The sequence below is a fragment of the Ovis canadensis genome, chromosome X (genome assembly GCF_042477335.2).
Source record: "Ovis canadensis isolate MfBH-ARS-UI-01 breed Bighorn chromosome X, ARS-UI_OviCan_v2, whole genome shotgun sequence".
Taxonomy (NCBI): Eukaryota; Metazoa; Chordata; class Mammalia; order Artiodactyla; family Bovidae; genus Ovis; species Ovis canadensis.
The window spans coordinates 136217751-136361929 of NC_091727.1; the positions used below are offsets into that span (position 1 = coordinate 136217751).

At 41.6% G+C, this 144179-nt stretch overlaps 4 protein-coding genes across 5 annotated transcripts; 2 read left to right on the plus strand and 2 right to left on the minus strand.

Moving 5' to 3' along the window:
- Positions 1–20604: 20604 nt before the first annotated feature.
- SRPX2 (sushi repeat containing protein X-linked 2) lies at positions 20605–52042 on the minus strand. The gene is made up of 11 exons (XM_070291057.1): positions 51628–52042; positions 49701–49931; positions 44931–45011; positions 32053–32244; positions 29435–29611; positions 29038–29164; positions 28755–28876; positions 27282–27461; positions 26820–26953; positions 22422–22543; positions 20605–21100 (listed from the first exon to the last, which is right to left on the minus strand). Exons 2-11 carry the CDS (start codon positions 49780–49782, stop codon positions 20920–20922), a joined length of 1398 nt encoding a protein of 465 aa, XP_070147158.1. The 5' UTR covers positions 49783–49931; positions 51628–52042; the 3' UTR covers positions 20605–20919.
- On the plus strand, positions 24104–24421 carry LOC138930588 (translation machinery-associated protein 7). The gene has a single exon (XM_070291060.1). The coding sequence runs from the start codon at positions 24141–24143 to the stop codon at positions 24333–24335; it is 195 nt and encodes a 64-aa protein (XP_070147161.1). The 5' UTR covers positions 24104–24140; the 3' UTR covers positions 24336–24421.
- TSPAN6 (tetraspanin 6) lies at positions 51863–63913 on the plus strand. 2 transcript variants are annotated; one of them, XM_070291059.1, is made up of 9 exons: positions 51863–51956; positions 58867–59357; positions 60263–60451; positions 60716–60790; positions 61313–61411; positions 61676–61810; positions 62089–62172; positions 62900–63005; positions 63690–63913. In XM_070291059.1, the coding sequence occupies exons 2-8, from the start codon at positions 59271–59273 to the stop codon at positions 62966–62968; spliced, it is 738 nt and encodes a 245-aa protein (XP_070147160.1). In that variant the 5' UTR covers positions 51863–51956; positions 58867–59270; the 3' UTR covers positions 62969–63005; positions 63690–63913. The 2 variants fall into 2 exon arrangements, with proteins under 2 accessions (XP_070147160.1, XP_070147159.1); XM_070291058.1 differs by lacking the exon at positions 51863–51956 and adding an exon at positions 55510–55560.
- Positions 63914–100630: 36717 nt separating this feature from the next.
- TNMD (tenomodulin) lies at positions 100631–119946 on the minus strand. The gene is made up of 7 exons (XM_070291061.1): positions 119659–119946; positions 119358–119489; positions 108871–109011; positions 108559–108660; positions 103263–103416; positions 101467–101636; positions 100631–101009 (listed from the first exon to the last, which is right to left on the minus strand). Exons 1-7 carry the CDS (start codon positions 119704–119706, stop codon positions 100800–100802), a joined length of 957 nt encoding a protein of 318 aa, XP_070147162.1. The 5' UTR covers positions 119707–119946; the 3' UTR covers positions 100631–100799.
- Between the last annotated feature and the right edge of the window lie 24233 nt (positions 119947–144179).

The following is a 144179-nucleotide window of genomic DNA, read 5'->3' on the forward strand; positions in this document are numbered from 1 at the left end:
CTACTATACCCAAAAACAAAAAGCAATAAGGAGTTTTGCTAAAGTACAGAAAATTATATTCAATAATTTATAAAAAGTATGGATAATAATCTGAAATATATATATATCCAAATTGCTTTACTGTATACCTGAAACTAATACAATATTGTACATTAGCAGTATTTCAATTTTAAAAAATCATACAAAAATTTCTCTTCTTCAGTGTTTGTAAGTGCATATTGGCCTTGAATAGAGATTAGGACTGAATGAGATAAAATGTAAAACAGGTTTTATATAGTAGTTGTGAACATGTTAATATCCTACAATTCAGGTCCTCTTTCCAAAGAGCAACAGCTTGTGCAGCTTCCTGGGTTCAGTTCAGCACCTCAGGAATCAGCTAATCATTGTGGCCCCCACACCCATTCCTCCTGACCCATGGAGTAGGATTTCATCCCCATTATCATCTTCACATCCAATAGAGAGCATGACACAACCTAGATCCGGCATCAGGTGAGTTTTCCACTATCAATCTTTAAGTCCTGGAAATCTCCCATCTAAAATGGAGCTGCTGCTTTGCCTGTACAGAGAGCAAAGGGTAGACATCTGACCCTGGAAATTTTACATTCTCTGTCAGTCTGAGGTTGACCATCTGTAAAATAGGACTATGGGCACCTACTTCTAGACTTGAAGAAGAAAAGGGGAAAACCCCAAAGAATGGCTGTCCTGCAAGAGGACTTTAGACGTATTACTCCAGGGCCACCTTGTGTCTTGTGCGTGAGTGTGTGCTAAGTCACTTCAGGCACGTCTGACTCTGTGCAACCCTATGGACTTCAGCCCACCAGGCTCCTAAGTCCATGGGATTCTCCAGGCAATAATTCTGGGGTGGGTTACCATTTCCTTCTCCAGGGGATCTTCCTGACCCAGGGATCAAACCCAAATTTGTTACATCTACCTGCATTGAAACATGGGTTCTTTACCATTAGTGCCACCTGGGAACCTGTCTCCTATGCCCTATTAAATAGAAGATTTGAACAAGTATCTGGAAAGGTAGAATCACGAAATAAACTTTGGTTCCATCTCATCACTTCCTACTTCCTCATGCTTTCTGATCCCATTTTTAAAATTCTAGTTTGACCAGAAGTAACTTCTTATTGAACCCCCAAAAGGAAGATTAGCAAGTCACTTCTTATTGAAGACTAGTGCAGGAAGGATAGTACAAGAAGGATAGTACAGGAGAGTAGAGAGTAGGGACAGGTCAGCTAGACAGAAGTCATCAAACAAATGTCCAATTTCAGAGTCATCAACTGACCACAGGGCCTGGGTTGAGTCCCTAACCTGTGTTGGCTTCAGTCCTAACACAGTACACTCACTATAGAAACAGACTATGGGTAGAGCCTTTTCAGTCTGAAGACTAGGATTTGATGCTGGGATTTAATTTACCTTGATAAATTAGTAGTTTATCTAATATGTGTGCTTGGTATCTTTTATCACTGCTGTGGGTTGTTGTTGTTGTTTTCAGTTTTATGAGTATTATTATTTTTCTTACTACTCAGCCAAAATGTGAATGTTAGGAGTGGTGATTAGCATGAAGTTAAGGGATGAACCCCGGAGAAGGCAATGGCACCCCACTCCAGTACTCTTGCCTGGAAAATCCCATGGATGGACGAGCCTGGTAGGCTGTAGTCCATAGGATCGCGAAAAGTCGGACACGACTGAGCAACTTCACTTTCACTTTTCACTTTCATGCATTGGAGAAGGAAATGGCGACCCACTCCAGTGTTCTTGCCTAGAGAATCCCAGGGACGGGGGGAGCCTGGTGGGCTGCCGTCTATGGGGTCGCACAGAGTCAGACACAACTGAAGCGACTTAGCAGCAGCAGCCGCAAGGGATGAACCCAACTGAAGGTGGAGAATATAAGCAGTGAATACAGAGAACGGAGGTGAAGGAAGCAGACAAGCATTGGACTCTCCCTGGGTGCCTGGCCCTGTGCCCATCCTCTCATGACTCAGGGAAGATTCTTACCCAAGAGCATTCCTGGTTCTCAGCTGCAGACAGTGGTAACCTGGGGGCTGCCAGGGAGGTGCCTAGCTGAAGCACTGCTCTGATCAGCTCCTGCTCCACTGAAGGCCATCAGACCTGCCCCTCCTTTGCCATCTCCCTGCTCTTTGCTTCTGGGTATCTGAAAATGTCCCCCTGTGGAACCTTCCAGACTTTACCCTTGAAGGGCTTCCACATACAAATGAAACTCTATTTTCCCCAGTCTTCAAAAGCTGTCCTGCCCACTAGGGAAGGGGGACTCTGAGGCAAAGAAGGAAATGTCTACCTCTCAGAGGTATGTCATCTCAACATTTTTACCTGGCATACTGTACTTTTATAAGTAATGACCTTATACATTTCCTATACACAGCCCAATGATACACACACACACACACACACACACACACACACACACACACACACATGGAGATATGTGGCATGGAATATGCTGGCAATTCATTTTGATTTTAATTCATCTCCACATGAAATTGAACACAGTGAATGATTTTCCTAGGTAATGAAATCATGAGCACATGTATCTGCACTATCATACTCATCAATAGGGGCTTTTGAGGGAGTACCCCTTGAGCCTGTTATATCAGGGAGAGCAAAGTGACCATTTCTCCAGCCCATTGTCTAAAATGAAGGCTGCTCCACTGTCCCCCAGAGAGAGCAAGGGATGGAACCTCACCCCAGGTTCCCACTTATCTGGACAGGCAATAGAAGCTATAAGAGGAGGAGCCCTGTCATCTGTGAAATGGGACTCATCTCTAACACAGAGCTGTCCTGAGGGGTGAATAAGGAAACCTGGGGCTATGGCAGGCATTGTGTGAAGTCATTTCTCCTGGTTCTCCAGGAGAAGAGAAGATAGATGTCATTAGAAAGGAAGCAAATGTCTTTCTGATATGGCTTGAGTCCAAACTTCTAAAGAGAGAAGGATCTCTAGGCTCTAGGGAGACTCAAAAGCCCCTAAGAGGAGCGCAACATAATGCCTCTGAGCAGACCCTAATCCAGTTCCCATCCTGGGAACACAGGCTTGTCTTTGACTCACCTGGTAAGCTCAGTGAGTGGCACTGAGCTCAGTGAGAGATGGCACCAGGGCAGCAAGCTGTGGTGTTGCTTAACTGCTGCTCCTGGACTGCTCCCTAGGTTAGTGCATTGATAGGACAATTCTAGACCGGTCTTCCATTCAACACTGCATGGGTCCTCAGATCATGCCATATCCAGGTATGCCACACCAGAATTTCTAACATCTGCTGTCTCTACGTGAGACAAAAAATTAAAAAAGTACTACCATATTGAAATACAATGGCTCATTCTTTCATTTACTAATAACTCAATATATATTGGGCTCACAATTTACACTATTCCATTTGAGATGTCTCTTAACTCTGCAGTGGAAATAAGAGGTTGAGAAGGAAAATGAGGGTATGGGAAAATTTAAAGGTAAAAAATTAAATGGGATGGCTCCTTTACATTAACTTTTAATCTTGCTCAAGTTTACAGACATTGAAGATTAAGCATCACTCCTTGGACCTCTCTTTCCTATTCAGCCACAAGCCTCTCTTTCTTTTCATATTGAAAGGTTGCTGCTGCAAACGTGTGTTATGCCAGGATTCATGGCCCCCAGAGAAGAGGATTTCGATCCAGGGTCAGAGATGAGACTAGACTACTTGGAGCTTTTTGTGTAGCAAAGTTTTATTAAAGTTTAACAGAGATAGTGAAAGCTTCTGACACAGACATCAGAGGGGACAGAAAGAGTGCCCCCTTGCTTGTTTTTAGCAAGGCATTTTATGTCTGTTAGCAAGCTGCTAGTCAGATGAGACACACCTCAAGGCTGAGGGAGTTTCACCAGGCCTCTCTCCCACAATATGTATTTTTGAGATTGGATGGCATGAGGTGTGTCATCCTCTGGCCATAAAACAATTGACATGAATACTGGTTTGTTGAGCCATTATCAGCCCAAGGTTTGAGAAAAGAAAAAAGTTAGTCTTAGGCAGAACTAGTTTTGGCAACAGAGAAGGAAAAAAAAATGTCTGCCACTTGCGGTTTATTTCCTCCTGCCACTTGGGGACCTCTGGCCTTCCTACCCTATCATTCCCCCCTTTTCTTTTAGGGGAATTATGTTGTCTAGGGAGAGGATCAAACCCAGGTCTCCCGCATTAGAGGCAGACGCTTTAACATCTGAGCCACCAGGGAAGCAGGGAAAAGGGGCAGCATTCTTATTCCATAACTGCTTCTGAACTGACAAGGGGTGTCATCCCTAAACTGGAGAGGCAACATATTCTCCCAACCCTCATATCGAGGTTCTCTGACCCAGAGGCCCCAAGTAGTAGTTGGAGAAAGCTGTGGCACTCATAGGAACTTGGACAACCAGTAGCCTTCATGTAGCTAGAAACAAATCCAGCTACACACATACAAGTGCAAGGGGCAAGCAGCAAAAACAGAACAATCAGAATTATTACAATTTAGATAGTTTTCCACCATGGGGAACTAGTTAACATCTCCCAAATTGAAGCAACTGAGGCTTCAGAAGTATCCATAGCCTGAGTCATTGCGTTCATGTGTTTAGAAAGTGAGTAGCATTAGTGTTCATATCTGGTATATATGTACTACGCTGAGTATGAATAATGGCACAAGTTCCTTCTTGTGTGGTTGTTAGAATATTTAAGCCCAATCTGTTTTTTAAAACCACCTTTATAATTTGTATTTGTTCAGCATTAAGGGCTTAAATAGCTTTTTGAGAATCTTGTAAGGCTTGTTGAGTAAAATTAGTCAGAGCATCAACTCATAGGATAACATCTGAGGTTCCCAGAGAGGGAATGAATATTGCAGCCAAATAATCATGCCAGTGAAATACAGACCATATCCAACAAGTTCTAGGGTATGGCAAGTTACCAGGCTTCTCTGGAAGCTCTGAAAATATGAAGCCACGAGTACAAGCTAGACTTAGGGTGCATCTCCCTATCCAGCCAGGGGGAAGCCACACCCATAGATAAGAACGGCATATCCAGTAGGTTCTGTTTGGAGCTAGCCAGCATGACTGAGGGGTCCAGTCCCAGTCAATGCCTGGCCAGGCAAAAGGAGGACCTGTACTGGGATTATAAAACATAGACATGATTACATTGCATATTTCTTGAGGCAAAACCCCCAATTGTTTCCAGTCATTGTAGTTAACTTGTTGGCTAACTTCTGGGGATGGCTCTATTTCTTCCCAGCATATGGGCGCACTAGACATTAGGTGTCCCTTTTCGGGAGTTAGCCATATGACCTCGCCCCATATTTAATAAAATCAAGTTCAAAACCACCAGACCTAGACCCAGTTGTCTCTTCGGTTCGGTTCAGTTCAGTTCAGCCGCTCAGTCGTGTCCGACTCTTTGTGACCCCATGAATCGCAGCACGCCAGGCCTCCCTGTCCATCACCAACTCCCGGAGTTCACTCAGACTCACGTCCATCGAGTCAGTGATGCCATCCAGCCATCTCATCCTCTGTTGTCCCCTTCTCCTCCTGCCTCTAATCCCTCCCAGCATCAGGGTCTTTTCCAATGAGTCAACTCTTCACATGAGGTGGCCAAAGTACTGGAGTTTCAGCCTCAGCATCAGTCTTTCCGATGAACACCCAGGACTGATCCTAAAGGGATGGACTGGTTGGATCTCCTTGCAGTCCAAGGGACTCTCAAGAGTCTTCTCCAACACCACAGTTCAAAAGCATCAATTCTTCTTATATGCAGCAAAAGAGTCATAAACCAAGACAAAGTATAATCAAAGTTAAAAGTCACATTATGTCTGTAGTTAAGGTACAAACTGTTACAACAGTCCATCTTAGCATTGTTAGACGTCATCAGATTAAGAAGTGCTATCACATATGATTGTTGTTGGAGAAGGTAGTCGCGAACTTGGAGAAAGTCCTTTCTCTGAAGTGGAGATGTCCACCACAGGAAGGCTTCCACTGATGAGGAGGGGAGTGCTCCACAGGCCCAGCAACTAGACCGATTGTGGAATGCAGCATGGGAATGAGCCCAGGACAGGAAGGCATTGACTTGAGACTCAAACAGCAGACTCAGGATTTTTGGAGTCAGCAAAAGCAGGCCCACATAGATTATCAGGCCCATCTGAAAAGTAAAAGTATAGAGAACTAAGACATAAAAATGATATTGTTTAGTCTGAGGGGTCAGGGTGCCACTTTTTAACTCAAGTGTGGTACACCCATGAATCAATTCCTGACACCATGACAGCTGTGGGAGAAGAAAGAATAACCTGGTAAGGACCTTCCCAGAGGGGCTCAAGAGATTTTACTTTGGCTCATTCCAGATCCCCTCCTCCAGATCCCAATGTCTTTATCAGGACCGTTCCTGCTCAAACAGTGACTTGTTTGACTCAGAGGCTGGGTCAGGAGTCACCTCCCAGAGTTCCCATAATGTCTTTTGAAAAGCTGAAATTTGAGTTATATAACAATGACTGATGTTTAAGAAACCAACTGTCTGTCATCCAATATTAACTTCAGAGCTTGAGATTCCACTCACATTATGAGAAGTCAGTACAGTAAGATTTCGCCCACTAGTGAACTTAAGAGCTTCAGGCACTGGTAAAGCAATAGCAGAAATTACTCTTAGATTCTTTGTTTAGATAAGCTGCAGGTTGTTGGTGAGGTTCTTGGGGTTGTGTCATAACTCGCAAGGCCATACCTTTCCTTTCAGTGACAAATAGATTCAATTCTGATCCCGTGGGCAAGCTCAAGTGGAAACTTGTAGGAGAGCACTTTGAAGAGCCTTAAAAGCCTTTTGAATATCTGGAGACCAAACCAGTGTGTCAGTTTGGGCTTGTTGAGTTTCAGTTACAAGTTTATATAAAGGCCAGGCAAGTTGCCCATAACCCGGAATCCAAATGCGACAGTAACCTGTGATTCCCCCAAATCCTCTCAATTGTCTCAAAGTCATAGGTAGGGGATGATTTAGTACAGATTTAATTCTCTCACGGCCTATGGCCCTCATCCCTTTAGATATGACTAGGCCCAGATATTTAACAGATTGTTGACAAAGCTGAGCCTTTTCTCTAGATGCCTTATAACCGCAGCCAGTCAAAAAGTTTAGGAAGTCTTCTGACGCTTGTGAGCAAGCTTCCTCTGTCTCATCACAGAGCAGATTATCATCTATATATTGTAATGACACTGCCTTGGGGCTATTAAAGTTTATATATCCTGTGACAAACTCTGTTCAAATAAATGAGGGCTGTCATGAAAACCCTAGTGCAAAACTGTCCAGGTTAAATGAGAATCTGGCGGGTGGAGTCTTCAAAGGCAAATACTAATTGACTTTCCTCCACCAATGGTATAGAATAGAAGGCATATTTTAAATCAATTACTGAAAAATATTTGGCTCATTCCAGAATTTTAGACAAAGTAAAAGGATTAGGCACCATGGGGAGTAAAGGAACCACAGCTTCATTTATTATTTGTGAATCTTGAACTAGTCACCTGACCTGTCTCTTGAGAAACCTGTATGCAGGTCAGGAAGCAACAGTTAGAACTGGACATGGAACAACAGACTGGTTCCAAATAGGAAAAGGAGTACGTCAAGGCTGTTATACTGTCACCCTGCTTATTTAACTTATATGCAGAGTACATCATGAGAAACGCTGGGCTGGAGGAAGCACAAGCTGGAATCAAGATTGCTGGGAGAAATATCAATAACCTCAGATATGCAGGTGACACCACCCTTATGGCAGAGAGTGAAGAGGAACTAAAAAGCCTCTTGATGAAAGTGAAAGAGGAGAACAAAAAAGTTGGCTTAAAGCTCAACATTCAGAAAATGAAGATCATGGCATCTGGTCCCATCACTTCATGGGAAATAGATGGGGAAACAGTGGAAACAGTAGCTGACTTTATTTTTTGAACTGACTTTATTTTTTGGGCTCCAAAATTACTGCAGATGGTGATTGCAGCCATGAAATTAAAAGACATTTACTCCTTGGAAGGAAAGTTATGACCAACCTAGACAGCATATTAAAAAGAAAGACATTACTTTGTCAATAAAAGGTCCGTCTAGTCAAGGCTGTGGTTTTTCCAGTAGTCGTGTATGGATGTGAGAGTTGGACTATAAAGGAAGCTGAGGGCTGAAGAATTGATGCTTTTGAACTGTGGTGTTAGAGAAGACTCTTGAGAGTCCCTTGGACTGCAAGGAGATCCAACCAGTCCATCCTAAAGGATATCAGTCCTGGGTGTTCATTGCAAGGACTGATGTTGAAGCTGAAACTCCAATACTTTGGCCACCTGATGCGAAGAACTGATTCATTTGGAAAGACCCTGATGCTTTGAAAGATTGAGGGCAGGAGGATAAGGGGATGACAGAGGATGAGATGGTTAGATGGCATCACCGAGTCAATGGACATGGGTTTGGGTAGACTCTGGCAGTTGGCGATGGACAGGGAGGCCTGGCGTGCAGCGGCTCATGGGGTTGCAAAGAGTAGGACACAACTGAGAGACTGAACTGAACTGAACTAGTCTCCATTTATCATTTGACTTTTTCACACCCAAAACAGAAGTGTTGCGTGGACTGTTATATGGAATTAGTAGCCCCTACTCTTTTCAATTTTCAATGATAGGTTTTAGCCCTTTCTTAATCTCGGGTTTTAGAGCATACTGCTTTTGATGTGGAAATATGTGTGGGTCTTTGAGCTTGATAACGACAGAAACAGCATTTTGTGATCAACCTACAGTTTTCCCATCAGCCCGCATTCTAGGATTTACATTTTGTTCAATTAATGGCAGAGAAAGAGAGGGCTCCATATTCATGAAAACAGAGGCATGGACCTTGCTCAGTATATCCCTCCCCAAAAAGTGGTGAGGGAGACTCTGACATGTTCAGAAACTTTTGTGAAAACAGCACAGAGCTCCAGTTGCAACTTAGAGGACAACTGAAATAATAACGTTTGGCTCATCCAGACATTTCCATTACAGTACTGGATTGGGGAGAAAGTGGGCCAGGGGCTTCAGCAAGCACAAAGTTGCCCCATTGTGAAAAAGGAAATCAACTGATTGGTTCCCCACAGTTATTAATACGCAGGTTTCCTCAGGTGTAATTAAGACAGGAGCTTGTGTGGGGACTCCTAGGCAGCTTCGGTCCTGATTGTCCTGAGAGTCTGACCTCTGGGGCCTATACCTCTGGGGGCAGTCTCTCCTCCAGTGTGGTCTTTGCAGGCTGGACATGGATTCAGGGGCAGCTTAGAAGCCTGAGGGCAATTCCACTTGAGGTGCCCCTCCTTTCCACAGTAATAGCCTTTCCACCTGGGTCCCTCTGGGCACTTTTCTCAGGCCGTCTCAGAATGGTTCTCACTGCCATTATTAGGCCTTCAGCCTGTTCCTTGCTCTTCTCTGCCTTTCCTTCTTCTCCTCCTACTTCTTGCCATACTAAACTATGAACCAGTTGCAACAGATTATCTAAAGACTGATTTGGTTCATACGCCTGTTTTAGTAGCTTACAGCAGATATCTGGAGCCGACTGAGTGAAAAATCTATCCTTTAAGATCACTCTTCCCTCTTCACTTTCAGGATCAGTCTTGGTGAATCTATGAAGGGCTTCTTGCAGTCTATCTAGGAATTTACCAGGCGCTTCCTTCTCTTCCTGTTCTACGTTTGCCAGTTCGGCATAGTTTAGTCTTAGCACATGCTCGCCTGTGTCCTTCAAGAACACATCTGACAAAATGACCCGGATTCCATCTTACTTCACCCATGTTATAGTCACAGTCTGGTTCTGTAGTTGGGACTACCTGATTCCCAGTAGGGAGGACGGCTATGTTGTCCTCCCTCTTTTCTGCTGATTCATTACCAAACCATTCATCTCCATAGGCAATATCTTTCTTCAAAGCTTGAGTTTTTGAGTCAGAAGTTAGTGTTTGCCCCAGGATATACATCACATCCTTCCAAGTAAGATCATAAAGCGGAGTAACACCCTTAAAGGCTCTAATATATTTTTCTGGGTCCTCCAAATAGTTTCGCAGATCTTCCTTGATTCTTTGTATTTCTTGATAAGAAAAGGGCTTATAGACTCTGATGGATTGGTTATTTTCCCCAGTGGGTGCTTCATGGAGAGGCAATGGCTTGTGTGGCTGTTTCTCAGCCTCTCAGGTTGCCCTTTGCATGCATATGGTCCCAGGGATAGATTGGAGAAACCTGTTTTCCTTATCCCTTTGTCTCCTATCCTCCCTCTCATAGGAGGACAGGAGAGAGCTGAGGTTTTCACACCCAAATCTATACCATTAGGACATAAGTCTGGCATGTCTCACAGAGATAAAAAAGGCAACACACCTGCTACTTCTACCCATTTCCCTTGTTTTCTACAGAACCGGTCTAATTGTAAGACAGTATTATAACTAAGAGACCCTCCAACCAGCCATTGTTTGCCATCTTCCAATGGATACCGTGGCCATGCACTATCACATGGGAAGATCAGGTGTGTTTTCTTTAAGCTGTAGGGATTGAATCTATCCCAGTTTTTTTAGGATACAGTTCAAAGGAGTGAGGCTGGAATTTTAGCTCCCATCTATAAGAGAAAAAAATCAACGACCAGTGCTTTTTTTCTACCAGAGGTGTCCCTCCCTGCTCTAGATGGGGGTGGAGACAAGTCTCCCACTTAAGCATCCTTCCCTGGCTGGAGTTAACCTGTTTCTTGGTGTCCCAAGATGTCCCTTCCAAGTGTCACCACACCAGTATGCTAAGTCGCTTCAGTCGTGTCCAACTGTGTGCAACCCCATAGACGGCAGCCTACCAGGCTCCCCCGTCCCTGGGATTCTCCAGGCAGGAACATTGGAGTGGGTTGCCATTTCCTTCTCCAATGCATGAGAGTGAAAAGGGAAAGTGAAGTCGCTCAGTCGTGTCCAACTCTTCGCGACCCCATGGACTGCAGCCTACCAGGCTCCTCTGTCCATGGGATTTTCCAGGCAAGAGTACCGGAGTGGGGTGCCATCGCCTTCTCCACCACACCAGTATATGTGATAGCAAAAGAGGTGGTAAAAGGCTGGCCAGTGAGGAAAAGTTAATTTTTGTCCTCGAGCTATTAGGTTCATTCCTTCCAAAGCCACTGGAGAACCTCCTCTGGTCTGCTAAGAGCTAGCACTCCCCAAGGAAGAAGCCCATTGCACTTCCAATCTGACCAGATCCTGGGATTCCCAATCTGTGTCCTCAAAAACCTCATGGTCACCAGCAGTACTCCTATCCACATCGATGGAAGGCACAGCCATGATAAAGATTCACTTTCAGGTTGCTAGCCCCTGAGGCAGGCGGCCAGGAGAGCAACTGCTTGCCTGAGAGACATTCTTGGAGCTAGTGCTCCACCTAGCTACTGAACGTGCTCTTGTCTCTAGTGTCTGATAAAACAACCAACAGCGTGGATCGCAAGTCCCTTGAAAGACGGTGATCTGACAGGGTTTGGTTAGTAGTTTTAATTCCTCAGGCAGTTACAAAATGGTCAAAGAGACTAGGAAAATGTGACTGAAAAAGTCCATATGCTTCACCCATTTCTCACTGTTCCCCTTGCATGGACGTTGAGTGTCTCTTGGCATTGGCAGGTTGGTATAAACCCTTGACAAGGCTCCCTTTTGGGGGGCTGCCTTCAGTCATTATGAGGCACCACGAAACTGTAGAGCAGGGCTCATCACTGGCTTGGAGCAGGGCACGTCTCTTTCATGCTGCTTTCACACACACAGGCACACCACAGAGTTAGTAAAGTACAGCAGAAAACTTTCTTACCAGGAGAGCAAATAATTAGAGCTCCAAGCACCTTTACCTTGTCTTGAAGATCCCAGACGAGCTCCCAAGATGAAAGGCTGCTGCTGCAAGCTGTGTTATGCCAGGATTCGTGACCTCCAGAGGAGAGGATATCGATCCAGGATCAGAGATGAGGCTTAACTACTTGGAGCTTTTTGTGTAGTAAAGGTTATTTCTGAGCTTTGTGATCTTTGGCAAGATGCCTGGCCCCTTTGTGCTTCAACATCTGAGCTGTGTGATCTTAGGCAGCTTGCCTAACTTCTCTGAGCTTCCATATCTGAGATGTATGATCTTACACAAGTTGCCTGACCTCTCTGTGCTTCCATATTTGAGCTTTGTGATCTTAGACAAGTTGCCAAACTTCTCTGTGCTTCTATTTCTGAATTGTGTGACCTTAGGTAAGTTGTGTAACCTCTCTGTGCTTCCACTTCTGAGCTGTGTGATCTTAAGCAAGTTGCCTAACTTCTCTCTGCTTCCATATCTGAGCTTTGTGATCTAAGGCAAATTTCCAGCTTTTCTGTGCTTCCAGTTTTGAGTTGTGTGATCTTAGCCAAATTGCCTGACCTCTCTGTGCTTCCACATTTGAGCTGTACAATCGTAGGCAACTTGCCTAACGATTCTATGCTTCCATTTTTGAACTTAGTGATCGGAGACATGTTGCCAAATCTTCCTGTGCTTCCACATCTGAGCTGTGTGATCTTGGGCTAATTTCAGAGCATCTTTGTGCTTCCACTTCTGAATTCTGTAAACTTGGGTAAGTTTCCTGTTCCCTGTGCTTTCACTTAGGAGCTATTTGTCTTGGGCAAGTTGCCTGACCTCTCTGTGCTTCCTATTCTGAGCTGTATGATCAAACAAGTTGCCTGATCTCTCTGTTCTTTGAGTTCTGAGCTGTGTGATCTTAGGCAAGTTTCCTAACCTCTCTGTGCTTCCACATCTGTTTGCATGAACTCACGTAAGGTGTGTTAATTCTCTGTGCATCCATATCTGAGCTGTGTGATCTTAAGCGAGTTAAATAGCCTCTCTGTGCATCCATATGCGAGCTTTGTGATCTTCGTAAACTTGCCTAACTTCTCTGTGCTTCCACTTAAGCTCTGTGGTATTAGGCAAGTTGTCTGAGCTCTCTGGCTTCCACTTCTAAGCTGTATGAAGTCAGGCAAGTTGCATGACCTATCTGTGCTTCCGCATGAGCTGTATGAACTTAGGCAAGTTTCCAAATTCTCTGCTTTCATATTTGAGCTGTGTATCTTGACAAATTTCCTAACCATTCTCTGCTTCCATTTCTGAGCTGTATTATTTTAGGCAAGTTTCCTGTTCTCTGTGCTTCCATGTATGTCCTCTGTGATCTTAAGCAAGTTGCCTGACCTCTCTGTGCTTTCACATCTGAGCTGTGTGATCTTAGGCAAGTTTTCTGACTTCTCTGTGCTTCCCCTTCTGGGTTGTATGATGCTATGCAAGTTGCCTGACTTTTCTGTCTTCCACTTCTGAGCTATGTGATCTTACATAAGTTTTCTTACCTGTCTGTGCTTCCACATCTGAGTTGTGTGATGTTAGGTAAGTTGTTGAACCTCTCTGTTGTTCCATATCTGAGCTGTGTAGTCTTAAGCACGTTGTGGAACCTCTCTGTGCTCCCATTTTTGAGCTGTATGATATTAGACAAGCTGCCTGACCTATCAGTGCTTCCACATATGAGCTGTGTGATCATAAGCGAGTTGTCTGACTATCTGTGCTTCCACTTCTGAGTGGTTTGATCTTAGGCAAGTAGCCTAACGTCTCTGCTTCCATATTTGAACTGTGTGACTTAGGGAAGTTCCTCCACCTCTCTGTGCTTCCACTTCTTTGGTGTGTGATCTTAGGCAAGTTGTTTAACATCTCTGAGCTTCCACTTTTGAGCTTCGTGATTTTAGGCAAGATGCCTGACCTCTCTGTGCTTCCACATCTGAGCTGTGTGATCTTAGGCAAGTTGCCTAACCTCTCTCTGAATCCATATGTAAACCTTGTGATCTTAGGCAAGTTGCCTAGCCTTTCTACATTTTCACTTCAGACATGTGTAATCATAGGGAAGTTGCCTGACATCTCTGTGTTTCAACTCCTGAACTGTGTGGTCTTAGCCAGGTGCCAGACCTCTCTGTTCTTCCACTTCTGAGCTGTCTGATCTTAGGCAGGTTGCCTGACATCTCTGTGCTTCCACTTTTGAGCTGTGAGATTATAGGCCAGTTGAGCAACTGCTTGGTGCTTGCATATCTGACCTGTGTGATCTTATGCAACTTGCCTGACCTCTCAGTGCTTCGGCTTCTGAGCGGTATGATCACAGGGAAGTTGCCAACATCTCTGTGCTTTGACTTCCAAGCTGTGTGATCTTAGGCAAGTTGTCTGACCTCTCTGTGCTTCCACTACTGTGCTGTGTGATCTTAGGCAAGCTGCCTGACCTTTCTGTGCTTGTACTTCTGAGCTGTGTGATCTTAGGCAAGTTACCTATCTTCTCTGTGGTTCCACTTGTGAACTGTGTGATCTTAAGCAAGCTGTCTGATCTCTTTGCTTGCACTTGTCAGGTGTGTGATCTTAGGCAAGTTGCCTGACCTCTCTGTGCTTCCACTTCCGAGCTGTGTCAACTTAGGAACGTTTCCTAATCTCTCTGTGTATTCATATTTGTGCTGTGTGATCTTGACAACTTGCCTAACCATTCTCTGCTTCCATTTCTGAGCTGTATTATTTTAGGCAAGTTGCCTGTTCTCTGTGCTTCCCTGTCTGTGCTGTGTGATCTTAGGCAAGTAGCCTGACCTCTCTGTGCTTGCACTTTTGAGCTGTGTGATCTTAGGCAAGTAGCCTGACCTCTCTGTGCTTGCACTTCTGAGCTGTGTGATCTTAGGCAAGTAGCCTGACCTCTCTTTGTTTCCATTTCTGACCTGTGTGATTACAGGCAAGTTGCCTGACATCTCTGTGGTTCCAATGAGCCACTGAAATTACGCAAGTTGCCTAACCTGTTTGTGCTTCCACATGAGCTGTGTGATCTTGGACAAGTTTCTGAATCTCTCTGTGCTTCTATATTTATGGTGTGTGATCTTAGACAAGTTGCCTAACCCTTCCCTGCTTCCATTTCTGAGCTGTATTATTTCAGGCAAGTTGCCTGATCTTTGTGCTTTCACTTCTGAGCTTTGTGATCTTATGCAAGATGCCTTTCCTCTCTGTGATTCCACATCTCAGCTGTGTGATCTTAGGCAAGTTACCTAACATCTCTGAGCTTCCATACCTGACATGTGTGATCTTAGGCAAGGTGCCTAATCTCTCTAATCTTACACTCACACTTCTGAGCTGTGTGATCTTACACAAGTTGCCTGAATGCTGTGTGCTTCCACTTGAGCTGTGTGAACTTGGGCAAGTTGCCTAAACTCTCTGTGATTCTACTTAAGCTGTGTGACATTAGGCAAGTTGCGTGATCTCTCTGTGCTTCCACTTTTGAGCTTTGTGACCTTAGACAAGTTGCCTGACCTATCTGTCTTCCACTTGAGTTATGTGATCTCAGGCAGGTTGACTACAGTCTCTCTCTGCTTCCATATCTGAGCTGTATGATATTAGGCAAGGTGCCTAACCATTCTGTACTTCCACTTCTGAGCTGTGTTGTCTTAGATAAGTTGCCTAACCTATCTGTTATTCCATTTCTGAGCTGTGTCAACTTAGGCAAGTTGCCTGTCCTCTCTGTGCTTCCACTTGTGAGCTGTGTGATCTTAGGCAAGTTGCATAACCTCTCTGTGCTCCCACTTAAAAGATGTGTCATCTTATGCATGTTGCCTATGTATCTGTGCTTCCATTTTTGATCTGTGTGATCTTAGGCAAGTTGCCTGATCTCTCTGTCCTTCCATATAAAGGCTGCGTGATCTTAGGAAAGTTGCCTAACCTCTCTGTGCTTCCTCTTCTGAGCTGTGTGATCTTAGAAAGTTCCCTGACCTCTATGTCCTGCCACTTCTGAGCTGTGTGATCTTGAACAGGTTGCCTAGACATTCTGTGCTTCCATATCTGAGCTGTGATATCTCTGTCAGGTTGCCCGACCTCTCTCTGCTTCCATTTAAGACCTGTTTGATCTTAGGCAAGATGCCTGAACTTTCTTTGCTTCGAGATATGAGCTGTGTGAAGAAGATGGCAGAGTTTTTTTTTTTTTCCACAAAAAAACTGTGGAAAAATCTTCAAGAGATGGGAATACCAGACCACATTACCTGCCTCCTGAGAAATCTGTGTGCAGATCAAGAAGCAACAGTTAGAACTGGACATGGAAGAACAGACTGGTTCCAAATCAGGAAAGGATTGCATCAAGGTTGTATATTGCCACCCTGCTTATTTAGCTTATATGCAGAGTACATCATGAGAAACGCTGGGCTGGAGGAAGCACAAGCTGGAATCAAGATTGCTGGGAGAAATATCAATAACCTCAGATATGCAGATGACACCACCCTTATGGCAGAAAGTGAAGAGGAACTAAAGAGTCTCTTGATGAAAGTGAAAGAGGAGAGTGAAAAAGCTGGCTTAAAACTCAACATTCAGAAAACTAAGATCATAGCATCCAGTCCCATAACTTCATGGCAAATAGATGGAGAAGCAATGGAAACAGTGAGAGACTTTATTTTGGGGGCTCCAAAATCACTACAGGTGGTGACTACAGCCATGAAATTAAAAGACCCTTGCTCCTTCAAAGGTAAGTTGTGACCAACCTAGACAGCATACTAAAAAGCAGAGACATCACTTTGCCAACAAAGGTCCATCTAGTCAAAGCTATGGTTTTTCTAGTAGTCATGTATGGATGTGAGAGTTGGACTATAAAGAAAGCTGAACACCAAAGAACTGATGCTTTTGAACTGTGGTGTTGGAGAAGACTCTTGAGAGTCCCTTGGACTGCAAGGAGATCCAACCAGTCAATCCTAAGGGAAATCCGTCCTGAATATTCATTGGAAGGACTGATGCTGAAACTCTAATACTTGGCGACTTGATACAAAGAACTGACTCCTTGTTAAAGACCCTGATGCTGAGAAAGATTGAAGGCAGGAGGAGAAGGCGATGACAGAGAATGAGATGGCTGGATGGCATCACTGACTCGATGGACATGAGTTTGAGTAAGCTCTGGGAATTGGTGATGGACAGGGGAGCTTGGTGTTCTGCAGTCCATGGGGTCGCAGAGCCGGACACAACTGAGTGACTGAACTGAACTGAACTGATGAGCTGTGTGAGGTAGGCAAGTTTTCTGATTTCTCTGTGCTTCCTATTATGAACTGTGTGATCATAGGCAAGTTGCCTGACCCCAATGTGCTTGCACTTCTGAGCTCTGTGAACTTAGGCAAGTTGCCTGACCCACCTGTCCTTCCACAAGAGCTGTGGGATATTAGGCAAATTTCTTAGCTTCTCTGTACTTCCAAATTTGAGCTGTGTGATTTTGGCAAATTCCCTAATCATGGTCTGCATCCACTTCTGAGTCGTTTCATCTTAGTCAAGCTGCATAATCTCTCTGTGCTTCTACTTCTGAGCTGTGTGATCATAGGGAAGTTTCCTGACCTCTCACTCTTCCACTTGAGCTCTACGATCTTAGGCCAGTTGCCTAAGATCTCTGTGTTTCCAGTTAAGCTCTGTGATATTAGGCAAGTTGACTGTCTTCTCTTTGCTTCCGTTTCTGAGCTGTGTAATCATAGGGAAGTTTCCTGACCTCTCTGCACTTCCATATCTGAGCTGTGTGATTGTAGGCAAGTTGCCTAACCTCTCTGTTTTCACTTCTGAGCTGTATTATCTTAGAAAATTTGCCTGACCTCTCTGTGCTTCCACTTCTGACCTGTGTGATGTTATGCAAGATGCCTGACTGATCTGTGCTTCCATTTCAGCTGTGTGAATCAGTCAAGTTTCCTAAGCTCCCTGTGTTTCCATATGTGAGATGCGTGAACTTAGGCATGTTGCCTAACCATTCTGTGCTTCCACTTCTGAGCTGTTTTCTTAGGCAAGTTGCTTGACCTCTCTGTGCTTCCACTTCTGAGCTTTGTAATCGTAGGCAAGATGCAAGACCTCTCTGTGCTTCCATATCTGATCTGTGTGATCTTAGGCAAGTTGCCTAAGCTCTCTAGGCTTCCGCTTCTGAATGTGTAATCATAGGGAAGTTGCCTGACATCTCTGTGCTTCAACTTCTGAGCCGTGTCATCTTAGACAAACTGCCTGACCTATCTGCGCTTCCACTTCAGATCTGTTTGATTGTAGGCCGGTTTCCTCATCATTCTCTGCTTCCACTCCTGTCATTGTGATCTTAGGCAGGTTTCCAGACCTTTCTGTGCTCGTACTTCTGAGGTCAGTGATTTTAGGCAAGTTTCCTGTATGTCTGTGCTTCCACTTAAGAGCTGTGTGATCTTAGGAAAGTTGTTCAGCCTCTCTGTGCATCTACGTCTGTGCTATGTGATATTAGGCAAGTTGCCTAAACTCTCTATTCTTCAATATCTGAGCTGTGTGATGTAAGGTAAGCTGCCTTGCCTCTCTGTGCTTCCACTTCTGAAATATTTGATCCTAGGCCAGTTTCCTGACTTTTCTGTGCTTCTGCTTGTGAGCTGGGTGATCTTAGGCAAATTGCCTACCTGTGCTTCCACTTCTCAGTTGTGTGATCTTAGGCAAGTTTTCTGACTTCACTGTGCTCCCAGTTCTGTGTTGTATGATATTAGCCAAGTTGCATAGCTTCTCTGTGCTTCTGTAGCTGACCCGTGTGATGTTAGGCAGGTTGCTTTACATCTCTGTGCTCCACATCTGGGCTGTGTGATTCTAGGTAAGTAGCTTGACCTCTTTGTGCTTGCACATATGAGCTGTGTCATCTTAGGCAAGTTGCCAAAACTCTGTGCTGCCATTTCTGAGTTGTGGCATCTTAGGCTTCCTCTCAGTGCTTCCATCCCTGACCTGTGTGATCTTAGGCAAGATGCCTGACCTCTCTGTGAATCCAATTGAGCTGTTAAACTTATGGAAATTGCTTAACCTCTCTATTCTTCAATATCTGAGCTGTGTGATCTTTGGAAAACTGCCTGACCTCTCTGTGCTTCCACCTCAAAGTTGTGTTATCATAGACAAGGTGCCTGACCTCTCTGTGCTTCCATTTCTGAGCTGTGTGATCTTAGACAAGATGCCTGACCACTATCTTCTTCCACATCTGTGCTGTTTCATCTTAGTCAAGTTGCCTAACATCTCTATGATTCCATTTTGAGCTCTGTAATCTTAGGTAAGTTGCCAAACCTCTGTGAATTGTGTGATCTTAGGTAAGTTGCCAAACCTCTGTGAATTGTGTGATCTTAGGCAAGTTGCCTGACCTCTCTATACTTCCACTTTTCAGATGTGTTATCATAGGCAAGTTGTGTCTCCTCTCTGTGCTTCCACTTCTGACCTGTGTGATCTAAGGCGAGTTGCCTGACCTCTCTATGCTTCCACTTGAACTGTTGAACTTAGGTAAGTTGCCTAACCTAAGCTGTGTGATCTTAGAAATGTTGCTTAACCTCTCTGAGCTTTCATATCTGAGATGTGCAATCTTAGACAAGTTGCCTCTCTTCTGTAGGCTTCCACTTATCAGCTATGTGATCTTACGCAAGTTGCCTGACCTCTCTGTTCTTCACTTTGAGCTCTGTGATCCTAGGCAAGTTGTCTGACCTCCCTTCAATTCCTCTTGAACTCTGTGAACTTAGGCAAGTTGCCTAACCTCTCTGCTTTTCATATCTTAGCTGTGTGATCTTTGGCAAGTTGCCTAACCTCTCTGCTTTTCATATCTTAGCTGTGTGATCTTAGGCAAGTTGCCTGATCTCTCAGTGCTTCCACTTCTGAACCTGTGATCTGAGGAAAGTTGTGTGACCTCTCAGGGCTTACACTTCTGAACTGTGTGATCATGACAAGTTGTGTGACCTCTCTGTGCTTCCATCCCTGCATGTGTAAATGGGCTTACAACAAGACCTAGCTTAGAGGGTTCTTATGAGGATTTCAGTCAATTGTGAGTGCCCAGGACAGCACCGGGCACATAGTCAGTGCTCGAGCCTTTTATTCCTGTTTCTCAGTCTAGCCCGCTTCCTCTTCACCTCTAATTTCCTAATAATTACCCCCTGGGTAAAGTGGAAGGTGAATGGCTTCTGAGTCTTAACCTGACACTGTTTCCACTTGTGTAGAAAAGAAGGTTCCCAGCAGCCTAGGGAAGACTGCCTTTCTTCAAACACTGTGCATGCTTGAGTGTGGCCGAAGCCAGAGCAGGGTTAGTGTGCCTGAGTGTTGCTCTGCTTCACAAGATCCCAGATGACTCACATTTCCCAACGGAAATGCACTCACGGCCCTTAGTGCTTGTGCGTGCGCTGTTGCAACCCTTGCCTGCTCTGCACTCATCTCTTCAACGTGTTAATAGGTTATACATGTGGCTGATGCTGTCTGTTTCCCTTCTCCATGCTGTAGTTTCCACTTGGTGGTTCTGAGGTTTCCTGGCTCACGAGCTGGGGGTTTCTTTGAGGAAGGGGCTCAGCAGGGAGAGACTGTGGCCCATGAGCTAGCTGGACGGGCAGGAGACAGCATTCTGCTCTAGTGTGACTTTTCTCCCCAAGCTCCCTCCCAACTGCAGCAGCCTGCTAGCTCTTAGGGGAGATGATGGTTAACAGAATGGTTAACAGACGGTTAACATTTGTAGCCCAACATCCTACAAGGGAGAAGGACAAATAAGAGTGAGCCTGCCTCACTTCCAACCCCACAGTGAACCTGTAAGGACGATCCAGCCACACTTGATGGTGCTCTGGTTGTCTGTTGTGATGGTGCTGCCTTCTGCTGTCCCCTCAGGGTAGAGGAACCATTTCAAACACAGCCGGTTAGTGAGTGAATTTAGAATTTACTTCTCCGAAAGATTTTAGAGAGCTGGGCAGAAGCAAGACTTTCTATCCACAAGCTGCTGCCCAGGGCCTGTCCTCAGTCCCTCCCTAGCTTCTTATGCTCCTCCAGTGCTACGTAAAGCAGAGACTTGCTTGAGGAAAGGTGTCTGGAAATGTCCCAGGATCAGGGAACCTCACCCACCTTAGAGTCCTTTCCTCAGAGCTGTGGGAAAGCATTTTCCCCTTTGATTAGGCCCCAGTCTTGGCTGACCAGGGGACATTTTCCCTTGACCTCAACCATGCTCCGACTCAAGTTCAGTCGCACATGTCTCTCTGTTCCCGGCGCTGGATCAGCTCCTCATTGCTCAGTAGATAGTCGTCAATGAACGTGAAGATTTCCTCGGGGGTGACAGGTTCCATGTAGCGTTCCCGGTCAATTCCCTGCTTGTCAATCAATACCATGTTGAAGTAGGAGCGAGTGAGGTGCTGAAATTGCCTAGAGAGATGAGCCCAGGGACATGTGAGACCTTGTCTGGACATCATCCCTCCAGACTCTAGTCCTCTCTGATCTTTCACAGCTCCACTGATGGACTAATTCTTTCCCCACCGAATCCCTTGCCCCATCCCTTCTAGTACCTATCTCAAGCCCCTTGATTTTTCTCTGCTCACACCTTAGTCTTGCTGCCCCAACATTTCTAGCTCTGTTAAACTTTCCCTTCCTCACCCCAGATGGAACAGCTTTGTTACTACCAAGCTGTGTTTGCCTCACAGGCCCCCTTACACAGGGCTATCACATATAGTGATGCGGGCTGCACATGATAACTCCAGGGAGCACCAGTCACGGGCACTGTGCCGTGACCATGAGCTAGACAAGCGTAGCCTGCACAACCAAACATGGCAGCCCTGAGGCTGATCAATATCACCTGGTCAAACTTCAGGTTGATCAATATCACCAAGTGTGCAGTCTCCTTCCTCTGAGTGTGTTCCAGTCTTTCCTCTTGTTCCTGTTGTTTAGTCACTAAGTTGTGTCTGACTCTTCTGTGACGCCATGAACTGTCACCCACCAGGCTCTCCAGGCGAGAAGACTGGAGTGGGTAGCCCTTCCCTTCTCCAGGGGATCTTCCCAACTCAGGGACTGAATCCACAGTCTCTTGCATCTCCTGCATAGGCAGGTGGATTCTTTACCACTGACTTTGCTACCGAGCCACCAGGGAAGGCCCAGTCTTTACCTGGGGCTGAATGTTTCTGTCCCTGAGATTAAGCCCTAGGGGCAGGTATTGTTTATGGAACAGAGGGGAGTGATGGCTTTATTGGTTCTGAGTATATGTGGGGGGAGGGGTTGGGAGGGTGAGAACAGACAGATAATGAGCAAAGTCAACTCCTACCACCTGTTCCCTATGGTCTTCTCCTCCCCAAGGGGCAGATGAGTATGATTCAGATTTCACTGCCTAAAGATGCTTTTTGCTCATTTGCAGACTGAAGGCAAAAGGATACAACCACCAGGTGACAGGATCAAAGGCTTATCTAAGTCATGTTTGAGTCTGTGTCTCAGCCCTGGCTGTGATTCAGGGTCACCTGAGGTGCCTCATAAAAGCACAGTCCTGAGCTGGTTTGAGGTAGTCATCTGTATTTTCAACAACACCCTGCCATTTGATTCTGATGCCCTGCCACTCTGATCTTACCTAAGGCATCCAAAGAGTTCAAACAAGCAATTCCCCAAGAGAATAGTGTTTGCTGATTTCCCCACAACTTTCTTGTGGCCAGTGTCCTGCCTAAGGTTTCTACCCACTGCTTTCCTGTTGCCCTCCAGTCTGGACCTGAGTTCCTCAATGATATTGGCTGACAGCTGTTGCTCCCGGATGCGCCCCACTTCCTGAGGTGGCTGCCCCACCAGCTCGATGATGGTCACGTGCCTCAGGTCCAGTCCACAAGTGGATTGCTGGGAGGGGAGAGAAGAAGGTTTTCCTGAATAGGCTGTCAAACCCAAACCTAAGGCTACTTAACTGATTCCTCTTGGGACCATGTCGAGACAGTGTGGGAAAGGAGGGGCTTCTTCACAAACCATCACATGAGGGGGTCTACCACCTCTTTCCTCTGTCACTCCTGAAGCACTTGCCCCAATGTGTGTGTGCGCATGCTAAGCCGATTCAAACTTGTCCGACTCTTTGTCACCCTATGGACCATAGTCTGCCAGGCTCCTCTGTCCACTGGATTCTCCAGGCAAGAATACTGGAGTGGGTTGCCACGCCCTCCTCCAGGGGATCTTCCTGACTCAGGGATCGAACCCGTGTCTCTTATGTCTCCTGCATTGGAAGTGGGTTCTTTACCACCAGTGCCTCCTGGGAAGCCCACTTACCCTAACAGTGTTCCCTTTATTCTAATGAAGTGTAGAGATTGGTTATAATATGTGGGACAGAAAAGAGAAATGTAATTAACAAATTGCAGTAACATCATCTCTCCTTGCTTAGCTTTGCATAGATTTTTAAATACATAAGTTATTTTTTTGGGGGGGGTTACCAACTGTTCATTTACTGATATTTTTTAAATCCTTGTCTTGCTTTTGCTCTAGTGCTGCCTCTTCCTTCAGCCTACACCTCCTGTTCATTTTTAAAATTTAATTTACTTATTTTAATTGGAGGCTAATTACAATACTGTGGTGGTTTTTGCCATACATTGACATGGTGAACCTTCCTTCCAGCTCCTCCCCCACCCCGTCCCTCTGGGTTGTCCCAGAGCACTGGCTTTGGGTGCTCTGCTTCATGCATCGAACTTGGACTGGTCATCTGTTTTACATATGGTAATATACATGTTCAATGCTATTCTCTCATATCATCCCACCCTCACTTTCTCCCATATCATCTAAAAGTCTCTCCTTTACATCTGTGTCTCTTTTGCTGTCTTGCATATAGGGTCATCATTACCGTCTTTCTAAATTCCATATATATACATTAATATACCACATTGGTGTTTCTCTTTCTGACTTACTTCACTCTGTATAACAGGCTCCAGTTTCATCCACCTTGTTAGAACTGATTCAAATGCATTCTTTTGATAGCTGAGTAATATTCCATTGTGTATATGTACCAAAACTTCCTTATCCATTAATCTGCTGACGGTCATCTAGGTTGCTTCTATGTCCTGGCTATTGTAAATAGTGCTGCAATGAACACTGGGGCACATGTGTCTCTTTCAATTCTGGTTTCCTCAGTGTGTATGTCCAGGAGTGGGATTGCTGGGTTGTATGGCAGTTCTATTTCCAGTTTTTTAAGGAATCTCCACATTGTTCTCCATAGTGGCTGTACTAGTTTGCATTCCGTCCAACAATGTAAGAGGGTTCCCTTTTCTCCACACCCTCTCCAGCATTTATTGTTAGCAGACTTTTTGATGGCAGCCATTCTGACCAGCGTGAGACGGTACCTCATTATGGTTTTGATTTGCATTTCTCTGATAATGAGTGATGTCGAGCATCTTTCTATGTTCTTTTAAAACTGAGTCCACTTCCGGTGGCAGGGTCTGGGGAAGGGGCGGCAGGCGCCATGTCTGGCCGTGAAGGTGGCGAGAAGAAGCCCCTGAAGCAGCCCAAGAAGCAAGCCAAGGAGATGGACGAGGAAGATCAGGCATTCAAGCAGAAGCAGAAGGAGGAGCAGAAGAGACTCAAGGAGCTAAAAGCAAAGGCTGCAGGGAAAGGCCCCCTGGCCACTCGTGGAATTAAGAAATCTGGCAAAAAGTAAGCTGTTCCTTGTGCCTGAGGTAATGATGACCCTTAGTTCCACTCCTGTTTAAATACCTGGATTCCCTGCCATAATATCTGTTGCCACCTATAGCTAGAATGAAGTGTTGTCTTGGAAACTATTGTACATTTAAGAATAAACTTTTGTTAAAAAAAAAAGTAAAATATAATAAAATTGAGATACTAGTTGACATATTACTTTCAGGTGTACAGTATAATGATTTGATATTTGTCTAAATGATCATCGCAATAAGTCCAGTTAACATTTATCACCACACAGTCACAACTGTTTTTCTTACAATGAGAACTTTTAAGATCTATTTTCTTAGCCATTTTCGAATATATTATATAGCTATAGTCACCATGCTGTACATCACAGCCACAGGACTTACTTATTTTACAACTGGAAACTACATAAGTTCTTTGTGTGTTAGTCGCTCAGTCATGTCCTACTCTTTGTGACCCCATGGACTGTAGCCCACCAGACTCCTCTGTCCATGGGATTTTCCAGGAAAGAATACTGGATTGGGTTGCCATTTCCTTCTCCAGGGGGTCTTCTGGACCCAGAGATCAAACTCATGCTTATCGCATCTCCTGCATTGGTGGGCAGATTCTTTTCCATTGTGCCACCTGAGAAGCCTGTGTGCTCCTTACCATTAGGCTACACGGCCACAGCCTTCTCTTGGTCTCCAGAATTTTCCCCAAAATAGTATCAGTGCTCTTTCTGTGACCCGTTCTTGCCTTCCTCACACTAGGAAGTGCAGCCTGTAACCGTACCACAGTTTTTTGTCCTGCTTCGCCCATCAGGGATGCCTCTTAGCCAGTTACCTGGGGCAAGGTTGAAAGCAGCAGTGAGCACTGCCTGGTGCTCCACCCCTTGTTGAATCTTTGGGTTACTCTTCTAGACCTGGCCTCAAAGTCACAGTCCTCCCTGGCTGTTTTCTTTTCTTGTTGCTGCTTTCTTTTCAAGCTGAGGTGTTGCTTTTGTCTGCCATTTTTGGATCCCTGGAGGAACGGAGTCCTTTTCGGTTTAGACCCAGGGTCATTCTTTTGATATGGATGCTTTCATCATGGCCTTCTGAATGCTGACTTGGAAACTCGTAAGAACTCAACCTTTAGAAACCCCCTAAATAGCTTCTTCTTTTACCTGGGTATCCAGACCCTTTCAGCTTCTCAGAGTCTTGTCAGCGTACTTTGAATTCTCTTCAAGAACCTAGTCTATTCTTTATTTTTATTGTTATATTATTTTTCTCCTTTTCAATTGAGGAGAAGGAGGTGACAGAGGATGAGATGGTTGGATGGCATCACTGACTCAATGGACATGAGTTTGAGAAAGCTCAGGGAGACAGTGAAGAACAGGTGTGCCTGGTGTGCTGCAGTCCATGGGGTTGCAAAGAGTTGGACTCAACTTAGTCAATGGAACCAACAAAAACAGTTGATTTACAATATTATATAAGTTTCAGGTGTACCACATAGCGATTGAATAGTGATAGACCTTAGCCTATTCCTTTTGAAAGTCCCAGGAGTCAGAACTACTCTGTCCTTTCTGCTTTTCATTCCCCAACAGAGGCTTTAACTAGATATCTGGTAGAATGTTAAAAATCCTTATGCAATTCCCTTGTTTTACTTTGCAATATCATGACCTGTTTCCTTCTTGTCTGCTATTAGTAGTGGTTAAGAGCACAGATCCTTGAGTCAGATTGCCTGGGTTTAATTGCAGCTCAGCCATTTATTAGCTAGTGATTTTGGGCAAATCATTAATCTCTCTGTGCCTCAGTTTCTTTACCTGCAAAATGGGGATAGTAAGGGTACCTACTTTATAAGCATTGTTGGGAGAATTAAATGAATATGTATAAAGCACATACTTGTATACCTGGTCCTTATACAGCCCTCACTGTCTAAATGTTTGTTAGTGTTATTATTCCTTGAAGACTTAAACAAACTAATTCCCCACATTTACATTTGATCACAGGTCTTACAAGTCTTTAGGAGTGCTTTGCCACACTGCCTTCTCATCCTTCATCAAGCTTCCTGCAACACACCATGCCAATGACTTCACTGCCTTTTCAGTAAAAACACAGTTGTTTTAAAATTGTCCTAAATTTGTCTACAGTAAAACTAATCAAATGTTGTCTACAATCTAAAGAAGTAGCGTCTGTGCTGTAGAAAGAGCAAGTCTTTGAGTAAGACGTAGTAAGAGATTAACAGAGTGGGGTTGTTGTTGTTTGGTTGCTAAGTTGTCTGACTGTTTGTGAGCCTATGAACTGTAGCCTACCAGGCTCCTCTGCCCATGGGATTCTCCAGGCAGGAATAGTAAACTGGGTTGCCATTTCTTCCTCCAGGGGATCTTCCCAATCCAGGGAGCAAACCCACAGTCCCTGTGTTGGCAGTTGGATTCTTTACCACTGTGCCACCAGGGAAACCCAGCGGAGTGGGATAGGGGAGTGCCAAGGAGCTAAGCCCTGATTAGGGGAGTGGCTCTTACCTGTAGCATAGAGATTTGCATTTTATAATATCGGTTAGAGGGATCGGGGGCTGAGATGATGAGGAGTCGCCGTTTCTCATAGAACTGATCCAGAAGGCCAGCAGCTGAGTTGACATTGACATTAATCTTCATAGCTAGGGCAGAAGCACATGGCCAGTCAGAATATGGCCTGTCCCTTCATCCCAGAATGGATAACAACATCCTGAGGTTTTCAGGTTAAACTTTTTTGGTTGTTTCTCCCTTTCCTTGGGGGGAAATCCTAAAAGAACACTTGGAGACTTTAAATCCTTTTTCTTGGAGGTGGAGTATGATAGAGGGGTACATTGGCTCTGAAACATCACAGAATCCCCCATTCCCACATCAGACGCATTGCTTTTGGTTCCTGAGCCATAGACATTGGGAGACCCCTCAAAGAAGCCCTGATCATTATGTCCACTCTCCCCATTCCCTAGTTGCACTCACGAGCACAGATGGGTGGTGATCCTGACCACTGGCGGCTGGACTGGCAGACCCGGGAGGGGGTCCCTTGGCGCTCATACCCTCCATCACAGTGGTATTCACAGGTGGCACCATAGTTGTCCCCCACTGAGGTGCAGGTGAGGTAGCCATGCAGTGGTGGTTTCAGAGTTGGGCAGCGTCTCACTGTCAGGGAGAAGTTCCAGTTAGGGGCTATGGTAATTCTTGCCGAGAACAATAGGCTAAGAGGGTGCCCATGCTGGGTTTTCTAGATCAGCAGACCCAGGATAATCAGAATGAATGACTTCTCTGTGTTGCCAATGGCCAGGGCTAGAGGCAAATTTTTTGCTTTCTTATGGAGTTAAATCTGAAATGTAGACAAAAGTGTTCATAAAATGTGGAAGCATGGGTAAGTATATATATATATATATAGTCATCAAAAGACTAGCAATCTGTAAAAAAAAAAATTGCCATTTTTGTTTTCAGACTTTGGGGACACTCTGCATACAGATGACCACCTTATAAATTACTTTTAATATGAAATATCATTGGGCTCCCCTGGTGGCACACAAGATAAAGAATCCACCTGCAATGCAGGAGACCCAGGTTCAATCCCTGGGTCGGAAAGTTTCTCTGCAGAAGGAAATGGAAACCTACTCCATTATTCTTGCCTGGAGAATTCCACGCAGAGGAGCCTGGTGGGCTACAGTCCATGGGGTAGCAAAGATTTGACATGACTGAGCAACTAACACTTTAAAATATCCGTCAGTGGGAGGAGAAGCATTGAGCAAAGTATGATATATTCTTAGAAGTAGATTATTATACTATACTGTGATTAAAAGACTTCTGAAAAAACTTTAAAGAACATGAGAAATTTACTTGTGTTATAATGAAAAGTGAAAAAGGGTGACCTAAGATTGGATATGCAGTGTGATCTCAATTAGGTATTTTTTAAGTATGTGTGAACAAAAGACTGGAAGAAAACTACCGAAAGATTAACAACAATTGCCTCTGGGTGACAGAGTAATAGTTTTTTTCCCCCTTTGTGTATTACTTTATTTCCCATATGTTCAACAATGAGCATGAATTAATTTTATGATGAAAACAAAACAAAAAGCAAGAATCAGTAACCAGTACCACGAATTTCAGCAGAGGAGAAAGACTGAGAATGAAGGCTGATTGACTTTAATCATTGATTTGAAGGCTAAGAAAAGAAATGGATACAGAGTATGTCGGTGGGTTTCATGTAGATTTAGGAGAATGAGAAAGTCTTGTTGGGGGGCAGAGTTTCTGAAATGTGTGTACACATGTATACAGGTTTCCTGAATGACCTGTTTCATGAACTTGAGTGTCCCCTCTCCCAATCTGCATGAGGTGTCTGTTTCAGGCATAGCGAGGAGAGGGTTGTGATGAGCATCTAGAGGGTAAGAGAAGAGCAGAAATAATAAGCAATGCAGAAATGGAAAACTTCTTTCTGACCTTGTACTTTCACAATGAACTTGCAGCTGGCCCGGTTGTAGGCTCGGTCGTAAGCAGTGTAACGAATCACGTGTTCTCCTTCTGGAAAGTGAGAGCCAGGCTCAGGGCCCCGAAGTATCAACCTACATGGGACAGGGTGAGAGAGCCACTGAGGAAAGCGGCTCTTAGCTCTGGGCTTTGGGGCACACATCACTGTGCCATCAGTCTGCGTGGTTCAGTGGGGCTACCTGAGTGCCTGGGAGAGAGAAGCTGGCAGGGGGTGTAGGCGGCATCTCTGGCTCACCTGGTGATGGTGCCGTCAGCAGAGTCTTTCACCAGGGGTGGGTCCCAGTATACTCGAGCAGTCAGTTTCTCCGGCTCTGCCATCTTCTCACGGGAGTGGGGACAACGGATCTTGGGGGGATCTATGTCTGCCAAGGTCAGAAATTAAGTGCTGACTTGGGGATCCCTGCCTTCCCTGGAGGGAACCCATGAAACGATACCACACCACTGGGTAGGTAAAAGAGGCAGTTCAAGATGCTCAATGAAACTTGTGAGGCCTGACTCCAAGGGAAGCGATTGCTTTGTTAAGCCTGTGCCCAGGGTGCCACCTTTTGCAGCTAGTGGGAATGCCTTCTGCAGTGGACATAATGTCAGGCTGGCTCTTTGCAGCAGGACAACTGGGAGCGACCAGCATTTACCTACACATACAGGCTCTCCTCCGCTCCATCGCCCATCTTCCATGCAGATTCGGCTGCGGTCACCTTCCAAGTGGTAGCCACTGGAACAGCTGTAGTCACAGCGAGAGTCAAGAAGCACCCCATTTGTGCACGTGTAGGTGCCACTCGTGATGAATGGCAACGCGTGGCATCTCATCTCTAAGAGAGAATCAGGAGGCAAGCTCAGTGGCCTGTGGGGCTATGTGGAAGTAATACCTAGGCATCTAGCCCAGGGAAGACCATGTCAGAGACAGCAGAAAATACAGGGAAACCTATGCCCAACTGCTCTGACATTTTTGTGCCCAATTGCCTCTTTTTCCTAATTTCAGTCTTATGTTTGATATTATGAAGTACAATAGTACTCTTGAGGGGCGGAGGGGGGGAGATGGTCTCAAAGAAGTTACTCATCCAAGTTCATGGATTTGAGGAAAGCACCTCAGTTTGGATCCCAGCTCCACCACTTAACTAGCTCTGTGACTTGAGCAACTTACATCTCTCTCCAAGCCTCTGTGTCTCCATCACTAAAACGTGTATACCATGAAGTAGGATTGTTGCGCCAAATATAGAGACAATGCATATAAATCTCTGGGCTTATTTGGGGCCTCAGCAGCTCATAGTTTTCCTCTCTTGTTCCACAAATGCTAGATGCCCTTGAACAAATTCAAGACTCCATTTTGAATATAATGTTGGTTCTGCCACACTCCTCAGCTGAGGCTCACTTACATGCCCACTGGTCCTCTGTGCTGGTGAGAGTACAAGTCAGGCCACTCCCAGTGGGGAGGGGCAGACAGCTTTGGAGGCATTTGCTTAAAGGCGAGTCCATGTGCTTTAGACATTACGTGTGCCAGAAGTGGCAACAGCTCCCATGAACTGATTGTAAGCTTGTGCTTGCCAAAGTCCAGTATGAAATACCCAACACCTGAAGGAAGTAGGCCAGCCATATGTTCCTTTAGGTTGGCTAAGTTCTAACCCTCCCTAACTTCCATTATCGGAGCTTTGCCTAAAGATTTTATTGACTGTGTTTGTTTTTGCTTCCTGGTCAAACCAGACTTGAAGGTGATTGCCTTTTATGTTTTCCAGCCTCCTTTATATAAAGACCTAAGCAAGAATGACCTTCTTGAAATCAGGGCCAAGAAAAAAGGTCTGTCGTTCTGTTGATTTGATTTTCTTAGTATTACATGACAGTGAAAATGATAGATCCAAAGTGTTTTCCATGTGTCTCTTATGAGGAAGTACAAAGTGAGATTCAGTGTTTAAACAGGCACAGTGGTAAAGAATCTGCCTGGCAATGCAAGAGACTCAAGAGGCATAGCTTTGATCCCTGGGTTGGAAAGATCACCTGGAGAAGGAAATGGAATCCCACTCCAGTATTCTTGCATGGGAAATTGCATGGACAGAGAAGCCGGGCAGACTATAATTCATGGGGTCGCAGACTCGGACACAACTGAGCAACTGAGCACGCATACAACACAAACTTAACTGGTTTCATGTTAATTTGTCGATGTATTTTAATTTTGTAAGGTCAATTCAAATTCATTTTGGAAATGATGGGGTCTAGTCCTATAACAAATGGCTTATAGTCACCTAGAGGGGAATGGTTGCTTCCTTTTTCTGGCTACCAAACTTCTCCTCTATTCCACGGCATCTTCTCCAAACAACCCCATTTATCTCTGAATGCTCAGCATTCTACATCCCCTGACACTCCATTCACATGCACACATTGGCTAGTCTAGAATCAGCCTGGTAATTAATGGCTCTTGAAGTGGCCCCACACACAGGGGTGTTCTACAAACGGCATTCAGCAATGGATGTAGGGACAGGCAACGCTTAGCTGCCAAAATAGGGTAGGCTGTAGGGTTTCAGTAAGAGGTAGGGATTTGGGAGCTGAGGTGAACATGATGTGAAATGTATGTACTAGCACCCCTGCATTCCAACCTTGGAGGTTCTTCTTGACTTTCAGAAGAAAATGAAGACCAGAAGATGTCTTTTAGCTTCACTGCCAAGGCCTAAGACCTTAGGCCAAGAAGTACATTAGTTTACAAGTGGGAAAGAGTCTGAGACTGCACATGCTTGAGAGTTCCAGAGGAAGGCCTAAGTCCACATCCGGCCCCAGGTAGAAGCTTTCCATGCACCCCTGGGCCCTTTGAGACTGAGGGCTGGTTGCTACTTGCGTGCGTCTGTGCTCAGTCGCTAAGTCATGCCAGTTTCTTTGCGACTCCACAGACTGTAGCAGGCCAGGCTCCTCTGTCCATGGGATTCTTCAGGCGAGAGTACTGGAGTGGGGTGCCATTCCTGCTCCAGGGGTTCTTCCAAACTGAGGGATTGAACCCACGTATCTGGCATTGGCAGGCAGGTTCTTTATTACTGAGCCCCTGGGGAAGCCTGGTTGCAGCTTGAAATGCCCCTATTGCTTGATCCATAGTCACAGGGAGAGAACATGAGCTGGAATGTTAGGATGGGGAAAGGCCCTGTTGGGATCCTGTGAAAATTTTCAATTTGTACTTGACAGAGGGCATAGTAATACCTCCAGGCATGGACCCTGGCTGGCTGGCTGGCCTCTCTCACATGCAGATGTCGGCCTATACATGCACACCACTTACGCCTGCAGTAGGCGGTTCCAGACCAACGGCGGCTTGGCAGGCATTGCACGGATCTCCGTCCAATCAGTCGAAAGCCCCGGTCACAGGAAAGCTCACAGCGAGTGCCCAGGCTGCTGTGATAATTTCCTCCTCTTGGTGAGTAGCATGTGGCTTCTCCATCCTGGATATTTAATGTATAACACCATCGGGGGACTGTGGCAATAGAAGAAAAGTAAGCTAGAAGTACAGTAATCGAGACAGTGTGGTATTGGTGGAAGGACAGACACACATATGGATGGAACGGAACAGAGAGCCCAGAAACACATTCACACAAATATGGCAAAATTATTTCTGACAAAGGTACAAAAACAATTTAATGGAGGACAAATAGTCTTTTGAACAAATGATGCTGGAGCAACTGAACTTCCATAGGCAAAAATAAAGAGAAAAAGCAAAGCAAAGAACTTCAACTTAGATGTCTCATGTGTGTATATGGGTGCTCAATCTCTAAGTCGTGTCCAACTCTGTGTGACCCCATGAACTGCAGCCCACCAGGTTCCTCTGTCCATGGGATTTTCCAGGCAAGAGTACTGGAGTGGGGTGCCATTTCCCCCCTGCAGGGGATCTTCCAACCCAGGGATTGAACCTGCATCTCCTATGTCTCCTGCATTGGCAGGTGGATTCTTTACCACTGAGCCACCTGGGAAGCCCGTATCTCATACCTTAAACAAAAGTTAACTCTAAATGGATCATGAACTTTAATGAAAAAAGTAAAATTATAGACCTTTTAGAAAAAAATAGAAAAGTCTTTAGGATTTAGGACTAGGCAAAGGGCAGTTGTGGAGAAGGCAATGGCACCCCACTCCAGTACTCTTGCCTGGAAAATCCCATGGATGGAGGAGCCTGGTGGGCTGCCGTCCATGGGATTGCTGAGGGTCAGACACGACTGAGTGACTTCACTTTCACTTTTCACTTTCATGCACTGGAGAAGGAAATGGCAACCCACTCCAGTGTTCTTGCCTGGAGAATCCCAGGAGCGGGGGAGCCTGGTGGGCTGCCGTCTATGGGGTTGCACAGAGTTGGACACGACTGAAGCGACTCAGCGGCAGCAGCAAAGGGCAGGTGGCACTACTAGTAAAGAACCCACCTGCTCATTGAGAGGGTTACAGGCAGGAAGGCCAGGGGTCTCCAAACAGAGGAAATAGGCTGCAAGTTTGTTTATTTATTTATTTGGCTTTTCTTTTTTTTTTTTTTGCTTTTATTTATTTATTTATTTAATTTTAAAATCTTTAATTCTTACATGCGTTCCCAAACATGAACCCCCCTCCCACCTCCCTCCCCATAACATCTCTGTGGGTCATCCCCATGCACCAGCCCCAAGCATGCTAAGACACCTGGTTCCACCTGAACGTAACTTTTCTCAGACCTTGAACTAACCAATGCGTTTTTCTTATAGAGATGTTTTTCTTAAGCTGTGCTAATGAAACGATGTATTTGCTTTGGAATTTGCCTTTCTTCAAAATGGTTCCACCGAAGACTAACTTTTTCCTTTTCTCAAACCTTGGACTGATAATAGCTCAACAAACCAGTGTTCATATCAATTGTTTTATGGCTGGGGGATGATACACCTTGTGCCGTCCCATCTCAAAAATACGTATTGTGGGAGAGGGGCCTGGTGAAACTCCCTCAGCCTTGAGGTGTCTCTTTCTGATTAATAGCTTTCTAACAGACATAAAACATCTGGCTAAAGACTAGCAGGGGGCACTCTTTCTGCCCCCTTCTGATGTCTATGTCAGAAGCTTTGTCTATCTCTTTTAGACTTTAATAAAACTTTGTCCCACAAAAGCTCTGAGCGATCAAGCCTCATCACTGGCCCCAGATGGAATTTCTCTTCTCCAGAGGCCAAGAATCCTGGCATTTTTCACAGCTCAGCAACGACCTTTCACAATACAGGAGACATAAGAAACACAGCTTTGATCACTGCGTCAGGAAGATCCCCTGGAGAAGGGCATAGCAACCCATTCCAGTATTCTTGCCTGGAGAATCCTACAGACAGAGGAGCCTGGCAGCCTACAATCCATAGGACCACAAAGAGTCATACATGACTGAAGCAACTTAGCATGCGCACACAAAGGGGCCTTAGACATGATACCAAAAGCACAATTCATAAAATTTAAAAAAATCAAGAAATTGAACCTTGTCAAAATTAAAAACTTTTGTTCTGTGGGAAGCACTGGTGATAAACAAAAGACAAACCACAAACTGGGGCTAAAAATTTGCAAACCATATATAAGACCAAGGACTAGTATCCAGAATATTTAAAGAACTTGGAAAATTCAACAATAAAAATGTCAAACAATCCAGTCAGAGCATGAGCAAAAGATATGAAAGGACATGTCACTGAAGAGGATATAGTGATACAAATAAGTACATGAAAATATGTTTAGCATCACTAGTCATTAGAGAAACGCAAATTAAGACTACAAAAAGATATCATTATATACCCATTATGATGACTAAAGCTAAAACAAAAACTCTGGTAATACTAAGTGTTGATGAAGATGGGGGAAAACTAGAACTTTCATACATTGCTGAGATGAAGAAACTTCAGGAAATTATTTGGTAATTTCTTAAAAAGATCAAATATACAGTTGCTAGGTGACTCCACAATCCCACTTTAGTATATACCCAAGTGAAAAAGCAAGAGAGTTCCAGAAAAAACATATATTTCTGCTTTATTGACCATGCCAAAGCCTTTGACTGTGTGGATCACAAGAAACTGTGGAAAATTCTGAAAGAGATGGGAATACCAGACCACCTGACCTGCCCCTTGAGAAATCTGTATGCAGGTCAGGAAGCAACAGTTAGAACTGGACATGGAACAACAGACTGGTTCCAAATAGGAAAAGGAGTACATCAAGGCTGTATATTGTCACCCTGCTTATTTAAGCTACAGGCAGAGTACATCATGAGAAACGCTGGGCTGGAAGAAGCACAGCTGGAATCAAGATTGCCAGGAGAAATATCAATAACCTCAGATATGCAGATGACACCACCCTCATGGCAGAAAGTGAAGAAGAACTAAAGAGCCTCTTGATGAAAGTGAAAGAGGAGAGTGAAAAGTTGTCTTAAAGCTCAACATTCAGAAAACTAAGATCATGGCATCTGGTCCCATCACCTCATGGCAAATAGTTAGGGAAACAGTGGAAACAGTGTCAGATTTTATTTTTTTGGGCTCCAAAACCACTGCAGATGGTGACTGCAGCCATGAAATTAAAAGATGCTTACTCCTTGGAAGGAAAGTTATGAGCAAGCTAGACAGCATATTAAAAAGCAGAGACATTACCTTGTCAACAAAGGTCTGTCTAGTCACGGCTATGGTTTTTCCAGTGGTCATGTATGGATGTGAGAGTTGGACTATAAAGAAAGCTGAGCACTGAAGAATTAATGCTTTTGACCTGTGGTGTTGGAGAAGACTCTTGAGAGTCCCTTGGACTGTAAGGAGATCCAACTAGTCCATCTTCAAGGAAATCAGTCCTGAATATTCATTGCAAGGACTGATGTTATAGCTAAAACCCCAATACTTTGGCCACCTGATGTGAAGAACTGACTCATTTGAAAAGACTCTGATGCTGGGAAAGATTGGAGGTGGGAGGAGAAGGGGGCGACAGAGGATGACATGGTTGGATGGCATCACCGACTCAATGCACATGAGCTGTGTAAACTCCAGGAGCTGGTGATGGACAGGGAGGCCTGGTATGCTGCACTCCATGGGGTCGCAAAGAGTCAGATGTGACTGAGTGACTGAACTGACTGAGCTGAAAGTGAAATAAAAATCCATGTTCATACAGAATCCTGTACACAAATGTTTAAAATATCTCTATTCATAATTGTCAAATCTTGGAAACAGCTCAAATATCCTCCCAAATGTGAATGTTTAAACTAGGCACGGTTTATCCATACATAAGAAGGCAGTGCTGATACATCCAACAAGTTGGACAAATCTCCAGTGCAGTTTGTGAAATGAAAGAAGTCAGAATCAAAAGACTGCAGACTATGATTCCATGCATGTGACATTCTGGACAAGGCAGAAATATTGGGAAAGATCAGGGGTTGCCAGAGATCAGGGATAGAGGTGCGGATACCCTCAAGGGGCAGCCCTTGGCAAATTTTTGGTACTGTGGCATTGGTGACCTGACTCTACGCATTTGTCAAAATTCATAGAACTATACACCAAAAAAGTGAATTTTATAGGATGTACACTTTTAATAATTGTTTAAAAATAACACAAAGATGTAAGCTAGAGAGAGGGAGGGACTGCATATCAAAGTAGGCTGTTTAGGAAGGAAAGTCTAATCTCGTACAATACTGAGCACAAAAGGTAATAGGGTCATGAGATCATAAAAGCATCATAAAAACACCTCATTGGCTACACAAATAATGACTCTTCAGTAGGTTAAGATTTGAAAGGGGAACATATAAACAGGCAGTGGGCCACCTGCCCCAGGATGGGTACATGGGATGACAGAGCTTTCTTAGCCTGGGGTTGGGAAAGCTAAAGCCCCATATGAGCTCATTTGGTTCCGAAATCCTAAGAGACAAAAAAGGGGGGCTTTGAAAAAAGGTCACGAGGAACCAAAGGAACAAAAAAAGTTAGAGCCTCTGTTTGAGGGCAGCTGGAGAATGAAAACAGATGACAGTGAGAAAACTAGCCTTTAAGCCACAACAGGCGTGTAGCTTCCAGTGCTATTTTTGAGCCTGTGGCTGTGACACACAGCTGCCATCTGGAGAAACCATCTCCAAATGACAAAAAGTCTCTTAAGCACTACAGTTGCAGGGCTGTTGATTATATGGTCACAACACATATGATTAAGACTTTACATTCGAGGCTGGGACCTCAACAATCACTCCTGTTCTATGTTTCACCCATATTGGGTCAAGAAAAATACACACAAAGTTGCAATGGGTAGAATAAGCAAGCACAGTACAGGGAAATATAAACCTCAGGGTAAATGCTGAGACAGTAATAAATGGAGAAGGCGATGGCACCCCACTCCAGGACTCTTGCCTGGAAAATCGCACGGACAGAGGAGCCTGGTGGGCTGCCGTCCATAGGGTCGCTAGGAGTCGGACATGACTGAATGACTTCACTTTCACTTATCACTTTCATGAATTAGAGAAAGAATGGCAACCCACTCCAGCATTCTTGCCTGGAGAATCCCAGGGACGGGGGAGCCTGGTGGGTTGCCATCTATGGGGTCACACAGAGTCAGGCACGACTGAAGTGATTTAGCAGCAGCAGCAGCAGCAACTTTTATAAATAAGCTCAGATTTGCTGGCCTGAAGGAATACTGGCATAAAGAGAACATGTTAGATTTATGGTTTACCAGAGGCAGGGGAAGGGGGGGAGGGGGTTGTATGAAGGTGGTCAAAAGTACAAACTCTTAGTTATAAGATAAATAAGTATTAGGGATGTAATGTGCAACATGATGAATATAATCGACACGCTGTGTGTCATATATGAAGGTTGTTAAGAGAGTAAATCCTAAGACTTTTTATTATAAGGAAAACATTTTTTCCTATTTCTTTAATGATATATTTATATGAGATGATGGATGCTCACTAAGCTTGTGCTGTATGCCTTAAACTTATACAGTGTTGTATGTCAATTATATTTTAATAAGACTGGAAGATCAAAATAAAGAACTATAAAGCATGACAGTTTACCAAAAGAAAAAAATGAACAGGTTGGAAGGCTGGAAAGAGCAAATTCACTATCCCAATTTTCATTTTCCCCCGATTTATTGAAGTATAATTGACACATAAATTGTAAATAGTTAAGGTGAACAATGGGCTTCCCAGGTGGCTCAGTGGTAAAGAATCTGCCTGCAAATACAGGAGACCCAGGTTTGATTCCTGGGTCAGGAAGATCCCCTGGAGTAGGAAATGGCAACCCACTCCAGTATTCTTGCCTGCAGAAACCCATGAACAGAGGGGCCTTGCGGCTTACAGTCCGTGGGGTTGCAAAGAGCTGGACACAATTGAGCATGCATGCACCAAGGTGAAGAATATGATGTTTTAATATATGTTTACGTTGTTAAATGATGACAACAATTAACTTCAATGTTAAATGATTACTTCAATGATGACTTCAAATGTGTTCATAAACACATCCATCACCTCACATAGTTACCATTTTTTTTTTTGGTAGTGAGAACACTTAAGATGTACTCTGTTAGTAAATTTCAATTATGCTGTTTGGTGAGACTGATAGCACTGATAGCAAAATGTTTTAGAATTAAACACAGGCTTATGAGCAGTTAGGAAGAGAAACGTGATCTCCAAGTGACCTCGAGAACAAATAATTCAAGGCTAACCTCATTTTCTTTTTGGGTGTGGTCACCAGACTGGTAGAACAGGGGAGACGGTGGGTACATTATGTGGAAGCAAGCGAGGCATGTGACAGTGCCCTTCATGCCATCCACATTCAGTCTCACCAAGCAGCATAATTGAAATTTACTAACAGAGTACATCTTAAGTGAACAAATATACCCAGAGAATGCTGATTAGAAACTGAAACGAAGAATGTGGTAGAAAAAGTGTTAGTCATTACGGAGTAGCTACAGTGTGCTAGGCACGATGCTTTATGACTTCATTTTCCCATCCATCATCTCACATAGTTCTCCCAACAGCCCTGAAAAGGTGCGTGGGTGTTTATCACAATTTTATAGATGAGGAAATAACTTGCCCCAAACCAGAAGCAAGTAAGGGGCAGAGCTGGATGTGAACCCAAGATTTGTCTGGCTCTAAAACCCATTTTTTTCTAACCACAGCATCTGTCATTGCAGCGTGTGAAGCTCTGCTCTTTTGAAGTATACATTTACATTTTTGAATATGTAATAGAACCACGTGGTTCAAAATCCCCAAAGTATAAAAAGTTATACAGTTAAATTCTCCCTTCCACCCCTGCTCCTCCACCTATCCCTACTTAGTCCCCCCACCGGGAACTACTGTTAATAGTTTCTTTATGCATATAAAGTGAGTCTTCTTTTCTCTTCCTCTTTATCACATAGAGTATGTCCACTGTTCCCACAGCGCTTTTCAAAATAAACTTAATAATGTGTTTCAGAGGTCATGTCAACAACTGGAGAGCAAGCATGAAAAGTATTTAAATTAAATAATATTTATAAAATGCATAGCACAGTGACTGGCACATAATATGTGTCTGTCCACGGTCAAAACTGCTGGAAGGTAGAAGAGCTGGGATCCGAATTCAGGCCTGTGGCGTCTGCAACATCTCTTTCTAGAGACTGTAAAGAGAACAGTGTGCTGCCAACATGATTGAAAGCGCCTTCTTCGTGACTCTCATCAAATGACACAGGCAGCTGCCAGCCTGCCCAGTGATGGAGCAATCCGGGAGCAAGTGGTAGCCCAGAGGATCGGGACACACCTCAGAGAAGTGTTTCTGACTCCAAGCTAGGAGTCAGTTTAAGAGAGGGAAAGGAAGTTCAAGATTAGTGAAAATAGTACCAAAGTATGTGGGCAGTTTGCTCTAAAATAATGACGTGCTTTTTATTGGTTAACTTTTATATTTTTTTAAAACATCCTTTAAAAAAACAAAACAAAAAACCCACAATGGGCTACATTTCCAATGAAAGAGATAGACTGAGCATGGCTTTGAAGTTAGACATTCCTGCACTTGAATTCCTGCCCTGCCACTCCTGAGCTCCGTGATGCTCTGAATTGAACTTCCCAATGGCACCCCACTCCAGCACTCTTGCCTGGCAAATCCCATGGACGGAGGAGCCTGGTGGGCTGCAGTCCATGGGGTCACTGAGGGTCGGACACGACTGAGCGACTTCACCTTCACTTTTCACTTTCATGCATTGGAGAAGGAAATGGCAACCCACTCCAGTGTTCTTGCCTGGAGAATCCCAGGGACGGGGGAGCCTGGTGGGCTACCGTCTATGGGGTCGCACAGAGTCAGACACCACTGAAGCGACTTAGCAGCAGCAGCAGCAGCAGAGCTGTTTCCTGATCTGTAAAGTAGGACTAATAAACCAGTTTCATAGGACTGTTTTGAGTGTCAAATGAAGATGCATGTGTAAAACATATCTAGCCCTGGGAATGGGAATGATATTCCCTGTGTTGCTGTCTGGGTTTGAACCACTGGTTCATCCCATTTCACGGAACAACACAGGGCTGCCATGTGGAGGTGCCTGCCCCAAGTTACAGAAAGTCTTTTAAGCACCACAGTGGCAGAGCTGTTGATTATGAGATCACAAGACCTTACAAGGAATGCTGGAACTTCAGGTTGTACCTTCCTGGCAGCCCCTCCCCCCTCAACATAGATACGGAGAAGGCAATGGCACCCCACTCCAGTACTCTTGCCTGAAAAATCCCATGGATGGAGGAGCCTGGAAGGCTGCAATCCATAACCTTACCAAATTAGTTTTATGTCCTGAGACTAAGTCCCAAAGATAGCCATGAGACACTTTATCCCCAAGACCAAAGGCCACCATGTGGCTTATATTTTTTTAAATGGCTTTATACACATTTAAAAATAACCAATGAGGCAGATTAATATTAATCACAGGGCTGTTGGACCCCTTGAAAGTACCTTCCGCATCTGTTGCTTTTTCCTATCTGTGTCTCCCATTTATGGTCAGCTACAATCTGGCATTTGCTCCCAGAATTCCAACCAGCCAGTACTCATTTCTTGAGCATCTACTTTTGACATAGTTCTATGGGAGTGTCATATGTGGCACCTTCTGTTAAACAGAGAACTATTTGGTTGAGGGTAATAAAAAGTAAACCAAAGAGGCAGTATATAATGAATGCCAAATGAGTGATCCAGATAATAAAAATTTATATCAGAAGGTAGGTACTCAATAACTAGTCACTGAATTAATGAATAAAAGAATGAATAAGTGAGGGAAAGCTCAGTGTGGACTAAAGCTGTCAGGAAACAGAGTAGAGCTCTATTAATCTGGCTACTCATAGATTTCATGTGAGGAGGAGGGATAATGTGTTGTCAGACTATCTAGACTGAGACCAAATTCTATTGGAAATGATCACGGTGGGTCAGTAGGTTTGGGGAAGGGAGAAACGTGAGTCAGAGAATGCAATTAGGAGGCAGTTGTCATTAACCATATGTAAGGTAATAAGTTTTAATCACTTGGATTAATAAAGAAATGACAGTTCTTGGTGAATGATTGGTGAGAGGTGATGAAGAAAGGGGGGCTATTAAAGGTGATGGGGGCTGTTAAAGGTCACATTAAGGTACTTTGAACAGAATGATGGTACCGTTAGCAAAAGTGTGAAGCCAGATATCAAACCTTTTTCAGGGAAGATGAAAGAATTTAGTTTTAAATATCTCCAAATGGAAGTGTCTAGCAGCAATTAGAGGTGCAGTCTGGGAGCTCAGGAGACAGATCATGATCATTTGAAGTTCAGATCCATGCCTCACTCTTCCTCCTGTCACTGCTAGAGAGTCCATCTCCTTTCTTGGCCTCAGCCATGATCATGACAGTGAAATGTCACGGAGTCCAGGGATGGGGGTGGGGTGAGAAGAGATAATAGATGTGTTCACTGTTGCTGAGAGATGTGGAGGCTGAGCTCAAAGGGGGCCATATGACTTGGGCTTTGGGAGAGGATTGTCATTGACCTTCAAGGGCTGTTGGGTGAGAAGGAGATCTGTGGGTGAGAAGGCAAGAGACTGTAGGGAGTTTGGGGGTTGGCAGGTGCTGAGACAGAAAGGCAGTGGGTCTAGACCATTTGGCAGAGTGAGAAGATGGGTAGAAAGAAGGTAGCTAGAAAGGAGCAGAGAGGAGCTCCAACCTCATCATTTTTCTATTGAAACTGTTTTCTCAAACGTTACCATTTACCTTCTTCTTGCCAAATACATTGTAATCCCCTCAATTTGTTTCTTTCCAGTATTTGACACAGATCTCCTATTCCTTCCCCTCCCTTAAAATTCTGGTCTCCTGTGGCTTTTGTAACATATTAGATGCTACCCCAATCTCCTACATGGATGACCACGAGTGATCTCTTTTTCCCTTGTTGGTTCCCCTTCTCCTGCTCGCATATGCAGATGACCTCTAAGGCTCTGATGTTGGCCCCTGCTCCCTCAGACAGCTCATCCATCTAAGTTAATGACTCTGACCCAAGAAGCTCCTTCTTTCTTCTCCCCACTGCCTATAGGGCACAAACCACTTTTCTTTTCTAACCTTGTCTCTCTGAGAAGGGTCTTACAGTTCTCCCAGGTGCCAGACTGGATGCTTTCAGAGAGTCCTTTGTTTCTTACCCTCTTGGTACATCAAATCTGTACTAGGTCTTATCGTCTCTTTCTTTACAACATCTCTGGCGCTCATCCTTGGTCTTCATTTCCTTTCCACTGGCATCAATCATCTCTAACCAACCTCACTGTTACTGATTCCTGGAGAATCTCCGTGACCCAGGCTCTATCCCTCCTGAACTCCTACTTTCTGCCCACAATAATGAGGTTGATATTCTGAAATTACTATTTACCATGCCGCTCCCCTATGCAAAAACATATGACGACTCCCTATAACTCTTATCACAACAGCCAAACTCCTCAACATGGCTCGCAAAGTGCCGGGAGCCAGTGTGAGGAATCCCGCCCGTGACAAGGTCATGAGGAAGGAAGCTGACATACGCAAGGCGTGCTCAGACTTCAGGGGCCCCTCTGGAAATTTCTAAGCATGTACCCCAACAAAAATCTGCCGGTTTTTGTGCTCTGCTTTTCCACTCTTCTGACATTCTCTGGAAAAAGTCAATTCAGGGCTTTAGTCTTCTGCATTTGAAAGAGTGTTTTAATCCAAAAACCCCTCAGATGGCTTTCTAGCCTGCCTGCAGGACTCGTACAGCTGCGCATGTGATTGTTTGAGGCCTCCTGACTGCAGGAGGCACAGGAAGCTTAAAACATCCTAGGAATGTAGGGGCTTCCGAAGAGTCAAAATCTTTAGAATAGGACTGATTAAAAGTTTCATTTGTTGAGTCAATGCTTGCTGCTAAATTTTCATATCCTTTATTTTTAGATACAGTTGGTATATAGAAAAACAAGTAGTAGACCTGGTATTAGCAACATTAGATCTTTGAGTTAAGTACCTTCTTTGTTATAACCCACTGTACCTTTGTTCTATAGAGATGTAACTTTAGCGCTTTAAGTAGATGCAGATTAAAGAAAAACACTTCAGGGGAAACAAAATTAACATTCATTAAAGAAGAGAGCCAAAAAGTTAACAAGCCTCTTGGCCAGAAGATAATGTAAATCACCTGAGACCTTTTGTATACAAAATGATGTACAGAAAGAGTCTGGGCTGCGAATGCTACATAATTTTGTGTTACCCATTGATCTCCATGTTTTATCAAAAGTATAAAAGGCCTTCTGAACAATAAAGGATGGGACCAGCTTCTCGGACCAGTTTCTGGGACCAGTCTCTCGGCCTGGTTTCTTGAGAATCTGGCTCGCCCCGTGTGTCTCTCTCTCTCTCTTCTTCTCTCTCTTTCTCTCCCTTTCTCTCCCTCTGCTCTTTACTTTAATTTCAGGCTGAATTTCCATCTGGGGCGCGGAGGCTCGCCAGGTCTACTAACCTGCCCTGGCTGTTAAGACCCGCGCAAAAGGGAGCTTAAGGCGAGGCACCCTTAGATATTCAAGCGGGCGCCGGTGGCCCAACGTAGATGGTGCAAATTCCTTGTCTGGAATTTTATTGGTCTTCTGCGTAAACCAAGCTATTCAGCCCTCTTCCTCCACTTAATCTTCCTACTACACTATAGTTTCTTAATCTAATCTTATAACAATCAATAAATAAGTCTTTCCACGCCAACGCCGTCCACCCTTCGAATTCCCTGGATCCGCCGGGGCTGGACCCCGGCAGCAAAGCACAGAAACTAAGAATCTTAGAAATGGAAAGGATAGTAGAAATCACGTGGTCTAACTTTCCTTCTAAAGCAGGAACCGCTATTGAGCCTCTCTTTAGAAGGGTCTCTAGATCATGGTGGCCTTCCCAGGTGGGTCAGTGGTAAAGAAAATCTGCCTGCCAATGCAGGAGACATGCGTTCAATCCCTGGGTCAAGAAGATCCCCTGGAGAAGGAAATGGCAACACACTCCAGTATTCTTGCCTGAAGAATTACGTGGAAAGAGGAACCTGGAGGGCTACAGTTCATGGGGGTCACAAAATAGTCTGACATGACTTAGTGTCTAAACTACCACCACCTAGATTGTGGAGCCTTTCCTAATTTGGTCTCACTGTTTATATTCAACTTTACCTCCTCCAACTCCCTACATATCCCATTCTCCTCCAGTCAGACTAGATTCTTCCCAGTGCCTTCCTCTTACACGTTTGTTCTCTCTCTACCTGTGGCCATCTGCTTTGCTGAATGCCCCCCTGTCTCTGTTCTGCTTCTCGAAATCTACCCATCATTCAAGGCCTAGTCTAAACATCATCTTTCATGACCCCTCCCCTGACTTCTTTTTCTTAATTCCTATTGTGTTTCCTGCTAGCACAGAGTTTCATGCTTCCTTGCCCTACACCTGCTAATTTAATTGCCCCCTCACTCATATCCCCTAGGAGAATGTAAGCTTCTTAAGGGGGACAAAAGTTTACCTTTGTAGCACCCAAGGCTTTCCTTACACAGAATTAGGCATACAGTAGGTTCTCAGTCCACACTTAGTGATAGATGGGCAAACTTAATGCGAGAGGTTGGATCACGCAGCAAGTCAGTAACAAGATTCATGGCTGGAAACCACAGCCCTTGATTCCCTGAACTGCAGCTTTGATACAAATGAGCCAAGCCAGGTGAGGATGCATCAGACAGGGCCTAGGCATTAGGATGGAAAAGGCCTTTCCTAAGCCTGACAAGCAGTGAGGATTACCTTGGTAGTCTAGGATGCGAGTCTGTGGGACCTCTTCAGCATAGACTTCATTGTAGCTTTCATCTGGGTGGTAGCCTGAGCCTAGAATGAAGAAAATATCAAGATAACATATTGGTCTCTGATGCAAGTCCTTTCCAACCTTTCCTGCTTTCCAGCTTGGTCCCTTTCTAAGGACATGACACTCCACGGGTGGAGAGCGAGGTGGCTATTTAGTGGGAAAAATCCTATGCTGTGAAGCACCACAATTAATGTGGGCAAACCTCCACACCTCAGGTACATAGAGGGTGAGTTCATAATGGGGGAAGGGTGGGCAGCTTACTGGGGTTCCCTGGTGGCTCAAGCAGTAAAGAATCTGCTTACAGTGCAGAAGACCCGGGTTTGATCCCTGGATTGGGAAGATCCACTGGAGAAGGGAATGGCAACCCACTCCAGTATTCTTGTCTGGAGAATCCCATGGATGGAGGAGCCTGGTGGGCTATAGTCCAGGGGGTCAGGTGGCTACTGGTAGCACTAGAAGACTCCATTAAAAAAAAATCTAACTGCTTGACCATCCACACATTCTGCCCATTTGGACTAGAAATGATCCATTTCCCTGATGCAACACAGGAGTCTTGGTGAGATACTGATGACTGAGTTCTGAGGATGGACTGTTGTCCCAGATAGGAGGCAAAAAAATAGAACCTGAGCAAGGGTCTTTCCACTAATGATGGGCCTTCTTACAGTCATCAGAGGCAAACAATTCCTCAAGCTCCCACCAGCCCACAGGGCACCAGCCTTTTGCTATACAGTCCATGGGGTTGCACAGAGTTGGACACGACTGAGTGAATTTCACTTTTTTTTTTTTTTATCAACTGTGTATTAAGGATAATTCTATGCAGGCAGCTTTAAAAAAAAAAAACACATAGAGCCTTATGGTGATAGGAAATCTTACAATTTCAATTTAAATTGATTGCCAGGGCTAGGGGTGGCATGCCAGGGCAAAGAGGGAGGGCTCGAGAGGCAAGGGGGTAGGAGTTTCACTGCCTGAGCAGTTTGCCCTGGTTTGCAGAAATATTCAGTCACTCTAATCAGCAGGAGCCTTAGTAGGGAACTGCTGAACTAGAGAACATTCTGAGTCCACCCCCGTTCTGTTAAGTGGTCCAGTCCCTGTGGAGGCCAGTCTGCGGCTGTCTGGGAGACTAAACAGTGTGTTCCACCAGACAGCAGGAAATGGGTCATGCATACTAATTGGAATACAACTTGGTCCTTTCCGGAGGGAAGTTTCCGGAAGCTCTCTTTCCAGCCTCACTGTTGTGCCTAAAGCACACACATTAATAGAGCAGCCAGCCGTGCTGGAGTCAGAGACAATTCTTCATTTCCAGGAGAGGGTGTGCTTCTGGGACAAGGCTGGGTTTTAGCGCCGGAGCCCTTTGGCCTATGTAAACACCCTGACCACAAGCTTACCCTGTCTCCTCTCTGGGCAGGGACATGGGGCCCCCTGCACTAATGGGTGGAGCAGAGGGTAGATGATGAGGCTCCTCCATTCCCCAGGGGCCCAGACTGGGGGTGAGGGGTGGGTGTTGGGAAACTAGTCCAACTTGATGAACAAGGGAATGAATCAAATTGAAAGTTTGTCTTATGAAATCATAGCCTCATCGGTTTGCCCTCATTCCAGAGGAAAGAGTTCATATTTTCTCCTTCCCTTTATTTTTTTCTGGTTTCCCTTTTCAGTTCTCTCCTGGCTTTCCTTTATTTCTCCTTGGGCCTCCTCTCCCTTGCTCCCTCTTTCCCCACCTGAGTGGTTTCTTTGTGGTGGAGGGAGGTGGCGGGGTGGACAGAATTCTTGTCAGCTGTTTCAGTTTAGTATCAAAGCCTTACAATGCCTATAAACAGGAGGCCAGATGTGTGTGATTTTCTAAAGGATTTGGTCCCCATACTCTTGTTCCAGAGCTTGCTTGTGAACAAATTCCCAGCATGGGAGCAAGCCTCTGTTTACCAAAAGAGCAGACAGGAGTGTCCAAGGCCTATGGCTGGATAACGACCCCCACAATAACAACAGTGACTCTTACCATCACTCAGCACCTACTCTGACATCTCAGTGAGGTAGACACTCTTATTGCTTTCAAATACAGATGAGGCAACAGGCTCAGAGGCATTCAGGAACTAGCTTGAGGTTTCCCAGCTAGTAAGGAGCAGAGTGGGCATGGCAGCCCACAGTGGTTTGATCCCCTTGATGCCAAACTCAGACACTCCACTAAAGATGGTTGTAGGGGAAAGCTTTGGACAACATCCAACAGAAATAAAAATCCAAAATCTTTCTTGCAATTCAGCTTTTTAAACTCTGTGGGTGTGGGATCGAAGGCCACCCAACATTTCATATCATTCCAGAATTACAAGGGATGTGGAAAAGCTGAGGTGAAGACTCAGTCAGATAATTACAGTCTTCACCAGGGCACAAAGCTGGCTGGCCCAGTGCCAAGTCTGCTTTGTGACAGGAATAAGTTAGGGCCACCTTACCACTTTAAGCCTTTCCATTGCTCATCTTTGCCTGTCTTTGGATAATTTTTGGAAAATATTAAGATACTGAGATGTGATATATGAAACTAGAGGACCCCTCTCCCCACCTTGTTCTATCTGTCTGTCCCTCTTCAGCCCTGGTGGGGAGAAGCTTTGGCATCATTCCTTGGTCCCTTTAGGCTGATTGGTGGTTACTGTGAGTTCTGTTACTGGGTTCCTCCAACATCCATGGAACAGATTCTCTAAAGCACTACACTTTACAAAGGTGTGGTTGGAAATGTAACTGATAGTTGATGACTATTTTAAGATCCACACTAATGCTTGGATTATGATAAGAAATGCTGTCTGACTTCCTGAACTGCACAGATATGCCAATACACACTTTTAACCCACTGCTGGCTTGATTTGTATTTTTAACCCTTCCTACACCCTGATGATTATTCCTGGATCCTATTTCTGATTAGCCCAGAATCCATACTTGGCTGCTTTCCTTGTGCTACTCCCACTGGAGGACAAGGTCATAGCCATGAACTACACAGTCCCGAATGCATACAGTGGTCACTAAATATCTACTGAGTGAAGAAATGAACACATGATCAGAGCAAACTCAGACAGTTGAGCTAGTGATGTAGGGAAAGATTACTGGGAAATCCTCAAGTATCTCTCATCACACAGCCTTCTAAGAAAAGAAAAGGACAGAATGAACAGGTTGGCAGGATCGTCAGACTTCACTAGTCGGGGCTCCCAAGAAGGAGTGATGAGCATGGGGACTCTTGCAGGAAGTGGGGAGTGGCAACCTTTGCAAATGGCCTTTTGAGGCTTTCAAATGAATCCAAGTCTTAAAAAACTGCATTGTCTTCAAGACTCCAAAAGCTCAGGCTTCCACCCTGGGGAAGGTAAGGGCCTCAGTGTGCTCTGGGGTTTCTTATAGTGATTCGGAATCAGGCTTCACTCATCTAGCCTACACTCATGGTTTTTGGCTGGATTTTGGTCTCATGTACTTGAACTGAAGCTAGGGAGAGTTTGGGGAGGATAGCTGCACATATATTCTGGAGACTTGGGCTCCTTTAACCCCAAACAGTGTGTGCTCTGCCAAGGGCTTGATTTGAACATCTTCATCTCAGTATCAGCCCTCATGCTTCACCCTCTACAAAGCCAAGTTAAGCCAAACAGGGGAAGAAGTTCGCATATTTGTTTGAAAACTTGACGCAGCTGTTCCAAACAGAGCTTCTGCCAGAGGCTTCCAGCAGGAGCTAAGGGCATGTGGAAAATTTTAGCTACGATGACTGCAGCTGTGATGGAAGCAGTTTGTTATTTACTCATCTCTGGATGTTTTTCTAACTCCATTAGTTGGGCCGGCTCCTTCCCCCGCTCCCCCCAGCCCCCATGAAGGCAGACAGTGCTGGCCACAGAGTATTATTACCACTTGGAATGCCAGCTGGGCCCCATCAAAAACTTCTGTCTGGCACCTCATTATCCTTCCTTCATTCCTCCCCTTCTTTTCCCTCCTCGAGGAGTAAGTTCTCTTGAGCTCCCTATATCTCCCCAGAGGCAAAGGATGAAACATTCAGGGATCTAGAAATCCCCATCCTTTCCGAAGTAAGAAACAAGCCAGAAGAAACCGAGGGGTTCCTGTTCAACAGAATGTGGTCTGAATTGTCATTAGCAATTTTTATCAGAAAGGAGCTATAAAAATCTCATCCTATAAATAATGTCTGGGAGGGGAGAGAGGAAGACAGAGAAAATGGAAAAGCAGGTAATATAATGGTCTCAAAAGCCATGTTAACAAGCCACATTTGTAATATTAATTTATATTTATGAAGTTTAGTTCAAGTATGTGGCTGTTGTTCAGTTAGTTGTGTCCAACTCTTTGCGACCCCCTGGACTGCAGCACATATAGTATAGTTCATGTATATAGTATTACGTAAATTACTAGTGCACAATATAGTGGTTCACAATTTTTAAAGAGTATACTCCATTTTTAGTGATTATAAAATATTTGCTATACTCCCTGTGTTGTGCAAATAAGCTACAAGGATATATTGACCAAACTCACTTTTATGCTGGTGCAGCCTGTTTTCAAAAATCTCTTATTAGTTTGCCTCAAAAGCCTCCCTCCGTAGCCTGCCTTAATGTTTAACCATCTTCTTTATTGAGGATAGTTCTTCTCTGTATCTAAGTGCCTCCGATTTCAGTCTAACCCTTCCCTTCTCTAAGACTTGGTCTAAGCCCTGCCCTTCCTGGAAATAATGGGCTACAGTTCCTATGACATACCTGCATACCATGTTGGCATCACTGCTGGAGTGAGGAAGAGCAACAGAGAGAGCGCTCCTCTTCGAGTTAGTTGAATGGCCATCCTTAAAAAGGGGGTGGGGAGGGATGGGAAGGGGGTTAGGGACTCAAGAACAGAGGTATGTGGCCAGAGCACCAAGGCAAAGGAGGATGACTTTCAGAAATCAGACATCAGTGAACTTCCAAAAGTGAGAGGAAGCACACATGCAGGATCTACGAGGAAGAAGAGAGATTTTTAAATTAACAAATGCCTGTTATATTGTCCCCTTTGTAAGGATCTCCCACTTTGAGGATAATAAGACTCTATTTGTGAATTCTGATCTTTTCCTCTCAGGAGGAAGAGGACAGAAAACAACCAATTCTCAGTTGATCCTGCTGATATCTGATGCCAGAGTTCCATGGCCTAAGTTACAGAGAGGGACACTGAGCTATCAAGACCAGGAAAGGGCCAACATGAAGTCATATAGAACCAAGAGAGAAACCTGCAATCTAAAGGTCCCAGGCTCCATCCACTGAACTAGCGCTTCCTAACCACGAATCTGAGAAAGTGTCAGCATATACAGACTAAGAACTTGAACTCTGGAGTTACGTAGACCTGGATATGTATCCAATTCTGTCCCTATTAGTTATGGGGCTTTGGACAAATTCCTAACCTTCTCTTAGCCTCAGTTTCCTTATCTATAAAATGGGCATAATAATAGAATTTACATTATAGAGTGGATTATTGCCTGACACACAGGGAAGCAGTCCATATATATTAGATATTATTATTACCAATTCCATCTTGAACAGGACTGATGTCTCCTTCCTCTAGTCTCTCAGGCAGTGATTGTACCCTGGCTCAGTTCTTAGCTTTGGATTTCGAGGCTTAGCGGTTTGGTAGTGGCTTCTGGCTTTCAAGTCCAGCCTAACTTTCTAGTTTTATCCTGCTGAGCCAGCAGGAGGTCAGTAAGGTTGGAAAGAACATACTAAGGTACGTGAGGAGAGGGTAAGCAACCTCCCACTGTCCTCTCACTTCCCATCCTGTCCTCACTCTAATGAGTGAGGGACTCTCTAATGGGACTCTAATGGGATGAGAGTTTTGTGGTTTCCAGTAGGCAAATACTTCAAAATGACAGTATTGAAACTTGCTGCCCATTGCTGTAAACTGGCCACTGGATTTCTCAGCAAGTACCCATTTACCCACAGGCTTTCAATGAAACGCCACGCTCAGGGGAGGGGTCAGTCCCAGAAATGGAGGAACAAAAAGATGGCAGATTCTGACCAGCATCCCTAAGGGACATGAGAAGTACAAGAATGGCAGAAATTCATTTTCCAATTCATTGCTATCTAGCTTCAGATTCTGTCTAGAGAGTGGCAAGGAAGCAGAATACAGAAGAAGTGAGAGCAAGCAGGGGAGGCAAGGAAAGTGGAAAGACATGGGAAGGAATCTCAGCAAGAAAAGATAATCAGCCAGAGCTGAAGACAAGAGATGAAAGCAGAAAGAGGGAATGAAAGGCCGAGAGAGAGGAGACTACAGAGAGATGCACTAATCATCAACCCCCTCTCCCACATGCAGCCTCCATCCAGTTCTTTGGTTTGGGAGCAGGGGCTTTCCTTTGCAGACCCAGTGCTCTGAGTCTGTGACCCCTTCCCTACCCACCTTTCTCGCCAATCTCAAACTGAAAACTTGACTCAATCATGGGGTCAGCCACCGCTCTGCTGTGGGCAGGGAAAGTAGTGGGAACCTGTGTCTGCAGCCAGGTCACAGCTCAAAGAGAAAGCAGCATATGGTCCAATTTCATAAAAGAACTTGTCCCCCCCACCCCATCCCCGAGCCATGTTGCCTAAGTCCTGGGTCTCACTACTCCCTCGGGTTCAGAGATGGGGTGGTGTGGTATGGAGTGAAGGGTGAAGCAGCAGATCTTACCTGATGTATGGGGTTTTTTGTACTCGCTCTTCTCTTTCTCCTTCCTCTCTGCTCCTCTCATCAGTCGGAAAAACTACTTTTTAACATTCCTAGAATGAGTGGCTCTTGGTCTGTCCGGGCCTCCAGGATTCTGTTAACACTGCCCAGATGTTAGGACATTGGCATCTGCCAAAAGTTTCCTTAAAGCTATAGTAGCCCCAAAGCTATAGCTGTTCCTCCCTCAGAGAAAGATTTTAGAGAGATGGAGGAGAAAGAATGCAAGGATAAGAGGAGCTCAGCCCGTCTGCTGCTGAGCAGAGGAGAGTGTGAGCGGCGCTGGCCTCAAGCCCGTGAGTATAGTAATGACTAACAGGCTGGCTAAAGGGCCTCCAGAGATGTGGCGCAGTGAAGAACACATTTTTTTTTTTTTAATGACATCAGGATTGAATGAAAAGGAATTCCATAAACTCTCAGGAGAGGGGAGGAGCGGAGCTGATTTTGAAATTGCCTGGAGATTTCCCTGTAATTCTTTAGTACTCACCATCCCCGAGTTGCCCTGCCATCCATATGCACAGGGTCAGACCTGCTTTGAAATTCTCTCTGATGACCTAATTCCAATGGATTTCAGTTTCTGATAAGATTATGTTGTTGACAAAATACACCATGTGCTTCCAGCCTTCAGGATCAAACTGATTTCCTGTAAAAAGAGCAGAGAGAAAGCATACTTACAGATGCTTTAGGGGGAGGTTGTTTAAGCGAATTGAAATGCTCTCTCTGTGCATGGCAAGGTTAGAGCCATTGCTAAGCTGTTTCTCACAGATTTCTGATGGAGGGCCGTGTTTCTCCTCACCAAGCAAGCTTTCTTCATTTTAGTGTCTGATAATGAGACTGTTCTACCATGGGACATATCTGCTCCTGATACTTTCCCTCCCTTCAGAGTTGCATTTCCAACTTCGAAAATGCAGTGGTCCTGGAAGAAATTGTTTTAGATGCTGTAGAAAGAATTTATTCCTTGTGTATGTAAGCAAATTGGTAACCCCTTCTCAGTTATGAAGGGAAGAATTGTACTTACAATAATACAAAGTTCAGTAGCAAGCCTATTTCATTTTTCATCCACTGATCATGACTACATACTGAGTGTTTACAGTGTGATCATTTTATAAAGTAGCTAAAGACATGGTCTTGGCCTCATTCATTCAATAAATTTATCAAGCATTTACTGTGCTAAGGATATAGGACAAAATTCCTGACATCCTAATCCATAATTAATTGAACAAATATTTATTGAGCATCTATTATGTACCACACACTGTTCGAGGTGCTCAAGAGACACCCTTGCCCTTATGGATTAGAGGAAACAGACATTTAACAAAAATGTTAATTACAATTTTGTGTATTAAGCTGACCAATCTTCACTGGGCTTCCACTGTAAGCTATGAGGGACAGTGATGAGAAAAATTGTGTGATTTTTGGTCTTATGAAGCTTACTCTGCAGCTCCCACAGGGTTTGTGTTTATTAGGGGAGAGAAGGAGGACACAATTAGAAAATTGTACAAGACCCTATAAATTTCCAAAAGGTATGGAATACACTGTGAAAACTCTGTGGGAAGACATGGGCCGTGGTCTGCTCTCAGGCAAGGGAAATGACATAAACAAGAGCTCATTGTTAGGTCAAAGCGGGGGATGGGCTAACTGGTATGAGGGTTCAGAGGAGCAGTAGGAAATAAAGTTGAATAAATCCTGTAGGGCCCTTGAAATCAGATATAGGCATTTACATTCAACTTATGTGTTAGAAAAGAGTGAATCTATTATATAAATGTGTGTGTGACAGAGAGCGTGAGAGAAAGAGCAAAAGAGAGAGATTGAGAGAGAGGAGAGAGGGCGAGTGAGTGAGCAGAGGGATAAATTCGACCAGGGTTGTTTTCTTTCTAAAAATCCCTTCACTGACTCCCTTGTGGCAAAGAATATAGTCCTAGCTCTTAGCAGGACACACCATACCCTACACAAGCAAATCCCCCTATGTCCTCAGCCTGGTTGAAACATTCACTCCATGACTCCTCATTCTGGAAACACTTAACTTGTTCTTCCTTTCACACTGTGGTGGCTTGGGACAGATATGTTTACTCCACTCTGTAACCCTTTCCCTTCTTTCCTGGCCTGTTGAGAAGCTTCCCTCAGCCCATCCCAGCCAGAGCTGGTTTACTTCACCTTCCTTTTCTATCATACCACTTTGTACATGCCTCGTGTCTCAGTTATAGGATTTATCACATTATTGCCACTATTGATCTATGATCATCTCTGTTCCCTACTCTAACTAGTCTGTTCAACTCAGACTCGTCTCTGGCCCTTACTAGACTGTGAGTGGGACCACAGCTTAGTCTTCTTCATCCCCCCAGCACCAAACACAGAGCCCAGAACATGCTAGATGAAGATGCTACACAGGCTTTGGGTCCCACTCAGGGCTGGAAGGAGCAGGGCAGAGGGGTGGCAGTGAGAGATTAAAGAAGAAAATGAAGAAGAAGGTTATGGAAATCATAGGGAGATCAAGGTAGGGGATGAGTGAGACAAGAGGGGCAGCATTCCTATGAAGCACTGGGGTGGGTAATGCGGAGACCTTACAACAAACAGGTGGGGTCAATTTCTTTCTTTCTTTTTTTATATTTTTTGGGGGGTTAATTAAAAAAACCAACATTTCTTCAGCACTACTACATGTGGGTAACACTGTGTTAGACACTGTGGGGATATAAAGTTAAATAGAACACTTTTTCCTATGATTTTGTTGGGAAGACAACGCAAAGACAGAGAGACTGGCAACATTCATACATACAAATATAAATTTTTTTAAGTTCTTGAAGTTTAGTATCAAAACTTTTAATAAGAAGCACCTCAGAGTCAAAAAGATATTGTTTTAAGAAATATTAGATACGGAAACTGACTAGTTGAAATCTCAGCAAAGCTCAACAAGCCTACATTTGAAATCATTCTTAGAAAGCAGACTAAGACAAATTGATACGTAAATGTAAGTTTTAATACCATTTAGGAGTATTTCTCATTTCCATGTGTCCCAAATTGTATATTATGAGTCTTTTTGAAAAAGGCAAGATAAGGACTAGAAAAGGAAGGAAGGATTCATAGAGAATTTGAAAGGAGTACATGGGAAAAGGGTGAGTGAAAAAGACAATTTCAGAGAAGGAACAGTGAGAATACACAAAAGACAAGAGGAATAAAAAAGATATTCTTATTTAGGAAGCTTGTTTTTAAAACTATGCCTGTGAATTATCTGTCAAAATTATGATGTTTAAATTATCTGTTTAAATGATGTTTATCTGATGACTATAATGTAAAATATGAGACTTTAATAAGTAGAAGGTGCTTTTACATTTTACAATAGGTGCTTAGCCAAAGGTAACTGGAGGGATTCTAGAAAAGGTATTAGAAAATGAAAATAAGATAAGCAGAGGGCTTCCCTTGTGGCTCAGCTGCTAAAGTATCCACCCACAGTGGGGGAGACCTGGGTTCGATCCTGGGTTGGGAAGATCCCCTGGCAAAGGGACAGGCTACCCACTCGAGTATTCTGGCCTAGAGAATTCCATGGACTGTACAGTCCATGGGGTCACAAAGAGTCAGACACAACTGAGTGAAGTAATGTCCCAAGACGTTATCTAACAGCTCAACTTCATTTTTCCATTTTATGTCAGTGTGATACTGGGATTACTTAGACATTTAGTTTTTAATTTCACTTAATTAATCAAACCTTGAGCGACTACTAAGTGGTTAGCCTCAGAGGTCAGCTATGGCCAATGAGCTGAACAGGGATTGGCCGAGCACCAAATGACCTCATCAATTGAGCATTGTGTCCTAGGGTCCCAGAGAGTATAAAAGCGGGTGCAGGAGCCCAGCCAAACTGGCTCTTCACATAGTTTCTGAACATGTAGACAACCAGACGTAAGACAGGTAAGCAGAAAAGAAGCAGATACTGTAGCAATTGACTAAGGGTATGAGTTAATGTGAATGATCAGAGTATAAGGACTGATGATAAAGAAAGAGGTATATGTGTTGGCCAGGCTGGAGAGTTGGGGGAGGTTGTTCTCATTGGGTTGGGTTTGAGCTGAACCTTAAGTTGTGGGGCAGGGATTTTGAGTTTAGAGATTGGGAAGTAGGGAACAGATCTTATTTATTGGGGAGATAATCTTACTGGCTTATTATGGAACAGAAAATTCACTTTGGAAAAGCTATAGGAATAAGCTGATGTGCTGGAGGAGACATCATTCAAATGTCAAAGAAAAACACTTTAATCTTAAAGGTTACAGGAAGTTAACAGAGAAGGGACCAAATCTATACTAAATGTTGAATGTAAAACAAGCAGTAACAATATTTAAGGAAAGTATTTTGCTTCCCCCCCTACATTTTCAACATCAAATGTGTTTTTGTGATCAGAAAAGAGGGAGAAATTAAGAGGTTGAACCAGAAAAGCTATTGAACTCCCTTTGCCACGCTGGGATGGGAAGGGTTACCTCCTAGGTGGTTGGGCTAATTGAGTGAAGGCAAAAGTTAAATTCAACGAAACCCGCAAGTACAAGGCAGAATTGGGGAAACCATTGAGGTTCTTGTGCTTCAGGGGCTCCAAAGAGCCCTTGTTTGTGGTTAAATGTACAATAGCAGCCATATCTCATCAGAGTGGGCTCTGTTTCTGAGAGAAATGGAAGTTGCCAGGGTTTAGTCCTAGGCAAGTTACTTAGCCTCTTTGAACCTGTCTCTTCATCTGTAAAACATGAGCAATGGTAGTCGCGGCCTCACAATAAGGACTTTTGTGATGTCAGGATGAGGTAACACTTTTTGGTTGCTTAGCAACGGTGGTTGGTACATAGTCAATGCTCAGTACAGCATTTATTAATACTTTAAGGAATAAATTTATTTTATAACATAGAGACTTACTTCTTACATTGCCTAGATGGGATTAGATGCCTCTTTGTCTGGGTTTCGACCCAGACCCAGGCCTAAATTTGAACTAAACTGAACTTCTGGGCTTGATGGCATGGCAATGGTGGGAGCGGGGTTAGCAGGGTGGGAGGCACTGTTCAAGGTGTTGTGGCCATAGGAATATTAAATTCCATGTCAGGTTTTGGTTTAATTTGGCACTGACTGTTATTCAAACAAAGCAGTTTTGTGAGTAGCAGAGGAAGGGAGGGGAGGAAAATCAACACATTCTTGGAAATAAGATGCAGCTTTTGCTTTGCTATTTTGTTTTTCCTTTGGCCACAGAAATATTTGCTCTCAGGCTCACAATGAAAATCCCTTTCAGGACATGGTACAAACCCAAACTTCAGAGGAAACTTCATTTAAGATGACAAGAATTTAGCAAGACTTCCCTTGATACTTTTTTGTTTTAATATGAGAACCCCTCAGATGTGTGCTCTTTAGTTTAGGGAGACCTAAACTTTGCATATACTGAGAGCCTCCTCAACTTCATTTCCTATGGCTGTGGCATATATGGTGTTTTAAAAGTTGATGTCTGCCTTATTTCCTGATGATCTTAGTGTTTATGAAGTGTATAGATGTATCATTTACGTGTTCTCTCCATGTGTTTATGTGTTAGGCTTTTCATGCTTTAGTATAAAGCATGGCAGTGCAATAGTTCTCCAACAGTTGCTCTCTTGGACCTCAGACATCTGGCATGATGCTATAGGAGCTGGTCCTAGGTCAATATTTGAAGCACAAGGAAGCTCTGTGTGACCAAGTGAATGGAACTTTCCTGTTTTCTGGTTCTGTGGTATGTGTTTAAAGCAAGATTTAGAGCAAAAAAGTTTAGGCAGTCACTTCTTCACCAATGCAGGGCTTATTGCCGTGGCAATACAATGAATGACCATTTGTGATGTTAAGCTTGTGTCACTGATGATGTAATTGGTTGGTTAGGAAACTGATACTGTCTTCTAATCCCATCCCCCTAGAAACCACCCCCCCCCGGCCCCCCGCACACACTTGACAGTCTCTTCCCTCAAAGAGCTTATACTTTTGTTAAGAAACCGGACCTTAAGGGATGAAAAAAAAAATCCCTACCTATCCTGAGGTCTCTAGTATTTAGGAGATTGTGAAGAGGGCTGGTGTGTGTGTGTGTGTGTGTTTTAAAATTCCACTTCACCCTAGAGTTTGACTCAGGTCTGCCTGTGGACATAAGGGACAGGAAACTTTCTGGTGATTCATTCCCATCCTAGAAGCAGTTTAAGATCTTAGGAACACATGGTCTCAAGTTGTAGGAAGATCTAAGCAACTGGTAGAATTTCTTTGGGATGAGTAGGCACCAAATACCAAATACAGCTTATATAATAGAGGAGAGGATTGAAGAGCACAGTTATCTCTAGCTTTGCCTTTGCTGTTAGTTGTGTGACCCATGATTTCAGCCTCTTCATGATCAGCTGTTCTTGATCTGAAAATACAGAGGGCTGGAATTTACGGTGCCTTTCAGGTTTAACATTTAAAAGAGAGTCACATTTACCGGGTGTTCTCTGTAGCGCCTTCCCTTTTGAAAGTTTGTAGCTAATAGCTGAACTTACATTTCAGGATTAATTACTTTAAAGCACTTTTCCTTAATCTCCAGTAATTTAGATGATAAGGAGGGAGAGGGATAAAGGCAAGAATGACAGTCTTTTGGACTTTGTGGGAGAGGGAGAGGGTGGGATGATTTGGGAGAATGGCATTGAAACATGTATAATGTCATATAAGAAATGAATCGCCAGTCCAGGTTCGATGCAGGATACAGGCTGCTTGGGGCTGTGCACTGGGATGACCCAGAGGGATGGTACGGGGAGGGAGGAGGGAGGGGGGTTCAGGATGGGGAACATGTGTATACCCGTGGCAGATTCATGTTGATGTATGGCAAAACCAATACAATATTGTAAAGTAAAAATAAATAAATAAATAAAATGACTAGGAAAAAAAGAATTTTTGGCAAATTCTTGTAGAGAAATTCTAAAATTCATTATCTTTCCTATCTACCTTTGGAATTCTTTCAGTAAGTGGTTATTTATTCTTGAGTCCCTTCCCCACCTCCTAAAACAGTATTCAAAAACGGAAAAACACAAAACAAGGGACACACACACACACAAAAACAGCATAATTCCACCACTCAGGTAAATTGCACTTTTCCTTTTGTTTCTCTTTGGAAATATATGTCTGTGTCTTGAGAATATTTTGCTACGTAATAAGATACTCTTAGATTACTTTTAACCTCTTTTCATCCTTTTTTTCCTCCCACCCTTTTAGGGCATTAGGGGCCGGCGAGGCCGTATCTCAGAGCGCTGCTGGCGCTGCTGGTGTTAGAAACAATATGATGCCGTTATAAGGGCATGGAGAGGGGTAGGGGGCAGGAAACATTCCATAAGCGAAAAAACGAAGCAACCTCCACTCTGAAGATCTAAGAAATTTCCGAGACTAGAACCTTTTGTGCAGCGTTTTCGGCAACCTTCGGCAGAGGGCGCTCGGAAATTGTCGTCACTTTCCGGACAGCCTCCCAGACTTTACCCTCTGGAAAACTGTACAGTGTTTCCGGCTCTTCTCAGTTGCGGGCGCTCGTAACTTTTCGGCAGTTTCCGGGAAGACTCGGGGGCTCCGCGCCTCGCTAGCTGTTCCGATCGCCTGGCGCAGCTGGGCAGGGTCTCGGGCGAGTCATGGCGTCCCCTTCTCGGAGGCTGCAGACCAAACCGGTCATCACTTGTTTCAAGAGCGTCCTGTTGATCTACACATTCATCTTCTGGGTGAGAGACGGAGACTCCGGGGACGGGAGGGGACCCCGGGCTGGAGTCGGGGAGGGGGTGTGTGACCCTGAGCCCAGGGAGCTCGGATCCGAAGTGGGAAGGGAGGCGCGAGGGCGGTTGGGGGGGCGGCCGCTGCTGGGACCTCGGCGCGGGGACTCCACCTCGGGTTCCGGCATCTCGCCCGCTCGGGTCGGGGTCTTGGGCAGCTGAGAGGCTGAACAAGGACCAGAAGTGCCTAGCGTTCGAATTCTATGCGGGGCGCCTGGAATGGAGTGACACCCCCCTCCCCCGCCCCCAACGCAAGCAGAGAGTGTCCCCTGAGACGCAAGGCTTGCCTGGGCCCGGGGAGGGCTCGCTTGCATAACAGTCTCTTTCTTTTCACTGCTTCAGAAGAGGGGAGTATTTCGCAGGTAAGTATGATAATGGCTCCACTCCCGCCAGTCTATCCTTAGGCTTGCTTTGTGTACCATTCTTTTCTACGCTGTGCACATGTGTTTCTGGAACGCTTAGAAACACTCCCTCTCCCCGTACCTGCGGGAAGGTTTTCTTCCTAAGGCGGGAGGAAATGGGTTAAGGAAGTTTTGAGCCCTAGGGCAAAAAAAAAAAAAACAAAAACAAAACCAGATCAAGTTTAAGAATTTTGTCAAGATGCCTAGCTGCCCCCTGGTTTTGTCCTGGCTACAGCGATCCAGCGTGTGGGTTTATCAAGACCTGTTCTTGTGTGCAGCTCCGCTTGCTAACCCCCTGTACAGTCCCCCCTTGTCTGCCATATCCCAGCCACAGTTTCTGTGGCCAGAGTGCTACGTCAGTTCTCACACCTATTGTTTCTTAAACATCTAGTGGTGTGTGGTTTGAAGATGCTACTGTATGCAGTGTGTAACTCTATTCTCTGATTTCCCACATAGATCACTGGTGTCATCCTTCTTGCCGTTGGCATTTGGGGCAAGGTGAGCCTAGAGAATTATTTTTCCCTTTTAAATGAGAAGGCCACCAATGTCCCCTTTGTGCTCACTGGTGCTGGCACTGTCATTATTCTTTTGGGCACCTTTGGCTGTTTTGCTACCTGCCGAGCTTCTGCATGGATGCTGAAACTGGTGAGTCCTTGTTTTCTTAAAATTGGTTGTTGGTTTTTGAAAAGGCCTATATGTTGTAGGCTTTGTTTCTTGGAACTAGGCATGGCCCCTTTCTGATTTTTCCTCTTCCTTATGAAAACTTAGCAAGCAACAGCATAGCTGCCAATTCCCACTTGTGTTGTGTTTTCCCTGCCCTTTTCAGGAACAGTGCGCTGAACACTGACCCCCTTTGCAGCTGTCATGTACCTTAGTTATGCTGACTTGGACTTTCTTTTTATCCCACAGTATGCAATGTTTCTGACTCTCATTTTTTTGGTTGAATTGGTTGCTGCTATCGTAGGATTTGTTTTCAGACATGAGGTAAGCCTGCCTTTGGGAACCTGAATATGTGAAAATTTATCCTCTAAGAGATAAAACTGGATAAATTTAAGTAATAGAGTTAAAAGACAGCTTTCATAGTGCTTTCACTAGCACAAAACTGGTAACACAAAATTGATACCTTCTCCAGTCGTCAAAACCTTAAAATCAAATTAGAAATTGGAATTCCACTCTGTTAAATCTGGGGTTAGGCAATCATTCAGTGAGTACTGAGGCCTCATCAAGGAGAGTGTTTAACAAAATGATAGTGAGGGTGGGAGATACAGCAGTACAAAGCTGCCACTCGAATAAATATAGGTCCCCATTGTACTTTGAACTTCTCATAGTTGTCATCTTTTACTGGAATGTTTTGCTTAGGAGTCCCCTTAGCAAAACCATATTGCTTAGAAGATAGAATTGGACCATGGATATTAATTATATGTTGCTGCAATTTCTTATTTGACCTGGAGATCAAAAGAACATTCTAGAATCTTTGTTTACCAGCCTTGTGTTTCTTTGCTGTAGATTAAGAACAGCTTTAAGAATAATTATGAGAAAGCTGTAAAGCAATATAACGCTACGGGAGATTACAGAAGTGATGCGGTAGACAAGATCCAAAGCATGGTAAGTGGTCATAGCTGGTGGCTTCTCAAGAGGGAAGCACATTCCCTGTTCCCTCAGAGAAGATGATAGTGCCCTGCCTATCATATGTTGTCCACTTGCACCATAGCAGTGAAAGGCAGACCAGTTCCAAAATGTTTATCTCATGAATTTTAATGCCAATGTCATAGGATAGAGATCACTGAGTATAGTCTTAGATGCTGGTGTAATTGTTTGACTACATAGTTGTAAGATGAACTCTAAATGCTTCTGTTGGATTTTTTTCAGTTGCATTGTTGTGGTGTCACCAACTATAGAGATTGGAAGGATACTAATTATTACTTGGAAAAAGGATTTCCTGAAAGCTGCTGTAAACTTGAAGATTGTTCTCCTCAGAGAGATGCAGATAAAGTAAACAATGAAGTAAGGAGTAAAAAAAGAATTTAATTTTCCCTCACAATACACATAATCTGTAATAGCGCAGAAAACTGAAGCTCAGAAAATTTGTGATGTGTGATTAAGTGACACTTAAATGCATAATCCAAAAAGTGAATCTCATGTCCCTCAAAGGAGATAGGATTTGTTATGAAAGAATCAATTTTAATAAAAGAACAAAGATCATCTTTTGCAGAGATGTGATCAAAGTATTAATTGCTTGGACTGTACTTACTGTTTATTTTTTAAAATTTCTCTTCCATTAGGGTTGTTTTATAATGGTGATGACCATTATAGAATCGGAAATGGGAGTTATTGCTGGAATTTCTTTTGGAGTCGCTTGCTTCCAAGTAAGTCGTTGTAGTTAGGAAATGTTTCATCACTCTTGTAGGTGTAGGCTACAAGATTTCCACTTTAAAGGCTTTGAGTTTTTGCCTCTGGGTCCTGTATAGCAAGGAGATTTTTTAGAGAAGTCACATTTTCACAAAACTCAGTCGATCATTTCAGTAGAAACATAGTGGTTTTGCCCTTTCCATTCCAGTTTTTGGTTGTCTTGGCTCCTGTTTTACCATGCTGTCTTCCACAGCTCCAGAGTTCTGTGAGACCCTCTTGGGTCTCTCTGAATCTGTACTCTCTAATAAAATAGCCACCTTTCCAAAGTTATAACCATGAAATTAAAATTGTAGCTCCTCAGGCTCCCATTTGAAGTGCTTGAAAACCACATGTGGTTAGTTGCCACCATGCTGGACAGCATTTTCATTATCACAGTACTGCCTCATAGATGGAGATTTTACTTGATGAGATGCTTATTCTAAGCCATATCCTTTTTGCTCTGATAACTGAGAGGGAGAATAAGAAAACTTTCCCCAGGCTTCAGGATTTTCCCAGAGTGATTTATGTCAGGGATGGGTTGTGAAATTCCAGATCACAGTTGTAGTTAAGACATCACATATAAGCTTGTTATAGAAAAAACTTAAGGAAATAAGTAGCAAATTGGAAGTGAAAGGACCTGTATCTTGAGGTCTTTAAGCTTTGTGTGTTTGTGTATGTTTAGTTTTGCTTATATTTTATTTCCAGCTGATTGGAATCTTTCTAGCCTACTGCCTTTCTCGTGCCATTACAAATAACCAGTATGAGATAGTGTAACCAACATAACACGGGCCTATTACTCTCCAACTTTAAGGTATGTTCATTTTGATCCTCAGCACTGTCAGTGTTTATTCCAGCCTATACATGTGATGGATAGGACTGAGTTTGCAAAGAAGATCATGTCCAGCAGTGCATTCAGATATTATCAGTATTGTGTTAGCAGCGGGACACAACTGAAGTGACTTGACACAGCACAGCCATGCATAAGCACTAGTCTGGCAAAAATATCATGGCCGTAACAGGACAGATGGGCCTCTCTGGGTTTACCTACACGTCAGCCTAAAGATCCTTCATGGTCCCCTTTCTAACAGATTTGGACCTAATGAAGAGAAATGAAGAATCGTAATAGTGACCTTACTTGTAAGGGTCCCTGGCAAGTACACTCTGGCTCTTGATCAATACCAGCATTTTCCCCTGGTCTTTTACCCAATTCTCATTTACTGCAGTCTTCTGGTGGACTATTGCTAGAGCCATGAATTCATCTAGCTTAACTAGATTTTGGAGAAACATGTGTTTCAATAATTTCAGAATTTAAATGATAAAACGTGAGAACTATAGCTGGCTGAATTGATCGCTAGCGTTCCCTTCACATTTGATGAGTCACTCACTGGGAACACGTGGAGATCTTCACTAGCAGACTAGATTAAAATGTGTGCAAATGAATACAGATATTGAAGTTTGGGTTACAAGGAACTTAACTATTTTTCCTTTAATTTAGGATATTAACATCCCTATCCCCAACTTTGTGAATTACAAGATTGCCTGGATGGAAGACCTACGTTTGTTACAGATAGATTGAAAAATTACATCAGTAGTCTGATTCGATCAAGACAGTTTGATACGTTCGAAGTCCACCTTTTGTCCCATTCATGTTATATCATTGAAATCTCCATATCACTCTGAAACACTGGAAGAGCTTAATAAATTGTAAACGAAGCAAAACTGTTCCTCTGGACTTTTTTGTCTTGGTACGGGGCTTTTGAAAGACAGTGAGTTTGCTGTTCATGTAGTAAGATCGAAAACTGACCCTTCCAAACTTGCCCTTTTCCCAGCCAGAGTTATCTCGTGTGATTGTATACTTTGCTTCAAGAAATTAAAATGTTTTCATTAGTCACACTGTGTAATTACAGCCAGTAGTTGGATAACACCCATCATCAGAGTTGCCAATTGGTGGTAATGGTCTCTGTCTTCTAAGGCAGTCAAGACTTTAAAAGGCACTACACATGCTCCGTGATACACCAGGTTGCAACACTTTAACACTTTTACATTTCTCTGCCTCTGAATTAAGGTATTTACAGTAACATGTTTCCCTTATTATTTGAAAGGTTCTAATTATTACTGGTGCCAGAGTTATTGTATTCTTTTTGGGAATTTAAAGCAATAGATCTTCATTAGCTTTAGCTGGTATTTCCTTGCCAGGTTCATATGACTTAATTGTCAATACTAAGGTTAACTTTGAATAGTTTTGTGCCTTTGATTAATAAATATAAATCTTTTACAGAATAGTGTTTTCCTCTAAAATCATTGTGTTTTAACTTTTGGAAAATCTGGGATGGTGGTTTCCCACTACGAAAGCTAAGCCCCACATTTCTACTTGGTGAATATAGTTGTGGATATGAAATGTAAACCTGAGATCTGGACACATTTTTGGAAAAGTCCCCGTTTACAAAAATTATTCTCTGTGAAAGAAACACATTCCTTGCTATAAAAGAGCATAATGCTTATCATTCTCCTAGAGATTAGACATTTTTTATTGTATAGTTTAAGAAGTTGGATGGGGAGAGAAATAACCTGTATCTTCTGGGTAATGAAATTAATCATTGAAGTTGGAGTTGGAATGGGGGAATTCTTTCTTTGGTTTTGAGTTTCTTTATTCACTGTGTGTGTGTTAGTTGCTCAGCTGTGTTCGACTCTGATTCTCCTGACTCTAGCCTTCGAGGCTCCTCCGTCCATGGAATTCTCCAGGCAAGAATACTGGAGTGGGTTGCCATTGCTTTCTCCAGTGAATCTTCCTGACCCAGGGATCAAACTCAGGTGTCTTGTATTGCAAGCAGATTCTTTACCATCTGAGCCACCAGGACAACCCTCTTTATCCATTAGAAGAAGCAAGCTCATCTCTGACTGCCACACATTCACAGTCCTTGAATTTGATGGTAAGTAAGTGTTAGTTGCTCAGGCGTACCCAGCTCTTTGCAACCCCATGGACTGCAGCCCACCAGGCTCCTCTGTCCATGAGATTTTCCAGGCAAGGATACTGGAGTTGGGTTGCCATTTCCTTCTCCAGGGGATCTTCCCAACCCAGGGATTGAACCCGGGTCTCCTACACTGCAGGCAGATCTTTACCGACTGAGCTACAAGGGAAGCCCAAATTTAATGGTAAGGAGTCAATCACAGTACAAGGAAAGTGGATAAAAACTACTAAAGTTAATAATGAATTTGGCAGTACCTATTTGAAAGTACTTGGAGTTACTGCAGAAAAAGGGTATTCTCCATTAAAACATTTGATGGGAGACTTGACATAAGGTATAGGGATAACAGAATTGAAAAAAAATAGTGGCTTTCCAAATGTAGTGACTCAGTTATTGAAATCAGTGATGCTAAAGAAGGATTTAAAGGATAATCAAGCTTCCTTAAAGGATAATTGGAGCAATTTTCAAATAGCTATTTTTTCCACTAGGGTGGCCTAGGAGAACCTTTTGAAGTTTTCTTTAGTATTTTATAGACGTTTTTTCTCATTACTAAAAAAAAAGAAAAGAACAAAGCACATGTGAAAAGTAGAAAAAACAGCCTGCCTTGCCCTGAAGGTGGGCCGGTGTGTTTGTTTATTTTGGATGGCCAGTTAAAAGTCCCTTCGAGCTGAGGTGCATCTGTACACGGACTATCAAGTCCACCTCCACCTTTGCAATGCGCCAGAGGTGTCCTGCGGGTTGTCTCACTTCCAGGCACCAGGTTGCCCGCTGCAAGGCAGCTCTGAACTCCACTTTGAGAAGCACACCTTTCTGAAAGTGTGGAAAGCGTGGCAGCTTTGGCCTATTCCCGTGAGGGGTTTGGTTTATGTTGTAGGCATCAAACTTTTATAGAAAGTAAGTCCCTAATACAAGGTATAAATGCCATTTCTGTTTCTCCTTAGCTCACACAGGATTCTTTGAGACTGTGCTTTTAACCTTCTGTCAGAATCCAAGTTGGTACTTTAACAGTGATGCTGGCCAGCCAAAGTGATTAAATTACTAGAAGCCAAGCAATGTATACATTTTTGTGTGTGTGAAGTTGAGAAAACTTTGATTTTTTTGGACTGTTATGTATAGGCTTTTGTTTGTAGGAAAAAGTCTAACACAAGCTGTAACTACTATTCCTCACAGCATACATAAGATGCATTGAGATTTGTTATTTTTAAAATTTGCTGCCCTTCAAGGTTGACACCTTTACCTGTGACGTGGGCAACCAAACTTTTTTAATTTAAAAAGGAAAACAGAAGTCTAATATATCAGAAAAGAATACATAAACTGAAACAGTTTGGGGGAAATGAGACTTTTTAAGTCATGGGTCTAAAACTTCAGATTTCTTGTGAAAGAAAAACCATTATGGTTTAATTATGACTTTTCTATTATGTATCCCTATCCTATGGAGCTTAGTAGACTTGGGCACTTGTAAGAGCACTGCAAATGCTAATGAAATGAATGAAGGAGCCAATCTAATTATAATGGTTTCTTAATGTTCTGTTAAATAAGTCGTTGATCTAAATATCTCATTCCATATAAGCCACTGTTTATCTAATAGAAACCCCCTGCCCGGTCAGAAACCACTTAACCTCGGAAACCTCTCTGCTAACTTCCTGTGAAATCACTTTTTGCTGCTTCTTTTTTGAAGTCCTTGCTACATGCGATGCCACCGAAGATTCTTGATTTTTGTTTTGACCTTGTAATATCCTGCTTTTCTTCCCTTTTCCTGCTCTTTCTCGTTTACTTTACTGTTTTAATTTTCTCCTACTTTTCAAGTGTGGCTGCCCGCCTGAGGCTTGCATTTGGCTTTCTGCTCTTAGGTTATGCTAACCTTGGAGGAACTGAATGTAGATGAGGCTTCAGTTGTGTGTTGCTAATTGTGACTTGCTTGTTTCCCTCTCTGTCCCCAGCACCCCACACTGTAGCACTCTGAACACTTAAAGATTCAAAAACCCCTCCTATAACATGTAGTCCATGGGTAGTAGGCACATTTGATGTTGACTGAACTGGTTCCTTCACCAGGAATAACAGTTTATGGGAAGCAAGGAAGACGGTCCAATTGCTCCGAGAGCGTATCATTGGCTCTGCTACATGCATTCATCAGATGAACATGAGTTATTTGGGTAAGACTGTCATACTTGATCTGGTGGTGCTCTCATTACCATGACCTCAAAGTTTTTATTAAAAAATTAAAGTAGTGACTTGTAAAGATTTCTCTCTTCCAACAATTTTTTCACCACCATTGCTGGGGAAAGACAATCCCAATAGCAATATCCTCAAAGCAAATCAAACTGGCATGGTACATCCCTGAATATAGACAATCCACGAATAAGTGTACACAGTGTCTAAGTAGTTAATACAACTACTCAGAATCATCACTGGAAAAGTTTGGACACAGGGTAACACATCGTGGGTACAGTAGATTTTGAGAGATGAGGGATGGCATCCATACATTTTCACTCCAAATGCATGTCATGACCTTCCTTAGCAGGAAAATGGCATCAAAGAGAAGATGTTGTTCAGTCCCTAACTGTTGTTCAGTTGGACTCTTTGCAACCCCATGGACTGCAGCACACCAGGCTCCTCTGTCCGCCACTATCACTTGGAGTTTGCTTAAACTCATGTCCTTGGAGTAGGTGATGCGCTCTAAATGTCTCATTCTCTGCCACCTTCTTATTTTGCCTTCAATCTTTCCCAGCATCAAGGTCTTGGTGCCTCAGTGGTAGAGAATCCACCTGCCAATTCAGGAGACGTGGGTTCTATCCCTGGGTTGGGAAGATTCCCCTGGAGAAGGAAATGGCAACCCACTCCAGTATTCTTGCCTGGGAAATCCCATGGACAGAGGCGCCTGGGGGGCTACAATCCATGGGATCGCAGAAGAGTCAGACACAATCTAGTTGGACTAAACAAAGGTTAGACCCTTTGCAAAGAACTTTTTTCCCTACTCAGTTTCTTCTTTCTCCTTTCCCGGCAAAGGTAAGAGAATTAATGTTTACTGCGAACTTACTAATTGCCCAACATGTGTAAGGTGCTTCAATCAACTACCCTGTGCAGGGAGTTAGAACTATCCCCATTTTTTCATAAAAAAACACAAAAAAGCTGAAAATTAGGTTAAATGACTTGTGCAAGGTCACACAGCTTGTGAGTGGCAGGTCTAGGATTTGAACTTAAATCTATCAGACTCTGAAGCCCATGTTTCTTTCAGTGATTTTTACTGCATGGTAATAACAAAAAGGCTTTGTGGCTTATGTGGTACTGGTCCATGGCCAGAGAACAGGAGTAAGAAAAACACAATTCTCCTCTAAATATCTTTTAATCAGTTTTTACTGAATATGTAATCTTTAAAAAGATTTCATGAAAATGAGTATCCTATTTTCTCACAATACGCTCTTGTAGAGCGTTAGCATACAAAAAGTACATATTAAAAACAAGTACATCTATTGTTACTCCCTGCCTCTACATTATTGAACCAAAGAAATGACTATGAAGAGTTAACTGCAATCTAAACATTAACCCATCCCATTTTCTTTTAAGCCTCTCATTACTCGGGCAAAGGCTTCCTAAAGTTCATAAACTAATATTTCCTACATTAGTAAAGATACTTAACAACATTTAGCTGCTTTCATAACATTCTTTTTTGACTATCTTTAAACATTAAATGGAACCCCCCTGCACCCCCTGCCCCACCTCCAAAACCCAAACCTCTGATACACAGTCACACACATGCTGGAGCCAGAATCAGTCTTATTCTGCAGGCAGAAATCCAAACTGTGCTTTCTCTAAATGGACTGATGGGCTGGTTTGCACATGCACACAGATAATCTATCCCCCTGCTGGACTACAACAACTTCCAAGAGTCACAGCCCCCATGGTGTGCCTCAGGGCATCTAGGGAGTTCAGAGCTGCTCACCACAGCTCTCTGCAGCCTTGAATCTAGCCCAGTCACAGTCTGACCCAAGCAGGGGTGCAAGCAACACAGGCCCTTCTTCATGGTCTTTCTCAGCCCCCACGCCGACCCTTCTTGGCCTTCACCCCATCCTGGCCTCTGATACTGGCAGAAGGAAACCTATCAGAAAGCATGTCATGGTAATTATTCAAGAACTTGGCTTGGAGATATACCCGGAAGAATTCAGAAAATATCAAAAAGTTTAGTGAAAAAGAAAAATGTAAAAATCTGACAAAAATAACCAGTGTTTTGATTTAAAAATAGATGTTTCTTATCCACAAACTGAATACTGTACATGAATTATAAAATGTATAAAAAGTCAGAGTTTAAAGTGGTATAAAGTAATAAAGTTGTCTCCCTTTTCTGCCCACCCTCATTTCCATTTCCCAGAGGGAATTACTGATAAAAGTTCCTTCTGATTCCTTCCATATATTGCCTGCCGTGTACAAGTATATCTTATATTATTTCATTTCTCTCCAACAAATGGAAGCCATGGTTAAGACCACAGATTGTGGAGCCAGACTGATGGCTTGGATCCCCAACTATACTAATTACTGGCTGCGTGCTCTTCGGCAAGTCACTTAATGTCTCTGTGCCTCCGTTTCCTAATTTATAAAAAAAGGGATAAATAATATTACTTACTGCATAGGGCTGTTATGAGAATTAAATGATTCCTAAAGGCTTCCCAGGTGGTGCAGAGGTAAAGACTCTGCCGGCCAATGCAGGAGACTCAAGAGACATGGGTTCGATCCCTGGGCTGGGAAGATCCCCTGGAGGAGGACATGACAACCCGCTTCAGTACTCTTGCCTGGAGAATCCCACAGACTGAGGAGCCTGGTGGGCTACAGTCCATAAGGTCGCAAATAATCAGACACGACTGAAGCAACTGAGCATGCACGCACATTTCATTGTATGGATATACCATATTTGTCTATCCATTTGCCAGTTGCTGGACATTTAGATTGCTTCTACTTTTCGGCAATTATGAATAACGCTGCTGGGAACATTTCCATGGAAGTCTCTGTGTGGACATATGTTTCTATTTCTCTTGAATTCTACCTGGAAGTGGAATTGCTGGGTTGTATGGTGATTTTATGTCTAACATTTTGATGAACTGCAAACTGTTTCCAAAGTGGCTGTTGCATATTATAGTCTCATCAACATCCAATGACTGTTCCTGTTTCTCCATATTTTCACCAACATGTGCTATTGTCTGTCTTACACTCATTCTAGTGAGCACAAAGTGGCATTTCACTGTGGTTTTAATTTGTATTTTTCTAATGACTCATGATTGGAGAAGGCAATGACAACTTACTCCAGTACTCTTGCCTGGAAGGGAGGAGCCTGGTAGGCTGCAGTCCATGGGGTCACGAAGAGTCGGACACGACTGAGCGACTTCCCTTTCACTTTTCACTTTCATGCATTGGAGAAGGAAATGGCAACCCACTCCAGTGTTCTTGCCTGGAGAATCCCAGGGACAGGGAAGCCTGGTGGGCTGCCGTCTATGAGGTCGTGCAGAGTCGGAAACAACTGAAGTGACTTAGCAGCAGCAGCAGCAGCAATGACTGATGATATTAAGTATCTTTTTCTGTGCTTATCAGCCATTTATAAATCTTCGTTGGTGAAAAGACTGCTCATTTCTTTTGTCTATTTAAAAAACTGGATTATTTGTCTTCTTATTAACTTGCAAGACTTCTTTGTGTATTCTGGATACAAGTCCTTTATCAGATATATATTTCATAAATATCTTCTCCCAGATTTGTTTGCTTTTTCATTTTCTTAATGGTGCCTTTTGAACTACAAAACACTTGAATTGAGGAGTCCCAATTTATCATATTTTTTCTTTTATGGAACATAGTTATGGTGTCATGTCTAAGAAATCTTGGCTTTAACTTAAGGTCCCATAGATCCTCATATTTTCTTCTAAAGGCATCATATGTTTTTAGCTCTTACATTTAAGTCTGATAAATTTAGAGCAAATGTTTGTGTACAGCCTGAGATAAGGGACTAAGATAATCTTTTTACATGCACATATCCAATCATCCCAGAACCAATTGCTGAACATTCTTTCCCTCAGTGAATTGCCTTAATACCTTTGTCAAAAATCAGTTTACTTTAAATACTGGGCTTCCCTGGTGGTGCAGAGGTTAAAGTGTCTGCCTGCAATGTGGGAGGCCTGGGTTTGATCCCTGGGTCGGGAAGATCCCCTGGAGAAGGAAATGGCAACCCACTCCAGTATTCTTGCCTGGAGAATCCCATGAACGGAGGAGCTTGGTGGGCTACAGTCCACAGGTCACAAAGAGTCAGACACGACTGAGCGGCTTCATTTTCACTTTCACTTTAAATCTTAGGATTTGTTTCTGGACTGTTAATTCTATTTCATTGATCATTGTGTCTATCCTTATGCCAGTTCCACACTAACTTTCTTGGTAACTATAGCTTTATGGTAACTTTTGAAATTGGAAAATGAGGGTTCTCCAACTTTTAAAATTTTTTTTCAAGATTGTTTTAGATATTCTAGATTCCTTACATTTCCATACAAACTTTGAGCTCTCGTCAATTTCTGCAAAACTGTGCTGTAATATTGTCAGGGACTATGTGAGTATATAAATCAATTTGGGGAGAATTACTGTCTTAACAATATTGAATCTTCCAGTCCAAGAACATGGGATGCCTGTCATTTTTATTTAAATCTTCTTTTAACTTCCCTCCATAATGTTTTGTAATTATTAGCATAAAAATCTTGTGCTTTGCTAAACTTATTTCTAAGAATTTTATTATTTTGATGCTATTATAAATAAAATTAAATTCTTATTTGATTTTTGGATTGTTTGTGGCTTGTGCACAGAAATGCAGTTAATTTCCTGTACTAATGTTGTGGCCTTGCCTTTTGCTTTCTTCTGTGTATTCCTTAGGATATTCTGTACACAAGATTATGTTATATGCAAATAGATACAGTTGTACTTCTAATTTCCAGTCTGGATATCTTTTGTTTTTTCTTGCCTGATTTCCTGGAACATCCAGTACAATGTTGAACAAAACTGATGAGAACAAGTATTCTTGTCTTTTTCCCAATCTTAGGGGAAAGCTTTCAAGCTTTTACAATTAAGTATGATGCAGTATCCTTTACCAAGTTAAGAAAATTCTCTTCTGTTCCTAGCTTGTTGAATGTTTTCATCACGAAAGGGTGTTTTATTTTGTCAAATGCCTGTTCTGAATCTATTCAGATGATCGTGTGGTGTTTGTCTTTTTTTTTTTTTTTTTTTGACTGCTAGGTAGCAAGTTAGCCATGAACAATGAGGGATCGGTTTTCATTCCAATCTCAAAGAAGGGCAATGCCAAAGGATGTTCAAACTACATTGTACAATTGTGCTCATTTAACATGCTAGCAAGATAATGCTCAAAATCCTTCAAGCTAGGCTTGAGGACGGAACTGAGGACTTGCAGATGTACCAGTTGGATTTAGAAAAAGCAGAGGAATCAGATATCAAGTTGCCAACATCTGTAGGATCATAGAAAAAGCAAGGGAATTCTAAAAAAAATCTACTTCATTCACTATGCTAAAGCCTTTGACTGTGTGGATTGCAACAAACTGTGGAAAATTCTTAAAGAGATGGGCATACCAGACCACCTAACCTGCCTCTTGAGAAATCTGTATGCAGGTCAAGAAGCAACATTTAGAACTGGACATGGAACTACAGACTAGTTCCAAATTGGGAAAGGAGAATGTGAAGGCTATATATTGTCACCCTGCTTCTTTAACTTCCATGCAAAGTTCAGTTCAGTTCAGTCGTTCAGTCGTGTCCGATGCTTTGCGACCCCATGAATCGCAGCACTCCAGGCCTCGCTGTCCATCACCAACTCCCAGAGTTCACTCAGACTCACGTCCATCGAGTCAGTGATGCCATCCAGCCATCTCATCCTATGTCGTCCCCTTCTCCTCCTGCCCCCAATCCCTCCCAGCATCACAGTCTTTTCCAATGAGTCAACTCTTCGCATGAGGTGCCCGAAGTACTGGAGTTTTAGCTTTAGCATCATTCCTTCCAAAGAAATCCCAGGGCTGATCTCCTTTAGAATGGATTGGTTAGATCTCCTTGTAGTCCAAGGGACTCTCAAAAGTCTTCTCCAACACCACAGTTCAAAAGCATCAATTCTTTGGTGCTCAGCCTTCTCCACAGTCCAACTCTCACATCCATACATGACCACAGGAAAAACCATAGCCTTGACTAGACGGACCTTAGTCGGCAAAGTAATGTCTCTGGTTTTGAATATGCTGTCTCCATTGGTCATAACTTTCCTTCCAAGGAGTAAGCGTGTCTTAATTTCATGGCTGCAGTCACCGTCTGCAGTTATTTTGGAGCCCAAGAAAATAAATTCTGTCACTGTTTCCCCATCTATTTGCTATGAAGCGATGGGACTTGATGCCATGATCTTAGTTTTTTGAATGTTGAGTTTTAAGCCAACTTTTTCACTCCCTTCTTTTACTTTTATTAAGAGGCTCTTTAGTTCTTCCTCACTTTCTGCCATAAGGGTGGTGTCATCTGCATATCTGAGGTTATTGATATTCCTCCCTGCAGTCTTGATTCCAGCTTGTGCTTCTTCTAGCCCAGTATTTCTCACGATGTACTCTGCATAAAAGTTAAATAAGCAGGGTGACAATATACAGCCTTGATGTACTCCTTTTCCTATTTGGAACCAGTCTGTTGTTCCATGTCCAGTTCTAACTGTTGCTTCCTGACCTGCATACAGATTTCTCAAGAGGCAGGTCAGGTAGTCTGGTATGCCCATCTCTTTCAGAATTTTCCACAGTTTATTGTGATCCACACAGTCAAAGGCTTTGGCATAGTCAATAAAGCAGAATTAGATGTTTTTCTGGAACTCTCTTGCTTTTTCCATGATCCAGTGGATGTTGGCAATTTGATCTCTGGTTCTGTTCCCTTTCCTAAGAGCAGCTTGAACATCTGGAAATTCACTGTTAATGTATTGTTGAACCCTGGCTTGGAGAATTTTGAGCATTACTTTACTAGCATGTGAGATGAGTGCAATTGTGCAGTAGTTTGATCATTCTTTGGCATTGCCTTACTTAGGGATTGGAATAAAAACTGACCTTTTCTAGTCCTGTGGCCACTGCTGTTTTCCAAATTTGCTGGCTTATTGAGTGCAGCACTTTGACAGCATCATCTTTCAGGATTTGAAATAGCTCAACTGGAATTCCATAACTTCCACTAGCTTTGTTTGTCGTGATGCTTCCTATGGCCCACTTGACTTAACATTCCAGGATGTCTGGCTCTAGGTGAGTGATCACACCATTATGATTATCTGGGTCATGAAGATCTTTTTTGTACAGTTCTTCTGTGTATTCTTGCCACCTCTTCTTAATATCTTCTGCTTCTGTTATGTCCATACCATTTCTGTCCTTTATTGAGCCCATCTTTGCATGAAATGTTCCCTTCAGTTCAGTTCAGTTCAGTCGCTCAGTCGTGTCTGACTCTTTGCGACCCCATGAATCGCAGCACGCCACGCCTCCCTGTCCATCACCAACTCCTGGAGTTCACTCAGACTCACATTCATCGAGCTTTTTAAGGTGAAAGGTTAGGTTATTGATTTGGGATTTTTCTTCTTTTTAAATTATAGACATTTAAAGGTATAAATTTCCCTTAACCACTACTTTAGCTGCATCCCCTAAATTTTGATACTTGTACTTTTATTTTAATTTAGATCAGAGTACTTTCTAGTTCCCTCAGAATTTCTTCTTTGACCAGTGAGGTTTTTAGGGTTTTCTTTAATTACCAAGTAGTGTCAATTTCCCTAATTTTCTTCTTTTGTTGATTTCTAATTTAGCTCCATTTTGGTTATGGATCAGCTTTTGTATGATTTAATTCCTTTTAAGTTTGTTAACACTTATTTTGTGACCTAGCATAAGTCTATCATGGGCAATATTTGATATGCACTTTAAAAAGTATGTATTCCACTGCTGTTAAGTATACTGTTCTGTACATTTTTGTTAGACTGATTTGATTGTTAGTGTTAGTCATGTCTTCTATATCTTTGTTGATCTTCTGACTGGATCAGGATGTTTTTATACCCCTTGTCAAATGTGGGATATTAAAGTATCCAGCTGTTATTGTTTCATTGTCTATTTCTCCCTTAAATTATACCAGTTTTACAGTCATGTATTTTGAATATATTTTATTAAGTGCATGTTATCTCTTCCTGCTGAATCAACACTTTTATCATCATAAAATGTTCCTCTTTGATTCTACTTTCAAATTTTCCCTTAAAGCCTATTTTGTCTGCTATTAATATATCTATTCCAGGCTTCTTTTGATTACTGTCTGTGTATCTTTTTGCACATACTATTTGTGTATATTTTCCCATCCTTTTACTTTTAAACTACTTGGGTCTTTAAATATAAGATGTGTGTCTTGTAGACAGTATATAGTTGAATTATGCTTGTTTTTAATCTGTCCTGTCAATCTATTTTAATTGGAAGTTCAGTTCATTTATGTTTCATTACTGATAAGAAGGGGCTAACTTCTGTCATTTTGCTAATTGTTTACTGTATGTCATATCTTTTTGTACCTTTGCTTTTTGTACTATTGCTTCCTTCTTTTGTAATAAATGAATATTTTCTAGTGTGCCATTTAAATTACTTCATTGTTTCTTTTGCTATACATCTTTCAAGTTATTTTCTTAGTGGTAGATCTCAGGATTACAATTAATATATTAAAGCACTCTAGTTCAGATTAAAACTAACCTAATTTCAAAGCTATACAGAAACTTTGTCCAATGTATTTCCACTCCTTCTCCATTCCTTTGAGTTATTATCATCATAGAAATTGCTTCTTTACACATGTTTAGTCCACCAACACTGTTCTTTTAAAGTTGAGAATTATGTTTTTTTTAAACTATTTATTTATTTGGCTGTCCCCCACAACATGGGTCTTAATTCCCCCATCAAGGATTGAACCTGTGCTTCCTGCAAGGGAACCTTGAGTTCCAACCACTGGTCCATCAGGGAATTTCCCTCAACATTGTTTTATAATTACTCCCTTATGCAATTGTATTTTAAATAAGGTAGGAGAGGACAAAAATTACCAAAAAATACATTTATACTATCTTTTATATTTCCCTACATAGTTACCTTTTTAAATGATCTGCATTTATTTGTGTGGCTTTGAATCACTGCCTAATACTTTCATTTTAGACTGAAGGATTCCCTTTATTATTTCTTGTATGTAATGTCTGAGGTGGTAAAAATTCAGCTTTTGTTTATATGGAAATGTCTTAATTTTTCCTTCATTTCTAAAGAATAGCTTTGTCAAATAAGAGATTTTGGTTGACAGTATTTTCCTTTCAACTCTTTGACTATGTCATCCCTCTGCATTCTGGCTTCCATAGTTTCTAATAAGAAATCAGTTGTTAATCTTATTGAGGATCCCTTGTACATGATGAGTCGCTTCCCTCTTGCTGTTTTCAAAAATCTCTCTTTCTCTTTCAAAAGATTGACTATGATATGTCTGAGTATATATCATTTTAGGTTTATCTTAAATTTTGTTGAGATTACTGGATGTGTACATTCAAGATTTTCATTGAATTTGGGGAGTTTCTGGCCATTATTTCTTTAAAAATTTTTTCTGCCTCCTTCTCTGACCCCTCTTCTCCTGGAACTCCCATTATGTGTATGTTGGTATGCTTGATGGTTTCTCACAAGTCTGTGAGGCTCTGTTCATTTTTCTTCATTCTTTTTATTTTGTTACTTAGACTGGATAATCTTTTTTTTTTAATGTTGATCATTTTTAAAGTCTTTACTGAATTTGTTACAACATTGCTTCTGTTTTATGTTTTGATATTTTGACTGTGAAGCATGTGGGATTTTAGCTCCCCAACCAGGGATTGAACCCAAACCCTCTGCATTGGAAGATGAAGTCTTAATCATTGCACCACCAGGGAAGCCCCAGACTGGATAATCTTAATTGACCTATCTTTGGGTTCTCTGATTCTTTTTCCTGTCAGCTTAAATCTGCTGATGAACACTTCTAGTGAATTTTTCATTCTGTTATTGTATTTTTCAACTCCAGAATTTCTATTTGGATTTTTAAAAGAAATCTCTTGTTTCCTTGATATTTTATATTTGATGAAGCATCGTGTTTTGCTTTTCTTTAATTATCTATTCATGCATATTTTCTCTTAGTTCTTTGAATATATATAAATACAAATAAAAATAAAAATTAAAAAAATATATATATATATATATATATATATATATATATAAAAGCTTATTTGAAGTCCAATGTCTTGAGTTTCCTTAGGGAGAGTTTCTATTGACTGCCGCCCCCATATATGGGTCATATTTTCTTGTTCCTTTATGAGCCTTATAATTTTTGTTAAAAACTGGACATTTTAGCTAATATAATTTGGCTACTCCAGATCACTTCCTCTGCCTCCTCAGGATTTTTTGGTTGTTGCTGTTTTATTAGTCAGTTTTTTTTTTTTAAAGTTTTTTTGATGTGGACCATTTTTAAAGTCTTTATTGAATTTGCAAGAAGATCAAACCGGTCAATCCTAAAGGAAATAAATCTTGAATATTTATTGAAAGGACTGATGCTGAAGCTGAAGCTCCGATACTTTGGCCACCTGATGTGAAGATTCGATTCATTAGAAAAGACCCTAATGCTGGTAAAGACTGAAGGCAGGAGAAGGGGATGACAGAGGATGAGATGGTTGGATGGCATCATCGAATCAATGGACATGAGTTTGAGCAAACTCCGGGAGATGGTGATGGACAGGGAAGCCTGTCGTGCTGCAGTCCATGGGGTCGCAGTCAGACACCACTGAGAGACTGAACAACAAATTGAATTTGTTTTGCTTCTGTTTTATGTTTTGGTCTTTTGGCCACAAGGCATGTGAGATCTTAGTTTCCTGACCAGGATCAAACCTGCATCCCCTGCATTGGAAGGTGAAGTCTTAACCACTGGATGGCCAGGCAAGTCTAGGTCAGTTTGTTTTTGCTGCTCTTTTGTTTAGTGACTTTTCTGGACTACTGCTATTGTATTGTCTCTAGTGTGTATCCATGCAAGTCTCTACTAAATATTCATCAGATATTTCCTTTAGTGTCTGAAATCAATAATTTGTCCACCCTTTTCCTGTTAGGGCAGGGTGGGCATGGGGATCAGTACTGGCTGGGGCATGCTTTCAACACTCAGGCAGGCAGTTGACAAAAACTCAGTCTGCCTTAGCCTGCACTTCTGGCTTGCACAGAGCCTTAAGATCAGCCAGAGATGAGATTCCGGTGTCCTCTCTGGTCTTTCCTAGGCATGTGCACAGTGCTGCATGCACGGAGCCTTGTAGACTCTCAGGATTATGCCAAAACTGAAAAGGCCACTATGGACATAGACTTCCCTAGATTTTTCTTAATTAATTTTTTTTTTTTTTTTTACAAACCCTTGTTGTGGAGGGCTGACTTCTTTTATCTATATCTTTTTTTTTTTTTTAACGTTTTTGGCTAGGCTCTTGGTTATCCAAACTTTTATCTCAGGCAGTTATGATATTAACCAATTGCTGCTGATTGCATTCCATAAATGCTTTGCAAATAAGACTTGTCTTGTGGATCAAGCTCTGAGTAGGGTCAAATAATGAAAACTCTATGAATGGAGCTTTTCAGAGAGTTGTGAAACAGGTTAAATAATGACAATGTCCTGGGAATGGGATTTTTTGTAAAGCATCTGCCTGCAATGTGGGAGACCCGGGTTCTATCCCTGGGTCGGGAAGATCCCCTGGAGAAGGAAATGGCAACCCACTCCAGTACTCTTTCCAGGCAAGTACTCTTGCCTGGAAAATCCCACGGGTGGAGGAGCCTGGTAGGCTACAGTCCATGGGATCACAAAGAATCAGACAGGACTGAGCGACTTCACTTCACTTCACTTCACTTGAGTTTGCTCCCTCTTGTGGCGGTAATGCTGTTGCTGTTTTCTTTACTGCTACAATGGTTGTGAGTTTGCGGTTTTTCAAGGCTGCTGGGGAACCGGGGAGAGGGACATGGGAGTAGGTCAAGTTTAAAATGCCAGAACTGCCATATGACTCAGCAATCCCACTGCTGGGCACACACACCGAGGAAACCAGAATTGAAAGAGACACGTGTACCCCAGTGTTCATCACAGCACTGTTTATAATAGCCAGGACATGGAAGCAACCTAGATGTCCATCAGCAGATGAATGGATAAGAAAGCTGTGGTACATATACACAATGGAGTATTACTCAGCCATGAAAAAGAATACATTTGAATCAGTTCTAATGAGGTGGATGAAACTGGAGCCTATTATACAGAGTGAAGCAAGCCAGAAAGAAAAACACCAATACAGTATACTAACACATATATATGGAATTTAGAAAAATAGTAACAATGACCCTATATGCAAGACAGCAAAAGAGACACAAATATAAAGAACAGACTTTTAGACTCTGTGGGAGAAGGATTTGAGAGAATAGCATTGAATCATGCATATTATCATATGTGAAATAGATCACCAGTCCAAGTTCGATGCATGAGACAGGGTACTCAGGGCTGGTGCACTGGGATGACCCTGAGGGATGGGATGGGGAGGGAGGTGGGAAGGGTTTCAGGATGGGGAACACATGTATACCCATGGCTGATTCATATCAATGTATAGCAAAAACCACTACAATATTATAAAGTAATTAGCCTCCAATTAAATAAAAGTAAAAAAAAATAAAATGACATAAAGTGTTTTTTATAGGAGTTGAACCCTTTTCCTTGATTAAATGCCTCTCAGATTGCTTCAGGCCTTTGAGTAATTTTCAGATTTCTGAAAAAGTTGATTTTATAATTTTGCCAGTATTTTTGTTGCTTTTATGTAAGAATGGATTTATAGAAGCCTTCACTCTGACATTCTAGAAGTCCCACATGGTTAACTATTACTTCATTATTCAAGCTTCTCCTTATTTATTTTTTCCCATTTAGCAATACCTCTTGATTTTTCTGTATCAGATCATACAGATCTTCTATATTTTTCCACAGTAGGGATGGGACATATTTATGTAACCAGGCCCTATCATTTGGACCATTTAGTTTTTTCCCCAGTACAACTAATGCAACAAATACCTTTTTGAATGATATATTGCAATTATATTGTAATTCTCTATCTTTAGTTTAAATTCCCAATTAAGGAGTAGGTAGTCAAAGAGTAGGTGAGGTTCTAATTTTCATTGATTTACCAAATTGCCTTCAAAATAGCTATGCTAATTATACTATCTCTACTACTATATCAAAGTGCCTTTTTCACATATACTTGCCAATACTGAGATTCTTAATTTTTGCTAATTCAATAGTTCAGAAAATGGTGACTCATTTAATTAATTCACTTATTTATTTCTAATTGGCTTTAATGCTATAAATATGATTATGCAGCTTAGTACAAAGCTGACTATCTGCTTACCTCACACACAGGGTTTGAAAGCAAGAAGAGAGGAAAAAGAAATTGTAGATTTGGGAGCATCACAGAATATGCTTTATTACTAAGGTGGTTTTTCCAGTGCTTTGCAAAAGCTGTCTGCGGATAAAGCCATCAATCAAAACCTGCTTTTGCCATCGTTTCATGGATTTGGGTAACTCCACACTATTAAGGTTCATTGTGATTGTTGGAGAGACTGAAGTTCTACACCTTGGTATTTGGCATAAAGACTCAGGATGATGAATGCAGCTCCCTCTTGTTAATTGCTATGAGGCACTGGTAAGCTCTGACTACAACTTACAGCTGCTTGCGTACGTTTAAGCTAGCAACTGGTGATCTTCTTCCTTCACAGTTGCAACTAGAAAGAATTGCACGTGTTTTGGGCTCACAGTTTTCTTGTAGAGGATATGAAAAGAATACTATTATGTCCTGGCTGCTTTAAAAGTATCGTGTGAGAGAAGTCTAGAGGAGGAAATTGTGATGTTTTAAAGTGAGGTTACAAAGACAGGGGAAAAACAATCAAAGGTCTACAATTGAAAGCCTGATATACCTAAATGTCAGGTAAAGTTCAGAGAGATTTATTATGACAGCTATAAGGAAAACATCTCCCTTGTTTAGGCTAATGTCTTCAATTACATTTGTTGGTTTTTGAGCATTAGCATGGTTTCCAAAAGCCATGCCAAGTTCTGTTAATACACAGCTTATTCTTTTGCATCTTTCATACATGGCCATTCCCAGACTATGGATATTGTACTACTCAAATCAGGCCAGTATGTAGAGAAGCTGAGTTGGGAGCATGCAGGTATTAGGGGTAAAAGGGTAGATGAGCAGGCTTCACTATGCTGCTACCATTAACCCTGTGGTGACCTTGGAAAATTTGCTTAATGTCTCAGTTTTCGAATCTCTTAAGTGAGGCGATGAATTAGCAGGGAATACGGAAGCATTATAAAAGCATTATGGTGGGTTTTACTATGATCACATACTATTCAGGGAAATTGAACTTGATCAATTAAGCCTCTGATAAAGGGCTATACTTTAAATCTTTTTTCCTTCTCACAATAATTTTATACTTTTATGCCTTGATGAGTAAGATAAAAATCATAGAATCACAAAGGAAAAAAAAAAAGCTAGTACTTTCCCTTTGATATGTAGACAGTAGTATAACATAGTGGTTAAGTGCATGGGCTTTGGAGCCAGACTGCCTGCCTTCATATCCTGGCTCAGTCACTCAGTCTGTGACCTTGGGCAGTGTCTCAGTTTCTTCATTTGTAAAATAAAAATAATAGTTCCTCCTTCATGCACAGGCTTAATATGAGGATTGAATTACTTACTATGAGAAAAGCACTTAGAACTGGGCAGATAGAACACACTGAATAAATATTAGCTATTATTGTTATTATAATAAAATTCTCTCCTTTGCACTGGCATTTAGCAGGAGCCAAGAAAGCAAGTAGAGGCAGAGAGCTGGTATGTATGGGAGCAAGGAAACCAGAAACTCTGCTGCAATCCCAGTAGGGAGATCATGGTTAGGGAGATGGTGTTGCTGACAAACGAGACAGTAATTATTCATACTACCAGGGTGCTTTGTAAAGACTGTGTCAATGTTATTAAAAATCTACTTTCATCATAAGCACCGAGGTAGGGAAGAATTGATAAAAGGCAGATTCTAGAGCTTCATTCCAAACCTGAAGAATCAGAATTTCTGGTCCTTGGAACCAAGACTATCCATTTCCAACAGGTAGTCCAGAAGACTCTGATGCAGGCTAGAGTGTGAGAACCCTCGGGTCAGCCTGTGTTCAGAGATGGTTTGGCAAAGACACAGTAAGCAGCGAGTAGCACTGACCATGAATCAAACGCACTAATATTCAGACCCACATCGCGCTTGACCCAGCAGCTTCTCTGCCTTCACCTGCTTCTGCTTTCAGCCCAGTGAATAATCTTTGATGTAATTTTGGAACTCAGGTGCCAAGATTTACTGTTTCCAGGCATGATAAACAAAATTTTAATTCCTAGTTCTAGAAGGCTTTTGTCAAATAAAATTCTGACTGCTGGCTGTAGCTCTCCATTTTACCAGTAGGGAGCACAGTCAGTCTATTGATCTTAGGCTTGTTATTAAAAAGAAGTCTGAGATGGCTTCTTCTCTATTTTTGTATGGAAATCTTTTCCTGGGGGGTGGATAATAAGAGACAAGGGCCATTTCTGTGTAGGGTAGGAATGTGACCCTCTCGGTGGAATTGTTTAGTTTTCAAAGATGACACAGAATGAAACTTTTAAAATGAAAACTTTCATATCGGAAAAATGTGCTCTCCTCAACATGCCATTCTATAAACTGAAACAGATCCCTTCTTTTCATGAGTAACATGTGTTCCAACTGAGCACCTTGAAATAGGGTATGAAACGCAGAGAAATGTGTAAGAAAAATTATGAGATGTTGAATTCTTCTATTTTTGAAAATAACATGCTTTGGCATGTGGAATTAGTTAGCTGGGGGTTGGGGAATACTTGAAAGCTTGATGAAAGATAAATTTTAATTTTCTTTGGTTCCAGGTGTTTTTTTCTCAGCTCCTACAGACCGTTTAATTATCACTTAAAAAGAAACTGGAATGACAAGAGTTTCGGGGCTTTGGGAAAAAACTACAACACAGATCAGCTTTCCCTCCCCTCCTCCTAATCCCCCCAAATCAAAATATCTGAGATCATGATAGCAAAACCCTCAAATGAACACCTTTTTTTTTTCTACATTCTGTACAACTTCTCATAAATTCAAAAGGAAGGATTCATTCATTAATAAAATGAAGATACTAGGAAAACAAGCTTTAGAGAAAAAATTGGACTGAAAATCAAGACAAGTAGAATCGCTGTGAAAAATCTCTTAAGACTTGAAGTGGGCTTCATTCTTGAGGTTGCTAAATATAACACCAGGGAAACACCAGGGAATGTTGGTTAATATTTATTGACTGCCCACAATGAATGTGCTGTAGGGAATCAGTTTGTGTTGGTTGGCTTGAAGACTGTGAATAAGTTTCAAATTAATAAATTTTTTCCTTTATTTTTTTCTCTGGTGGCCTAAATAGTCATCGTAGTTTCTCTGAATATAAAGGCTTATGCTTCTGGGATTGGTCTATAAATTGTTTATAGCCTTTTATATCTCCAAAGCTGTATTCATTGGGTTGATGGATGCGATCCATTGATGGGGCAAAAAACTGAAGATCCAGAAAAATAAGTGTGGATTATCAGCTAGTTTAAGGAAAAGGGAAATTTCCCTGGGTGACAGTAAAATAAAATTTGCTTTTTTCTGGATTTAGACCCTCACATCTGCTCTGTGTATGATGTGTCATGAAATTTACTCTGCTCTACAGACACATTTTGATTCCTCATAATGTAGAGTATGAACTTTCTCTAGTCAATTTGTCTGTCAAAACAAAACTTCTTTGATGAAAAATATTCATTTTTATAAAGGTCTTATTCTAAAAACTAATGAAGATTTTTGAAAAGAAAAATCCCGTCCCGATTGCTTTTCTTCAAAATAGTGCTCTATTTTTATTCCAAAATAAAAACTACAGCTGTTTGAAAGCAGTTTTCTTCTGTCTTTTTTCCAACCAGTTCTAAATCTTCTAGTACCACTCCCCTACCCCTTCTGTGGTAAAAATGAAAAATGAATAAAAATCTTACAAGTGATAATAGTAAATAAAATTATTTGCTTTGTGACATACTGTCTTTGTATATAATCTACAGGCTACAGAAACTGTATTCCATTGTAGCAATTTAGATATGTGGGGTTGCTAAGTCTCTTCAGTCGTGTCCAACTCTGTGCGACCCCATAGACGGCAGCCCACCAGGCTCCCCCGTCCCTGGGGTTCTCCAGGCAAGAACACTGGAGTGGGTTGCCATTTCCTTCTCCAATGCATGAAAGTGAAAAGGGAAAGTGAAGTCGCTTAGTCGTGTCTGACCCTCAGCGACCCCATGGACTGCAGCCCACCAGGCTCCTCCATCCATGGGATTTGCCAGGCAAGAGTACTGGAACGGGGTGCCATTGCCTTCTCCAAGATACGTGGGGCTAGTCCTCAGCAAAATTATGAAGTAAGCAAAATTGGTTTTGGCTATCTCCTTAACCTCAGCCTTTCAGCCTATAGTGCCTTGACCCCACAGTGTCCTGTGGATGCTTTCCTTTAACCTATTCATTTGTTTCTCCATTAACGTTTTTGGTTCTTTTTACTTATGGCCACGTTCGTCAAAGAAATAATCTCACAGACTTGTGATCATATGGAAATGCACCTTCATTTGTATGCAGGTCAGGAAGCAACAGTTACAACTGGACATGGAACAACAGACTGGTTCCAAATAGGAAAAGGAGTGCGTCAAGGCTGTATATTGTCAGCCTGCTTATTTAACTTATATGCAGAGTACATCATGAGAAACGCTGGACTGGAAGAAGCACAAGCTGGAATCAAGATTGCTGGGAGAAATATCAATCACCTCAGATATGCAGATGACACCACCCTTATGGCAGAAAGTGAAGAGCAGCTAAAAAACCTCTTGATGAAAGTGAAAGAGGAGAGTGAAAAAGTTGGCTTAAAACTCAACTTTCAGAAAACGAAGATCATGGCATCCGGTCCCATCACTTCATGGGAAATAGATGGGGAAACAGTGGAAACTGTTTATTTTGGGGGGCTCCAAAATCACTGCAGATGGTGACTGCAGCCATGAAATTAAAAGACACTTACTCCCTGGAAGAAAAGTTATGACCAACCTAGAGAGCATATTCAAAAGCAGAGACATTACTTTGCCGACTAAGGTCCGTCTCGTTAAGGCTATGGTTTTTCCTATGGTCATGTAAGGATGTGAGAGTTGGACTGTGAGGAAGGCAGAGTGCCGAATAATTGATGCATTTGAACTGTGGTGTTGGAGAAGACTCTTGAGAGTCCCTTGGACTGCAAGGAGATCCAACCAGTCCATTCTGAAGGAGATCAACCCTGGGATTTCTTTGGAAGGAATGATGCTAAAGCTGAAGCTCCAGCACTTTGGCCACCTCATGTGAAGAGTTGACTCATTGGAAAAGACTCTGATGCTGGGAGGGATTAGGGGCAGGAGGAGAAGGGGACGACATAGGATGAGATGGCTGGATGGCATCACGGACTCGATGGACGTGAGTCTGAGTGAACTCCGGGAGATGGTGATGGAGAGGGAGGCCTGGCGTGCTGCAGTTCATGGGGTCGCAAAGAGTCGGACACGACTGAGGGACTGAACTGAACTGAACTTGTTAATGTTTTACCACTTCCAAGTAATATTTGCATTTAACAGAGATTTTGAGAGGGAGTAACTTAATACAAAAGGGACGACTTTAACAACAGGGATTCTAGACCTTGCGACATATTATGATGTGTGGCCAATATTGATAACTGCCTCCCCCAGTTTCTCATTTCTTAGTAGCGGAATCATGATTTCATTTGGTGTGATTGTGCGCCCAGAACAAAGACTATTACCAGTCTCCTTTGAAGCTATATTTGGCCATGAGGCTAAGTTCAGGCTGACAACATGTAAACCACTAAAGTCTCCCTGAGAGAAGAGGGTGGCCTTTTGTCCTGACCTGGCTTCCCTGGTAGCTCCACCTGCAATGCAGGACACCCTGGTTCAATTCCTGGGTTGGGAAGATCTGCTGGAGAAGGGATAAGCTACTCACTCCAGTATTCTTGGGCTTCCTTGGTGGTTCAGCTGTTAAAGAATCCGCCTGCAATGCAGGAGACCTGGGTTCAATCCCTGGGTTGGGAAGGGAACGGCTACCCAATCCAATATTCTGGCCTGGAGAATTCCATAGACTGTAGGTCCAGTCAGTCGTGTCTGACTCTTTGCAACCCCATGGACTATAGCATGCCAGGCCTCCCTATCCATCACCAACTCCTGAAGTTCACTCAAATTCATGTCCATTGAGTCAGTGATGCCATCCAGCCATCTCACCCTGTCATCTCCTTCTCCTCCTGCCCCCAATCCCTCCAAGCATCAGAGTCTTTTCCAATGAGTCAACTCTTTGCATCAGGTGGCCAAAGTACTGGAGTTTCCAAAGAACACCCAGGACTGATCTCCTTTAAAAAAGACTGGTTGGGTCTCCTTGCACTCCAAGGGACTCTCAAGAGTCTTCTCCAACACCACAGTTCAGAAGTATCAATTCTTTGGTGCTCAGCTTTCTTTATAGTCCAACTCTCACATCCATACATGACCACTGGAAAAACCATAGCCTTGACTAGACGGACCTTTGTTGGCAAAGTAATGTCTCTGCTTTTTAATATGCTGTCTCGGTTGGTCATAAATTTCCTTCCAAGGAGTAAGCGTGTCTTAATTTCATGCCTGCAGTCACCATCTGCAGTTATTTTGGAGCCCAAGAAAATAAATTCTGTCACTGTTTCCCCACCTATTTGCTATAAAGCGATGGGACTGGATGCCATGATCTTAGTTTTTTGAATGTTGAGTTTTAAGCCAACTTTTTAACTCTCCTCTTTCACTTTCATTAAGAGGTTCTTTAGTTCTTCTTCAATTTGTGCCATAAGGATGGTGTCATCTGCATATCTGAGGTTACTGATATTTCTCCTGGCAATCGATTCCAGCTTGTGCTTCTTCCAGCCCAGCGTTTCTCATGATGTACTCTGCATAAAAGTTAAATAAGCAGGGTGACAATATAAGCCTTGATGTACTCCTTTTCCTATTTGGAACCAGTGTTTTTGTTCCATGTCCAGTTCTAACTGTTGCTTCCTGACCTGCATACAGATTTCTCAAGAGGCAGGTTAGGTGGTCTGGTATTCCCATCTCTTTCAGAATTTTCCACAGTTTATTGTGATCCACACAGTCAAGGCTTTGGCATAGTCAATAAAGCAGAAATAGATGTTTTTCTGGAACTCTTGCTTTTTCCATGATCCAGCAGTTGTTGGCAAGTTGATCTCTGGTTCTGTTCCCTTTTCTAAGAGCAGCTGGAACATCTGGAAATTTACTGTTAATGTATTGCTGAAGCCTGGCTTGGAGAATTTTGAGCATTACTTTACTAGCATGTGAGATGAGTGCAATTGTGCGGTAGTTTGAGCATTCTTTGGCATTGCCTTACTTAGGGATTGGAATGAAAACTGACCTTTTCCTGTCCTGTGGCCGCTGCTGTTTTCCAAATTTGCTGGCTTATTGAGTGCAGCACTTTCACAGCATCATCTTTTAGGATTTGAAATAGCTCCACTGGAATTCCATCACCTCCATTGGCTTTGTTCAAAGTGATGTTTCCTAAGGCCTACTTGACTTCACATTCCAGGGTGTCTGGCTCTAGGTGAGTGATCACACCATCATGATTATCTGAGTCATGAAGATCTTTTTTGTACAGTTCTTCTGTGTATTCTTGCCACCTCTTCTTAATATCTTCTGCTTCTGTTAGGTCCATATCATTTCTGTCCTTTATCAAGCCCATCTTTGCATGAAATGTTCCCTTGGCATCTCTAATTTTCTTGAAGAGATCTCTAGTCTTTCCCATTTTGTTGTTTTCCTCTATTTCTTTGCATTGATCACTGAGGAAAGCTTTTTTATCTCTCCTTGCTATTCTTTGGAACTCTGCATTCAAATCAGTGTATCTTTCCTTTTCTCCTTTGCTTTTCACTTTTCTTCTTTTCTCAGCTATTTGTAAGGCCTCTTCAGACAGCCATTTTACTTTTTTGCATTTCTTTTTTTGGGGGATGCTCTTGATCCCTATCTCCTGTACAGTGTCATGAACCTCCATCCATAGTTCATCAGGCACCGTGTCTATCAGATCTAGTCCCTTAAATCTATTTCTCACTTCTACTGGTCTAGTGGTGTTCCCTAATTTTTTCAATTTAAGTCTTCAATTTAAGTCTGAATTTAGCAATAAGAAGTTCATGATCTGAGCCATAGTCAGCTCCCTGTCTTATTTTTGCTGACTGTATAGTCCATGAGGTCACAAGGAATTGGACATGACTGAGAGACTTTCACTTTTGTCCTGACCAGCTTCTTTGTGATGCCAATCTAGAATGTAAACATGATGACTAGAACTGGAGTTAGTGGTAATCATCAGCTATCCTTGAGGATAGAAACCATATACTGAGGATGGTGGAGCAGAAAGTTAGGTACAGTTGACTGGACTATGTGGATTACCTCCTTCTGCCTTGTTTGTGTTGGGTGCTGTGCTAAGTCACTTCGGTCATGTCTTTGTCACCCTGAGGACTGTAGCCCGCCAGGCTCCTCTGTCCATGGGATTCTCCAGGCAAGAATACTGGAGTGGGTTGCCATGCCCTCCTCCAGGGGATCTTCCCAAACCAGGGATTGAACCATCATCTCATTTCCTGCATTGGCAGGTGGGTTCTTTACCACTAGCACCACCTTGGAAGCCTTCTACCTTTTTAAAGTTATGTCGCTTTGGAATTTTCTGTTATGTGCAACTGAACTTGATTTGAAAGAGACAAATGACAAATATCTTCTGGAAATCAAGGTTTTGTGGTATCTCAGCAAAACTGGTAGTTTAATTCTGAAAAAAACTGTCACTGTTGGCTTTTGAAAGAGCATGTGGAAAACTGTTGCTCTCCTGAATCCTTCTGAAAAAAATCTGTCTTATACTTTCCTAACTGTTCAGAAGGCATAGATCTTATCATGCCAAATATATTGTGAATGACTAGAGAACAAAGAAGAGAACCTATCTGCCATGCTACCCTGTCTAGCAGAGTGAAATACTGGGTTCTTCATAATACTGGGCTAATCATATTGCTCTAAGGGTTACCCTAAACTGACAGGCCCTGAGACAGAGACACTCTCAAAGAGGGAAGTAGACTGCAGGAACAGGAAATGTGAAAGATCGAAGGCAAACTATTCTGATTTGAAGAGAATGTGATTTAGCATAAAGTGAGTGAAAGTCACTCAGTTGTGTCTGACTCTGCGACCCCGTGGACTGTATAGTCCAGCAGAATTCTCCAGCAGAATACTGGAGTGGGCAGCCTTTCCCTTCTCCAGGAGATCTTCCCAACCCAGGGAATCGAACCCAGGTCTCCTGCATTAGGGGTGGATTCTTTTACCAGCTGAGCCACAAGGGAAACCCAAGAATACTGGCGTGGGTAGACTATCCCTTCTCCAGGGGATCTTCCCAACCCAGGAATTGGACCGGGGTCTCTTGCATTGCAGAGACGGATGCAGGCAGATTCTTTACCAACTGAGCTATCAAGGAAGCCCTTGATTTAGCATAACCAAAACATCGAAAGCTATTAGTGGGAACATGGGGATTTAAATCACAGTGGTACGTCAGACATTGCTGTGAAGAGGCAACCCTGCCCCAAGGGATAGATTTCAGTAGACACAGTGAATTTTTGGTCAGCATGCCACATGGGCCCCTTTGCAAAATAAACAAGCTCAAATCCCTGTGTTTTATTTGTAGCTAGCCACATTGCTGCTTTTTACTGTCTACTTCAGCAACTCAACCATAGCTAGGGCCTGGACCCTAAATTCCTTAACTTTGGCAAATGTCTTATTCTTGGCCCACTGACGACTGCTGTGGGTATGAGCCTGAATTGTATTTCAGTAGCCAACATCTCTGTAAGACCAACAGAAATACTGCTGTCAGTGGAAAATTCAGAATGGCAAATGATAGCAACAGCGGGGAAGGGTAGATATAAATAATATATTCATATAACTGTTAGAGCTCATCTCAGCACTATGGACTCGCTGATTTGTATTTGTTTACTTGTTTAGGTTGAGGGATTTATTTTGATTTGGCTGTTTTCCCTTGGTTCAATGTGCTTTTCTCTTTCTCAGCCTTTTTAGCAAGGGCAATAGGTCCCAGTGTCAAATAAGTGATTAAAAGAAAAAATAGGCACATGGGAGTGTGTGTGTGTGTTAGTCACTCAGTTGTGTCCAACTTTTTACTATCCCATGGACTGTGGCCGACCAGTCTCCTCTGTCCATGGAATTCTCCAGGCAAGAATACTGGAGTGGTAGCCATTCTCTTCTCTAGGGGATCTTCCTAACCCAGAGATCAAACCCAAGTCTCCTGCACTGCAGGTAGATTCTTTACTCTCTGAGTCACCAGAGAAGCCAGGCAAATGGGAGCCAAATATCAAAGCAGTAAGTATTCAAGTGACTCTTCACTCATTAAGCTACAAATGTCAGAATTGACCATTAATCTGAATTGCAGTCCTTGGGTAAGTAGTTTCCATGCAAGTTAATTAAAGATACCAGAGGAGACTTAGAAGCAGGATTTTGGAATGAGCCACAAACAATATTTTTGGTGTATACTTTCATACCTGGTTTTAAATATGGAGCCACTTTTCTTTCTTGTTAGGGAACAGCATGTTGTCAGCAAAATTAAGTCCTGGAATGAAACTTCTTCAAAAAAAGAAAGCCAAAGTGAAATCATTTTTAAGGGTATAAATAAAATAGTTACACACATTTCCTGACAGTGTGAATGAGAAGGTCCATATTTATCTCAGTAAGCTTCCAGCATTAGACTTTAGGAGCCAAATGACAGTTTTGGACTCAGCAGACAGTGAGCCTTATATATAAAGACTCAAAATAGATTTCTTTTGCCCCTAGTCTTGCCAAAGAGCCATTTTAGGTGTGCAGGAAGGTGCTGAGCACACTAATACATAGTGCCCTCTGCTGAGTAGGAGCAGTGGATAGCTCTGCTTCACCTGACTCTTCTTGATTGGAATTTAGATTCCCAAAGAATCTGAAAGGTGATCTAGTCTTCATGATTTCACAGCAGATGTGCTTTTTTCCTTTTTGTGCATGGAATCATTGAAAATTGAGAAGAAAACACAAGTAGCCTGCATTTGTACGAAGGAAAGAGATAATTGAGCTGTGGGCCATCAACAATGCTTTTGATCATTCTGGGATTAGACGAATTCTTCATACTTGTAGAAACATACTGTGTCAAAAGATAAGAAGTGCAAATATGGATTTAAGTAAGATAAGAGATTTCATCCTAAATTTCAACAGAACTCAAGGCCAAGTTTTTGTATTGACGTTCCGAAGAGCCTTGTAGCTGTGGTCTTTTGCAAATTCCTCTTTTTCTTCTACCTCCTTCTCTCTCTTCTTTCTTGTTTTCAATTAAAAATCAAAGGCCACTTATATGCTTTTGATACTGTACTGGGTTCTGAACAGAGAAAAATGGGAGAGGGTATGGGCTGTTTTTTAAAAAAAGGATTTTCCGGATAAACTCATATGTAAACAGTATGTGCCCTGAATGATATATTAACTTAAACAGGCATAGAATAAAGTAGAGAAGACTGAAGTTTCATGTTTAGGTAAAAGGAAAATGGAATTTAAAATATCTTCCAATTAGTGAGAGGAAGCTCTATAAAGGATGTGGGATGACCGCACGAATAGAGCATGAAGCCAATGTACCTGCGATAAGCAAAAGGGGAAGGGAGGATATTGGGAAGATAAAGTGATGTGAGATGGTGGTTAAAGATGGTTTGAAGTGGATTATTTGAATGCAAGTTAGGCCTGATCTTTAATGTAGTAAGTAACTATTATGAACTTTCAGGAGAGGAAATGGCATTTATAAAATCTATAAGTGAAAAATCTACTTTGTGTAAAAGCATTTATTCTCATTTCAATCTGTAGCCTAGGAACTTGAGCAGGGAGGAGGTTGTAACAGCTATGTGAAGAAATAACCTATGGCCTGGACTAGAGCGTAATTGAGGAGTGGTTTAGGAGGATAAGCTGAAAGTATTTGGTAAGCTACTGGAGTAGAGGATAGGGATACATTAAAACTAATATAAGGTCACTTCTTGTGATGGGAGGGAAGGGTGGTGGAAGAAACAGGGGCAACTCTAGCTTCAGTGAGGTTGGTCTGAGTGAAGTACAAGGCATGATGTAAGAAGTCTATCTGTTCATGCCTTGCTGTTGTTCAGGTGCTCAGTCATATATGACTATTTGTAACCCCATGAACTGCAGCACATCAGACTTCCCTGTCCTTCACCATCTCCTGGAGTTTGCTCAAACTCATGTCTCTTGAATCAGTGATGCCATCCAACTGTCTCACCCTCTGTCACCCCCTTCTCCTCCTTCCCTCAGTCTTTCCCAGCATCAGGGTATTTTTCAATGAGTCAGCTCTTCACATCAGGTGGCCAAAGTACTGGAGCCTTGCTTCAGCATCAGTCCTTCCAACGAATATTCAGGGTTGATTTCCCTTAGTATTGACTGATTTGATCTCCTTGCTGTCCAAGGAAGTCTCAAGAGTCTTCTCCAGCACCACAATTCGAAAGTCTTGTTTATGGTCCAGCTCTCACATCCATATATGACTACTGGAAAAATCATAGCTTTGACTATATGAAACTTTGTTGACGAATTGATGTCTCTGCTTTTAAATACACTATCTAGGTATGCCATAGCGTTTTTTGCCAAGGAGCAAGCATCTTTTAACTCTTTATGACTTCAGTTTTGCACTTCGCTGGAGCAGCCATGAAGAGACACCCCAGGTCCAAGGTAAGAGAAACCCAAGTAAGATGATAGGTGTTGCAAGAGGGCATCAGAGGGCAGACACACTGAAACCATAATCACAGAAAACTAGCCAATCTGATCACACGGACTACAGCCTTGTCTAACTCAGTGAAACTAAGCCACGCCATGTGGGGCCACCCAAGATGGACGGGTCATGGTGGAGAGGTCTGACAGAATGTGGTCCACTGGAGAAGGGAATGGCAAACCACTTCAGTATTCTTGCCTTGAGAGCCCCATGAACAGTATGAAAAGGCAAAATGATAGGATACTGAAAGAGGAACTCCTCAGGTCAGTAGGTGCCCAATATGCTACTGGAGATCAGTGGAGAAATAACTCCAGAAAGAATGAAGGGATGGAGCCAAAGCAAAAACAATACCTAGTTGTGGATGTGACTGGTAATAGAAGCAAGGTCCGATGCTGTAAAGAGCAATATTGCATAGGAACCTGGAATGTTAGGTCCATGAATCAAGGCAAATTGGAAGTGGTCAAAAGTTCAAGACTGAACGTTGACATTCTAGGAATCAGCAAACTAAAATGGACTGGAATGGGTGAATTTAACTCAGATGACCATTATATCTACTACTGTGGGCAGGAATCCCTTAGAAGAAATGGAGTAGCCATCATGGTCAACAAAAGAGTCCAAAATGCAGTACTTGGATGCAATCTCAAAAACAACAGAATGATCTCTGTTCGTTTCCAAGGCAAACCATTCAATATCACAGTAATCCAAGTCTATGCCCCAACCAGTAATGCTGAAGAAGCTGAAGTTGAATGGTTTTATGAAGACCTACAAGACCTTTTAGAACTAACACCCAAAAAAGATGTCCTTTTCATTATAGGGGACTGGAATGCAAAAGTAGGAAGTCAAGAAACACCTGGAGTAAGAGGCAAATTTGGCCTTGGAGTACAGAATGAAGCAGGGCAAAGGCTAATAGAGTTTTGCCAAGAGAACTCACTGGTCATAGCAAACACCCTCTTCCAACAACACAAGAGAAGACTCTACACATGGACATCACCAGATGGTCAACACCAAAATCAGACTGATTATATTCTTTGCAACCAAAGATGGAGAAGCTCTATACAGTCAGCAAAGACAAGACTAGGAGCTGACTGTGGCTCAGATCATGAACTCCTTATTGCCAAATTCAGTCTTAAATTGAAGAAAGTAAGGGAAAACACTAGACCATTCAGGTATCACCTAAATCAAATCCATGATTATACAGTAGAAGTGAGAAATAGATATAAAGGACTAGATCTGATAGACAGAGTGCCTGATGAATTATGGACAGAAGTTTGTGACATTGTACAGGAGACAGGGATCAAGACCATCTCCATGGAAAAGAAATGCAAAAAAGCAAAATGGCTGTCTGGGGAGGCCTTACAAATATTTGTGAAAAGAAGAGAAGTGAAAAGCAAAGGAGAAAAGGAAATATATTCCCATTTGAATGCAGAGTTCCAAAGAATAGCAAGGAGAGATAAGAAAGCATTTCTTAGAGATCAATGCAAAGAAATAGAGGAAAACAACAGAATGGGAAAGACTAGAGATCTTTTCAGGAAAATTAGAGATACCAAGGGAACATTTCATACACAGATGGGCTCAATAAAGGACAGAAATGATATGGACCTAACAGAAGCAGAAGATATTAAGAAGAAGTGGCAAGAATACACAGAAGAACTGTACAAAAAAGATCTTCACGATCCAGAAAATCATGACGGTGTGATCACTCACCTAGAGCCAGACATCCTGGAATGTGAAGTCCAGTGGGTCTTAGAAAACATCACTACAAACAAAGCTAGTAGAGGTGATGGGATTCCAGTTGAGCTATTTCAAATGCTGAAAGATGATGCTGTGAAAGTACCGCACTCAATATGCCAGCAAATTTGAAAAACTCAGCAGTGGCCACAGGACTGGAAAAGGCCAGTGTTCATTCCAATCTCAAAGAAAGGCAATGCCAAAGAATGCTTAAACTACCGCACAGTTGCACTCATCTCACACGTTAGTAAAGTAATGCTCAAAATTCTCCAAGCCAGGGTTCAGCAATATGTGAACTGTGAACTTCCAGATGTTCAAGCTGGTTTTAGAAAACACAGAGGAACCAGAGATCAAGTTGCCAACATCCGCTGGATCATGGAAAAAGCAAGAGAATTCCAGAAAAACATCTATTTCTGCTTTAGTGACTATGCCAAAGCATTTGACTGTGCGGATCACAATAAACTGTGGAACATTCTGAAAGAGATGGGAATACCAGACCACCTGACCTTCTTCTTGAGAAACCTATATGCAAGTCAGGACGCAACAGTTAGAACTGAACATGGAACAACGGACTGGTTCCCAATAGGAAAAGAAGTACGTCAAGGCTGTATATTGTCACTCTGCTTATTTAACTTCTATGCAGAGTACATCATGAGAAATGCTGGGCTGGAAGAAGGACAAGCTGGAATCAAGATTGTCGGGAGAAATATCAATAACCTCAGATATGCAGATGACACCACCCTTATGGCAGAAAGTGAAGAGGAACTAAAAAGCCTCTTGATGAAAGTGAAAGAGGAGAGCGAAAAAGTTGGCTTAAAACTCAACATTCAAAAAACGAAGATCATGGCATCTGGTCCCATCACTTCATGGGAAATAGATGGGGAAACAGTGGAAACAGTGTCAGATTTTATTTTGGGGGCTCTAAAATCACTGCAGATGGTGATTGCAGCCATGAAATTAAGACACTTACTCCTTGGAAGGTAAGTTATGATCAACCTGGATAGCATATTCAAAAGCAGAGACATTACTTTGCCAACAAAGGTCCGTCTAGTCAAGGCTATGGTTTTTCCAGTAGTCATGTATGGATGTGAGAGTTGGACTGTGAAGAAAGCTGAGCGCCAAAGAATTGATGCTTTTGAACTGTGGTGTTGGAAAAGGCTCTTGAGAGTCCCTTGTACTGTAAGGAGGTACACCCAGTCCATCCTAAAGGAGGTCAGTCCTGGGTGTTCATTGGAAGGACTGATGCTAAAGCTGAAACTCCAATACTTTGACCACCTCATGCGAAGAGTTGACTCATTGGAAAAGACCGTGATGCTGGGAGGGATTGGGGGCAGGAGGAGAAGGGGATGACAGAGGATGAGATGTCTGGATGGCATCACCGACTTGATGGACATGAGTTTGAGTGAACTCCCAGAGTTGGTGATGGACAGGGAGGCCTGGCATGCTGTGATTCATGGGGTGGCAAAGAGTTGAACATGACTGAGTGACTGAATTGAACTGAACTGACTTCAGTTTTGGAGCCTAAGAAAATAAAATTTGCCACTGTTTCCACTTTTCCCCCATGTGTTTGCCATGAAGTGATTGGAACAATGCCATGATTTTTGTTTCTTGAATGTTGAGTTTTAAGCCAGCCTTTTTACTCTCCTCTTTCACCCTCATCAAGAGGCTCTTTAGTTCCTCCTTGCTTTCTGCTTTAGAGTGGTATCATCTGCATATCTGAGGTTGTTGATATTTCTCCTGATAATCTTGATTCCAAATTGTGATCAAACCAGCACAGCATTTCGCATGATGTACTCTGCACAGAAGTTAAAGAAGCAGGTGACAACATACAGCCTTGACATACTCCTTTTTCAAGACTGAACTAGTCCATTGTTCCATGTCTAGTTCTAACTGTTGCTTCTTGACCTGCATATGGGTTTCTGAGGAAGCAGAGAAGGTGGTCTGATAATCCCACCTCTTTAAAAACTTTTCACAGTTTGTTGTGATCCACACAGTCAGTGGCTTTGGCATAGTCAATGAAGCAGAAGTAGTTTTTTGTTGTTGTTGTTTGTTTTGTTTTTTAAATTCACTTGTTTTCTCTATGATCCAACAGATGTTGACAATTCAATCTCTGGTTCCTCTGCCTTCTCTAAATACAGTTTGTATATCTGTAAATTCTTGGTTCATGTACTGTTGAAGCCTAGCTTAAAGGATTTTGAGGATTACCTGGCTAGCGCGTGAAATGAGTACAACTGGACAGTGTTTTGAACATTCTTTGGCTTTGCCTTTCTTTGAGATTGGAATGATAATTGATCTTTTCCAGTCCTGTGGTCATTGCTGAGTTTTCCGAATTTGCTGGCATATTGAGTGCAGCACTATAACAGCATCATCTTTTAAGATTTTAAGTGGGTCAACTGGAGTTCCATCACTTCCACTAGATTTGTTCGTAGGAATGCTTCCTCAGGCTAACTTGACTTCACATTCCAGGATGTCCAGCTCTAGGTGAGTGACCACACCATCATGGTTATCTGGGTCATTAAGTCTTTTTTTGTGTAGTTCTGTGTATTCCTGCCACCTCTTCTTAATATCTTCTGCTTCTGTTAGATCCTTGCTGTTTCTGCCCTTTATTGTGCCCATCTTTGCATGAAGTGTTCCCTTGATATCTCTAATTTTTAAAAAAGAGATCTCTAGTCTTTCCCATTCTTCGTGTTGTTCATGTAAGAAGGTTGTCTTATCTCTCCTTGCTATTCTCTGGAACTCTGCATTCAGATGGGTGTATCTTTCCCTTTCTCCTTTGCCTTTCACTTCTCTTCTTTTCTAAGCTATTTGTAATGTCTACTCAGACAACCATTTTGCTTTCTTGCATTTCTTTTTCTTGGGGAAGGTTTTGGTCACCACTTCCTATACAGTGTTACAAACCTCTGTTCATAGTTCTTCAGGCCCTCTGTCTACCAGATCCAATCCCTTGAATCTATTTGTTACCCCCACTGTATGCATGCCTTGAACAAGGGGCAAAAATCTATGATAGGAGAGTGATACCATACTTTCTTCCTGTTTAATATGACTTAGGCCTATGTGAGAGGTAGACTTATGTATTTGGGTCTGTTTGCTGTTTTGGTTTGTTTTTTTCCTAAGTATGAGATGATTTGGACATGCTTTTTTCCAGCATGTCCTTGTATTTTCCTTTGAAATTCTTGATCTGCTTCATTAAGGGGATCCACATTTTCTCAGTATGAAACATACGAAGTCTAGGTATTGCATTTGAACAAGAAATGCTTCCTGAATTAAAATAATGTGAGTAGGAACACTTAGGTCTCACATATGATATGAAAACTTCTTTTTAAAAATTAATTAATTTATTTTAATATGAAGCTAATTACTTTACAATATTGTAGTGGTTTTTGCCATACATCGACATGAATCCGCCATGGAAGCACATGTGTTCCCCATCCAGAACCTCCCTCCCACCTCCCTCCCCATCCCATCCCCCAGGGTCATCCTAGTGCACCAGCCCTGAGCACCCTGTCTCATGCATTAAGCCTGAACTGGCAATCTGCTCCACATATGATAATATACAATTTTCAATGCTACCCTCTCAAATCATCCCACCCTTGCCTTCTCCTACAGAGTCCAAAATACTGGTCTATACATCTATGTCTCTTTTGCTGTCTCACATACAGGGTTATTGTTACCATCTTTCTAAATTCCATATATATCCGTTAGTATACTGTATTGGTGTTTTTCTTTCTGGCTTGCTTCACTCTGTATAATAGGCTCCAGTTTCATCCACCTCATTATAGCTGATTCAAATGTATTCTTTTTAATGGCTAATACTCCATTGTGTATATGTACCACAGCTTTCTTATCCATTCATCTGCTGATGGACATCTAGGTTGCTTCCATGTCCTGGCTATTATAAACAGTGCTGCGATGGACACCGGGGTACACATGTCTCTTTCAATTCTGGTTTCCTCGGTGTGCATGTTTTTTAAAGACTCTTCACACTGTTCTCCATAGTGGCTGTACCAGTTTGGATTCCCACCAACAGTGTAAGAGGGTTCCCTTTTTTCCACACCCTCTCCAGCACTTCTTTTGTGTGTGTGTGTGTGTCTGCACACACATTTAGCATGTCATATACAACTGTAGCTAGTTGTGTATAAGTTTCTGTATATGGGCTTGTATATTTGGCATGTCTTATTTTTCTTGGACAATAAGAAGTATGCCTTCTACTTCATTTGTATCCGCCACAGAACATAGTGTGTCTGTGTATATATAATGTAGATTGCATTGAATAGAACATCTTAGGAATTTAAAATTATTGGTCAATCTTAAAAATAACGTTTTATTAAAAATAATAGACAACATTGTAAAGTCCATACAACCTCAGATTAATCTTATATCTTTTATATTTTTCTATTTCAACTACAAATTAATGCCTGCTATGATAATTGAAGTATTCCAGAATTCTCAGATGACTTCTAAATCATTAATAAAACAGTAAAATATTTTTAGTGATGTTGCATTGTCAGATCTGTTTTACTATGCTCTCATCCTGTGAAAATTGGTAATCTAAGTATGGCATGTATGCTAATTATGAACTAATGACTGATTAATCTTAACTCAACCTTGGGCAAATCTGCTTCTATGTGCTTCCTCAGCTGTTAAAGGGGGGAAAATGACTGCTGGCTCACAAGCATCCAGATGAAGATTTTACTCTTTTAAAATAGAAAGTGCCAGACAGGTATTTCATGACACAATAACTTTGAAGTTTAGCAGTGATGGCACTATGGGCTTCCCAGGTGGTGCTAGTGGTAAAGAACCCACCTGCCAATGCAGGAGATGCAGGAGACGGGGGTTCTATCCCTGATTTGAGAAGATCCCCTGGAGGAGGGCATGGCAAAAAACTGCAGCATTCTGGCCTGGAAAATCCGGTGGACAGAGGAGCCTGGAGGGCCACAGTCCATAGAGTTGCAGAGTTGGACACAACTGAGCACACACACAGTGAAAGGACTACCTGCCAGTGAAACTGGAAGGGGTGACGGATGAGCAGAACAGGAATTTTGAAACTAGAAATGGCTGGGACTCCAAGTTTACCATGACCCTCTAACCACTTCTTCTCTCCATTTTGCCCCTTTCCCCATTCCCAAGCAGAGTATCAGATGATAAGAAATTAGGCCTTACCCCTCTTTTAAGAACGTGCCATACTGCTGGTTTCTTGTGGTTTTGGAGGAAAACAGCATTCTATTGGACTCCTCACCTCAGTAATGTCCTATAATGCCTGTTTCTGTGAATGATATTTATGGGTCCCCATTTTCCAGGCTTATTGCCTTGGAAAGTTATGTAACCAGACACTGAAAGATATAAAGTGTTGAATTTGTCCAAAATTGAGTGCTTATTCACAGGAAGAGAGCCTGGGACCATTTTTGCTAGGTTAGCTTTCTCCTTTGCTGAGTCTGAGCACTTGGAATATTTTAGTGTTGGCCTGCTGTGTCTCACTGCCTGTCCAGTGGCTTAAGAGATGCTTAACTAAGTCCACAATAGGTCTCTCAGATAATGAAACACTGGGATATGCACAAAAGGACATGGTTTTAGGCATCAGTTATGGGGCCATTTTATCATCAGCCCCTATTTCCACTTTCTCATTGCAGCCCAGTAAAATACAATATTTGAGAATCTTTATGCTTTGCCCTTTCCTACACCCCAAACCTGATGAAATGCAAGTTTTCATCATCCTCCACGTGAGGCAGATCTGCTCCATTCAGTTGCAGGAAATATTCTTAGCAAACACTTACCCAGTGTGTTCAGCAGCAATCAGGCCATTGATGATGATGTAGAAATTTATTAGAACATGAAGAGAATTACCTACAAGCAATTCCGGAGTATTGGCTACCAGGAGCCAAATGCCTCATAGGCAGAAATTCATTGAATAGCATGCATTTGTTATATGTTGGCTGCCAGAAATTTAAGCACTCCAGCTCAGACTTGCTATTAAACCCTCCCTAGCATGCGGGCCACCCACCAGTTGCAAGGCATGATGACACGACAGATAACCCGCCCTCCTTGGTAGCAATATGGGTACGGGTAGTAACCTAGTAAAGGTTCACAGACGCGGCGACAGTAGCGGTTGCCTCGACGGCAGTAAATACAACAGTAACCTCTCTCATCCAACATGGAGTCAAATTCTATTCCATTTTCAGTCTGAAAGAAGAAGAAACCAGTGTTGGAGGGGAAGAGGTCCACCAAGCAGGGGAGGAATATGAAACTATAGGAGTTGGGGCCTGTTGAGTAATTAAGTTCCTGAGCCTGATCTTGGAGATATATCAATGGGCTAGATCAAGATTGATTTTGGTTTTCTTAATTTAAATTTTTAAAAAAAACTTAGTTTTATTGAAATAGAGTTGATTTACAATGATTCAATTATACATGTATTTATATATATTCTTTTTCATATTCCTTTCCATTATCATTTATCATGAAATATTGACAAGTTTGATTTCGAATGAGCCTTTTAGGTATTCCAAGTTTCTTAAATTTTATTTTATCATTGTTAAAACAATGACCATTCTCCTTTCAGTGACTTTGATCTGAGAAGTAGTGAGATTTGTGAAGGCTCTTTGTTTTTCCTCTAAACAAGAATATTGTGCACAGAACTCACATAGTCATTGATTGGGAGTTCTTCCTCACTTGCTGCTTGTCTGGTGTGACGGGTCTTCTCCACCTTCACTTGAGGGACCACCCACTGCTCGTTTTGTTCAATGCCTTTTTTTTCACTGGTAGGAAAGTGAAGGTCTTCACCATCCTCCTCAAAGTCTTGTAACTCTGAAACTAAGGTAATACGCACAAAGTTGTGATGCAACTGCTTTGCTTGGGGGACTCGCACTGGGGGATAGAGATTTTAATTGTGTCTTCTCACTGTCCTCATTTAGGTATGCATGAACCACTTTTCCAGGGTTCTGGAGCTGACATTTTAAGGAGGTCTTCCAAAAGAGATCTGACCATTCCTGTGTACACAGACACCTTTGCTCATTTGGCATCAAACACTTACTGTTTTGCCTTGTTAGCATGTTAAATTAAAAATTGAGGGCAGGAGACTTTGGTGTCTCCCACAATGATTTTACTCAAGGTTGGTGCTCAGTAAATATTTTTGGTTGCCTGATTTGATATAGTGTCCTCTGTCCTCCTTCCCCATCCCTTCTCTTTTCTGTGTTTAATGGTTTTTTTTTTAATTAAACTTTGTATTGACAAATTATCGTAGATTTATAGAAGAGTTGCTAAGGTGGTACAGAGTATCTGTATATCTTTTCACCCAATTTCCCCTAAGGTTAACATTTTATATAACCACAGTACAATGAGCAAAACTAAGAAATTAGCATTGGTACAACGTGTTGTTGTTTAGTCACTAAATCATGTCTGACTCTTCGTGATCCCATGGACTGTAGCCCACCGGGCTCCTTGTCCATGGGATTTCCCAAGCAAGAATACTGGGGTGGGTTGCCATGCCCTTCTCCAGGGGATCTTCCTGACCCAGGGATTGAACCCATGTCTCTGGTATTGCAGGCATTGGCAGGCAGATTCTTTACCACTGAGCCACCAGGGAAGCCCTTTATAGGTACAATAAAATTAACTAAACTACAAACTTTACTCAAATTTCATCATTATCTCCACTAACGTCATTTAGGAGAAGGATGTTGAAGCAGAAGTTGTAGTGTCCAATCCAGGAAACCACAATTGCTTTTTTTTTTTTTTTAAGGCCAAATAGTGCCAATAGATGCCTGCATTGATTAGATCCTTCTCTCTTGGGCAATATAGTAATCTATGCTGTCCAGAATGAGGGAGGCCAAATTCTATGCTAGTTAAGCAGAATAAGATGTCCAGGAACATTTGCCCTGTCTGTGGGCTGACTGGAAATTGAGATCTGGAGTCTTTAACTCTACCTTTAGCATCCAATTGCTTTTATACTGATTCCTAAAATAGTCACAAAGAAATTGGGATTGCAGTGACTGTCCTTTCTTCTGAGGAGAATGCCACCATTTGACATAGAAAATCCTTCCTGAGACAATAGGGCATTACTTTGGCTCTTCTCTCCTCTGTTCTTGGATTGGGCACACAGTGATTTGAGCCATAGTTTGGTAGCCCGACTGCAATGAATATAGATGTACAAAGAGAGACAGATTAGCTTTTTGCTATCACTGCTCACATTGGGGTGGCGTTACCTTTGATGGGATATTTAATAGCCTGTCAGCATTAATTTATCTGATTTATAACTTGGCTGTGAAAAATCTCCTCCTCACTGGCTGTCAGCATACACAGTTTCATCTAAGAAAATACAAGCTTATCATTTGTTTTCCTAGAAATGTAGTCTCTGAATGCTGGTAACATTAACCTGTTACTGACTTTGGAAAGCAGAGGATGAAGAGGAGGAGGAGGAAGAGGAGGAGGGGAAAGCCATACCTGCTATTAGAGTGGGATTGATCCAATACATGGTCACATTATCACAAATCTCCAGAATTTTGGAATTTTTAAGAAAGTCTCGGTTTTCAATAGGTTTTTCTGCTGGGACCCAAATCACTGACTGTTCAAAGAAAGTTGTGGTAATTTCTTCATTCTGAGAGAAGACAGTTGTTTAGGGTGGGGATAGACAGAGAAATTAATAAAATGAGTGAGAAATTATGGGATACTGGAAAACACCATATTTCAAATCTGACTAATAATTATAGTCCCAGAGCTTCCGGTGAAGTAGCTCTCTGCCACGCATACAGTAGGTGCCTTTGGGAGAGTTAGCAACTGGTTCCTCCTTCTCCCTTCTAACAGTAAGTCTGCTCACTGAAACAGCAGCCTTCTCTGCTCAATTTCTCTTAAAGTCAGGAAGGCTGTCCGTCATTTTCTGGGTCTCTCACTGGGCCAAGTATGTTTTAATTTGGCCTTCTGGAACCCTGAGTGACTTATGTTTGTGTTCTTTTAAATGCGTGTTGTGTGTGCATGCTCAGTCACTTGGGTCATGTCTAACTCTTTGTGACCACATGGACTGTAGCCCACCAGGCTCGTCTGTCATGGGATTCTTCAGGCCGGAATTCTGGAGCGGGTTGCCATGCCTTCCTCCAGGGAATCTTCCTGATCCAGGGACTGAACCTGCATGTCCTATGTTGCTTGCATTGCAGGCAGATTCTTTATCTGTTGACCCATGGAGGAACCCCTTGGATGTTGTGAGTGCCTGCCTTATTTTAGGCTTATGACTAGGATTGCAAGTTGAATTTGATCACAAGCTGAAAAACACTCCTATAATCCAAATTGGTGAAATCAGTTAAGTAGTACCAGGACCTAATATTTTGGTTTTCAAGATTGCCTGTTAAAGGTATATAGTACCAAACATGTCTTTATTTTTTGTTTGTTTCGAAGTCAAGTCTCTAACTTGTGACTACAAGGCCCTTACTACTGTTTTACTCTTTTCATTCTAGATGCTTGGAGTTTGTCTGACAGAATGGTTTTTATTTAGGCAATTTTTTTTTTTGTCAAGAACACTACCTTCTTTTCTGTTTATCATGTTGGAAGTAGTTGTCTTGTATACCTAGCTCTTTTAAAACGTATATTTTTAAAAAATTTACTTATTTGGCTGCATCAGATCTTAGTTATGGCACATGAGATCTTTGATCTTTGAGGCATGCAAACTGTTAGTTGCAACATGCGGGATCTAGTTCCCTGACCAGGGATCGAACTCATGCCCCCGCATTGAGAGTGTGCAGTCTTAGACACTGCACCACCAGGGAAGTCCAGTATACTTATCTCCTAATCATTTGTCTCTTGGGCCTTGACGCTTTACCCTGTACTCTGAATTAGGCTTTTCCCTTTCTCTTTTGTTTCTCTCTAGTTTTATGGTTTCACTGTTTTTATTCTTTGAAATATGGCTATGTGTAATTTTTTTCTCCTAGTCATTTAAAACTCTTCATCTTAGCTCCTTTGCCCTGGAGTTTGTAAAGACCTTGGTATGCACTGAAAGGGACTGTATAGAATGAGGTTGGTACACTGACTAGCTTTGATAGCAAAATCAGGGCTATTTATATAACTGTTCTGCATATTTAACATGTACAAACTATGCATACAATGGTGAGGGAAGTACAGAATAAAGGGTTTTTGTCATTCAGGACTACAAATTTGTCTCAGAAAAAAATCTGTAGCTTGAGTATAAAAAATAGAATTTTCTTGAAGATAAAGCAATTTCACTATCATGAAATGAATACTTAATGTTATTTAGACAATCTGGCAGAATTAACTGAAAAATAAATTATGACCAAAATTAGACATTAGGGACCTTTACCTTTAACCTTTATGGGGGCAGCATCACATGTGGAAACTTGGTTCCCTGACTAGGGATTGAACCCATGCCCCTTCAGTGGAAGTGCAGAGTCTTAACCACTGGACACCAGGGAAGCCCCTGCCTTTAACTTTTTCAGAAGAGAAATCTTGTCATGTCAGTATGGAATGTCATTGTTGGCTGGCCCAACTCAAAGGCTTACATTATTTTCTGTAAAAAGCAGCATGTGATATTGGATATAATAGCTTTTTATCTTATTCATTCTCCTTTCATCTAAGTTGCTCTGTTCCTCAGATGCATCCAAATTGAGTGTGTGTTATTAACTCAGTCATGTCTGACTTTTTGTAACCTCATGAGTTAGGGTGCACCAGGATCCTCTGTCCATGGGATTTTCCAGGCAAGAATACTGGAGTGGGTTGCCATCCCCTTTTCCAGGGGATCCTCCCGACCCAGGGATTGAACCTGCGTGTCTTGCATTGCAGGCAGACTCTTTACCATCTAAGCCACTAGGGAAGCATCCAAATTAGGCTTATTTAAAAAAAAAATCCCAAACTTTTCACTTGCCATAGACCTTGGGAGCAGAGCATTGTCTTTGGGGGAAATCCTTTTCTTAGAAATTCTAGGAACCAGAGTCTATAACTTCTCTGGACAAAAGGAGACTAATAGCATGTCTGTGGGAGCCAGTGGCAGCCATGAGACTTGGATAATGGAAAGTAAAAATGATCTCCATACCACCTCATCCCCCAAAATAATAAGAAGAGTAAAAGAAAAAGGTAAATGGGTAGATGAGAATTAAGATGGAGAGAGTTGGGCAAGAGAAAAATGTAAAAGAACCTAGGCGAGAGAGAAGAAAAAGAAAGAGGTATTTATAGTATATAGAGTGCTCTCTGTGTTATTGGCATAATTTCATTTTAGGTTTTCCAGTTAAGCACTAAGAAAACCAACCCAACCCATTTGTTTCTTCTGGCTACAGTCACAATACATCCTTAGCTAAGGTTCCACTCCTTCCTCCACTGACAGCAACATACCATAATTATTGTCAGGATATCATGGGAAAATGAAGAGTCTCCTGGGCTTTATTGATGGCTGTAGTTTAAGTAATAATCCTCCATCTCCCACTAGGCCTACAAGGGCCACTAAGCTGTTGCCCTGATGCCCTAGGTTATCTTACCCTGACCTAGGGGTGTGCTTTCAGAGAATTTGTATGACACTGTACTTCTCACCTTCTTTGCTTTTTATTTTCTTAGTGATATTAAGGGTAGATTATTCCATTAGCAGCCCAGCATATGAAATATTTTTTAATTTTTAAAAATATTTATTTACCTGGCTGTGCTGGGGGATCTAGCTGCCTGACCAAGGCTGGAACTCAGGCCCCTTGAATTGGGAGCGTGGAGCCTTAGCCACTAGATCACTAGTGTTAGCCGCTCAGTCATGTCCCTCTCTTTGCAACTCCATGGACTGTAGCCTGCCAGACTCCTCAGTCCATGAAATTCTTCAGGCAAGAATACTGGAGTGGGTTGCCATTTCCTACTCCAGGGGATCTTCCCAACCCAGGGATGGAACCTGGGATTCCCACATTGCAGGCAGATTCTTTACCATCTGAGCCACCAGGCAAGTCCCTTAATTTTAATTTTTTTTATTGAAGTATAGTTGATTTTGTGCTTCCCTGGTGGTTAATCATAAAGAACCTACCTGCCAATACAGGAGACACAAGAGATGTGGGTTCAGTCCCTGGGTCAGGAAGATCCTCCGGAGAAGGAAATGGCAACCCTCTCCAGTATTTTTGCCTGGGAAATCCCATGGACAGAGGAGCTTAGCAGGCTACTGTCCATGCGGTCACAGAGAGTTGGACATGACTGAGTGCACCAGTAATAGCAATATAGATGATTTACAATGTTGCATTACTTTCAGGTGTACAGTAAAGTGATTCAGCTATATATTTAAGTTATTACAAGATATTGAGTATAGCTCTCTGTGCTGTGCAATAGGTCTTTGTTGGTTATCTATTTTATATATGGTAATGTTGAACTGAAATCTTTATTTCTTATTTAAAACTTTTATATTTTGCATTGGGTTATAGTTGATTAACAGTGCTGTAATAGTTTTAGGTGAACAGTGAAGGGACTCGGCCACATATAGACATGTATCCCTTCTCCCCCAAACTTCCTTCCCATTCAGGCTGCCATATAATACTCAGAAGAGTGCTAGGTGCTATACAGTATATCCTTGTTGGTATCTATTTTGTATATAGTAGTGTTGAATTAAAATCTTTAGAATTAGTGAATGTCAAAGTTTGACAACAGCAGCAAGGATCCCAAGTGGCCTTGGGGCTTTTGATTTGGCAGGATTGATTTTGTTCTTCTAGCTCACCACTCTTACCAGAAATCTTTGGTTTGGAAGCAAATGTACACAAGCCATGTTAATGGCTGCGATCCTTAAGCTAATTTTTAATTTTTATTGAAGGATAGTTGATTTCCAATGTTGTGTTAGTTTCAGGTGTACAGCAAGGTGATTCAGCTATATATATATATATATATATATATATATATATATATATAAGTTGTTATAAGATATATAAGAGTATACACCCTTATGTTCATAGCAGCACTATTTACAATAGCCAAGACATGGAAGCGACCTAAATGTCCATTGACAGGTGAGTGGATGGAGAAAATGTGGTACACATATACAGTGGAATATTATTCAGTCATTAAATATGAAATAATGCCATTTGCAGCCACATGGATGGACCTGGAGCATTTACTGAGTGAAGTAAATCAAACAGAGAAAGAGAAATATCATGGCATCACTTACATGAGGAATCGAAAAAAATGATTAAAAAAACCCTGATTTTCAACATAGAAACCGATTCAGACTTAGAGAATGAATTTATGTTTACCAGGGGGCAAGGAACAGTTAAGGAGTTTGGGACTGCCATGTACACACCGCTATATTTAAAATGGAAAACCAACAAGAACTTACTCTAATAGCACAAGGAACTCTGCTCAATATTCTGTAACAACCTAATTGTGAAAATAATTTGAAAAAGAATAGGTATATGTGTATATATATATAACTGAATCACTTTGTTGTACACCTGAAACTACACAACGCTGTTAATCAACTGTACTACAATATAAAATAAAAAGTTAAAAAAAAAACTAAAACTAAAAAAAAAAGAAAAGTACAATGTTGGGCCTAAAAGCATATACTTTAGTTTTTGAAAGGTCTGAGTTCAAGATCCCAATCTGCTCTTCTCTAACTGTGTAACACTGGGCAAGTTACTTTTTGGTTCACATCTGAAAATGGGGACAATAATAGTACCTGTCTATAGCATCATTGTGAGAATCAAATGAGTAAAACATTTAGTACAAAGTCTGACACATAATTATTCCCCAACAAATTATGGCTTTTGCTACTACTATTATTCTTACATACCTCATCTATTTCTTCCTCTGGTTCAGAAAATTCAGGAATCACTTTAATCTGAGACTTGATGAAGCATTTTTGAAGACCTACAAAGTAAATGCCAGTGTATCCCTATAAAACAGACACAAAAAATAAGAAAACTTCCTGAAATAGCCACAATTAATGAGTGTCATGATTTGTCAGGGCCCTAGGCTGGCAAAATTTTAATTCAAAAGGAAAGCATTCTCTTATATTAAATGGAGGCTACAGGCTATTTTTAACTTGACTCAAGTGTTCTAATATTTTAAGTGGGAAGCCTTAGGGGGAAAACATCCAACTTACATTTTTAAAGTCATGTACTTCCAATGTTTCATCAGTGCCATTTCCACTTCTGAATATTTCAGTTCTGGTAATGGGATCAATTTCCATGTAAATCTTCTTCTTCTCTCCATTGCTGTAGAAAGTGTGCTCCATGTCATATGTCTGGGAGAACAAAGGAAAACAAGCTGTAAAATACTCAGTATGACCACCAATGCAGGTAGATGTAAGAAACTTGGGTTTGATCCCTGGGTCAGGAAGATCCCCTGGAGGAGTGAATGGCTACTCACTCCAGAATTCTTGCCTGGAGAATCCCATGGACAGAGGAACGTGGCAGGCTGCAGCCCACAGACAGGGTCACAAGGAATCGGACACAACTGAAGCAACTTAGCACACACACAGAGATATCTGTTCATGGTGGTGGTGGTTTAGTAGCTAAGTTGTGTCCGATTCTTGTGATCCCATGGACGGTAGCCTGCCAGTCTCTTCTGTCAATGGGATTCTCCAGGCAACGATACTGGAGTGGGTGGTCATTTCCTCCTCCAGGGGATCTTCCCCATCCAGGAATCGTCTCCTGCATTGCAGGCAGATTCCTCACCACTGAGCCACTAGGGAAGCATGTTCGTTCATAAGACACTTTAATTGGGTAATATCTGGGGCACCTTCTTTTTCCAGAGCCTTTGTAGAGAGGTGTTGTTTCAGCAGCTTGCTGTTGGGAATTCTCTGAGACTTGAGATTAAAGTGAGGTGTTTTTTGGCACTAGAGCTGATACGGGGATCCCTTGAGAATTAGTATTTTGTATTCAAGCCAAGTTGTTGAACTAATTACTAAGAATTCCAACAGTTTTTCTTGGCACCCTTGACTAAATAGCAAATGATATTTTGCAAAGCAGTCTATAAGGTGCTTTTCCGTTATGGTAAGAAGAGGAACCGCCAAAAACCTCTACTGCTGCTTTGAACTGCCACTTCCCTTTCTAAGTACTCAAGGGTCACCCACTTTCTTCCTGTGAAATTCAGTAGGGCTGAGAAAGAGATTTGAACAGATTTAGAATGCTTAGGTATTGCTCTTTATCTCCTTATCTACCCAGAGCTTTAATATTGCCTTACCAGTCTTGGATATGTCCTCTTTAAACACTGAAGACCATTGTCTTTGGCGAATATTAAGTAAAAGTCTTACCCCGACCTCAACTGCTTCTTTTTGTCCTTTAAACTCCAGGAAAGATTTACTGCCTTCCCCTAACCTTCTCTGTTATGGGCTAACAAAATCTATTCAGTTTATTACTGAATTCTCTTTTCCAAACTCGATTCAGCTGACTTTAAGTCTTTAGGTTCTCCTGCATATAGAATTTAATAACCATGAATTGTAATATGCACTATGTAATATGGTATCTTCCAAGAAGAGCTCCTTGGAAAAGCTAAATATCAGGTTACCCCTGAATGGTTGAAACAAAACCCCAGACTCTCTGCGAACCTCTAAAAGAGATCATTCTAAGGACCAAAAGGCCCAGGCCCATAGAGTATCCCAGTCTATTAACAAGCCCATTGCTTATAACTGAGGACATGTTACATTGTTGTTGTTCAGTTCTATGTCGTGTCTGACTCTGTGGGAACCTGTGGACTGTAGCCCGCCAGGCTCCTCTGTCCATGGAATTCTCTAAGCACGAATCCTGGAGTAGGTTGCCGTTTCCTTTTCCAGGGGATCTTCCCAACCCTGGGATCAAACCTGGGTCTCCTGCATTGCAGGCTCATTCTTTACCGCTGAGCCACCAGGGGAGCCAGATGTGTTTACAGCTAGAAGCATAAGAAAAATTTGAAGGAATTTGCTGTCACAAACCAGGCCAGCCCTGATGGTGCCATGTGGAAGTCTATCTTATCCTTGTTGTTAGGAGGCCTTTTGCTATCATGTTTCTTCATATTCATTTTTCCTTATGAAAAGCATTTGGTAAACTGAAAGCCTGAAAAAGCAAGTCATCCGCAGAGCCAGCATTGCTTTCTAATGATTCTGTTCCCAGTGGCAGTCTTTTAGAGCTTGCACTGGGTTGGGTTGTTTTTTAGTGTCTACCAGTGTCTGTGACTGAATGTTAGATTAACCTGGTCAAATTTTCCTTACCTCAAGTAGAAAAACAAGTTGGAATGGCTTGTAGAGGCACTGTTACCTCAAATGTGAAAAGTTGATTTAGTCACTGAATAGGAAAGCAAGAAACAATGATATTGACCTCTTTGCTGCCCTACAGTAAATTAGACATGGTCAGAGCTGAAACATTTGTTGAATATATTTTTCCCACCAATGGCAAATTCTTGTCTTCCTAAAGAGATTTGAGCATTGGCAAGGTCTTTTAAGAGACAACATTTTTTTTTTAATTTTTATTTTTACTTTATTTTACTTTACAATACTATATTGGTTTTGCCATACATTGACATGAATCCGCCACGGATGTACATGAGTTCCCAAACATGAACCCCCCTCCCACCTCCCACCCCATATCATCATTTTAAAAGGGGAAGGAAAACACTATTTAGAACTTTACAGCAACTGCAGAGTTAACACAGTAAGTCTGACTTGGTTTGTGACAGGTAGCAAATTCCCTTAGACTTGTTATTTGCTTCTAGTTATAAATTTGTTCTAAGTTGCAGCTCTGCGGCCAGCCCGAGAAACTTCTACCTTATGGCAACAAATTGAGCTCTCAGTGGGCCTGACCTAAGTAGAGGAGAGAGGTATCTAATGCAGATTCAGCTTTGTCAGATTTCCCAACAGGGCGGAATTTCTTTAGAAATACTATCCATTGCTGAGACAAATGTCGACACCACCAGTCACTGGGGGTGGGGTGGGGTGTTTGTTTCATCAGTAGCACAACTGATGGATTATTGCACGGAAAAATGAGGTTAGAGACTAGGGGATGTTGGAACGCTGCCTACCTGGGCAAAAGAGAAAATACAGGCTGTATTTTCAATCATTGGGAGAAGACTATGGAAGCATACTGGTGACATTTAGGATTTCAGTGTACTTCTGTGGAATGAATTTTCCTGCACTGTTGGCAATGCACTTCACTTGGACACCTTGCTAGATGAAAACTATTGGAAACTGCCAAGCTCAGCAGATCCTGATTATTTTCAGCATTCTTTCAAAGAGTTTTGTTATTGTTGTTGGGGGAGGAGGCGTCCATTCTGATTGTAATTATTAACCAGCATGTTGCCTTTTTGTTAATAATGATAGTGGGATCAGAATGACTTCATTTATATGTTAATTCTGGGTGGGAGGTGGGGGCTATATATTCACTCAAATGGAATTCCATTATCAAAGGTGTCCTTTTGGAACAAACTTTGTCTAGGAAGATGATGCTGGTGGCCCACTTTGGACTGCTTAGGGGTGAGTTTGAGCAAATCCAGACGTACTGTCTTGTCCGAGTCCCCATGGAGCACATTGCTTAACTGGCCCACATGAAGACTGAGCTCATGCCTTTGGCTTTAGAAGTACTTTTCTTTCTACTAAGCTCACTGGCTAAGGGGCTAAGGGTCTTTTTGGAGATGAAGGAATAAATGATTTTGTCCACTCTGGGTGTAAACTAAAGCAGAGACAGGATGACTTGTCTGAGAGAAGTGTGAGTGGGCTCCTCGTAGCTCATTGCAGACTGCCTCCAAGTCAGCTTTATTCCAGGAATGACAGAGCAGGGTCAGAGTATGATAAGAACACTTCTGCCAAACTGGCAAATTAGGGCAAGTTAATCTTTGGTGCTTCTAATTTCCCTTTTCTGTACTTTTTATATCCTGTTCTTTTTATGCCTTTCTATCCCTTCCTCCTCCTCTGATTTCCCTCTATTCCTCCGTTTCCTGTCTAGACATCTAGGAATTTTGTGATTTTTCTGATACCTTATATCAAAGAAATCTATCTGGCAAATGATCTCACACTAAGATATTAGTGATGGGCATTTGTTTAAAAAATTGAGTTTGATACTTAACTCAAAGGAAAGAATTATTACTGGAGGATTTTAAACACAATGGCAACAAGAATAAGAGATATTTTAAGGGCATCTTTCCTGCACCACTCAAATGGGCTCCAGCTCCATCCACAGGTAAGGCTGATCTCAAATATCAAGGACCAGAACGCTGGAGTGGGACAGGTAAACCAATGGGATGGGATACGACTCAGAAGTAAAGTGAGAGAGAGATGTGGTGAAATCCAAGGAGTGAGGGATATAAGAGGACTTGCACTGATAAAACATGGAGAAAACACAGACTCATTTCTCTTCCTTGCCCAGGAATTGTTTCCTCAGTGCGGTTAAATCCTCCACTCAGGCAGCAAATGAGCCCTAACATCCCTCTTTCACAGTTTGCTGTGCTTTCTGGCCTCCATTTGTGACAATCTCTGAGATAAGAAAAAAAAAAAAAAAGCTTTTTATAAAGAGTGAGGCTGCCTGAGCCCTCAGTGTAATAAATCTGTTTGGGGGCAAGTAGCTTTAGCTTGTCCTATAAAAGTATCTGAGCACATTTGGCTTAAGTTTGTTTTTTTTTGAAGCCTGTGATTAATCTAGCTGTTCTCTCCACTGTCCTTCTTTACTGTCTATTTATGAGGTACACCCTCCAAAGGTGAAATATATGCTCAGAATAGCTGGCTAGCAGATGTTAGGCTGGAAGGAAGGGAAGGGAATGTATTGTGCCATATTATTACAGGAACTAGCCTGTGGGAATTAAAGGGCCTCTGGGTATTTCCTTAACTAACACAGAACAGACACATTGTTTCTTATGCAAAGTTGGACTTCTGTATCTTCAATCACCAGTTCTCACCCCTGAAAAAAAAAATTGGCTAGGCAGCACAGACATTCCTCTTTTTCAAAAAAAAATAAAAAAAACACACACACACAAAAACACACAAAAACAAAACCCACATTTCTTTCTTCTAGAGATTCAAGCTGACTTGGAAGATTTTCCTACCCACTACCCTTACCACTCCTTATTCTTAAATGCAGCTGAAGAATAGTGGGAAAAAAAATCTCTAGATCAGTTTCTAGTCCTAGCCTCAACTCTGCCACTTACAAGCTGTGTGACTTTGGACAAGTCACCAAATGTCTCTGGAGGCTTGGGTCCCATCTTTATCTCCCACCCCTTGCCAGATGCAATGTTGAATAGTTGACAAAATTAATTGTCTTTTTAAATTGAAGTATAGTTTATTTTATCCTCTAGAGTAGGAAAATGCAAACTGCTCCATTATTTTTGCCTGGAAAATTCCATGGACGGAGGAGTCTGGTGGGCTACAATCCATGGGGTTGTAAAGAGTCGAACATGAACAACTGAGCCACTGACTGATAGACTGGTAGCTACAACTAACAAGGTTGTGTTAGTTTCATGTGTGCAGGAACGTGATTCTGCTTTTTACATTCTTTTCCATCATAGAATATTACAAGATATAGAATATATATATATATATATATATATATATATATATATATATATATACAAGACAGAGAATATATAGAGTATATCCCTGTGCATACAGTAGGTTCTTGTTGTTAATCTATTTTATATACAGTAGTTTGGCAAAATGAACTCTTCAGATTTGGTAGACAGCGGTCAAGCTGAACCGTTGAACTACTACTACCTGTTGATTCCTAAGCTCCTTCCTTACAGTGGCCGCAGCCCCTCTCTTAGCCACTAGAGGACAGCTCCCTTTGAAGACCTAGGGCTTTTCTGGCTGGTACCATGTAATTTGCCCGCAATGCTGCCTTGGGAGAATAAGGAGACTGAATACAAATGTGTTCCTAGCAGCCAGAGTCCTAAACTACGTGACTGATGCGGACCCTCCACAACACAGAGTGAGAGCTGACCCAAGACAGTTTCTAGACAACGGTGGACTTCAATTTTGCATGGTTTGGGAGGAAAATAAAATTTTAAAATGCTGACATGGCACCATCTGGTAAAATTCCGTTCCCCTGCTAAAGAGATTCCAGCTCCACCTTTCACGTGAGAGGATGAAATGCTTCTCCAGACCCACATTCCACCCACCAAACTGTGGAAAGCCCACGGAACTCAGGGAAGAAAGTTGTATCCCCCGTGTGCCTACAAGGGGAATGAAGAAAGTTGGCCCCTGGCCAATACTAGTATTAGAGAAATAGGCACAAAAAAGCCAGATCCTGACTTATCAGGAAAGTGCTTTTTCTGAGCAAAGGATTTTCAGGCTAGAATGCTGTTGGGTTTGCAGTCCTGAGTGAAACTCTTTGAATTGTCATCTGCAGTTGAGGTGAGGGGGAGGGCAGACAGATGCCCACCTATCCTAACCATTCTCATTTCATCCTGTTTATATGCAGGAGCTGAGGGGACATCCCCAGGAATCTGCAGATTGTCATGTGGGCCTTAGGACTTAGGCTTTCCAAATAGCCCTAAAATCACCAGGCCGTTCCTATATATGGCAGGAAGGGCAGACTTTCATTATTTAGTTTATTATTCTTCTGCCTCATTCTACAAAGGATTGGAGGGAGGATAGGCTACAAGGTCTGTGCTATATCTATCAACTGTTGGTTTAAAAGCTGGGATTTTTCTGCCTTGTTTTTTCCATATTGAATGAATTAGCTGGAGAGTTGATTTCTCCTTGTTTCAAGTTCAATGTGTGATACAGGGAGCCTTAAGCAAGAATGTATCTCTAGGGAATTTGCTTCAAAGATGGCTGGACAGTCACTGCATGGAAGTGGAGCCTTGTGATGCCCTCTTGAAACCTCTGGGACTGAATAGATGCCCTCTGCTCGGTTTAAGAAAGCTGAGTATAGAACTCAATTGACTGGCTTTCATTCAGCTCAAGTGGCTTCTATATGTGGCCGTGGGTTGGGGATCTGTAGCCTGTAAGGGAGTGCAGCAGTTCTCTCAAAGTTAGTCTTCCTTGTTTCACTTTATTTTCATCCCTTCCTCTTTTACGTGTGCATGCGCTCATGCCTGAGGTGTTAGCTCACTTCCCATTTCAGATCAAAAATCTGGATCTTTTGTCCACATCAAGGTGGGAGGTAATGGGAGGAGGAGGGGAGAACTTACTGGCATGGAAATGTCAACACCAGATGTGGAATGTTAAATAAACACTTTATTATAAGCAAATGTCAAAAAGCAAAATAAAAATGAGGTGTGGTTGGAGGCTAGAGGAGCAAACATTAAAAACTTGGAGGGAGTCCTGGGATGCCAAACACATCACTGTCATCCATGAGCATAACAGCATCACCGGTTCTCCCCACCAAGGTCCCCACAGTCTCCATAGGTCCCACAGTCTTGTAAAGGAAAGTCCAGAAGATCCTGGGTTTTCGTCTGCTAACTGATGATTCTTGCCAGGCCATACTCTTAAGGGGAGCCTCTTTAATTTGTGCAAGATGGCTGAATCATTTTCCCCTGCAAATCTTCTTCCAAGACTAGTCTGACTTCTCTTCACTTCCCAGCATTCACTAAGTCCTCTCTGAGGCAGCCTTATTAGCAGCCCTAGCCATTGGAAACCTAGATGTTCCCTGGGGCTCTTTGTCTGGGAATTGAAGGTAGTGGACTTAGTGGAGCATCCACGTCTCCAACTGGTTCCTCGGTTTGCAGTGGACATAACCTGGTCTTCTGGGGCAAGGCCTGGACTTCAATATCAAAGGCAATAAATCACAACTCCCCATTGGAATGGAGAACAAATAACCTTTGCTCACGGCAGAAAAAGTTACCCCAGGAGACACCTATTTATTATATCTTACCAGATTGCTTTGTGTTCATTTCTGAGAATTCCTTTGCTAAAAAGTTACATACTCAAATGGATTACTTCTTGAGAGATTTGGTTCTTGATAAACTTTATTTGGTAACATACCCTACCTCGTCTTTGCCCACAGTGACAAGATTTGACATTTGCTTTGAGGTAATCACAGGATTGCATTAAAAAGCAAACTGGAGTGAGAAGCAAAGATGATATAATACAAAAGCAGAGGTGACCATGGGCTCTCTTAGTGAGCTTGACACCTTGTCAGATTAAAGCAAGGTCCCCACATAGTCATTTACAATTACACTGAGACAAATAGCACTGTAAGTTTAGGAAAGTGCAAACTTTTTCAGAATAAGATTTGCAATTACAATGGCTACAATAGAACCAGAAAAGTCATATAGCCCCATATTTAGGCAGAAACATATTGCTGGCTGGAAGGGCCAGTGACTGACCACACCCAGTTAAGTACATTACGGTCATGAAGGGCAAACAGCTTAGTCTCCTCTTGTGCTTTGCTCAGTCAATTTAGTTGTGGCCAACTCTTTGAGACCCTAGGAACTGTAGCCCACAAGGCTCCTCTGCCCATGGGATTCTTTAGGCAAGAATGCTGGAGTGGGTTGCCATGCCCTCCTCCAGGGGATCTTCCTGACCCAGGGACTGAAACTGTATCTCCTGCATCTCTGCGATTGCAGCCGGATTCTTTACCTCTGAGGCACTGGGGAAGCCCAATCCTTCTCTAGCCCATCTGTAATTGTCAAGAGGACCCAAGATTCAATTTGTGGGGAGCGTGTCACCTTGGGAATGAGTTATGTAATAGCAAAATGGGATCAGAATGTATCTTGGCACTCTTATTTATTTACTATGTCTTTCCTGATCTTAATTGCTTTGCCGACTTTGCTAGTCCCAACGTTAGATGGCTTCTCTAGGAAAACACGTGAACAGAAAGTATTTGAGAAGCAGAGAACAGTGAGAATGATAAGAGAAAAAGCTAACTATATGCAATGGATGATGCAAAAAAATCCTTTCTGGAACAAGGTATTAAAAAAAAAAAAAACAAGCAAAGAGAGTTCACTATTCTTTCTCCCGTTTAAACTTGATAAGGTAGCCCCTGGGACTAAATGAAAGTCAGCGTGGCAGCAGAGGTGAAGAATCCAAAGATTGCTATGTCTTACTTCTCTGATTTTTTTTTTTTTTTAAAGACACTTGTCCAGTTGACTTTTGGCTCAGCTGGTAAAGAATCCGCCTGTAATGTGGGAGACCTGGGTTGGGAAGATCCCCTGGAGGAGGGAAAGGCTACTCACTCCAGGATTCTGGCCTGGAGAATTCCGTGGAATGTATAGTCCATGGGGTCGCAAAGAGTCGGACACGACTGAACGACTTTCACTTTCACTTTTCACTTTGCAGTTGACTTTCTATTTTCTATACCCCAGTGTCCTTCCTTATTAATCCCTATTATTTCCTTTTTGCTCCTCTCACTCCTTTGGCTCCTAATGGTTCACGCTCAGCCACTTCACTTGTGTCCGATTCTCTGTGACCCCCATGGACTGTAGTCTGCCAGGCTCCTCTGTCCATGGGATTTTTCAGACAAGAATACTGGAGTGGGTTGCTGTGCCCTCCTCCAGGGGATCTTCCTGACCCAGGGATCAAACCTGCACCTTCTGTGTCTCCTGCATTGCAGGTGGATTCTTCATCGCTGAGTCACTGGGGAACCCCCTAGTGGTTCAGAACAACCATTATTTTCTTCTTCCCTTCCCCATTATTTCATCCTGCCTCCTGGATGTGTGCCTTTCCCTTCCTATGTCTGTTACCAAATAATTAATAACAGTGGTAATAATAGCAACATCCTACACCCTGAAAAAAATGTGATAAAGCCAGAAAACCATCTTCACACTTTACAGCTTGTAAATTGATTAATTCTCTTTCAAATGGAAATTGTTGGCATGAAGGGGCTATGATTTTCTTTGAGTCACAGCTAAACTTGCTCATTGTGTATGAGCCCAGGGGTGACAATAACACTAAGGTACACTAATATCAACTACAATGGCCTGCCAAGTTTCACTAAGCCTAATATCAGAAGCATTCTGAGACATCTGTGATTAATGACTTAGTGTCACTTTTCTACCTTGTGGCATTACTATCTCACCAGGACAACAACAACTGTGGCTAAACCCTAACATAACACTAACCTGTGGTGAGAAGCTGAAAAGCTCTAGTTGGTTTTTTTTTTTTCTTTTGAGTCACAAATAAATGTGAACTCAGGTATGAGAATTACTCCTTCTGAAAAGGAGTTTGCTGCCTGTCCTCACAGCAGATGCATTGTCAGAAACGTAATCCCTGAAAATATTTTGCTGCCATTTCTGGTGGTTTCTTCTTATGTGGTAGCATAATTACTTTTCCATCAGTTTCTGCCCAGATAATTGAAAGAAAGATGAAAACTATTTTTTCTTACAGTAAGAATTTTTCTTCTAGGAGGAACTTTAACTCCTTAAAATCAAGCATTAAAAAAAGAATGGAACTAATTTTTCTTCTAGGAGGAACTTTAACTCCTTAAAACCAAGCATTAAAAAAGAATGGATAATTCTACATCTTATCATTACTAACTGAAATACAGAAAAAACTTTGTTTTCCATTGCTGAAATAATTAGGCAGAAAAAGAGAGAACCGAAATCTTGGTTCAGTTTTTCACATCACCAAAAAGTAAATGCAAAACAAACTTAGTGATTTTCATTTTCAGAGTAATATACATGTCAACCACTAATTAAATTCAATAAACTCAAAACAGAAACTTTGGATAATAGTGTGCATTTACTTACTTTTTTGGGTGTCTCAGGCCAGAAGTGCTTACTCCCCCAAAACAGGACAATTAGAGTTAAGGCGAGGATACCAAATACCAATCCACAAATCTTAAGTAATTTACATATCTTCTTGGATTTAAAAGCTTCTGCCTAAGCAAAATACAAAGAGAACCAAAAAAATAAATAAACAATAGCCTTTAAAAATGCAAACCATAATTCAAAGTCACTTTTAATTTCACTTTTTAATGTTCACATAGCAATACAATATCTCTGTAAAGCCATGCTTTTGCTGAAAAGGGAAAAATATGAATAAACTTACATTTAGAATGTGGCAGTCCTCACAGTTCTCTGGAGGATTCTTTGCCATGGTCTCTCAGCACACAGCACTCTTTCCCTGCTTTAGACCACTGCTGAGGTGGAGTTGCAAGTGAGTCGATTAACAGATGCCAGAGGAGAAGCTGAATTTATATGGCTCAAATATGTCATACCAGAGCCTGAGGGAGCCCAGGGGGCTCCTGTGCTGTGATTTGTTGCACTGATATACCCATATATGTATATAACTTCTGTGCACAGAATTCCATCCAGAATGGCAAAGACAGAAGGTTATAATGAAAACTATTGTCTTGGGGGTTGGTTTGGAAGGGGACCAAGCCTAGGACACTTTGAAATGATTTTTCACTATGAACTTAAAATATCAGTGGCAATGCATGCTGCATACTCGAGAAATAAGCAAACAAAACAAAGAAAGGAATGGAGACCTAATTTCAATTCCATTTGATCTAACAAATATTTGTTGCAAGGATATTAAATGTCAAGCACTGTGCTTACTATAGGAGATTCAGAAATGAATAAGATAGTGCCTTCTTCTCTATATTAAAGCTCTTTGAGGACTAAAATCAATATGTAGTCAACAAATTATAATTAAAAAACAAGATTTAAATGGTTAATGACAGATTATCTCTGTCTCTCTTTTCATTCTGTCTCTCTGATTATTTCTTTCCCTACATTCTCTTCCTTAGTCTGTTCCTTAATGTTGATATTCCTTATGATTCTATCACTGATGATCTTCTCACTCTATATATACCCTTCTTAGATGATCTCATCCACTTCTACAGTTTAAAATATAACTTACATACCAATGATTTCTAAATCTATACTTATAACTGCAATCTGACTTTTTAAAATATAAATTTATTTATTTTAATTGGAGGCTAATTACTTTACAATATTGTATCGCCAACCATCAACATGAATCCACCACAGGTATACACATGTTCCCCATCCTGAACCACCCTCCCTCCTCCCTCCCTGTACCATCCCTCTGGGTCATCCCAGTGCACCAGCCCCAAGCATCCAGTATCATGCATCGAACCTGGACTGGCGATTCATTTCACATATGATATTATACATGTTTCAAAGCCATTCTCCCAAATCATCCCACCCTCACCCTCTCCCACAGAGTCCAAAAGACTGTTCTATATATCTGTGTCTCTATTCCTGTCTTGCATACAGGGTTATCATCACCATCTTTCTAAATTCCATATATATGTGTTAGTATACTGTATTGGTGTTTTTCTTTCTGGCTTACTTCACTGTGTATAATAAGCTCCAGTTTCATCCACCTCATTAGAACTGATTCAAATGAATTCTTTTTAATGGCTGAGTAATACTCCATTGTGTATATGTACCACCGCTTTCTTATCCATTCGTCTGCTGATGGACATCTAGGTTGCTTCCATGTCCTGGCTGTTATAAACAGTGCTGCAATGAATATTGGGGTACATGTGTCTCTTTCAGTTCTGGTTTCCTCAGTGTATATGCCCAGCAGTGAGATTGCTGGGTCATAAGGCAGTTCTATTTCCAGTTTTTTAAGGAATCTCCACACTGTTCTCCATAGAGGCTGTACTAGTTTGAATTCCCACCAACAATGTAAGAGGGTTCCCTTTTTCCCACACCCTCTCCAGCATTTATTGCTTGTAGACTTTTGGATTGCAGCCATTCTGACTGGCATGAAATGGTACCTCATTGTGGTTTTGATTTGCATTTCTCTGATAATGAGTGATGTTGAGCATCTTTTCATGTGTTTGTTAGCCATCTTTATGTCTTCTTTGGAGAAATGTGTATTTAGTTCTTTGGCCCATTTTTTGATTGGGTCATTTATTTTTCTGGAATTGAGCTGCAGGTGTTGCTTGCTTGTATATTTTTGAGATTAGTTGTTTTTCAGTTGCTTCATTTGCTATCATTTTATCCCATTCTGGAGGCTGTCCTTTCACCTTGCTTATAGTTTCCTTTGTTGTGCAGAAGCTTTTAAGTTTAATTAGGTCCCATTTGTTTATTTTTGCTTTTATTTCCAATATTCTGGGAGATGGGTCATAGAGGATCCTGCTGTGATGTATGTTGGAGAGTGTTTTGCCTATGTTATCCTCTAGGAGTTTTATAGTTTCTGGTCTTACATTTAGATCTTTAATCCATTTTGAGTTTATTTTTGTGTATGGTGTTAGAAAGTGTTCTAGTTTCATTCTTTTACAAGTGGTTGACCAGTTTCCCCAGCACCACTTGTTAAAGAGATTGTCTTTACTCCATTGTATATTCTTTCCTCCTATGTCAAAGATAAGGTGTCCATAGGTGTGTGGATTTATCTCTGGGCTTTCTATTTTGTTCCATTAATCTATATTTCTGTCTTTGTGCCAGTACCATACTGTCTTTTTTTTTTCTTTTTTTAATATGAATTTATTTATTTTAATTAGAGGTTAATTATTTTACAATATTGTATTCGTTTTGCCATACATCAACATGAATCTGCCACAGGTATACACATGTTCCCCATCCTGAACCTCCCTCCCCATACCATCCCTCTGGGTCGTCTCAGTGCACCAGCCCCAAGCATCCAGTATCATGCATCAAACCTGGACTGGCGATTCATTTCATATATGATATTATACATGTTTCAATGCCATTCTCCCAAATAATCCCACCTTCTCCCTCTCCCATAGAGTCCAAAAGACTGTTCTATACATCTGTGTCTCTTTTGCAATCTTGCTTACAGGGTTATCGTTACTATTTTTCTAAATTCCATATATATGCGTTAGTATACTGTATTGGTGTTTTTCTTTCTGGCTTACTTCACTCTGTATAATAGGCTCCAGTTTCATCCATCTCATCAGAACTGATTCAAATGAATTCTTTTTAACGGCTGAGTAATACTCCGTTGTGTATATGTACCACAGCTTTCTTATTCATTCGTCTGCTGATGGACATCTAGGTTGCTTCCATGTCCTGGCTATTATAAACAGTGCTGCAATGAACATTGGGGTACATGTGTCTCTTTCAATTCTTGTTTCCTCAGTGTGTATGCCCAACAGTGGGGTTACTGGGTCATAAGGCAGTTCTATCTCCAGTTTTTTAAGGAAATCTCCACACTGTTCTCCATAGTGGTTGTACTAGTTTACATTCCCACCAACAGTCTAAGAGGATTCCCTTTTCCCCTCACACTCTCCAGCATTTATTGCTTGTAGACTTTTGGATTGCAGCCATTCTGACTGGTGTGAAAGGGTACCTCATTGTGATTTTGATTTGCATTTCTCTGATAATGAGTGATGTTGAGCATCTTTTCATGTGTTTGTTAGCCATCTATATGTATTCTTTGGAGAAATGTGTATTTAGTTCTTTGGCCCATTTTTTGATTGGGTCATTTATTTTTCTGGAATTGAGCTGCAGGAGTTGCTTGTATATATTTGAGATTAGTTGTTTGTCAGTTGCTTCATTTGCTATTATTTTCTCCCATTCTGAAGGCTGTCTTTTCACCTTGCTTATAGTTCCCTTTGTTGTGCAGAAGCTTTTAAGTTTTTTTTTTTTGTTTTTGTTTTTTGTTTTTGTTTTTTTTTTTGTTTTTAACATTTATCAAACGTACAATTTATGCCAGGTAATGTTCTAGTTCTGTAAGTATATTATCTAATGTATTCTTTTTTTTTTTCCTGTTATTCATTTGATTTTTTTTAATTTTTTATTTTTTTTTTTATTTTTTAAATTTTAAAATCTTTAATTCTTACATGCATTCCCAAACATGAACCCCCCTCCCACCTCCCTCCCCATAACATCTTTCTGGGTCATCCCCATGCACCAGCCCCAAGCATGCTGCATCCTGCGTCAGACATAGACTGGCGATTCAATTCACATGATAGTATACATGTTAGAATGTCATTCTCCCAAATCATCCCACCCTCTCCCTCTCCCTCTGAGTCCAAAAGTCCGTTATACACATCTGTGTCTCTTTCCCTGTCTTGCATACAGGGTCGTCATTGCCATCTTCCTAAATTCCATATATATGTGTCAGTATACTGTATTGGTGTTTTTCTTTCTGGCTTACTTCACTCTGTATAATCGGCTCCAGTTTCATCCATCTCATCAGAACTGATTCAAATGAATTCTTTTTAACGGCTGAGTAATACTCCATTGTGTATATGTACCACAGCTTTCTTATCCATTCATCTGCTGATGGACATCTAGGTTGTTTCCATGTCCTGGCTATTATAAACAGTGCTGCAATGAACATTGGGGTACATGTGTCTCTTTCAATTTGTGGCTTTGTAGTAGAGCCTGAAGTCAGACAGGTTGATTCCTCCAGTTCCATTCTTCTTTCTCAAGATTGCTTTGGCTATTCGAGGTTTTTTTGTATTTCCATACAAATTGTGAAATTATTTGTTCTAGCTCTCTGAAAAATACTGTTGGTAGCTTGACAGAGATTGCATTGAATCTAGAGATTGCTTTGGGTAGTATACTCATTCCATGATATTGATTCTTCTGATCCATGAACATGGTATATTTCTCTATCTATTAGTGTCCTCTTTGATTTCTTTCACCAGTGTTTTATACTTTTCTATATATAGGTCTTTAGTTTCTCTAGGTAGATATATTCCTAAAGTATTTTATTCTTTTCATTGCAATGGTGAATGGAATTGTTTCCTTAATTTCTTTTTCTACTTTCTCATTATTAGTGTATAGGAATGCAAGGGATTTCTCTGTGTTGATTTTATATCCTGCCACTTTACTATATTCATTGATTAGCTCTAGTACTTTTCTGGTGGAGTCTTTAGGGTTTTCTATGTAGAAGATCATGTCATCTGGAAACAGTGAGAGTTTTACTTCTTCTTTTCCAATTTGGATTTCGCTTATTTCTTTGTCTGCTCTGATTGCTGTGGCCAAAACTTCCAAAATTATGTTGAATAGTAGTGGTGAAAGTGGGCACCCTTGTCTTATTCCTGACTTTAGGGGAAATGCTTTCAGTGTTTCACCATTGAGGATAATGTTTGCTGTGGGTTTGTCACATATAGCTTTTATGTTGAGGCATATTCCTTCTATTCCTGCTTTCTGGAGAGTTTTTATCATAAATGGATGTTGAATTTTGTCAAAGGCCTTCTCTGCATCTGTTGAGATAATCATATGGCTTTTATTTTTCAATTTGTTAATGTGGTGTATTACATTGATTGATTTGCAGATACTGAAGAATCCTTGCATCCCTGGGATAAAGCCCACTTGGTCACGGTGTATGATCTTTTTAATGTGTTGTTGGATTTTGATTGCTAGAATTTTGTTAAGGATTTTTACATCTATGTTCATCAGTGATATTGGCCTGTAGTTTTCTTTTTCAGTGGCATCTTTGTCAGGTTTTGGTATTAGGGTGATGGTGGCCTCATAGAATGAGTTTGGAAGTTTACTTTCCTCTGAAATTTTCTGGAAGAGTTTGAGTAGGATAGGTGTTAGCTCTTCTCTAAATTTTTGGTAGAATTCAGCTGTGAAGCCGTCTGGTCCTGGGCTTTTGTTTGCTGGAAGATTTCTGATTACAATTTCAATCTCCGTGCTTGTGACAGGTCTGTTAAGATTTTCTATTTCTTCCTGGTTCAGTTTTGGAAAGTTGTACTTTTCTAAGAATTTTTCCATTTCTTCCATGTTGTCTATTTTATTGGCATATGATTGCTGATTGTAGTCTCTTATGATCCTTTATATTTCTGTGTTGTCTGTTGTGATGTCTAGATTTTCATTTCTAATTTTGTTGATTTGATTTTTCTCCCTTTGTTTCTTGATGAATCTGGCTAATGTTTTGTCTTTTGAATTTCAAAGTCATTTGACTATCTCTACCTCGTTGGATCTCAAGAATCTCAAAGTGCAACATGTCCCACATCAAAATCTTCTTTCAACACCACTTTCTTCCAACCTACTGTTTTTCCCATATGTTAATCTTAGTTGGTGGCTGCGTTAGTTTGCTAGAGCTGCCATAATAAAGTACCACAGACTGCGTGGCTTAGACAACTGAAATTTATATTTCTACCGCCTTGAAGGCTAGAAGTCCAAGATCAGGGCCTCAGCAAAGTTGGCTTCTTCTGAAGCCTCCTCCTTGACTCGTAGATGGCCTTCATGCTCACATGGTGCTCCCCTTCTATGCATATATGTGGCCTAATCTTCTCTTCTTATAAAGACACCAGTCATATTGGATTAGGCCACACAACTTCATTTTTCCTTAATTACTTCTTTAAAGGCCGTGTCTTCAAATACATTCACATAAAAAATAATGGATATTAAGGCTTTAACATATGAATTTGGATAGTGGAGGGGGCACAATTTAGTTTGTAACACTGGAACCATTACTCACTCAGGCTCTAAAACCAAAAATCTATGGAATGAGGTTCGTGACATTGTACAGGAGACAGGGATCAAGACCATCCACATGGAAAAGAAAAGCAAAAAAGCAAAATGGCTGCCTGAGGAGGCCTTACAAATAGCTGTGAAGAGAAGAGAGGTGAAAAGCAAAGGAGAAAAGGAAAGATATAAGCATCTGAATGCAGAGTTTCACAGAATAGCAAGAAGAGATAAGAAAGCCTTCTTCAGCGATCAATGCAAAGAAATAGAGGAAAAGAACAGAATGGGAAAGACTAGAGATCTCTTCAAGAAAATCAGAGATACCAAGGGAACATTTCATGCAAAGATGGGCTCGATAAAGGACAGAAATGGTCTGGACTTAACAGAAGCAGAGGATATTAAGAAGAGGTGGCAAGAATACACGGAAGAATTGTACAAAAAAGATCTTCATGACCCAGATAATCATGATAATGTGATCACTAATCTAGAGCCAGACATCTTGGAATGTGAACTCAAGCGGGCCTTAGAAAGCATCACTACGAACAAAGCCAGTGGAGGTGATGGAATTCCAGTTGAGCTATTTCAAATCCTGAAAGATGATGCTGTGAAAGTGCTGCACTCAATATGCCAGCAAATTGGAAAACTCAGCAGTGGCCACAGGACTGGAAAAGGTCAGTTTTCATTCCAATTCCAAAGAAAGGTAATGCCAAAGAATGCTCAAACTACCGCACAATTGCACTCATCTCACATGCTAGTAAAGTAACGCTCAAAATTCTCCAAGCCAGGCTTCAGCAATATGTGAACCGTGAACTCCCTGACGTTCAAGCTGGTATTAGAAAAGGCAGAGGAACCAGAGATCAAATTGCCAACATCCGCTAGATCATGGAAAAAGCAAGAGAGTTCCAGAAAAACATCTCTTTCTGCTTTAGTGACTATGTCAAAGCCTTTGACTGTGTAGATCACAATAAACTATGGAAAATTCTTCAAGAGTTGGGAATACCGGACCACCTGACCTGCCTCTTGAGAAATCTGTATGCAGGTCAGGAAGCAACAGTTACAACTGGACATGGAACAACAGACTGGTTCCAAATAGGAAAAGAGTATGTCAAGTCTGTATATTGTCACCATGCTTATTTACCTTCTATGCAGAGTACATCATGAGAAACGCTGGACTGGAAGAAACACAAGCTGGAATCAAGATTGCTGGGAGAAATATCAATCACCTCAGATATGCAGATGACACCACCCTTATGGTAGAAAGTGAAGAGGAGCTAAAAAGCCTCTTGATGAAAGTGAAAGAGACAGTGAAAAAGTTGGCCTAATGCTCAACATTCAGAAAACGAAGATCATGGCATCCGGTTCCATCACTTCATGGGAAATAGATGGGGAAACAGTGGAAACAGTGTCAGACTTTATTTTTTGGGGCTCCAAAATCACTGCAGCTGGTGACTTCAGCCATGAAATTAAAAGACGCTTACTCCTTGGAAGAAAAGTCATGATCAACCTAGATAGCATATTCAAAAGCAGAGACATTACTTTGCCGACTAACGTCCGTCTAGTCAAGGCTATGATTTTTCCTGCGGTCATGTATGGATGTGAGAGTTGGACTGTGAAGAAGGCTGAGCACCAAAGAATGGATGCTTTTGAACTGTGTTGGAGAAGACTCTTGAGAGTCCCTTGGACTGCAAGGAGATCCAACCAGTCCATTCTGAAAGAGATCAGCCCTGGGATATCTTTGGAGGGAATGATGCTAAAGCTGAAACTCCAGTACTTTGGCCACCTCATGGGAAGAGTTGACTCATTGGAAAAGACTCTGATGCTGGGAGGGATTGAGGGCAGGAGGAGAAGGGAATGACCGAGGATGAGATGGCTGGATGGCATCACGGACTCGATGGACGTGAGTCTGAGTGAACTCCGGGATTTGGTGATGGACAGGGAGGCCTGGCGTGCTGCCATTCATGGGGTCGCAAAGAGTCAGACACGACTGAGAGACTGAACTGAACTGTCCTAGACTTCGCTCTCTGTCACATTCCCTTATCCAGTCAGTGACTAGGTATTTCTTATTCTAAATTCGTAAATCTATCAAGGCCATTCTTTTCTCCCTATATTGACTTCTAAAGCCTAGTTTAGGTTGTCCTCTTCTCTGATGAATCTCAAATCCATATCTCTTATCCAGTCTGTTTAAGGCTCCAGACTCATGGGTCCATCTAACCTGCTAGACATTCCCTTTTGGATATCTCAGAGGTGCCCCAAATACCACATGTCCTCTGATGCGTCATGCTCAGTCACTCAGTCATCTTCAACTCATTGCAACGCTATGGACTGGAGCCCTCCAGGCTCCTCTATCCATGGGAGTTTTCCCAGTCAAGAATACCGGAATGGGTTGCCATTTCCTCCTCCAGGGGATTTTCCTGACCCACATGTCTCAAATTGAATTAATTATCTCTCCTTCCAAATATACCTTTCTTTCTATATTATCTCTCTCACTAAATGCAATGGCACCCCATTCCAGTACTCTTGCCTGGAAAATCCCATGGACGGAGGAGCCTGGTGGGCTGCAGTCCATGGGGTTGCTAAGAGTCGGACACGACTGAGTGACTTCACTTTGACTTTTCACTTTCATGCATTGGAGAAGGAAATGGCAACCCACTCCAGTGTTCTTGCCTGGAGTATGCCAGGGATGGGGAGCCTGGTGGGCTCCCGTCTATGGGGTCGCACAGAGTCGGGCATGACTGAAGTGACACAGCAACAACAGCAAATGGCATGATGATCAGTTTCTAGAATGGAAACCTCCAAATAATCCTTTATTCCTCTCTTGCCTAATTAGGCCCCCATGACTAGTGAATTATTAAATCCAGTCATTTTTGCCTATGAATTATCTTCCCAATCTTATTCTTTCTATCCTCAAGTTCCACTGTCTTAGTTGAGGTTCTCATAGTTACTTTTATTGTTGCAATAGAGTCCTTACTGGTCCCTTTGCCTTCAATGATCTTTTCTAGGACTCAGATTTGAGGATAATCTCTGCCATGATTAAAATCTTTCTGTGTTTATTCATTGTCTATAAACATCAAAGCTCATTATGGTGACATCATAGGCACTTCAAGTTCTTGACTGTGCCCAATACCTCCAGCCTTGCTTTTGGACAGTTTCTTCCATAGAGATGGAGACAACTGGGTGTCTCAGCTGGGCAGAGCTATGGGACATGTATGTGTGACTTCACCCATATCCTAATGTCTCAAAGGAAAATATTCTTCTAATTGTTGCAGACATGAGCATGCATGAATTGATTATGGAAGTTATGAAATATCAATTATGGTTCTGTTTGTTCTACAATTCTTTGGCCAAACTTAAAACAAAATGAATCTATGAGAACAGTCTTATGAAGAAATCCATGTTTATTGTGTTAGATTTTTTCCCCCTCAACAATGTTACTCACACTATGCTTCTAATACCTTCCTTACACTTTATGCTTTATTGATTCTGAGCACTCTCTGCTTTTTTTTACCCTGCAATGCATTTTCTTTTTTTACATTTATTTTTTATTTATTTTTTATTTTATAATATTGTATTGGTTTTGCCATACATCAACATGAATCTGCCACAGATGTAGACGTGTTCCCAATCTTGAACCTCCCTCCCACCTCTCTCCCCATACCATCTCTCTGGGTCATCCCAGTGCACCAGCCCCGAGCATCCTCTATCATGCATCGAACCTGGACTAGTGATTTTTTCACATATGATATTATACATGTCTCAGTGCTATTCTCCCAAATCGTCCCACTCTCATCCTCTCCCACAGAGTCCAAAAGACTGTTCTATACATCTGTGTCTCTATTCCTGTCTTGCATACAGGGTTATCATCACTATCTTTCTAAATTCCATATATATGTGTGTTAGTATACCCTATTAGTGTTTTTCTTTCTGGCTTCCTTCACTCTGTATAATAGGCTCCAGTTTCATTCACCTCGTTAGAACTGATTCAAATGTATTCTTTTTAATGGCTGAGTAATACTCCATTGTGTATATGTACCACAGCTTTCTTATCCATTCATCTGCTGATGGACATCTAGGTTGCTCCATGTCCTGACTATTATAAACAGTGCTGTGATGAACATTGGGATACACGTGTTTCTTTCAATTCTGGTTTCCTCCGTGTGTATGCCCAGCAGTGTGATTGCTGGGCTGCATTCTTTGCTTGGGTTTCCCTTCTTCCCCTTGTTTACCTGAAAATTCTCATTTAGTCTTCAAAATACTGCCTAGATGTTACCAGTTCCTGACAGACTTCACTGATCTTATCTCTACCACTTCATTGAGTTAATCACCCTTTCCCTTGTTCTATTTTTGTATCTTGCTCATACTTCAAATGTTGCACTTGTTACACTGTATTATAATTAGTTTCTGTGTTTTTCTTCTGAGCAGACTTTGAGATCCTTTAAAACATGCCTCATTTGTTAAAAGCATTGAAATAAAATAAAAGTCAAATTGATATGCCATGGAAGCACAGAAAGAGGAATGATTAATTCTGATTCAGAAAAGCAGGGAAAATGACACAAAGCACCTGAAATTTCAGTAGGTTGTTCATTTACTAGCACTCTATGTTGCAAGCACTGTTGTAGGGGCTAGATATATACTCAGTAGTTCACAAGACAAACACCATCCCTGACATTATAGAGCTTAGAAGCTATTTAGGGAGAGAGAAGTTATAAGGGGGACAATCCTGCAAATAAAATATATATATATATAAATAACAAAACAGGCTAAGAAGGAAAAGTGCAAGGTATATTATGAAAATACCTAATTTTGATTGGGAAGCAGTGTTCAGGGAAGCCCACACTAAAGAGAAGTTCCTTAAGCTCAGATCTAAATAATGAGTGGAAATTAGCCTGTGAAGAGTGGGAAAGAGATTATTCCAGGCAGAGGGGTCAACAAATGCAAATACCTTGAAGCAGAAAAGAGGTTGTGTTTGAAGAATAGAAGGAAAGTCAGTGTGGTGGTAATGTAGTGAATGTGGAGGAGAGTTGCTTGAGATGAGTCTGAAGAGGTAGGCAGGGACTATATCATACAAGATTGTATCTATTAGGACTCTTAGGCTGCATGTAACAGAAACCAAGTTATGGTGGTTTAACAAAAAGTGTAGTTTTCTAACATAAAGGAGCCTCAATGTCAACAGTTCAGGACTCATATAAGTTTCAGGACTCAAGCATCTATTTTTTTGTTATATGATCCAATGAGCATGGCTTCTACCTTCAGGCTTCCTGCTGTTCTACTTCCAGGCAGCAAAAGGAAAGAATGCAAAGGGCAAAAAACATGTGACAGCTAAGTCTATCTCATTCCATCAGGAAGGTAACAGTGTTCCTGGAAGCCCCACCTATCTATTAGATAGAACTGGATTGGATGGCCACCCTTAGGTCAATAGAGCATGAGAAGGTTTAATTTTCAATTTAGTCTATTACTGCTCCTAAAAAAATTTACTGGTTTTATTAGAAAAGGGGAAAACATGTTGGGTAGGCAATTTGCAGTTGCTACCACAAAGTGTGTGGGATTTCTTAGTTTATTCTAAAAACAGTGGGAATTCATTGAGGGGTTTTAAGCAGGGGAGATACACAGTTCCTTTTATGCTGATGAGCATCTGTTTGGCTGTTGTGAGAAGGATGAATTGTAAGAGGGGCAAGAATGGTTCAAAGGTTGACCAGTTAGAAGGCAATTGCAAGAGCTTATGATGCCTTGGATTAAGGAAGTGGTAGTAGGAGAGAAAGTCTCAAGGCTGACCAACTGGGAATCTTCAAGAGTTATTTATTTAAAAATATACTTTTAAAATGGTTTTTGCATTTTATTAAAAAATGTATGCAGTATTCATTATAAAATAAGCCAGCAATATAGAGAAGTACAAAAAGGAGGGAAAAAATACCTCCAGAAACCTGCACAAACTAGAACTAATCAGTATTGTGCCTTAATTTGCTTATCTGAATAAGAGGATAAAAATAGTAACTATAAGATTGCTGTGATAATAAGATAATCCAAAGTGCTTACTTTGCTATCTGGCAAATAGTAAATAGTTCATAAACATTAATTACTAAGATAATAAACATTATTCTGGACATCACTTTTATTATACAGGATTAAGGAATGGATAGATATAAAATTTTAATAGAAATAATATACATGCTCTTTCAGAAAGTCTGAAGTTGAACAAAAGACAAATAGATTAAAGTGAAAGTAAAGAAACTGACAAGTTTCAGATCAATGTTTCTTCCCTCTCAAGAAATAGTAGTCTCTGAAAGACTGCTTTAAAGTTAAGATTAAAGATTTGGAAAATATAAAGAAGTTATAGTTACTATATTTTTATCTCCATGTTTCAGTTCTTGATAGTGTTAGACTGATTCCCTGGGTAGTTGATTAAGGATACGGGTTCTGAATACAGCCTGCTTGGGTTAAGCTCAGTTCTGCAACTTACTAGCTATAAGGTAGGCAAATTATTTAATCTCTATGTGCTTCAGTTTTCTCATGTTTAGAATGAAGACTAAAAAGTGCCTACTTCATAAGGGGGAGAATGGATACATGTGTATGCATGGCTGAGTCCCTTTGCTGTCCATCTGAAACTATCACAACATTTTGGCTATACTTCAATGGATAAGAAAGCTGTGGTACATATACACAATGGAGTATTACTCAGCCATGAAAAAGAATACATTTGAATCAGTTCTAATGAGGTGGATGAAACTGGAGCCGATTATACAGTGAAGTAAGCCAGAGATAAAAACACCAATACAGTATACTAACACATATATATGGAATTTAGAAAGATGGTAACGATAACCCTTATGCGAGACAGCAAAAGAGACACAGATGTATAGAACAGTCTTTTGGACTCTGTGGGAGAGGGAGAGGATGGGATGATTTGGGAGAATGGCATTGAAACATGTATAATATCATATAAGAAACGAATTGCCATTCTAGGTTCTATGCAGGATATAGGATGCTCGGGGCTGGTGCACTGGGATGACCCAGAGGGATGGTACGGGGAGGGAGGTGGGAGGGGGGTTCAGGATTGGGAACACGTGTACACCCGTGGTGGATTCATGTTGATGTATGGCAAAACAAATACAGTATTGTAAAGTAAAATAAAGGAAAATTTAAAAAATTAATTAATTAATTAAAAAATATGTTTGAAAGTTCACTGGATTGTAAAGAAAAAAGAGTTAATACATATAAAATACTTAGCACAGGGCCTGGTACATAATGAACTATTATTATAAATATGAGGAAATGAGTTATCATTATATAATGTCATGAAATACACTTTTCCTTCCATCTCATGATTTTTATTAGCTATATTATTATTTTTACCTTCTCATAGTTTATAACATTTATATTGTGTTCTCCACCTAGAATTCTCTAAGTTGTTTGGTCCTGCTTCTGTGTTTAAATGAATTCAGTGCTTAACACTACTCCTTTTATTACAGCTTCTTTATTCCTGAGTTTTTGTTTGCATGTATCTCTTGATTGTCTAGGTTTTATAAGATGCTAGTTATTTTTTTAAAACCAGCCCTCATGAGTGTTGCATTTCTTGAACTTTGGCAGGCTTGAAAATATCTGTGTGTTGAAGTGCAAACTGATAGGATAGAAAATTCTTGGATCACACTTTGGTTCCCTTGGGAGTTTGTTGATTATCACTCCACTGTCTATGGCACTATGGGCTACACTGGTCTTTTCATCATGGCCTCTTCCATTCATCCTTTGGCTGGATGGATTTCATTGCAGAAATTCCAGCATTATGACTCAAATGATGGAGGAGGAGGAGCTGTCAAAAGAGATTGAAATAGTGTAGCCAAGAAAAAGGGAAAACACTGAGGTGTCACAAAAGCCAAGAAAAGGTGAGGTTTGACAAAGATGGCAGTAGTGAATTCTGTCAGAAGCCTCTACAAGGTCAAAAGTCTGTCAAAAATAGGATTTGGGTGGATACAGAGAATGTGGAAGAGCATTTTGGGCTGCAATAATAAATGAAAATTTTATAGGTGTATAAGTATGTGTTTGGGTTGTGGGAGTACTGAGTAGTCCATTGTGGGTGAAAAATTGATTGCAGGGGAAAGATGACAGACCATGTTGCTCAGATGTCTTTTTCTATCAGGTTGCTTTGTTTTTTTCCTTTCTGCCTGTCCGCCTAGCTCTTCATCTGGATTAAAGAAAAATATCTCTGAGTTATCTTTCTCTTACTCCCTTCTTTAGTGTCTTCTATTTGTTGTTTTTCCATTGCTCAGTCTTGTCTGACTCATTGCAATCCCATGGCCTGCAGCACACCAGGCATCCCTGTCCTTCACCATCTCCTGGAGCTTGCTCAAACTCATGTCCATTGAATTGGTGATGTCATTCAACTGTCTCATCTGCTCTCATTCCCTTCTCCTCCTGGAGCCTTCAGTCTTTTCGACTTTCCCAACATTAGGGTCTTTTTCAATGAGTTAGCTCTTCGCATCAGGTGGCCCAAGTATTGGAGCTTCAGCTTCAGCATCAGTCCCCATTATGATGATTTGGGATTGATTTCCTTTAGGATTGACTGGTTTGATCTCCTTGTGGTCCAAGGGACTCTCAAGAGTCTTCTCCAACACCACAGTTCAAAAGCATCAATTCTTTGGTGCTCAGCCTTTTTTATGGTCCAACTCTAACATCTATACATGACTCCTGGAAAAACTATAGCTTTGACCAGATGGTCAATGTCTTCTATATTTCTTTATTTTTTTGGAATAAAAAGGATGGGATTTTCAGCAATGTCCTGTCCAAAAATCAATAAATCAATTCAATAAATATTGAATATCTATTGAGAATGCTGTAGTACATAAAACAGTATAATGGCGAAGACAGGGACTGCAACTATCACAGCCTAGTGTGTGCTAAGTGCTATCTTAAGGCAGTATGGGGAGCTTTGGAGTGCAGAGGAAAGCCTGCTCTGTAAGGTTACAGGGAGGTTTAGTTCAGTTCAGGGGAAGTGTACTTAGGGCAGGCTTCCAGGAGTAAATGATGGAGAAATCAAAACTTGCAAGATGAATAGGCAGGCAAAGTTATCGAGAGAGAGAGAGAGAGTGTGTTTTAGGCAGAAGGAAATCATGGATAAAAGCTTGAAAATGTGAAAGAGAATGGAACGTTTGAGCAACTGAAAGAATTTTAGTGTGGAAGGAGTGTTTAAACTTTTTTCTGTTACAAAAGAAGTACATTTTCAATCAAAGTTTATTCCCTACCTCTAAAATCCACAAATTAACCACTAATGGTTTAATGAGAATTATTTTAATATCTTTTACTCTTCACTACGTCAAAGCTGTATATTGTCACCCTGCTTATTTAGCTTATATGCAGAGTACATCATGAGAAATGCTGGACTGGAAGAAGCACAAGCTGGAATCAAGATTGCCAGGAGAAGTATCAAAAACCTCAGATATGCAGATGACACCACCCTTATGGCAGAAAGTGAGGAGAAACTAAAAAGCCTCTTGATGAAAGTGAAAGAGGAGAGTGAAAAAGTTGGCTTAAAGCTCAACATTCAGAAAACGAAGATCATGGCATCTGGTCCCATCACTTCATGGGAAATAGATGGGGAAACAGTAGAAACAGTGTCAGACTTTATTGTTTTGGGCTCCAAAATCACTGCAGATGGTGACTGCAGCCATGAAATTAAAAGACGCTTACTCCTTGGAAGAAAAGTTATGACCAACCTAGATAGTATATTCAAAAGCAGAGACATTACTTTGCCGACTAAGGTCTGTCTAGTCAAGGCTATGTTTTTCCTGTGGTCATGAATGGATGTGAGATTTGGACTGAGAAGAAGGCTGAGCACCGAAGAATTGAAGCGTTTGAACTGTGGTGTTGGAGAAGACTCTTCAGGGTCCCTTGGACTGCAAGGAGATCCAACCAGTCCATTCTGAAGGAGATCATCCCTGGGATTTCTTTGGAAGGAATGATGCTAAAGCTAAAACTCCAATACTTTGGCCACCTCATGTGAAGAGTTGACTCATTGGAAAAGACTTTGATGCTGGGAGGGATTGGGGGCAGGAGGAGAAGGGGACAACAGAAGATGAGATGGCTGGATGGCATCACTGACTCGATGGACATGAGTTTGAGTGAACTTCGGGAGTTGGTGATGGACAGGGAGGCCTGGTGTGCTGCAATTCATGGGGTTGCAAAGAGTCGGACATGACTGAGTGACCGAATTGAACTGAACTCTTCAAGTGAAAATTCACACTCACATACACATGTATGTGTGTATATACACTGTATTAATAGTCTGAAAAATATATCATCTTATAAAATATTCATATCTGTCTTCTATATCCTTACTTTCAATAGAACTGTATTGACAATTGAACAGAATTCCATATACGATGCAATAAAAATTTCCATCTACCTGATGAATGATTAAGTAAAATATAGTATAGACATGCAATGGAATATTGTTAGGCAATAAAGAAGAATTAAATGCTTCTACATTGTACAACTTGACTGAATCTTGAAAATATTATCCTAAATGAAAGAAGTCAAATGTTGCTATGAAGGAACATTCATGTAAAAGTTTTTGTGTGAACATATGTTTTTAAATTCTCTTGAGAATGTCCCTAGGAGGAGAATTGCTGGACCATTTCATAATTTTATGTTTAGGTTTCTGAGGAACCATCTAACATTTTTGGACAGTGATACGAGTTTGCACACTCATGTCCATCGAGTTGGTGATGCCATCCAACCATCTCATCCTCTGTCATTCCCTTCTCTTCCTGCCTTGAATCTTTCCCAGCATCATGGTCTTCTCCAGTGAAGTCAGTTCTTCACATCAGATGGCCAAAGTATTGGAGTTTCATTTTCAGCATCAGCCCTTCCAATTCAGGACTGATTTCGTTGAGGATAGACTAGTTGGATCTCCCTGTAGTCCAGGGGACTCTCAAGAGTCTTCTCCAACACCACAGTTCAAAAGTATCAATTCTTCTGCACTCAGCTTTCTTTATAGTCCAACTCTCACATCCATACAGACTACTAGAAAAACCATAGCTTTGACTAGACAGACCTTTGTTGGCAAAGTAATATTTCTGCTTTTTAATATGCTGTCTAGGTTGGTCACAGATTTTCTTCCAAGGAACAAGTGTCTTTTAATTTCATAGCTGCAATCACCATCTGCAGTGATTGTGGAACCCAAGAAAATAAATTCTGTCACTGTTTCCATAGTTTCCCCATCTATTTGCCATAAAGTGATGGGACCAGATGCCATGATCTTAGTTTTTTAAACATTGAGTTTTAAGCCAAATTTTTTACTCTCCTCTTTCACTTTCATCAAGAAGCTCTATAGAGCCTTTGCTTTCTGCCATAAGAGTGGTGTCATCTGCATATTTGAGGTTATTGATATTTCTCCCTGCAATCTTGATTCCAGCTTGTGCTTCATCCAGCCCATTGTTTCTCATGATGTACTCTGCATATAAGTTAAATAAGCAGGGTGACAATATACAGCCTTGATGTACTCCTTTTCCAATTTTGAGCCAGTCTGTTGTTCCATGTCCAGTTCTAACTGTTACTTCTTGACCTGCATACAGATTTCTCAGGAGGCAAGTAAGATGGCCTGATATTCTCATCTCGTTAAGAATTTTCCATAGTTTGTTGTGATCCACACAGTCAAAGGATTTGATATAGTCAATAAAGCAGAGGTAGATGTTTTTCTGGAACTCCCTTGTTTTCTCAATGATGCAACAGATGTTGGCAATTTGATATCTGGTTCCTCTGCCTTTTCTAAATCCAGCTTGTACATCTGGAATTTCTCTGTTCACATACTGTTAAAGCCTGGCTTGGAGAATTTTGAGCATTACTTTGCTAGCGTGTGAGATAAGTGCAATTGTGCGGTAGTTTGAACATTCTTTGGCGTTGCCTTTCTTTGGGATTGGAATGAAAACTGACCTTTTCCAGTCCTGTGGACACTAGTGAGTTTTCAAAATTTGCTGGCATATTGAGTGCAGCACTTTCACAGCATCATCTTTTAGGATTTGAAATAGCTCAACTGGAATTCCATCACCTCCACTAACCTTGTTCGTAGTGATGCTTCCTAAGGCCCACTTGACTTCACATTCCAAGATGTCTGGCTCTAGGTGAGTGATCACACCATCGTGGTTATCTTGGTCGTGAAGATCTTTTTGTACAGTTCTTCTGTGTATTCTTGCCATCTCTTCTTAATATCTTCTGCTTCTGTCAGGGCTTCTCTGATAGCTCAGTTGGTAGAGAATCTACCTGCAATGTGGGAGGCCTGGGTTTGTTTCCTGGGTTGGGAAGATCCCCTGGAGAAGGGAAAGGCTACCCACTCCAGTATTCTGTCTTAGAGAATTCCATGGGGTCATAAAAAGTTGGGCTCAACTGAGCGACTTTAACTAAGCAGACGTATGTGCTTATTAGCCATTTGTATATCCTTTAAATGTCTATTCAAATCCGTTGATCATTTTATATGGTGTTATTTGTCTTTTTATTTTTGAGTTAGAAGAGATTTTATGATATATTATAGATACAAATCCTTTGTTAAGCGTACAATTTGCAAATATTTTCTCCCATTCTATGGATGACCTTAATAGTTATTGATAACGTCCTTTGATTCACAAAGGTTTTAATTTTTGACTTATATATTTTTCTTCTGTTGCTTATGCTTTTGATGTCATAGCTAAGAGTACCTTGCCAAATTCAAGGTGAGAAAATTTATCCCTATGATTTTTTCTTATGAGTTTTACAGTTTTAGCCCTTTCAGTTAAGTCTTTGACTCATTTTGAATTAGCTTTTGTACGTAGTATGAGGTATAGATCTAAATTCATTCTTTTGCATATGGAAATCCAGCGTATATAGCACCATTTGCTGAAAAGACTGTTCTTTCTCATTTAATGGTCTTGGCACCTTTGTCAAAAATCAACTTACCAAAGAGGTTTGGGTTTGTTGTAATTCTATTGCATTGGTCTAAATGGAATATCATATCCATGGATATAATGGATGGTCATCTAAATGGTCTATCCTTATGCCAGTTTCCCATTGTTTTGATTATTTTAGCTTTTGTAATAAGTTTTTATATCAGAAATTGTGGCTCCTTCATCTCTGTGGTTGTTTTTCAAGATTGTTTTGGCTGTTATGTGTCCCTTGAATTTCAATATAAAATTTAAGATTAGCCTTTCAGTCTGTGCAAAAGAGAATGCTACAACTTTGATGGGGATTATTTTTGACTCTGTAGACCTATGTGGAGTATTGCCTTCTTAACAGTATTAACTCTTCCAATCCATGAACATAGAATGATGTCTTTTCATTTATCTAGGTCTTCCTTAATGTCTTTCAATCATGTTTTCTAGTTTCCAGTATACAAGTATTGCACTTTTGGGGTTAAATTATATGCTAAGATTTTATTCTTTTTGATAATATTATAAATGGAATTATTTTCTTAATTTCATTTTATATCATTCATTGCTAGTGTATAGAAATACAACTAACTTTTGTATATTGATCTTATATCCTGAAACCTTGCTGAACTTGTTTATTAGTTCCAATAGTATTTTTTAGTGGCTTATTTAGATTTTGCTCCATTATATGGTCATGTCATCTACAAATAGTTTTATTTGTCAGTTTTATCTCACTTTCTTCCTTTCCATTTCTGCTGCCATTTATTTCTTTTCTTTCCTAATTTTCATGGCTAGATCCTCAGTTTTGGACAGGCCAAGTTAGAGGTGCTTGAGCATTATTCAAGTGGATAAGTCAAGGAGATGACTGACTATTCAGGTCAGGAGAGAGATCTGGTCTAGAGATTAAAATTTAGTAGATGTTAAATGAAGCCCCTTGAAAAGATGACCTTGCCCAAGAAGAATGTTTAGAATGAGAAGAGGGCCAGAACAGAGATCAACATCCTATCAGGACTGGGAATAGGAAGAAGGTATTACAAAGGAAACTAAGTAGTCACTGCCAGAAAATTAAGAACTAAATCTTGAGAACTTGATGTCATGGAAGTCAAGTGAAGCAAGAATTTCGGAAAAGTGGAGGTGGTCATTAGAGTATATGAAATGTTTCAAATGCTGCTGTAAAGTTTAGTAAAATAATGTCTATGGTAGATTAAAATGCTTAAGGGGCAAAGATAACTAAAGGTGATGGTGAAGATGCTAAAGATATAGGGGATAATTAGCAGCCTATATTTATTTCAGTCAGTAAATACTATTCTTGGATTTGGATTATACCTGAATTTTTTGTGTATTGCTTATGACTTTTAATGTGAAAGAAAACTCAGTGTAGAGCTCTCTTTTCTTGGAACACCTTGTTCTAATGGACAGGTGCCAGATAGAAGCAGTCTGATCAATTCTATCTATTCCAGAGTGTCTTACAGTATGTTCTGACTTGCATTAGAATCACCAGCAATACTTTTTTTAAAGATACAGATTGGTGGGTATAATTACAGACCTACTGAATCACAATCCCAGGAACCATACCCTGGAATCTGTGTTTTAACAAGTTTCCTCAGATCATTCTCATGCATTCCTAAATTTGAGAAATATGAGTTTATTTGTCTGCCTCTGTGTTCATGGGCGCACAGCCTCACAGAATGTTTGCCAAGTGTCAAACATTCTGTTATGTTACCAATGAAGTCATCAGTGTTTGGCTGAAATAGTGGTGTCCATTTTCTGTAGATTATTAAATCTTTCACTGGTCAGACTCTGTCTTTCCATACTCTTCACTTCTTAAGGTCCTTGCTTCCAGCTCATCCTGTATTCCCTTTGATCAGTAACTACACCAACAACCAAAAATTACAGCTTAGGGGTAGAATTTGACCACCTAATCCAAGTCTTTAGGTTCTCTGTAAAATGATGAACCTATACCAAATGATATCTAAATCCATTTCTAGGTTGCTAACAGCATCTCATACTTCTCAGCTTCATACCTCTTTGGACTTTTCTTTGTGTAGAGTCCTGACCAATAGTTAGTCCCTTTTCTTTCTTCTCTATTTACTCCATGTGCTCACTCACAGAGTGTGATTTCTTTTATTTATTTTAGCATGAGGTAAAGTTGGGACTAAAATGATCTTGGCAATTTTCTGCTCTAATCCTCATTTTTAAAGATAAGAAAACTGAAGGCCAGTCATGAAACAACTTACCCAAAGTAACATAGCTAGTGATCCATCTAGAATCAGGGCTTTTCCAGGGCTCTTCTCACTGTAGCAGGGATAGTTGTCCCTGGAGAAGACAAACAAATAATTTTTTGTATGTTCTTCAAGAAGGACCAAATCTAGGGTGCAAAACGAAGAACTGAAAGAAAACAGTAAGTTTCTTTTTAAGCTTAGCCTGTTAAAGAGATTTAACTTTCAGCCACTGTATTAGTTTTCATTTTCCTCCCCTTCTCTGCCAGTAACAATAAAATGACTGCTGTGGCACTGTAAGCAAGGCAAGGTATTATACTTAAATCTGAGTTTAAATGATTTACAATTGAGTGGGAAGACTCATGTACTGAATTTACCAAACTATTTCTGAATGCCACAGACAAGCCATGTGACCTTCATCAAATCACAATGGGTCTCTGTCCCTCAGTTTCTTCATCTTACAGGACAGACTCTGCTCAGAGTGCTTAGGCAAAGACCAATGAGAAAGAAGTGACAAAAAAAGAAAGAAGTTACTTATATTCAAGGAGAATCACCTCTGGACAACTTAGTGACTGCCTTTTACAAAGGATAAAATTGAGCCACAGAAAGGTAAATGGGCTCTTCATTGCCTTCTACTGTGGCTTGACTAATATTCACTTTTGAAAACTTTAAAAAATCTTCAAGATGAAGAGAATATCATATTTTAAGATGTGAGAAAAACCTAGAGTAAGAGAAGATGTTTTTCTCCCTACTGATCTTTTTCTTTCTAAATAAGCCTTTTGGATATTACCAAAAGTGTCATTTGAAAGTGAGCATGAAATAGAGACAGGAAAAGAAAGCGATCATTCAAAGAGAATTTGACAAAAAAAAATGATCATAGGGAGAAAAAAAGAACCTCAGAGAAACGTGGTAAAATCAAGCAACTTGCATGAAAAGAACATGTGGTGCTGTGTAGTAGTAGGTGCCAAGGAGGATAGATGGAAAATAGCATGTGCCTGACCAAAGATGTATTTTTTTTTAAAATTAAGAACAGTAGGAGATAAATGGGCAGTCTCCAAGGTGCTCTGGAAAATCAATCACAAACATCTAGAAGCAGCTGACTTAATTCATTCTATTTCTATTACAATAAATCTGACTGGCATATAAAATTCGTGTGCTTGGAAATACTAGCCTGAAAAATAACTTTTGGGCTCTTGCTTGAATTTTTATATGAATAAAGAAAACTAGGAAACCACCAAAAAACACAGGGAATCCAACTATTTCCTTCTCCAGAGAATATTTGAAGACCTAGATCCAACCCAGTATGTGGATAATAGTTGACTATATAAAATAATTAGTAAATTTTGATTATCCAAAATTAGGGGTCTGCCTTTTATACGTGAAGATACAGAACTAGGACAGGTAGTTGGAATGCCTTACTGGGGGTGGGTTTTGAACTGACCCATCTGTACTAACACTACCTCCCTCATGTTCAATGTTAAGAGGCTGGGCACGGAACAGAATTAACTGAATGGCCCGCCCAGGGTTTTGGCCGATGACTGGGGCCTCATTAGCACTTTGGTCCAGCTAACTGATTCTAATGAAAACTCCACTGAAGTGGCTGTAATGGATTCAAAAGCCTTATATTATGTGTGTGTGTGTGCTCAGTCACTCAGTCGTGTCCCCCTCTGTGCAACCCTATGAACTGTAACCCACCAGGTTCCTCTGTCCATGGGATTCTTGAGGCAAGAATACTGGAGTGGGTTGCCATGCTCTGCTCCAGGGGATCTTCCTGACCCAGGGACTGAACTTGTGTCTCCTGTATGGGCAGGCAGATTCTTTACTGCTGCACCATGTGGGAGCTACTGAAAAAGAACAATTATCTTTTATAACACAAGATCTGTGATGACCTAGAGGGGTAGGATGGGGGAGGGGAGGGAAGCTTAAGAGGACGGGGATATATGTATAATTATGGCTGATTTGCATTGTTGTATGGAAGAAACCAACACAACATTGGCAAGCAATTTTCCTCCAATTAAAAAATAAATCAAAAAAAGAAACCTCCATAAGCTTAATTGATAATAGGCAAATTGCTTCAAAATAGTCAAGCTCTTTTCATGGATGTTGCTGGGCATTTGGTGGGCTCAGCAGGTACTTACCAAGTATACTAGGGACTTGTATCCCTTAATTTTGGAAAATTTTCTTGCACTATTAGATAATTTCATCCATTCATTTTCACTCTTCCTGAACTTTTATTAGGTGGCTATTATACTCTCTGATTGGCCCTCAAGTTTTATTATCTTTCCTCTTCTTTTTACCTCTTTATCTTTTGGTTTTGCTTTTTTGAAAAAAAAAAATACACTTTATATTTTAGAGCAGTTTAGGGTAACAGCATCAGTGAATGGAAGGTACAGAGGTTGCCCTTGTACCCCTGGCCCTTATGCATGCATAGCCTCTGCCACTCTCCAAATCCCCTACCAGAATGGTACCCTTATTACAGCTGATGAACTTACACGGACACACCATAATCACCTGAAGTCCATACTTTACATTAGGGTTCATGCTTGGTGTTGTATACATTATGGGTTTTGACAAATGCAAATGACATGTGTCCACCACTATGGTATCATACAGAATAGGTTCACTTCCCTAAAAATTCTCTCTGCTCCACCTATTCATCCCTCCCTCTTCACTAACTCCTAGAAGCCACCTTTCACTGTCTGCATAGTTTTGCTTTATCAAGAATACCCCATGGTTGGAATCATATAATATGTAGCATTTTAGATTGGCTTATTTCCCTTAACAATATGCATTTACTATTCCTCCATGTCTTTTCATGGCTCATCTATATTTAGTGCTGAATAATATTTCAATGTTTGAATCTACCACAGTTTATTTGTACATTCACCTACTGAAGGACATCTTACTTGCTTCCAAGTTTTGAAAATCTTGAATAAAGCTGCTAAAAACATCTATGTGCAGGTTTCTGTGTGGACATAAGTTTTCAGCTCCTTTGAGTAAATAATGAGGAGTGCTGGATTGTATGGTAAGAGCATGTTCAGTTTTGTGAGAAGCTACCAATCTGTCTTACAAAGTGGCTGTGCCATGTTGTATTCCCACCAGCG

Coding starts and splice junctions, on each gene's coding strand:
- LOC138930588 (XM_070291060.1), top strand. CDS start 24,141: ATGTCTGGCCGTGAAGGTGGCGAGAAGAAGCCCCTGAAGCAGCCCAAG.
- TSPAN6 (XM_070291059.1), top strand. CDS start 59,271: ATGGCGTCCCCTTCTCGGAGGCTGCAGACCAAACCGGTCATCACTTGT. Junction 61,811..62,088: donor CAGATAAAGTAAACAATGAA/GTAAGGAGTAAA, acceptor CTCTTCCATTAG/GGTTGTTTTATAATGGTGAT. Junction 62,173..62,899: donor TTGGAGTCGCTTGCTTCCAA/GTAAGTCGTTGT, acceptor TTTTATTTCCAG/CTGATTGGAATCTTTCTAGC.
- SRPX2 (XM_070291057.1), bottom strand. CDS start 49,782: ATGGCCATTCAACTAACTCGAAGAGGAGCGCTCTCTCTGTTGCTCTTC. Junction 29,612..32,052: donor TGGAACCGCCTACTGCAGGC/GTAAGTGGTGTG, acceptor ATTCTCTCTTAG/AGATGAGATGCCACGCGTTG. Junction 27,462..28,754: donor GTTCATTGTGAAAGTACAAG/GTCAGAAAGAAG, acceptor TCTCCCTGACAG/TGAGACGCTGCCCAACTCTG.
- TNMD (XM_070291061.1), bottom strand. CDS start 119,706: ATGGCAAAGAATCCTCCAGAGAACTGTGAGGACTGCCACATTCTAAAT. Junction 101,637..103,262: donor CAATCCCACTCTAATAGCAG/GTATGGCTTTCC, acceptor GTATTACCTTAG/TTTCAGAGTTACAAGACTTT. Junction 101,010..101,466: donor AACTCCCAATCAATGACTAT/GTGAGTTCTGTG, acceptor TTCTTCTTTCAG/ACTGAAAATGGAATAGAATT.